Genomic DNA, 144,179 nt, shown 5'->3' with positions numbered 1-144,179 from the left:
AGCAATTTTTCCATCTGTGACAGATTTCTGCAGACCGGAAACTGCCATGAGATGCATCTCTTTGTCTACCATCAGCGACAGGTTAGAATAGGCCTGGAAAACCGGTATCCCTACCTACAGGGGGAGGAGAGTGAGGTAGGAGGTAGGAAGTAAGTCTGGTTCTAAGCTGCTTAATCTGTATCCACACCTCATGGTGAACATACTTGCAGCTGGTGCCACTCTCTCATGATGAGGTCTTTTGGTGACAGTTTTTGTGGTAGTTGTGTTATCTCGATGATTTTTCTTAATTTCCAGTGCTTATGTTGCATTATAATTCTTTGTTTATGAGTGGTGGGTTTTTCACAATGTTTTCGATGTGTAATTACAGCAGTGAAGCATTTTCCATCAGTTGTGGTAGCGTGTGTTGGCTTCCTGCACTTTAGTGATTGCCTGCTGTCCTATCCCTTTTTACCAAGTATGTATGTGTGTGTTCAAGTTCCTCAGCAGCTATACACTTGTCGTTCAGTAGGAGGGAATTCTTCTGGCAGCGATTGTAGGACAGTTCCCCACCAATTTCGTTTGGTATTGTGGACTAGGGCATATAGCAAGGTGAATGTATACACACACGCGAACAAAACCTATTTCAAGCGTCCTCAGTCGGCCCCATACAACAAGGCGAACATTTGTGGTTAATTCAGTCTGGGGTAGCGGAATAGGACGATGTCGTCCCCTGCGCTGTGGATCCACTTGCAATTAAAAAACAAAAAGCAACATGAACAGCTCCGACACAGGCAGTTGCCTCTAGGAGTTGCAAAATGCATCCCCTGTCCATCCTGCTGCATCACTATTATTTGCTGAATAGTATTTACCCTATGATTATCCATTATCACTTTCTTTCATTTCTCATATAGAAGGCTATGGACGCAATCTCAGCTGTATGGTTACAGGTAATACAATACACATCTCCTTTAATCTTCTCTCTGTCCAACATCAACATCTCGTCAGTTGAAAACATATCCCATCAATTCAGTTAATTAATTTAACTAATGTTTAAATAAATAAACAACATATTTCTTGAATTTGTAGCCCATTTCGTGTCACGAGATTTCACGAGAGCATTTTTCTATCACCCATCCAATTTTACTCAGTTATAATTGGTGGAGACTTCAATCTATCCTCGACTTGTTAGCGAAAATATATGTTCAAAGTCGGTGATAGACAGAAAACATTCTTCCGAAATTGTACTAAATGCTTTCTCTGAGAATACTTGGAACAATTAGTTCATGAGCCCACACGAATTGTAAATGGTTGCGAAAACACACTTGACCTCTTAACCACAACTAATCATGATCTAATGAGGATACAGGGATTAGTGAACACAAGGTCATTGTAGCGAGGCTCAAAATCATATCAACCAAAACTACTAAAACTAAACACAAAATATATCTACCTAAAGCAGCAAATAAAAATTCGGTTGATGCCTTCCTAAGAGAGAGTCTCCATTCCTTTCAAGCTAATTATGTAAGTGTAGACCAGATATGGCTCAAAAATACAGTATCGACAGAAATAGATAGATTCATACTGCATAAGTTAATAAGACACGGGACTGATCGACCATCGTACACAAAACACGTCAGAACACTGTTGCAGAAACAACGAAAAAAGCATTCCAAAATCAGAAGAACGCAAAATCCCCAAGACTGGCTAAGTTCCACGGAAGCTCGAAATTTAGTGCGGACGTCAATGCGAGATGCTTTTAATAGTTTCCATAATGAAATATTGTCTCAAAATATGTTCGAAAAGCCAAAGAGGTTCTGGTCGTATGTAATGTACACCAGTGGCAAAAAACAGTCAATACTGTCACTGCGCGATAGCGATGGAAATGTTACCGATGATGGTGCCACTGAAGCGGAGTTACTAAATACAGTTTTCCGTAATTCCTTCAAGAGAGAAGACGAAGTAAATATTCCAGAATTCGAAACCGTAACAGCTGTTAGCATGAGTGGCATAAAAGTAGATATTAAGTGTTGCGAAACAACTCAGATCACTTAAGAAAGGCAAGCCTTCACACCATAGCGCCTTTCTTAGCAATCATACACAACCGCTCACTTGAAGAAGGGTCTGTTCCTAAAGACTGGAAAGTAGCACAGGTCACACCAATATTCAAGAAAGGAAATAGGAGTAACACATTGAATTACAGACCCAATTTGCAGTAGGATTTTGGAGCATATACTGTACTCGAACACTATGGATCACCTTGAAGAAAATGACTTATTGACGCATAACCAACACGGATTCAGAAAATATCGTTCTTTTGCAACACAGCTAGCTCTTTATTCCCATGAAGTAATGAGTGCTGTCGACAAGGGATCACAGATCGATTCCATACTCCTAGGTTTCCTGAAGGGTTTTCATACCGTTCCTCACAAGCGACTATTAATCAGATTGCGTGCATATGGAGTATCGTCTCAGTTGTGTGCCTGGATTCGTGATTTTCTCTCAGAGAGGTTACAGTTCGTAGTGATAGACGGTGAATCATCGAGAAGAACAGAAATATGTTCCGCAAGGTAGTGTCATAGGCGCTCTGCTGTTCCTGATTTATATAAATGATCTAGGTGATAATCTGAGCAGCCCCCTTAGATTGTTTGCAGATGATGCTGTAATTTACCGTCTAGTAAAATCATCAGACGATCAATTCCAATTACAAAATGATCTAGAGAGAATTTCTGTATGTTGCGAAAAGTGGCAATTGGCACTAAACAAAGAAAAGTGCGAGGTCATCCACATGGGTACTAAAAGAAATCCGATAAATTTTGGGTACACGATAAATCGCACAAATCTAAGGGCTGTCAATTCGACTAAATACCTAGGAATTACAATTACGAGAAACTTAAATTGGAAAGACCACATAGATAATATTGTGGCGAAGGCGAAACAAAGACTGTGCTTTGTTGGCAGAACACTTAGAAGATGCGACATACCCACTAAAGAGACAGCCTACATTACACTTGTCAGTTCTCAGCTGGAATATTGCAGGGCGGTATGGGATCCTTACTAGGTAGGATTGACCGAGGACATCAAAAAAGTGCAAAGAAGGGCAGCTCGTTTCGTGTTATAGGGGTGAGAGTGTCACTGATATGATACGCGAGTTGGGGTGGCAGTCACTGAAACAAAGGCGGTTTTCTTTGCGGCGAGATCTATATACGAATCACCAACTTTCTCTTCCGGATGCGAAAATATTTTGTTGACACCCACCTACGTAAGGAGAAATGATCATCATAATAAAATAAACGAAATCAGAGCTCGAACGGAAAGATTTAGGTGTTCCTTTTTCCCACGCGCCATTCGAGACTGGAATGGTAGATAAGTAGTATGAAAATGGTTCGATGAACCCCCTGCCAGGCACTTAAGTGTGAATTGCAGAGTAACCATGTAGATGTAGATGTTAAGAAGTTGTGTTTGTTTTAATTTCAAGCAGCAGGGTTGTAGGTTAATTGTCAGTGGTTTCCCTGCCAAAATTTAGGAAATTCTTCCAGCAGGATAATACACATACAAACAAATAAACACAACGCCCAAAACAATACCTTACTTCTTTCCTCTCCAGCAGCTCAGCAAAGACTAAGACTTGTTCCCACCAATTTCCAAGTGTGGGAGGAGAGGGGAAGTCGGGGAGAGGAAGGGGTGAGTGGGGGAGGTTGTAGGGAATGGGGAAGGAGGGAGGAGTAGGGAGTGGTGAGGTCAACAATGAGAAACTGCCACATCAACCCCCCCCCCCCTCATGGAGAGGAACTGGGGGGATGGGCAACAATCCGGAAGACTTGTGTCACGTTGGCTTTATTCCACTACCTACATGTACAATCGATACCTGAATATTTTTCTAGTCTCTTGGATTCATAGGAAATAGAACTAACAGGAGATATCAAATGTACACAAAAAGGTCAATAATGAATGGTCGTAGGTTTATTTCATCCATGGGAAATCGTCACAGACATATTTGAATATTTGGCCCGGCAAACCTCTGTGTAAAGGACAGCAAAGGTTTAGATTAATTACAGTGGACACACAGCCAACTGAGCGGTCATTCTTCTTGCACTCCATATGCGAATGCAAAGGAAAGAAACGGTGCTATGTGGTAGAACGGAAAACATCCTTTGCCTTGCACTTCAGTGGTTTGCAGAATATTGAAATTTTCAGAAATGTGTCTAAGCAATGCGCAGTAAACGGCAGCATGCAAAAATCGATTCATTCCTTTCATTAGTGGGGCAGGGGGAAAGACTGTAATGCCTTCACATATGTGGCATAATCACCTTACATTAGTCCAGAGAACTTGGCACTGATCAAGAAGGCAGCCGACAGAAAAGTTGTACATTTTACCTTGAATCCGGGTTTTCTACTTTCCCTCAACAGGGTTTTGGAGAAACGTCATATATCTTCTAGAAGAGTCCTACACTGGCAGAAAAAATGCAACACCCTCAAGGACAAGGTTATTTTATCGACAAGAGAGGTTATAAGTAATACAACAGTGCAGAAGTATGGTATTATAAATTCAGACCAAATGAAACACACGTCACATTAAAGTGTGCTCAGGCAGTTGCATCATTACACGGATCACCGCCCGCTGGCGGCAGCGCTACGTGTATTCTCGCATGTGAATAATTATTACAGGTATCGAATGGCACTCTGGGATAGACTATCCCAAGCGTTTTGCGCCTTTATTTGCAATTAGGGAATAGTTTCTTCAATCCTAGGTGAATGAGTAAGTTCAAACTTCGGCATCTGACCCAGTTGGCGAGAGGTCTGGTGCTCTTGCTGGCCAGGTCAGTTCTCGAACACCATGAGGAGCACGCTGCCGCGCAGCTCTCATATGTTGAAGTGCACTTTCCTGCCGAGAATCCACATCACCTACCCGATGAGGAAATGCTAGTGGCACACAGGGTGACAGCCTCTGAAATGTAGCAGTCACTGAATACTTTATGTCTTGAGCGAGTGCTGTTCAAGTGTGCAGTCAACTCCTGCCTGACACCAGAGTAGCCGCCGTTGTCGTTGTGCCAGTGGTAGCATTCCCACGTTCATCACATTCTTAGGTCCGCTGCAAGTGGGCTGTTCCCAATGGTCCATGACAACACAGCATGTGCACCATGTGCCTAGATTTCGTCCTTTGATGATGTGTGGTTGTTAGTTGACATGGGTCTATTTTACGTGGACATACAGATCCTGGTCTACAGGTATGAGAATGTTCCAAAGACGACTGCTGAAATCAATGACGCACCACTGACACATTGTACCGAACACGTGCAGTGATCCATCGATACATCAGTCCAACTTCCTGCAGCCGTTCAAATGGCTGAAGCTATGCAACAGGAGGATTTACTTGGTGGGGCATGGATGTAACCTATAATGAATGTCGCAGGCACTGTTCTCCTCTGACCCCAGCGTAGTTACTCTCTGCAAAGTCAAAACGGAGAGGGCACAGAAAGGGCTCATGAGTGGCATCTGACGGCTGGCGACCGTGGCAAATGAATCGTGAACATTACAACCCCTCACTTACTATACCTGTTGCCACTGAGTACAGTCCTTGAGGGTGTTACCTTTATCTTCTGATTATCCCAGTTACTCTTTGCTGGCTGTACGTAATTCTGACCTATTAAAGCCACTGCAACACACCTTGAAACTCTTTTACTGGCTGACGTCCTGCATGCCTGATAATGTTTACAAACGTTGGGGCGGTGTCCTAGAATACGTCGCCATGGTATGCCAGTCATTACACAGATGCACCACACTTTCAGAGTATCCTCCCAAAAAACGTAAGTTTCCCACGGTGTGCAAATGCTGATGAACTAGATGATCGATAGCCTGGTATCACCTCGAATGCCAACAATAATATTATCAATTTGTTCACAGTAAAACTTTTAATGATAGAAACTGAAAACATATCAGCGTTACAAAGAAAAGTCAGTACAAGATTTTTTTGTGCAAAGCAGTGTGATCTGTGGTGTAGAAGACACGCCGTATTTTCAAAAAGGTCACAAATACAACACATCAATTTGGTACTTAACAGTAATAATATGTATCTAGCGCAAAGTTCTTGGTAGAAATCTTAATGGCTATTTAATTTTGTCATCCAGCACATTCATACCAGCAGCCTCCATCCACATCGAACCAATGACCTACCGGTTAGAAACCGCAATTACAGTCAGTGTCACTGTGGAAACTGTTCTCACAGTATTCAGTGACAAGATTTGCGCGCCAAAATAATTCAGTACCTCACTATACTTCGTAGCGAACTAGCATGCCAAAGCACAAGCAGTGGTACGACCTAGAGGTAAGATGACAATCTTCCAATAACTTACTAAAATTCTTAATAAAATCGGAGATTTACGACTGTGCCCGTTTTACATTGTCTTCTGTCACACTGTTGTTCACATAAGCATTTGACAGAGAACTCATTTTAATACATTGCCCAAACAAACAAAAAATTAGTACACCTGGAAAAACAACGTTGATTTTGATACGATGACGGCATATATCACCTTTGGGATAGTAGGTGTACTGATAATGCTTTCAACGTCGTCCACAACTAATACACTGCTGGCCATTAAAATTGCTACACCAAGAAGAAATGCAGATCATAAACAGGTATTCATTGGACAAATATACTATACTAGAACTGACAAGTGACTACATTTTCACGCAATCTGGGTGCAGAGATCCTGAGAAATCGGTACCCAGAACAACCACCTCTGGCCGTAATAACGGCCTTGATACGCCTGGGCATTGAGTCAAACAGAGCCTGGATGGCGTGTACAGGTACAGCTGCCCGTGCAGCTTCAACACAATACCACAGTGACTGGCGTATAGTGACGATCCAGTTGCTCGGCCACCATTGACCAGACGTTTTCAATTGGTGAGAGATCTGGAGAATGTGCTGGCCAGGGCAGCATTAGAACATTTTCTGTATCCAGAAAGGCCCGTACAGGACCTGCAACAAGTGGTCGTGCATTATCGTGCTGAAATGTAGGGTTTTGCAGGGATCAAATGAAGAGTAGAGCCACGGGTCGTAACACATCTGAAATGTAACGTCCAGTTTTCAAAGTGCCGTCAATGCGAAAAAGAGGTGACCAAGACGTGTAACCTATGGCACCCATACCATCACGCCGGGTGATACGCCAGTATGGCGATGACGACTACACGCTTCCAATGAGCGTTCACCGCGATGTCGCCAAACACGGATGCGACCATCATGATGCTGTAACAGAACCTAGATTCATCCGAAGAAATGACGTTTTACCATTCGTGCACCCAGATTCGTCGTTGAGTACACCATCGCAGGCGTTCCTGTCTGTGATGCAGCGTCAAGGGTAACCACAACCATTGTCTCCGAGCTGATAGTCCATGCTGCTGCAAACGTCGTCGAACTGTTCGCGCAGACGGTTGTTGTCTTTCAAACGTCCCCATCTGTTGACTGAAGGATCGAGACGTGGCTGCACGATCCGTTACAGCCATGCAGATAAGATGCCTGTCATCTCGACTGCTAGTGATACGAGGCCGTTGGGATCGAGCACGGCGTTTCGTATTACCCTCCGGAACCCACCGATTCCATATTCTGCTAACAGTCATTGGATCTCAACCAAGGCGAGCAGCAATGTCGCGATACGATAAACAGCAATCGCAATAGGCTACAATCCGACCTTTATCAAAGTCGGAAGCGAGATGGTACGCATTTCTCCTCCTTACACGAGCCATCACAACAACGTTTCACCAGGCAACGCCGCTCAACTGCTGTTTGTGTATGAGAAATCGGTTGGAAACTTTCCTCATGTCAGCACGTTGTAGGTGTCGCCACCGGCGCCAACCTTGTGTGAATTCTCTCAAAAGCTAATCATTTGCATATCACAGCATCTTCTTCCTGTCGGTTAAATTTCGCGTCTGTAGCACGTCATCCTCGTGGTGTAGCAAATTTAATGGCCAGTAGTGTAGTATAGTGGCATAGCTACCAGAGCGCCATCTGCATCTAACCTTTAATAGGGAGTGCTCACAGTCAGAAGGATCAGTACGGTCGAAAACGTGAAGCAAGCAGGCAACCATGTAATGGAGATGCAGGCAACTGAGCAAGTTTGAAAGGGATCAAATTCTGGCCTTCCAAGTTGTGCAATTGTCCTTTCAGAGAATTTCCACAAAAGTTGGACGCGCTGCGTCAGTTGTGCAATGGTGCTGGTATCAGGGGTCACGTGAACATTCTCACACTCGTGGTTGAGGTTCTGGACGTCCATGCTGCACAGTTGCCTGCCAGGATCGTCATACCGTAAGGGCAACAGTGGCAGGTCGTACAGTTATCACAGTGCAGATAAGAGGGCTTGTGAGCCCAGACATGTCAGCACCAATAACTGCATACCAGTTATTACCAGTGGGACAGTGGGCACGCACATCCGTAGCCAATCTTCCACCGACGCCACAGCACTGACTTGCACGGCTCAACTGGTGTCGTCATAAGATCACTTGCGAGACGGGTTGGCGCGTCGTGGTCATCAGTGATGAAAGCAGATTCTGGCTGCACACAAGTGGTGGTCATTTGCGATTACGATGCAGACCTGTTGAGCTCTGTCTCGTAGAGTGGATTCGTCCGAGACTCACTGGCCCCTCTCGAGATCTTCTGGTCTGCGGTGTGATAAGCTACAACTCTCGTTCATCTTTGCTGTTTCTAGAGGAGACAGTAACCAGTGCTTAGTATGTGCAGAATGTTGTTAGACCCATTCTTTTACCGTTCTTACAAGAGGAGGGCGATATGTTGTTTCAACAGGATAATACTTGCCCACATACTTCCTGTTCAAAGGCTCTGAGCACTATGCGACTTAACTTCTGAGGTCATCAGTCACCTAGAACTTAGAACTAATTAAACCTGACTAACCTAAGGACATCACACACATCCATGCCCGAGACAGGATTCGAACCTGCGACCGTAGCGGTCGCTCTGCTCCAGACTGTAGCGCCTAGAACCGCACGGCTTAACTCGACTTGCTCTGTAAGACGTGTAGCGAATTCCCTGGCCAACACAATCACCGGACTTGTCTCCAGTCGAGCACATGTGGTATGTGATGAAATGAGAAGTAACTTGTGTGGCTCATCAACCAACAACTCTTACAGATCTACGTGAACAGATCGAGCAGGCATCGCATAACGTATCCCAGGACAGTCTTCGCCATCTGTACGATCGATCTGGATGCCAGATTCATTACCTGCATTGCCCCTCGCGAAGGGTGGTTTGAAAAGTTCCGAGAAAGGAATAGAAAAAAAGTACTTACATCACTGAAACGTTTTTTTATTTTTCAACGTAGTGTCGTTGTAGATTAATGCACTTGGTCCAACGGTGTTCCACTGCCTTGATCCCATCTAGAAAATGAGTTTCCTCCAGACCTGCAAAATAGTTGTCAATTCTTCGTTTGAAGTGAATCTTCGTCCACCAAGAACAATTTTCAGTTTTGGGAAGAGATGGAAGTCTGAGGGAGCCATACCAGGTGAATGAGGTGAGTATGGCAACAATTCATACCTTAGTTCGCGTAATTTTGCCATGACGACAGCACATGTGTGCGGGCGCGCATTGATGGAAGATGACTTTCTTCCTTGATAAACTTGGCCTTTTTTCGCGACTTTTTTGTTGAAATTTGTCCAGAAGGTTAGCATAGTATTCTACAGTAATTGTTTCCCGGTGGGGAGATAATCTACATACAGAATCCCCTTCGCATAACAGAACACTGATGCCATGATCTTTCCTGCCGAAGGGATTGTCTTCGCTTTTTTTGGTGACGGAGAATCGGCGTGTTTCCACTGCTTTTATTGTCGTTTTGTCTCTGGGGTGTAGTAGTGCACACAGGTTTCATCTGCGGTCACAAACCGGTGCAAAAAATCTTGTTCGTTTCTCCTAAAACGGGCCAAACATTGTTCCGATATGTCCATTCTCATGCGTTTTGGATCCAGCGTCAAGAGTCGCGGCACCCATCTTGCAGAAAATTTTTCCCTTTCTAATTCTTCAGTTAAAATGTGGTATACCATTTCAGATGACATCTGGCAAGCATGAGCAATTTCACGCACTTTCAATCGGCGATCCTCCATGACCATTTTGTGCGCTTTTGCAATGATTTCTGGAGTAGTGACACATCTTCGCCGACCCCGACCACTGCACGGATCATAATCTAAGCTCTCCTCACCGAATTTAAATTCAGTTGTCCACTTTACAACTATTGAATATGAAGGAGCAGAGTCCCCGAGTATATTCTGGAAATCGGCATGAATGTCCTCCGCTGTCATATCTTTTGTTACGAAGTACTTAATAACTGCTCGAATCTCGATGTTTTTCATCTTCGCAAATCACTATGTGGGAACAACAACGGAGCCACGTCACCGCCACAGCTCTCCTCCAAGAGCGCTGACGTGGCACGTGTTTACAGGCACGTGTTTACAGGCAACAGTCCAATGAACATCACGTGAACAACTCGTTGCGCTGGCGCTGACGTCTGGTGGTGATTCCGAGAACTTTTCAAACCATCCTCGTAGTATGGTTGTTTCATCAGGTAGCTTAGAATTGCTTGGCTATTGATCTGTAAATCTAGTTATTTTCTGTACTCCATATGCACTACTGCAACAATAAATCTCGAGTGAATTTGAAGCCTCTAAAAGCGTATACTATTTTTTCCGGGAGTGTATTTTCAGAGCAACATCAGTGGCATTTTACCTCCGTGACAGCTATATTCCTACTCCTCTAGAATCAGCTAAATTTGCCGTCTGCAGGACTGCACTCGTTTACCGTTAAATGAGGCCAGTTACTGATACCGAGTGTTGCTTCTGCCCTTGCGTAAATTAGGTACTTAGGCAGTAAGTTTTCAAATTATTTTAGTTTTTTGCAGCATCATGCTGTCCAAAAAAAAACACACAAACTTTAAACAATAATTTCTTTACGTTTCTGAAGGACTAAAGTAAAAATATTAATTCCTTGATATAGTGACTCTTTTATAAAACTCTTTTCACATAGTGTATGTGAGCCACGACCTATTTACGCACCATATTTACACGCAGATTTTATGATTATTTCTTGATGTACACTATTCAGGCACAGGACCACATCTTCTGACAGTTTGTCAAATGTGTATCACTAACTGAAAACAACTTCAAATGAGCTTGAACGACTTTAGCTAGAGCACTTCTGTGATAAGCGTAGAATGACATATTAGTGTAGCACGGAGCTATTCCTTAGAAAGACTGAATATTCAGCGTTATGTATATTTTTATATGTCCAAAATCACTAGAGTTACAATCTTCAAATTAAGTGGTGACGTACTACTATTACATTGGGTAAAAGTTTATTAGAGTCGGTGCAATGGAATGGCGAAAGTAAATAAGATGCTGCCATGTGATTTAGTGACCCAATACAAGCCGTATGGAGCCGGCACAGCATGTGAACTGAGTCCATCTCTAGTCGCATATCTGACTTGTGTTGTAAAAGACAACGAGGACAGCCTCTTACAATGCAAATTTGGCAAGCTCAGTGTTACTCAGTAAATGAGTATGTCAAAAGCAAGGAACTTATCCATGACAACCAGCACGAATCAGAAAACATCAGTCATGCGTACTCCAAACCCCACTTTTCTAACATGAAATTCTGAAAACAGTGGCTCACGCCTCTCAGGTGGAGGCCGTATTTGTTGACTTCCAAAATTCATTTGACCCTAATCTACAGCAAGGCTTCTCCATGTATACATTTATATCCCACAAGCAAACTTATGGTGGAGGGTACGTTTCGTTTGACAGTGACATCGTAAGTTTCGTCTAAAAATTGGAAAAATGATTGTTGGTAAGACACTATGGGAGCTTGACACTAATTTTAACTTCATTGTCTTTTCGCGAGATATATACGAGGGTCACTCCAAAAGAAATGCACAGAACTTTTTTTTAAATCCATCTTTTATTCTACATGTTTGAAAGCTTTACAGTGTGTAGATAAATCGTTTAGGAACAATATTTTCATTTCTCCACATAATTTCCATTCCTCTCAACTGTCTTACGCCATCATGGAACCAGCGCCTGTATACTCGCACGGTAAAATTCTGGACCAACCTGTTGGAGCCACTGTTTGGCAGCGTGCACAAGCGAGTCATCATCTTCAAACCTTTCAGTTTCCCAAAGAGATGATAGTGACATGGAGCCAGGTCAGGACTGTAAGGCTCGTGTTTCTGTGTTGTCCATCCGAGTTTTCTGATCGCTTCCATTGTTTCTTGACTGACATGTGGCCGTGCATTGTCCCGCAACAGCAAAACATCCTGCTTTTGCCGATGTGGCCAAACACGACTCAGTCGAGCTACAAGTTTCTTCAGAGTCGTCACATATACATCAGAATTTACGGTGGTTCCATTTGGCATGATGTCCACAAGCAAGAGCCCTTCGTAATCGAAAAACACCGTAGCCATAACTTTTCCAACAAAAGGTGTGGATTTAAATTTTTCTTTCTAGGGTGTATTTGCATGATGCCACTCCATTGATTGCCTCTTCGTCTCTGGTGAAAAATGATGGAGTCATGTCTCATCACCTGTCACAATTCTTTCAAGAAATTCATCTCCACCATGCTCGTACCGTCCCAAAAGTTCTCTGCATACCGTTTTTCTTGTTTCTTTGTGAGCCACTGTCAACGTCCTGGGAAACCACCTGGCACCAACCTTTTTTAAAGCCAACACTTTCAGTATTCTGCAAACACTTCCTTCCTCTATCCCAACGTAGCGTGACAATTCGTTCACTGTGATGCGTCTGTCAGCAGTCACCAATTCGTTAACTCTCTGCACATTGTCTGGAGTGTGTGCCGTACGAGGCCTGCCGCTGCGAGGGCAATCCTCAATATTGCCGTGCCCGCTTTCGTCACGTAACCTGCTTGCCCACCGACTAACTGTACTGCGATCGACAGCAGCATCTCCATACACCTTTTTCAACTTCTTGTGGATGTTTCCCACTGTCTCGTTTTCATAGCACAGGAATTCTATGACAGCACGTTGCTTCTGACGAAGGTCAAGTGTAGCAGCCATCTTGAAGACATGCTGTGACGGCGCCACTCACGGGAAAAGGTTGAAATAAGTTTGAAAACAAGCGGGAAGGATGTATCTACACACTGTAAAACTTTCACACGTGGAGAATGAAAACTGTATTTTTACAAAAATAGTGTGCATTTCTTTTGGAGTGACCCTCGTATAAAAGGAAGCAACAAAGCGGCTGACTCTTCCAGGAACATACGCTCTGATAAATTTAGCAGGAAAACACACTGTGGTGCAGAACACCTCTATGGCGCCGGCCGCTGTGGCCGAGCGGTTCTAGGCGCTTCAGTCCGGAACCGCGCGACTGCTACGGTCGCAGGTTCGAATCCTGCCTCGGGCATGGATGTGTGTGATGTCCTTAGGTTAGTTAGGTTTATGTAGTTCTAAGTCTAGGGGTCTGATGACAGATGTTAAGTCCCATAGCGCTTAGAGCCATTCGAACCATTTGCTGCCGCACACCCTTGTCTGTGCCGACTAAATCATTGTCCATGGCTGCTTGCTGCTAGTCTGGTAATGTCATTGTCCATATATTTGTGCTGCTCCACATCATCACCTATGATGTCGTCCACCATATGAAGGAGCTACGGTTTATCATCCCCAGGCAACTCAACCACATTACAGCTATTATTTACGGGTATGAATTGAATGCCCACCACCTCACATGCCATCACCACCACATCATGGCCTCTCTTAGTGTCGGCCCGTCAATGATGCAATCTTGGAAATTAAGCACATCACCTGCATAAAGATCCACATACATAAAGCCTGTAACATTTCACAACACAAATGTATTAAAAATATTTCTTAGGAGGAAGTGAGCTGCCACCTCACTAGAATACGCTGCCTTGGCAGCGTCTATGGCGCCCACACACAGATTCCTCTGCTTTAATATAAAAGAACATCATTCTAATATGAACACATACGGTACTTACACTGGACAACTGGATTTACGATGGCAAAAAGCTGATCTTATGGTCGCGACCACATGCTGCTACCATTGTCGGCTTTCTCAGTGGATTGCTGCTCCTGCTCCACTCCCTGGCAGTGCAGAGATAGGAAGCACGCCATGATGCCTGCCTCCCATACAGCAGTAGCAGTTGGAGGTGGAGTGGGGTTAAAATGGTCCGCAGTGGCAGCACCCCTACCATTGAGGGTGGATGTATGCAGTGCTGTTCATAGTGGGATCAGCTGACATGACACATGTTGAGCTATCAATCGATAGTCTGTTTGGTAATGGAGGGAAATCTGGGAGACAAAAACTGCAGAGGGAAACATATGAATGGATACAACAAGTAGTTTCAAATGGATATAGGTTGCAGTTGTTATGAAGAGGCTTGCACCGAATACATTAGCCATGACAGCAGAAGGAAACAAGTCATCGACTGAAGACCACAACAACAAGATTGTAGCAATGTAGTACTGCTAACGTAAAGAGTACTGTTACATATTTATGACAGAATTTAGCCCTTTCAAACCTGAACGTTTTCTGGAGGAAGGAAAATTTAGGTGATTTTTTAATGATTTTAGATGCCAGATATATGCACATATATGTACCCCATTTTCGAAACATACTTTGTACACTTGGCTTCTTTTTATGGGATAAAATAATAAATTTTGAAAAATTCACTGTTGTAATAAATAAACTGATCATCCAAAAATTACCATGCAAACCAACAATAATAGTATTAAGTTGTACAGTGGAACATAACTATTTTGGCACCCACAAACTACTGCGTACTGCTACCTTCACTTGTTGATTTTTATAGTTATGCGCAATAGGTGGCAGCACTTGTGCATGGCGAAAAGATGTAACATTCACAAATGTGTACGTGAAGTTTCTCTGGAGGAAAAATATTTCTGTTTCAGCTAATAAACAGCAAACATTAATGTGCACAATTGCAGCCAGGGGGTCTGAAAGGGTAACAAAAAGAAAACGTAAATTATTGTCCCAAATACCCAAATATTTACTAAAAGACAACCAAAACCTGTTTAACGGAAAGGGCGTATATAATATCGCGAGTCAGTTACAACAACTTCTATTTTCAAGATTTTTTAAGCTATTAATAACGATTAAGGTTTGTACGAAATAAAGAACCGTAATGTTTCCATTTCACCAATTCACCACTAAAAAATCGTATTTAGGATGGATGTTTTTCATTGGTTTTCGTGACTTTTTTTATACAGAACCAGTGTCAACAATACTTAATTGAATGTAAGACCCCTCCCGCCGGAGGTTCGAGTCCTCCGTTTGGCATGGGTGTGTGTGTTGTTCCTAACATAAGTTAGTTTACGTAGTGTGTAAGTCTAGGTACCGATGACCTAAGAAAGCTTTGACGCTGTCATTGGTTCGTGGGTGGGGGGAGAGGATCGTAGCCTGTTACAACACCAAAAGCTAAACTCAACGCCTGACAAAAAAAGTGAAGCACCCAGAGAAATTATTCAAGTTACAGATCTCTGGGTCATGTACAGCGCCAACAGAGTGTTGTTGGTGTGTAGTATTGTTACCAGATCTGGTAGGGTATATTAACTATGACGGGCAGGGAGATGCCATATCCTCCAGTGAGACTGTATAATCAACACCTGGCGGAGTTTGAAAAGGGTCTCGTTATGAGCCTCAATGTTGCCTGCTGGCTGAATCAAGTGATATCCAGATCTGGCGGGCGTTCAGATATGATAGTGGACCGACGCTGGAATGCATAGCAATGTGACAGCAGGCAAATCACCGTTAAGTCTAAGCGTGTGGAGTGTAGAATTAAGCTGAGTTTACTTGCGTGTGATATATTTTGAATGGGCAAGTACGAATATATGGTGAGTACTCTGAAAACACTTTGTCTCCAGTGGACCTCATGGTCGCTAGGTACGCGGGCAATGTGGACAGATTGTGCTTGGTCCGAATTCTGAGGAGGCTTGCGCGTGCGGATGGTAAGCTATTTGAGTGTGATTTCCTTTCAACAGGCAACCACGAGTGTATGGTGGGAACTTGGAAAATCTACTATCTGTAGTGGACCTCGTGGTCACTGGCTACACATACAATGTCGACATAGCGTGCTGGATCCGAATTCAGATGAGACTTGCTTGTGCAGATAAGAAGTTGAGATTATTTGCGTGTGGAGCGTAAAATTAACCTGAGGTTACTCGAGTGCGAAATCAAATGTACCGACCAGCAAGTACACAATGTGAGTACGTTGAACTCTCGTTGTCAGTGGCGGTCCTCGTGGCCGCTGGGTGCACAGACAATAATTATCGAGAGAGTGTGCTTGATCTGAATTCAGTCAAGGTTGGCGAGTGCAGTCTCAAGCCGTACTACTCAGTGTGTGGCTTGATTAACTAGCTCATGAATTTTTATTTTGGAAAGGAAATATATTACTGAACTGCTTAATTAAATTTGTTTAGACTCGGACTGGTTATGTGAAACAAAAGAAATGGTCCTGTTAGGAACTGTGACAAAGTAATAATAGTCTGAGCAATGGCCTGTGTAAATTGCCAAATTTGAGGACAGCGTGCTTGACTATTACGAGTGGCCACGTTCCTGTTCTGCTATTCCGTTACTTTCCAACTCTAGGGAATGAAGGAGACCTTAGCGAGGCAGTGTTTGTGTTGGTTTAATTGAGGGTACATCCTCTTCCCTTTCCGAGTGCAGAAAAACATTGACTTAGAGACCAATTGTTTTACGAGGAATGTGAATAAACTTATTGTTTCTCATCAATAGTAGAATTTGGTAAAGTAATTGTCAATAGTTACCATACACATAGGAGAGACCAATAGCTTTTGTAGGTAGGTTTTGTAGACGAAAAATGAGTCATCTGTTTTCTGTCCAGGCCAGTCCATGCAGGGATGTTACTATTGTGCAACCACTCTGCCACAGGCCGTGAATTACGAACAGGTGCTCGATGGTGTTGAAAGATGCATTCGCCGTCCCCGAATTACTCTTCAACAATGGGAAGCAAGATGGTGCATGAAACATCAATGTAGGCATGTGCTGTGATAGCGCCACGCAAAACAACAAGGGGTGCAAGCCGTCTCCATGAAAAACACGACCACACCGTAACACCACCGCATCCGAAATTTACTGTTGGCACTACACACGCTGGCAGATGACGTTCACCGGACATTCGTCATATACACACTCTGCCATCGTATCGCCACATTGTGTACCGTGATTCGTCACTCCATACAATGTTTTTCTACTGTTCAGTAGTCCAATGTTTACGCTCCTTACACCAAGCGAGTCGTCGTTTGGAATTTAAAGGCGTGCAGAGTGGCTTGTGAGAAGCCGCTCGACCATGAAATCCAAGTTTTCTCACCTCCCGCCTTACTGTCATAGTACTTGCAGTGGATCCTGATGAAGTTTGGAATTCCTGTGTAACGATTTGGATAGATGTGTGCCTATTACACATTACGACCCTTTTCAACTGTCAGTGGTCTCTGTTAGTCAACAGACGAAGTCGGCCTGTACGCTTTTGTGCTGTACGAGTCCCTTCACGTTTCCACATCACCATCACATCGGAAACAGTGGAACTAGGGATGTTTAGGAGTGTGGAAATACAGACGTATGACCCAAGTGACACCCTATCACCTGACCACGTTCGAAGTCCTTGAGTCCCGCGGAGCGCCCCATTCTGCTCTCTCACGATGTCTAATGACTACTGAGGTCGCTGATATGGAGTACCTGGGTGTAGATGGCAGCACAATGCACGTAATATGAAAAACGTTTGTACCATGAACCATGGACCTTGCCGTTGGTGGAGAGGCTTGCGTGCGTCAGCGATACAGATAGCCGTACCGTAGGTGCAACCACAACGGAGGGGTATCTGTTGAGAGGCCAGACAAACGTGTGGTTCCTGAAGAGGGGCAGCAGCCTTTTCAGTAGTTGCAGGGGCAACAGTCTGGATGATTGACTGATCTGGCCTTGTAACACTAACCAAAACAGCCTTGCTGTGCTGGTACTGCGAACGGCTGAAAGTAAGGGGAAACTACAGCCGTAATTTTTCCCGAGGGCATGCAGCTTTACTGTATGGTTATACGATGATGACGTCCTCTTGGGTAAATTATTCCGGAGGTAAAATAGTCCCCCATTCGGATCTACGGGTGTGGACTACTCAAGAGGGCGTCGTTATCAGGAGAAAGAAAACTGGCATTCTACGGATCGGAGCGTGGAATGTCAGATCCCTTATTCGGGCAGGTAGGTTAGAAACTTTAAAAAAGGGAAATGGATAGGTTAAAGTTAGATATAATGGGAATTAGTGAAATTTTGGTGGAAGGAGGAACAAGATTTTTGGTCAGGTGAATACAGGGTTGTCGTTGTTGATGTTGTTGTTGTGGTCTTCAGTCCTGAGACTGGTTTGATGCAGTTCTCCATGCTACTCTATCCTGTGCAAGCTTTTTCATCTCCCAGTACCTACTGCAACCTACATCCTTCTGAATCTGCTTAGTGTATTCATCTCTTGGTCTTCCTCTACGATTTTTACCCTCCACGCTGCCCTCCAATACTACATTTGTGATCCCTTGATGCCTCAAAACATGTCCTGCAAACCGATCCCTTCTTCTAGTCAAGTTGTGCCACAAACTTCTCTTCTCCCCAATCCTATTCAATACCTCCTCATTAGTTATGTGATCTACCCACCTTATCTTCAGCATTCTTCTGTAGCACCAAATTTCGAAAGCTTCTATTCTCTTCTTGTCCATACTAGTTATCGTCCATGTTTCACTTCCATACATGGCTACACTCCATACAAATACTTTCAGAAGCGACTTCCTGACACTTAAATCTATACTCGATGTTAACAAATTTCTCTTCTTCAGAAACGATTTCCTTGCCATTGCCAGTCTACATTTTATATCCTCTCTACTTCGACCATCATCAGTTATTTTGCTCCCCAAATAGCAAAACGCCTTTACTACTTTAAGTGTTTCATTTCCTAATCTAATTCCCTCAGCATCACCCGACTTAATTCGACTACATTCCATTATCCTCGATTTGCTTTTGTTGATGTTCATCTTATATCCTCCTTTCAAGACACTGTCCATTCCATTCAACTGTTCTTCCAAGTCCTTTGCTGTCTCTGACAGAATTTCAATGTCATCGGCGAACCTCAAAGTTTTTATTTCTTCTCCATGGATTTTAATACCTACTCCGAATTTTTCTTTTGTTTCCTTTACTGCTTGCTCAATATACAGATTGAACAACATCAGGGACAGGCTACAACCCTGTCTTACTCCCTTCCCAATCACTGCTTCCCTTTCATGTCCCTCGACTCTTATAACTGCCATCTGGTTTCTGTACAAATTGTAAATAGCCTGCCACCTTTAGAATTTGAAAGAGAGTATTCCAGTCAACATTGTCAAAAGCTTTCTCTAAGTCTACAAATGCTAGAAACGTAGGTTTGCCTTTCCTTAATCTTTCTTCTAAGATAAGTCGTAAGGTCAGTATTGCCTCACGTGTTCCAGTGTTTGTACGGAATCCAAACTGATCTTCCCCGAGGTTGGGGAATGTGTGTTAGCATTTTGCAGCTGTGACTTATTAAACTGATAGTTCGGTAATTTTCACATCTGTCAACACCTGCTTTCTTTGGGATTGGAATTATTATATTCTTCTTGAAGTCTGACGGTATTTCGCCTGTTTCATACACCTTGCTCACTAGATGGTAGAGTTTTGTGAGGACTGGCTCTCCCAAGGCCGTCAGTAGTTCCAATGGAATGTTGTCTACTCCCGGGGCCTTGTTTCGACTCAGGTCTTTCAGTGCTCTGTCAAACTCTTCACGCAGTATCATATCTCCCATTTCATCTTCATCTACATCCTCTTCCATTTCCATAATATTGTCCTCAAGCACATCGCCCTTGTATAGAACCTCTATATACTCCTTCCACCTTTCTGCTTTCCCTTCTTTGCTTAGAACTGGGTTTCCATCTGAGCTCTTGATATTCATACAAGTGGTTCTCTTTTCTCCAAAGGTCTCTTTAATTTTCCTGTAGGCAGTATCTATCTTACCGCTAGTGAGATAAGCCTCTACATCCTTACATTTGTCCTCTAGCCATCCCTGCTTAGCCATTTTGCACTTCCTGTCGATCTCATTTTTGAGACGTTTGTATTCCTTTTTGCCTGCTTCATTTACTGCATTTTTATATTTTTAATTTTTTATTTTTAATAGTAGATGTAAAAAAATTGAGTGATAAACTGCAAATATTCAAATCTGCGTTGTAAAGTTTCGTTATGGCACATTCCGTCTATTCCGTTTAGCAGTTCCTCACAGTAATAGAAAACTGTCATACTTATTCGCACAATGCTTGACCTTTTTTTGGTTTATCAATAATTTTGTTTACAAATTTACTAATCACCATTACGTTACCTGTTTTCTGACTCGTTCCACGACCAAGTAATTTGGTTTGCTTATGGTCCACGGAACCTAATACATAGATAACTGTCGAAAAAACTTTAAGAGCTGCAGCTGGACACTGTACGGCTCGAAAGCCACGAGTATTCAGGAGGCGATTAATGACCACGAGCGCTCGAACACGCTGGGAGCCTGGAAAGTGAGCACTCGCTGTGAAAGTGGGCGATAAGACGTCATCAAGTAGCGCAAGCGAAGTCTACGCTGAGTGCTGTCTTCAGACGAATGACCACACTCTGAGGTGACCAAAGTCATGGGACAGCTTTACGCAATAAGTGGGATAGCGATACGGACGGTGGTAGTGTCACGTACGCAAGGGTATAAAATAGCAGTGCATTAGGAGAGCTGTCATTTGTTCTCGGGTGATGCATGTGAAAAGGCTTCAGATGTGATTATGGCCGCACGCTGGGAAATAACAGTCTTTGAACGCGGAATGGTAGTTAGACCTAGATGCATGGGGAATTCCGTTTCGTAAGTCGTTAGGAAATTCAGTCTTCACAAATCCAGAGGTTCAAGAGTTTACCGAGAATACCAGATTCGCAGCACTGCCTCTCACCACGGACAACGCAGTGGCCGACAACCTCCCCTTAACGACAGAGAGCAGCAGCGTCTGCATAGAGCTGTCTGTGCTGATGGGCAAGCAACACTGCGTGAAATAACCGCAGAAGTCGGTGCGGGGTGCACGACGGTGCGGCAAAATTTTCATGTAGAGGGCTATGGAAACAAATGACCGACGCGAGTGTCTTTACTAACAGCACGACATCGCCTTTAGTGACTCTCCTGGGCCCGTGATCATATCTGTTGGACCCTAGACAACTGGAAAACCGTGGTCTGGTTAGATGAGTCAGCATTTCAGTTGGTAAGAACTGATGGTAGGGTTCGAGTATGGTGCAAAGTCCATGAAGCCGTGGACCCCAGGTTGTCAACAAAGCAGTGAGTAAGCTGGTGGTGTGGGCTGCACTATGCTCGGCTGAAGGAGGTCCGATACAATATTAGGATGTATCCTACGACTTTTGTCACGTCATCGTATGTCAGCTTCGACGTAATCTTTAAGACATGAGCGTATCGCCTACGGCGCAATGGTTAAAGTGCAGAGCAGCTCATTTTAAATTGATTGAAAGGAGCATGATGGGCCAGGATTGCTAGGTATAATTAGAAGTTGTAATCCTTAATAAAATAAGTCTCGTATTGAATAGACTGAGCCCTCTGGTTATGTTCGGCTACTTCGTCTGCAGCCGTTCTTGGACGTCATGTTCCCAAACAACGATGGACTTTTTTTATGGATCAAAGTGCGCCATGTTACTGGGTCACAACAGTTCGTGACTGGTTTAAAGAACATTTAGAACAATTCAAGCAAAGTGGTTTCACGATCCAAATCGAAAGACGTGAATCCCATTGGTCATTTATGGCACATAATCGAGAGGCCATTTCGTGCACATAGTCCTGCAACGGCAATACCTTCGCAATTACAGACGGCTGTAGAGGCAGCGTGGCTCAGTACTCGTGCAGCAGACTTCCAGCGACTGGTTGAGTCCATGCCACGTCCAGTTGCTGCACTATGCTCGGCTGAAGGAGGTCCGATACAATATTAGGATGTATCCTACGACTTTTGTCACGTCATCGTATGTCAGCTTCGACGTAATTTTTAAGACATGAGCGTATCGCCTACGGCGCAATGGTTAAAGTGCAGAGCAGCTCATTTTAAATTGATTGAAAGGAGCATGATGGGCCAGGATTGCTAGGTATAATTAGAAGTTGTAATCCTTAATAAAATAAGTCTCGTATACGTATATAAATAATTTCCCTCAACATAAATTTCCACCATGTGACAAGTCGATGTTTCGTCGTTACACACTTGTGCGAGCAAGTTTTTATCTGTGATGAAGAGAATGAAGTCTACCCATAGATACTCGCAGATAGATTTCAACTTCATGGCTATTCTTCGAAACAGCAGTGTACAGAAAGTGGTGCCAGAAATTAATGTATTAGTGAAAAACCATATAATTTGATTTCTTCGACGTCTACTGTTTTCATGTTTAACACGTAACAGCATTGTGTAGCGACACATCTCCGTAGGACTGACGTTAAAGGCTGTAGAATAAACTTGTTTACAACATTTTCTGTTGTTCTGATACCACCCTCTCCCTCCCCTTCCCCAACTGTGAGCCGACGATTGTCTCACTGTTGAGGAGTGAACAACTCGCACAAGTACATCGGTGCAGAGATCACGGGGTCCCGGGTTCGAATCCCGGCGGAGTGGGGGAATTTCCTCGCCCAGGGACTAGGTGTTTGTGTTGTCGCCATCATCTCATCATCATACGGGAAGCGGCGAGATTGGAACTGGAAAGATTGGGAACTTGTACGGGCGCTGCTGACCACGATGGTAGCGCGGGATTACCACAGCGGTCTAGGGCGATTGAGTCATGGACTGTGCGGCTGGTCGCGGCGGAGGTTCGAGTCCTCCCTCGGGCATGGGTATGTGTGTTTGTCCTTAGGATAATTTAGGTTAAGTAGTGTGTAAGCTTAGGGACTGGTGACCTTAGCAGTTAAGTTCCGTAAGATTTCACACACATTTGAACATTTTTGAACCACGATGTTGAGCGCCCCACAAACCAACATCATCGTCACCATCGGTGAATAGGCCTGCTGATTCTAAACCCCATTTTCAGCTCAAACGGGACTCAGAATGCTTAATTGGTATCAAAAATTTTGTATGTGTCACTGTTGCTCGAGCCTTACGAAAGATTGTATCGCACCCGCTGTCCACCCGGCTGTCGATAACTCCTACAGACCGGACGGGTGCTGTGTCAAGTGTACAGAATCGCCAGCCTCTTGAGTCGCCGGTGACAACGGCACTGAGATGGGCGCCCAGCACATTTACGCTAAGTGGATAAACGCCCGCCCGTTGTCAACTGTGGAGTGGCTGGCCGGTGTCGATGGCGACAGCGGCTGAGGTGACTGTCCGAGGCGGTTACGCTAAGTGGCTAAAAGCACGGCCATCGTCTGCTAGACGAACACTTTCGAAGCTCACCACCGGCATCACCCCACCCCAGTCGCATCAGTTTGTCGTCACTAAGAGATCAAATGAGTATAGTCAGCGCTGCACTACACGGAAGCATTCTACGGGCTTCAGTGACAGGCTTTACGTGAAATTAGTCCCAGACTTCATGTGCAGAAAAATGTCAGGAAACACCTGCTGTTTACTTACAGCTCCATAGGGTCCAGTGGCTGACGTTAACTTGAACTAAATTATTCGTTCTCGTGTTTAGTGACATATGTAATACATAAATAGCATAGAGAATATTTCCATACACATATAATACGGCATTGTCAAGTGTTTTTATTATAAAGGTGAGGAGAGAGACTTCAGTAACCATCGCCTCGTTTTCTCATCGACGTCACGTTTCAAAACATTTGAAAAAAAAAGTATTCAAAAGTAGTCTCACATACAAATGAAACAAAATTCAATATCATAGGTTAGTTTTCATTCCAATACAGTCATGGGTACACGTGGTCTAGGGGTAGCGTCTTTGATTCATAATCAAAAACGTCTTTGGTCCCTGGTTCGATCCCTGCCACTGCCTAAATTTTGATAAATAATCAGCATTGGCGGCCGAAGACTTCCGGCATAGGAAGTCAGCCTCATTCTGCCAACGGCCTTGTCAAAGAGGGCGGAGGAGCGGATAGAGGTTCAGGGCACTCTCTTGTCCTAGGTGTGGGAAATTGCCCCTAAAGGCGGAAGAATCAGCAATGATCAACGACATGAGGATGCGGAAGGCAATGGAAACCACTGCATTAAAGACACGTAACGTGTATCCACAGGACATGTGGCCTGTAATTAAAGAAGTGTCATGATGATCTCTCCATTGGCAAAAGATTCCGGAATAGTCCCCCATTCGGATCTCCGGGAGGGGACTGCCAAGGGGGAGGTTACCATGAGAAAAAGATTGAATAATCAACGAAAGGAGAACGTTCTACGAGTCGGGGCGTGGAATGTCAGAATCTTGAACGTGGTATGGAAACTAGAAAATCTGAAAAGGGAAATGCAAAGGCTCAATCTAGATATAGTAGGGGTCAGTGAAGTGAAGTGGAAGGAAGACAAGGATTTATGGTCAGATGAGTATCAGGTAATATCAACAGCAGCAGAAAGAATAGGAAGGTAGGGCAGAGGGTGTGTTACTGTGAACAGTTCAGTGACCGGGTTGTTCTAATCAGAATCGACAGCAGACCGACACCGACAACGATGATTCAGGTATACATGCCGACGTCGAAAGCTGAAGATGAACAGATAGAGAAAGTGTATGAGGTTATTGAAAGGGTAATGCAGTATGTAAAGGGGGACGAAAATCTAATAGTCATGGGCGACTGGAATGCAGTTGTAGGGGAAGGAGTAGAAGAAAAGGTTACAGGAGAATATGGGCTTGGGACAAGGAATGAAAGAGGAGAAAGACTAATTGAGTTCTGTAACAAGTTTCAGCTATTAATAGCGAATACCCTGTTGAAGAATCACAAGAGGAGGAGGTATACTTGGGAAAGGCCGGGAAATACGGGAAGATTTCAATTAGATTACATCATGGTCAGACAGAGATTCCGAAATCAGATATTGGATTGTAAGGCGTACCCAGGAGCAGATATAGACTCAAATCACAATATAGTAGTGATGAAGAGTAGGCTGAAGTTCAAGACATTAGTCAGGAAGAATCAATACGCAAAGAAGTGGGATACGGAAGTACTAAGGAATGACGAGATACGTTTGATGTTCTCTAACGCTATAGATACAGCAATAAGGAATAGCACAGTAGGCAGTACAGTTGAAGAGGAATGGGCATCTCTAAAAAGGGCCATCACAGAAGTTGGGAAGGAAAACATAGGTACAAAGAAGGTAGCTGCGAAGAAACCATGGGTAACAGAAGAAATACTTCAGTTGATTGATGAAAGGAGGAAGTACAACAACGTTCCGGGAAAATCAGGAATACAGAAATACAAATCGCTGAGGAATGAAATAAATAGGAAGTGCAGGGAAGCTAAGACAAAATGGCTGCAGGAAAAATGTGAAGACATCGAAAAAGATATGACTGTCGGAAGGACAGACTCAGCACACAGGAAAGTCAAAAAAAGAATACATTGAAAGCCTCTATGAGGGTGAAGATTTGTCTGATGTGATAGAAGAAGATACAGGAGTCGATTTAGAAGAGATAGGGGATGCAGTATTAGAATCGGAATTTAAAAGAGCTTTGGAGGACTTACGGTCAAATAAGGCAGAAGGGATAGATAAAATTCCATCAGAATTTCTAAAATCATTGGGGGAAGTGGCAACAAAACGACTATTCACGTTGGTGTGTAGAATATATGAGTCTGGCGATATACCATCTTACTTTCGGAAAAGCATCATCCACACAATTCCGAAGACGGCAAGAGCTGACAAATGCGAGAATTATCGCACAATCAGCTTAACAGCTCATGCATCGAAGCTGCTTACAAGAATAATATACAGAAGAATGGAAAAGAAAATTGAGAATGCGCTAGGTGACGATCAGTTTGACTTTAGGAAAAGTAAAGGGACGAGAGAGGCAATTCTGACGTTACGGCTAATAATGGAAGCAAAGCTAAAGAAAAATCAGGTCACTTTCATAGGATTTGTCGACCTGGAAAAAGCGTTCGACAATATAAAATGGTGCGAGCTGTTCGAGATTCTGAAAAAAGTAGGGGTAAGCTATAGGGAGAGACGGGTCATATACAATATGTACAACAACTAAGAGGGAATAATAAGAGTGGACGATCAAGAACGATGTGCTCGTATTAAGAAGGGTGTAAGTCAAGGCTGTAGCCATTCGCCCCTACTCTTCAATCTGTACATCGAGGAAGCAATGATGGAAATAAAAGAAAGGTTCAGGAGTGGAATTAAAATACAAGGTGAAAGGATATCAATGATACGATTCGCTGATGACATTGCTATCCTGAGTGAAAGTGAAGAAGAATTAAATGATCTGCTGAACGGAATGAACAGTCTAATGAGTACACAGTATGGTTTGAGAGTAAATCGGAGAAAGACGAAGGTAATGAGAAGTAGTAGAAATGAGAACAGCGAGAAACTTAACATGAGGATTGATGGTCATGAAGTCAATGAAGTTAAGGAATTCTGTTACCTAGGCAGTAAAATAACCAATGACGGACGGAGCAAGGAGGACATCAAAAGCAGACTCGCTATGGCAAAAAAGGCATTTCTGGCCAAGAGAAGTCTACTAATATCAAATACCGGCCTTAATTTGAGGAAGAAATTTCTGAGGATGTACGTCTGGAGTACAGCATTGTATGGTAGTGAAACATGGACTGTGGGAAAACCGGAACAGAAGAGAATCGAAGCATTTGAGATGTGGTGCTATAGACGAATGTTGAAAATTAGGTCGACTGATAGGGTAAGGAATGAGGAGGTTCAACGCAGAATCGAAGAGGAAAGGAATATGTGGAAAACACTGATAAGGAGAAGGGACAGGATGATAGGACATCTGCTAAGACATGAGGGAATGACTTCCATGGTACTAGAGGGAGCTGTAGAGGGCAAAAACTGTAGAGGAAGACAGAGATTGGAATACGTCAAGCAAATAATTGAGGACGTAGGTTGCAAGTGCTACTCTGAGATGAAGAGGTTAGCACAGGAAAGGAATTCGTGGCGGGCCGCATCAAACCAGTCAGTAGACTGATGACCCAAAAAAAAAAAAAAAAAAAAAAAAACCAGTCATCGGTCTAGGTCCCATCGGATAAGGGAAGGGCCAGTCTCTTTGAAAGGAACCATTCCGGCATTTGCCTGAAGCGATTTTGGGAAATCACGGAAAACCTATATCAGGAGGCCTGGGCGCGAGTTTGAACCGTCATCCTCCGGAATGCGAGTCCAGTGTGCTAGCTACAGCGCCTCACTCGGTGACTGAGAATGCTATTCATACATTCATATAAGAAAACTTATGAATTAAATCTGTCTGACCTGCCCAATGAATTTGTATATGTAGATAATGTTACTCTCTTAGAAAAATTTAAGTTCAGTGAAATTATTAGTAGCAGGGTAAGAAGAGTTCTGGTGTTATTTTCTGACATGCTGACTTCATCGATGACGTCCTGCGATTTCCCATCCTCCTCCACCTCTTAGAAAGATCAACTGTACTTTATTCCAAATGGTGGAAAACTGAAATTTTGGCCAGAAATTGAAACTTTGATGGAAAATTCAAACAACAGCCCACTTGGGCTAGTGCATTGTCATGCTGGCTGAACTCGAATACTAGCCCTGGCTCTATGATATAACGGTGTGAAACTTGGAATATGAGCACCAGTGAAATTATGACATCAGAATGGAAGATGGCTGACCTGGAACACAAGATGGCGATCGAACATAGATACCAGGGAGTACCGGTGCAGCACGCCACAATCCAGGTCACACCTGCTGTTGAGCTATTTGTAACAAAGTCTGACATACTGGCCCAGACTTGGCTGCTATTCACTCAGAGGTGTGTGGTCTTTGTTTCTCCTAACACTAGGTATTCAGACGAGCACTGGTCAGGGAATGGATAAGGCATTCGCCTCCACAGCCACCCTACAGTAACTGACGAGTCCGCGCCAGGTCTCCGCTGGTCAGCAGTCAGCATGCACTGCATGTGCAGGGTACCGTGAATCTTAGCGCCACTCTGGACCAGGCCAGCCCCACTAGCCTTCCTATTCTGTGGTCGCAAAGTTTATGATAACTAGATAGTTGAGAAGTCCGCCACCACCCCATCCATGTTAAGTCACAAAGGGCCAGGTTAGGACAGGAAGAATTTTGTGGGGATGGCCTTTCCTGGCAAATTCACCACCTGTGGGGTCCCTCATTGGGACTCCACAGCCATTGTCCGTTATATACAGGGTGGTGCATTGATCGTGACCGGGCCAAATGTCTCACGAACTAAGCGTCAAACGAAAAAACTACAAAGAACGAAAGTTCTCTAGCTTGAAGGGGGAAACCAGATGGTGCTGTGGTTGGCCCGCTAGATGGCGCTGCCATAGATCAAACGGTATGAACTGGGTTTTCTTTTTTCTAAATAGGAACCGCCATTTTTATTACATATTCGTGTAGTACGTAAAGAAATATGAATGTTTTAGTTGGACCACTTTTTTCGCTTTGTTATAGATGGCGCTGAGGAAAGCTGACGATGTAATTATCAAAGAACACCCCAGTTGTCCCCTCCAGAGGAACTACGTAAGAGGCGTAGGGAAATAAGTATAAATAAGAGAGCCCGGAGGCTCAAAGCAGGCAGTCGTGTCGCCATTTTGTCTGTGCCTAGAACCGGAGAGAATGACAATTGTTCAGCCTGCAGGCCAATCCGACGAGCTTTTGGTGATGGATATCGGCCCACTGAGGCTACCTCCAACCTCCGCTGTGCGGACGCGCCTTTGCTCTGGTGGGGCGCGTCACACCTTGGGTCTGCACCGGCGCGAGGAGGAAGAGGGCTCCTGGCCTCTACCCTCTGGATGGCATGGTCCAGCAGACTGCAAGCTGCCGTCTGCAGGGGCGGCGCCGGGGAGCGAACTCGCGGCTTTCCGGGTGCAGAGCTGTACGCTGGCACTGAACGAGCTGCCCTGGGCTGATGTTCGGAGTTGCAAGACTCACTACAACGACGGTGGTCGGCTGTTTCCGTTCGGCGGTCTACACGGGGTCTACGAGTCGCACTTGAGGTCGGTGTCCCGGGCCACGGGCACACTTCACACACGCGGCAGCAACTTAGCCGTGGGACGAGTAGGATAGCTACGTCCGTAAGACTGGGCAACCGGACGCCGACGCTGCAGAGCTCGGGGGGTTGTAAAAATTTGGTGTCAGGAAGAGGGCGTTTCGCTTTCCGACACAATACGTCGCTTCGGAAAGTGTCCGTCCACGTCCAGCACTACGTTTTGGTGAGAGAGCTGGTTTCGGTGAGTGGTGAGTGGGGCAGTGGCATCTGACGTCAGCACGGCGCCCTGTACCAGAGCTGCAGCAGCTGTTTGTTCTGTATGTAGGCGTACTGGTCGTCTGTCTAGCAGTTATACTGAGCGAAGATGGGCGAAGATTGGCAGCAGGAATTAATTTGCGTTTGCATTTTTTTGTGTAGATTTGAATGGGAACTTGTCTTTTGTTTCAAAAAACCGGTTGCATTAAGTTGGAAGCAAGAGTACGCGAAACGGTGGGAACACGTTCTACTACCGCAGATGCAGTAGCTGCATTTAACTCCGCAAGTGCGAGCATTAACAGAGCAGTTTGAGAGCACGAAGGAGAGAAATTTCGAACCTAATCGTGAGTTAGAGAAAGTCATAATCAGTCGCGGTCAGAGTCGCAGGTAAGTAAGTCCGTTCCGTACGACCCGGCAGCAGACGCACTCATTAATCCCTTCTTCAGCCAGGCAATGGAGGACGTGAAAATTTTCGTTAAGGAAACCAGGGACGCTGCGGAAGCACATGGGTGGTCAGATGAAGTAACCCTTTATTTTGCTAATATGCGTTTAACGGAGGACGCCAAGGCATATGTTGTCTACCACGAGTTGGCCGCGGGATTGTGCCAGCGGTACCGAAAGCCGAACAGTGAGTGATTTTTTCAGGAAAAATTAAGTATGTTCTTAATGCAGTGCAATAAGTCTCTGGAAGCATTCCGGGTAGAATCCTTCAGCTATACGCAAAGACTTATATACAGACCCTGAATGCAGAAGCTAATATGGTACTATTACAGGAAGTAGAAAATAGAGCGGTGGAATTTTTTTTTTTTTTTTTTTTTTTTTTTTTTTTTTTTTTTTTTTTATTGATATGGTTGAGAGCAGGATACAGGGGCTGCTCGAGTGGAAAGCTGAGCAACAAATTGAGGATAGAATATAAAATTTAATTTATTACGCAAGAAAATTCATACAAGGTACTGCCAACAAAATATTGACATATAACTTGTTCAATTTAAATGTACATCAGCTGATCATCAAAAAGTTATCTAACATCAATCTGCAAATACAATCCTGGAAATGGAAAAAAGAACACATTGACACCGGTGTGTCAGACCCACCATACTTGCTCCGGACACTGCGAGAGGGCTGTACAAGCAATGATCACACGCACGGCACAGCGGACACACCAGGAACCGCGGTGTTGGCCGTCGAATGGCGCTAGCTGCGCAGCATTTGTGCACCGCCGCCGTCAGTGTCAGCCAGTTTGCCGTGGCATACGGAGCTCCATCGCAGTCTTTAACACTGGTAGCATGCCGCGACAGCGTGGACGTGAACCGTATGTGCAGTTGACGGACTTTGAGCGAGGGCGTATAGTGGGCATGCGGGAGGCCGGGTGGACGTACCGCCGAATTGCTCAACACGTGGGGCGTGAGGTCTCCACAGTACATCGATGTTGTCGCCAGTGGTCGGCGGAAGGTGCACGTGCCCGTCGACCTGGGACCGGACCGCAGCGACGCACGGATGCACGCCAAGACCGTAGGATCCTACGCAGTGCCGTAGGGGACCGCACCGCCACTTCCCAGCAAATTAGGGACACTGTTGCTCCTGGGGTATCGGCGAGGACCATTCGCAACCGTCTCCATGAAGCTGGGCTACGGTCCCGCACACCGTTAGGCCGTCTTCCGCTCACGCCCCAACATCGTGCAGCCCGCCTCCAGTGGTGTCGCGACAGGCGTGAATGGAGGGACGAATGGAGACGTGTCGTCTTCAGCGATGAGAGTCGCTTCTGCCTTGGTGCCAATGATGGTCGTATGCGTGTTTGGCGCCGTGCAGGTGAGCGCCACAATCAGGACTGCATACGACCGAAGCACACAGGGCCAACACCCGGCATCATGGTGTGGGGAGCGATCTCCTACACTGGCCGTACACCACTGGTGATCGTCGAGGGGACACTGAATAGTGCACGGTACATCCAAACCGTCATCGAACCCATCGTTCTACCATTCCTAGACCGGCAAGGGAACTTGCTGTTCCAACAGGACAATGCACGTCCGCATGTATCCCGTGCCACCCAACGTGCTCTAGAAGGTGTAAGTCAACTACTCTGGCTAGCAAAATCTCCGGATCTGTCCCCCATTGACCATGTTTGGGACTGGATGAAGCGTCGTCTCACGCGGTCTGCACGTCCAGCACGAACGCTGGTCCAAATGAGGCGCCAGGTGGAAATGGCATGGCAAGCCGTTCCACAGGACTACATCCAGCATCTCTACGATCGTCTCCATGGGAGAATAGCAGCCTGCATTGCTGCGAAAGGTGGATGTACACTGTACTAGTGCCGACATTGTGCATGCTCTGTTGCCTGTTTCTATGTGCCTGTGGTTCTGTCAGTGTGATCATGTGATGTATCTGACCCCAGGAATGTGTCAATAAAGTTTCCCCTTCCTGGGACAATGAATTCACGGTGTTCTTATTTCAATTTCCAGGAGTGTATAAGATTTAAACCTTTCCCAAAATTTTAATACTTGTAAAATGTTATTACCAAACACAGAAAATTACCAAACTGGTCACGGTATTTAAGCCTTACATAACCTAATGCCCCCACATGAACCATGGACCTTGCCGTTGGTGGGGAGGCTTGCGTGCCTCAGCGATACAGATGGCCGTACCGTAGGTGCAACCACAACCAAGGGGTATCTGTTGAGAGGCCAGACAAATGTGTGGTTCCTGAAGAGGGGCAGCAGCCTTTTCAGTAGTTGCAGGGTCAACAGTCTGAATGACTGACTGATCTGGCCTTGTAACACGAACCAAAACTGGTACTGCGAACGGCTGAATGCAAGGGGAAACTACAGCCGTAATTGTTCCCGAGGGCATGCACATTTACTGCAAGGTTAAATGATGATGGCGTCCTCTTGAGTAAAATATTCCGGAGGTAAAATAGTCCCCCATTCGGATCTCCGGGCGGGAACTACTCAGGAAGACGTCGTTATCAGGAGAAAGAAAACTGGCGTTCTACGGATCGGAGCGTGGAATGTCAGATCCCTTAATCGAGCAGGTAGGTTAGAAGATTTGAAAAGGGAAATGGATAGGTTAAAATTAGATATAGTGGGAATTAGAGAAGTTCGGTGGCAGGAGGAACAAGACTTTTGGTCAGGTGAATGAGGGCTATAAATATAAAATGAAATAGGGGTAATGCAGGAGTAGGTTTAGTAATGCATAAAAAAATAGGAGTGCGGGTAAACTACTACAAACAGCATAGTGAACGCATTATTGTCGCCAAGATAGACACGAAGCCCATGTCTACTACAGTAGTACAAGTTTATATGCCAACTAGCTCTGCAGATAGAGGAAATTGATGAGATGTATGATGAGATAAAAGAAATTATTCAGGTAGGGAAGGAAGACGAAAATTTAATAGTCATGGGTGACTGGAATTCGAGAGTAGGAAAAGGGAGAGAAGGAAACATAGTAGGTGAATATGGATTGGGGGTAAGAAATGAACGAGGTAGCCGTCTGGTAGAATTTTGCACAGAGCATAAATTAATCGTAGCTAGAATCATGAAAGAAGGTTGTGTACATGGAAGAACCCTGCAGATACTAAATGGTATCAAATAGATTATATAATGGTAAGACAGACATTTAGGAACCAGGTTTTAAATTGTAAGACATTTCCAGGGGCAGATGTGGACTCTGACCACAACCTATTGGTTATGAACTGTAGATTGAAACTAAAAAAATGCAAAAAGGTGGGACCTTGATAAACTGACTAAACCAGAGGTTGTAGAGAGTTTCAGGGAGAGCATAAGGGAACAACTGACAGGTATGGGGGAAAGAAATACAGTAGAAGAAGAGTGGGTAGCTCTGACAGATGAAGTAGTGAAGGCAGCAGACAATCAAGTAGGTAAAAAGACGAGGGCTGGTAGAAATCCTTGGGTAACAGAAGAAATATTGAATTTAATTGATGAAAGGAGATAATATAAAAATGCAGTAAAGGAAGCAGGCAAAAAGGAATACAAACGTCTCAAAAATGAGATCGACAGGAAGTGCAAAATGGCTAAGCAGGGATGGCTAGAGGACAAATGTAAGGATGTAGAGGCTTATCTCGCTAGGGATAAGATAGATACCGCCTACAGGAAAATTAGAGAGACCTTTGGGGTAAAGAGAACCACTTGTATGAATATCAAGAGCTCAGATGGAAACCCAGTTCTAAGCAAAGAAGGGAAAGCAGAAAGGTGGAAGGAGTATATAGAGGGTCGATACAAGGGCGATGTCCTTGAGAACAATATTATGGAAATGGAAGAGGATGTAGATGAAGATGAAATGGGAGATATGATACTGCGTGAAGAGTTTGACAGAGCATTGAAAGACCTGAGTCGAAACAAGGCCCCGGGAGTAGACAACATTCCATTAGAACTACTGACGGCCTTGGGAGAGCCAGTCCTGACAAAACTCTACCATCTGGTGAGCAAGATGTATGAGACAGTCGAAATACCCTGAGACTTCAAGAAGAATATAATAATTCTAATCCCAAAGAAAGCAGGTGCTGACAGATGTGAAAATTACCGAACTATCAGTTTAATAAGTCACAGCTGCGAAACAAGAAAGCGAATTCTTTACGGACGAATGGAAAAACTGGTTGTAGTCGACCTCGGGGAAGATCAGTACGGATTCCGTAGAAATGTTGGAACGCGCGAGGCAATACTGACCTTACGTGTTATCTTAGAAGAAAGATTAAGAAAAGGCAAACCTACGTTTCTAGCATTTGTAGACTTAGAGAAAGCTTTTGACAATGTTGACTGGAGTGCTCTCTTTCAAATTCTGAAGGTGGCAGGGGTAAAATACAGGGAGCGAAAGGGTATTTACAATTTGTACAGAAACCAAATGGCAGTTATAAGAGTCGAGGGGCATGAAAGGGAAGCAGTGGTTAAGAAGGGAATGAGACAGGGCTGTAGCCTATCCCGGATGTTATTCAATCGGTATATTGAGCAAGCAGTAAAGGAAACAAAAGAAAAAATTCGGAGTAGGTATTAAAATTCATGGAGAAGAAATAAAAACTTTGAGGTTCGCCGATGACATTGTAATTCTGTCAGAGACAGCAAAGGACTTGGAAGAGCAGTTGAACGGAATGGACAGTGTCTTCAAAGGAGGATGTAAGATGAACATCAACAAAAGCAAAACGAGGATCACGGAATGTAGTCGAATTAAGTCGGGTGATGCTGAGGGAATTAGATTAGGAAATGAGATACTTAAAATAGTAAAGGAGTTTTGCTCTTTGGGGAGCAAAATAACTGATGATGGTCGAAGTAGAGAGGATATAAAATGTAGACTGGCAATGGCAAGGAAAGCGTTTCTGAAGAAGAGGAATTTGTTAACGTCGAGTATAGATTTAAGTGTCAGGAAGAACTTTCTGAAAGTATTTGTATGGAGCGTAGGCATGTATGGAAGGGAAACATGGACGATAAATAGTTTGGACAAGAAGAGAATGTGGTGCTACAGACGAATGCTGAAGATTAGATGGGTAGATCACATAACTAATGAGGAGGTATTGAATAGAATAGGGGAGAAGAGGAGTTTATGGCACAACTTGACAAGAAGAAGGGACCGGTTAGTTTGACATGTTCTGAGGCACGAGGGGATCACAAATTTAGCAATGGAGGGCCGCACGGAGGGTAAAAATCGTGGAGGGAGACCAAGAGATCAATACACTAAGCAGATTCAGGAGGATGTAGGCTGCAGTAGGTACTGGGAGATGAAGAAGCTTGCACAGGATAGAGTAGCATGGAGAGCTGCATCAAGCCAATCTCAGGACTGAAGACCACAACAGCAACAACATAACCTAACGGGCACAATGGCTTACAGGAAATAATATCACAGACGTATAGCAATATCTGCCCACTACACAACTGTCTTACGTGACCTTGTGTGCCACACATCGATTTACCAAGACAATGCAATTAATGCCAAGTTCAGTCTGGTCCAGAATAACGAGTGCCCTACCACTGATTAAACTACTCAGAATCAGTAATGAACTGTTTTACAAGGCAAGTACATTCAGTTCAGACAAGTTAACAAGACAGTGCCTCCATTTGAATTTTACCACAGAAAACCATCAATAGTCGTAGGCCAGACGGTGATTCGAGAAGTTCCCGCACTCTTGACGGTTGGCAGTAAACCCCTGGCGTGCGGCAGATGTGTGGGCCAGAAACCCCGTTGCAACAGGAGCCGTTAACAACAGTACACACAGAACTGTATCTAAAACCACACCATGAGTGACGTCAGAGGGGTTTCCAAAACTGTTTAACACTCAACAGTAGTGAGTAAGAGAAAGGATAAAAACCGTCCGGGGTTAGCCGAGCGGTCTGAGGCGCTGCAGTTATGGACTGTGCGGCTGCTCCCGGCGGAGGTTCGAGTCCTCCCTCGGGCATGTGTTTGTCCTTAGGATAATTTAGGTTAAGTAGTGTGTAAGCTTAGGGACTGATGACCTTAGCAGTTAAGTCCCATAAGATTTCACACACATTTGAACAAAAGGACAAAAAAACAAACACACACGGCACTTGAATTATTCCTAGCTCTGGTTAAGATTGAATTAATTTTAATCCAACAGGTAAACAATGGTGTCACAGTATACTTAAACTTTACTTGCCTAGCCGGCCGGAGTGGCCGAGCGGTTCTAGGCGCTATAGTCTGGAACCGCGCGACCGCTACGGTCGCAGGTTCGAATCCTGCCTCGGGCATGGATGTGTGTGATGTCCTTAGGTTAGTTAGGTTTAAGTAGTTCTAAGTTCTAGGGGACTGATGACATCAGCAGTTAAGTCCCATAGTGCTCAGAGCCATCTGAACCATCATTACTCGCCTTGCGTGACAACTTGGGCGTCCCTTAACTGATAAGTTCAGTAACAAACTGAAATGCAATCTAAAGACACTCAAATAAGGGTATTGTGAACCACTTCAACAATTTAAGCAAACACGCCCGCATAGGCACTCCAGTTCATACGTAAATCAACCAGGGCACAAGTCAGTATTTCGACACGCGACGTGGAACACTCACTGCTCACCAGCGCAAGCCAGAATACGACAGAAAGAAGTCTCGCTGTAGCTCCACCAGATGAAGATGCACCAAACTAACAGCTCACCTTTAACAATATTAACCAAATGCCGCTAATAAAGTAATGGCCAGAATAACACCAGCCCGTAGCAACTGCGTGAGGAAGGTTGATCTCGTGAACAGAACGAACGACAGCGAGTCACTGCAGCACCTCCAGTTCCGCTACACAGCCGGCCCCAATGCAGCTGCCACACACACACCACTTGCCGACGCGACTTCCGCGATCTTCCGGCGTCGCTCCGCCCAGGCCCGCTCTTCTCCCTCTGCCCGAGACTCCCTTTCGGCTTCCCGCACGGAATCCCAGAGGGCGCACCAACCCGCGCACCGCAAAGCGAATCGAAAGAGATCAGACACGCTACACCGGAACAATCAAATCGCAGGAGCACTCGGCACAGGTATGTTATATCTGTTAAAGTGTCACGGTGGTTACGGATGGAGACTCCAGAGGACAGAGTCAACTCTTACGATAGCAACACCTATGGACGAGGTGGACATGGCCAAAAAGCAGAGAGGCATCATCGCATTTTCGCTTCTGAAGCCAAGTGTTGTATATATGGTCGGGAGGGGTATGTAAGGAAGGAGTGTAAGCAGCCAGAGAGCTATGCGTTTTGCATTTAAGTGTAGAGGTAGGGAGGGTGAAAAGCACCGGCAACGGCAGCAGCTGTTAATTGCAAACGGGGTTGCTTCAAGCGTCGGGAGGCAGTCCCGATAGACCGGAACGCGGCCCAAGTTAGTGCACAGACAGACTGTAGCTTGGTTGGCTCCGTGACGAACAAGAACCAGAGATTTCTGGTAGACACAGGTGCGAATGTGTCAGTTATCAGGCTGGAAAAGAGGAGACTTGGCCTACCATGGTATAGGTTACGTGGAGTTGGAGATAACAGGGTGGAATCATTGGGTACTGCAGTACTGGAGTTTTCAGTCGGGAAAACTAAGTTAAGCGAACGCACGAAGGTGTTCCTATGTGTAGGTGAAGGTTATTATCGAGCTGGACTTTCTCGACAAACATCACGCTGATCTTTTGCAACGCACAATGGAACTCAGTGGAACTTTGTTTCAACTGGGGGAAACAGTTGCAACTGAGACAATGGTACAAGGGTCACCCATCATGGAGGTGCGCCCACCTAAACTGCGTAAGTTTCCACCAAAGCTCGATCAGCAGGATAAAATACCAGCAGGTATGGGAAAGATAATGTGGGTTTCAGTGCATACCGATTTGCTGAGGGAAACGTTGTATGTGGTTGAACCGCTCTTAAGGAATGAAGAGTTGGAAAGTTAGCATTGTTTTATCTGCAGGAAATTAGCACATGTGAGTGACATTAATGGGGAATAGATGATTCTGGTTAGTGTGGATAACTTTGGCGTAAGGGAGGTGACTCTGTCAAAGGGTGCATTCTGAGAGTCTTGGAAGATGAGGACTTCGATAGGTCGAGCCTAGCGGAAAGCCACATGCAAACCATCGATACAGAAGTGTTACGAGGGAAAGTAGATCATTTGAAGAACAGTGATAAAAAAAAAAATGGTTCAAATGGCTCTGAGCACTGTGAGACTTAACATCTATGGTCATCAGTCCCATAGAACTTAGAACTACTTAAACCTAACTAACCTAAGGACATCACACAACACCCAACCATCACGAGGCAGAGAAAATCCCTGACCCCCCCGGGAATCGAACCCGGGAACCCGGGCGTGGGAAGCGAGAACGCTACCGCAGGACCACGAGCTGCGGACGGACAGTGAGCAAATGGTTATAGAAAACTTGTTGTTAAGGATTAGGGATTTATTTTGTGCAAACAGAGAGTTACCAGCAACCCCACTGCAGCAATATCACATACCGACAGGGGATACTGCACCAGTTTATAGTAAGCCTGTTGTGTACATAGTTCCGCATAGTCAGCGCGTACACAACTTTCCCAGTAGAGCGCGCCCCGCTAAGCACCACAGCGCAGGCGCAGCGCTCGTCCGTCTCCGCACTACGAGATGGCGCTGTCTTAGAGACGGACCAAATTCTGCTTCCGCCGATCCGCGTATTAATATGTAACGCAGGCAATGAGATTGCTGCTAATGTAGAACCTTTTCTCCTCGCGGATCACACTCGCGCAGTGATACCTGAACGCGCGAGGTATTATAACGAGTGTACAGACCTCCGATGAGTCAGTCTGCATTAGTCTGTACGAGTCTGCACCAGTCTGTACCAGTCTGCATTAGTCTGTAGTCAAGTTTCAGTCTGCGCCTAATAAGATTATCACATTCCTGTACATAGCCATGAAGAGAAATGTATAGACACTTTGTCAAGTATCAGAGATATGTGAGAATAAGATTAACGTACCAAGACCAAAGGAACTTCAGATTGTCAATTGTAAATAGCATCCAGAACCAAGTTAAGTTATTTTTATGCTTGTTATTATTTTAATAAATGTGTGTGAAAATTAATCAAGTTCTGTTTAAAGTTGGTCATTGTCAATCTGCTACTCTAAGCGTGCAAGTGGCATTTGTATCGTCTGACCTAATGGCGGAAGATAAACACGCCACGATAAGACCACTAGACATGTTGCTGACACTCGCCTACTTCGTTAGAGCGACAAGTCAAATAATCTGATGGTGTGTGTACCGAAGGTCTTACAGTACGCACACTACAAAGCCATGCCGTATAGCAAAGCAGCTGCAACCACTGGTAGAAGAATTTATTGAACAACAACTAGAAAAATGTAGATCGCTGCCTGGTTTAGTTTGGTGTATATGTTCCAGAATCAACAATGAATAGATGTACTGCACAGTCATCTATTTACATTCGCAGTGGTACCCGAAAAGTAGAGGAGGGGCGGTTTAGCGATGATACAGGGATTAGGAAGCATGCTATTGTGTCACTGGCCGGCGCTGTAACAAATTGGTAAAGCTGCTTAAATTGATCGGACTATCAATTGTGATGCTTATTACAGTACTTCGATGGTGTCTTTTCCATCTCATCCATCCACTGTTACGCTGTTGATTGACTGACATCGCTTGTTTGAGATGGATGAAGAGTCATGGTGGATGGGCAACACCTTCTGGGGTTGGCTAGCATCAAAACAGTGATCGCATAGATAACTGCAATATGAGGAATCAGTCGAAACAGAACACCGAGTCATCAGCTATCCCGTCAATGTGGAAGATGAGTTTAAATGTAGAGGTCGTCAGTCACCTTCGGGCAGTAGCTTCGAAGCGCTCCACAATGCCGCGAAACTGTTCAAGTTTCCTTATGTTGGGACTGTCTTTCAATCACCCAGTGTGTGTGTTGTGGGAGCAGCAGCAATATGATTTACACTGTTTACGTTTGACACAGTTCCCCACAATCGTTTAATGAACAAAGTAAGAGCATATGGACTATCGGACCAATTGTGTGATTGGATTGCAGAATTCCTAGATAACAGAACGCAGCATGTCATTCTCAATGGAGAGTAAGAGTGATTTCAGATGTGCCGCAGGGGAGTGTCGTAGGACCGTTGTTATTCACAATATATACGAGTATAAATGACCTTGTGGATAACATTAGAAGTTCACTGAGGCTTTTTGCGGATGATGCTGTAGTATATCGAGAGGTTGTAACAATGGAAAATTGTACTGAGATGCAGGTGGATCTGCAGCGAATTGACGCGTGGTGCAGGGAATGGCAATTGAATCTCAATGTGGACAAGTGTAATGTGCTGCGAATACATAGAAAGAAACATCCTTTATCATTTAGCTACCATATAGCAGGTCAGCAACTGGAAGCGGTTAATTCCATGAATTATCTGGGAGTAGGCATTAGGAGTGATCTAAAATGAAATGACCATATAAAATTAATCGTCGGTAAAGCAGATGCCAGTCTGAGATTCATTGGAAGAATCCTAACGAAATGCAGTCCGAAAACAAAGGAAGTAGATTACAGTACACTTGATCGCCCACTGCTTGAATACTGCTCACCAGTGTGGTGTCCATACCAGATGGGGTTGATAGAAGAGGTAGAGAAGATCCAAAGGAGAGCAGGGCGATTCGTCACAGGATCATTTAGTAATTGCGAAAGCGTTACGGAGATGATAGATAGAATCCAGTGGAAGACTCTGCAAGAGTACCGCTCAGTAGCTCGGTACGGGCTTTTGTTGAAGTTACGAGAACATACCTTCACCGAGAAGTCAAGCAGTATATTGCTCCCTCCGACGTACATCTCGCGAAGAGACCGTGAGGATAAAATCGGAGACACTAGAGCCCACACAGAGGCATACCGACAATCTTTCTTTCGACGAACAATACGAGACTGGAATAGAAGGGAGACCTGATAGAGATACTCAAGGTACCCTCAGCCACACACCGTCAGGTGGCTTGCGGAATATAGATGTAGATGTGGATGTAGATGTAGATGTAGACTGTGCGAGCTAATGTATCGAAACCTGTTAACGTCAGTCTAGAATCTGACATGGACTTCGAAGTCACGGCGGAAAATACAAAATGTATAGCGGCGTATAAAGAGTGTTGCAGCAGAAAAAATAATGTATGGAACAACAAAACAGGGACCCTCTCGAACAGACTGGCGGCCTGACGCGCAGACTCAGATGCAGGAACTAAGCCCAGATCGGGTGACCACTCGCTTTGTTCTCTTACTGGCGGAGTGAAAGGCTCTCATTTTGCCGGCTTTAAAGGTTGATCCGAACGACAGACATACGAGCACTCCGAACGACAGACAGACACTAACTGCGTAACAAATGCGGACGAGAAACAGACTAGCAAGCTGGGGACGAGAGACTGACCCAGACCGATCCACTGGCGAGCTCACAGCGCCCCTTAAATGCACGTGATCAAGCAACCTTTTCCCTTTCCCACCAGAGGGAGACACCAAAGCTGCGATTACCACAGCGGCCCCACCGCCAGAAACGGAGGGCGACTGCTTAACACTACGGGCTGCGGTGCGCTCTTCAAAACATCAGTTTTTACCACGACTCAGTTTTGTTGTTGCTTAGATTTGTCGGCAGTTTATAGAGACAGAAACTGTATCTCGACAGAAACTGTGCTACTTTAGAAGAGGGGACCGCTATTTGGCCGAAAGGAAACGACAGTGCCGCATTAGTACTGCACAGCAACTGGCATATGACCTTTCAGTATCCACTGGACGTGTTGTATTGGGGCAAACGGTGCGCAGAAGGCTTCGCAGAGTGGCCTTCATTGTCGGAGATCTGCTGTATGTCTGCCTGTGACGCGTCTTCACAGAAGGGAACGTCTGGAGTGGGGTCATCAACATGCCACCTGGATGGTCGTATAGTGGGTCAATATTGCTTTCACAGATGAGTCTCGATTTAGTCTGGAGAGTGATTCTCGATGGATTCGCTTCTGGAGGGACCCAAACATTGTGGAAAGGGACCGATATCGAGGAGGTTCCTTAATGGTGCGGGCAAGGATTATGTTTACCTTTCGAACCCCTCTTCATGAAATTGTACGAGTGAATTGGAAAGGTTTAAATGCTGACATGTATCTTGAAGAGATCTTGGAACCTCGTTAGCGGTTGTTGCGAGGTGCTGTGGGTAGAGACTTCGTATTGATGGACAATAATGTTCGACCTCATAGAGCACGGATGGTTGATGTTTTCTTGGAAACTGAAGATATTTCACGCATGGCGTGGTCTGTCCGCTCTCCCGATTTCAACCACATAGAGCATGTCTGGGATGCACCAGGGACACGGGATGCATCACGTCACCATCCACCAACCACTCTCCAAGACTACGCGCAGGTCCGCAGGAAGAATGGGCATTACTGTCTCAATATGAGGCTGATGACATCATTCATAGCATACCGCGTCGTTTATCAGGCCCGTATTGCTGCCAGATGTGGTCACACCCTATACTAAGCGCATTAACCACTTGTCTGAATGTGTGTGTAAATCATTTAAGTTGGAAGAAACGAAGAAAATTTTTGTCTATTTATATGCATGTTGCAATTGTTTGAGTTCTGTATTATTTACATTTTTTTATACTTTACTATCACCTATTTACATTGTTTTGTGGCAAAAGAAACGCAACCTTGCCAAAATCTCCTTTTGTTGCTCTAATTTTGGGCAGCAGTGTATTAATCGTTGAGTCTGATCCGACGTGTTACTCTCTCAAAACACACCATAAAATAAACTTTCACTTTTTCAAAACGGAACAGAATGGGACAATTTGTATTAATTAAATGTCTTGATTATCGATTTTCAGTAAGAATAGTGGATGTCTGTTTCAGGATACTAGACCAGATAATATACAGTTTGTTGCTCCAAATTACGACAGTCAGTTTCACCCAAAGCACTCTGTTTCAGTCACAGTTGCAATACAACTCAGCTCATAGTCTGAGTCCAATCACAAACCACACGTAGACATCTTTTATAGATTGTTCGTAACAAGTTGTAGTAATTTTCATAGCTTGCTTGCTGTTGGCTCTCAAGAGTTCTGTGGCTCTGACATACCGTATATCTTCTTGGTATTTTCTGCCATGAATCTTCTGGGTTCTTTTTTCTTTCAGTCTTCTGCCTTCACCTTCTCCTATCCTCTTCTTCTAACAAAGTTCTCCGTCTTATAACTTCAATGATCAAATTTCCTCAAAACTTCTCCTGCATCTACCACCGATAAACAGTCCTAGCTCACCAATTAACTTACCTTTCCTCAACTTAACTCTGCGTGCACTAGCGCAACCTTAGCACGCGTCGTCGTCCTTCCCTATACTCAACTGGTCCTCAACTCTCTCACCGTTCGTAACGTTTCTGCAGATATTGATTTCCCTACCGGATGGAAGCTCCTAAAGTTAGAAGGAAACTGCGTACATACTCGGAAATAATGTTACATGATAAACAACAATACTGATTTTGCATAACATATTACTTTGCATCGGTACGCAAAAAATCATTACAAACAAGAGAAGCTATGTTAACAGAGAAAGAAAAAGTCACGCAAAAAAAAGACGTACATAATGACTTCATCAATGTTTTTACAGACTTAAACGATTAGTAGTAGAAGTTGTACAAACAATAACATAGGTCAAATAAGCCCGTTACTCTGTAAGATGAGGATGGAGCCTTTCGCTCCTACTGTTCAATTAATACATCGAAGAAGCAGTGACGGAAATAGAAGAAAGTTTCAAGTGTGGCTTCAACTTTACGGTGAAAGGATATTACTTATAAGGTCACCTGATGACATTGGGTATCTTAAGTGAAAGTGAAGATCTGTTGAAAGGAATGAACAGTCTAATGAGAACAGAATATGGAACGAGAGTAAACCATCTGACCAAAATAATGAGAGGCAGCGAAATTAGAGTAGTAAGTAACTTAACATCAAAATTAGTGATAACAAATTTGACGAAGTTACGGAATTATGTTACCTTGGAAGGAAAATAACCCGTGACTGACGAAGCAAGAAGGACATAAAAAGCAGAATAACACAAACGAAGAGGGCAGTTGTGGCCAAGAAAAGTGTGCTGGTATCAAGTATACACAATAACATGAGGCAGAAATTTCTGAGAATGTGCGTTTGGAGCACAACAGTCTACGGCGGTGAATCGTGGGCAGTGGAAAAGCCGGAAAAGAATTGAAGTATTTATTTGAGATGTTGCGCTACAGAGGAATGTTTTGGTCGACTAATAAATTATGAGAAGGTTCTCCACGGAATCTGCGAAGAAATGAGCTTATGGAAAACGCTGAAAGGATGAACGGACAAAATGATAGGACTTGTGTTAAGCCATCACGGGACTCCCATGGTACCAGAGCGAGCTGCAGAGGGCAAAAACTGTAGTGTAAGAGATTGAAATACATCGAGCAAATAATTCAAATAATTGAGGATATACGGTGAAAGTGCTACTCTGAGATGAAGAGGCTGCTGGAGGAGAGGAGTTTGTGACGGGTAACATATAACCAATGAAAAGACTGAGGAAAATAAAAAAGAAATTGAAATGTAGACGGAAGACCAGATAGTATAGATAAAGACATTCATAGCGTTGAGGAAGAAAATACGTCTCTAAATGGTGAAATTTCCATCACAAAACAGTAAAACCACAGACGGTACGATCAGAATTTGTGTGCAGTAGATCAGTTCCCAAATAACGCGTCAGTACTGTTTGATTTTACAAGACTACGATTAAACAGTTATTCACATATCACCTATCTCTCCACACTGTACAACATATTCACTAAAATTATTATCGTTGCATGGAAAACGAGAAGCGCTGGACTTTAAACAGACCAAGGAAAAAGCTGTGTTTAGAAGCGAATATTGGAGAAAGGACCATTTGCAAGACGTGAGTGTAATTGTGGAGCAACGTAATGATTGTGAACTAGCACTTATTTTGACTTCCAAAGATTTTACGGAAGCTTTAGACCAGGTTTCAACAGAACATGTACTGGCTACCCTTGAGAAAGAAGGGCTTCATTCAGTCTTTGTTAGTACACTGCGGAATATACGAACGTATCAGCGCCACAGTATGCACTGTATTTAACCGGGACTGAGAGAAACGCAGAGCTGGAGAGAGCAAGAGCAGGCAGACATGAAGAAGTCTAGGACTGTTCTGAGCAGCCCTAGGAGCGGGAGGAGTTGTCGCGTTCTCACAACGGGAAACGAACAGATAATGCGTGTTAAAGGAATGTACCGAAACGACCTTCATATTGTTGAAGACTTCTTACTGCTCTTCTCTAGTACAACTAAACGTCAACACAGAATGAAAACACTTTCGAGCCAATTTGAAACTACTGTTAAAATCTGTAATGTACACTCAAATCTTCGAAAAGAAAATAGTGTTACTTAACAATGGAATTACTGAAACACTGGGGAGATGAAAGCTGGGAAATGGTGGGGGACGCAGGAAATCAAACAAGTGTATCACAGAACAGGCATGAGTAGAACGCGGAATTGCGAGTGCACTGGGTACAAAGTAGTACCGGAAAGAACACGTAGCAGTTGAAAAGAGGTACATAATCAACGAATACGAGAGAAAATAACTTAGGATAATATATGAGATGGAAGGTATTCTAAGAGAAGAATATGACGCAACACTGAAAGACTTAATGTAGAAAAGGGCCCACGGTGCCTTCGTCATTTCCTCAGAATTACTGAGATGCTTGGGAGAGTGGCACATGGACAAATCATGCCACCTGGTGTGCAAGACATTTGACACAGACGAAGTACTCTCATACTTCGGGATGAAGACCAATGAGGGTTCCAGAAAAATTAGGAACAAATAAGGCAATAGTGGTCGTATGACATAGCCTGGGTGATAGGTTGAAGAAAGGCAAACCTATGTCTATAGCTTTGGTAGATTTGGATAAGGTTTGTGACACTGTTGAGTCAGCTACACTCTTTGAGTGTTGTAGGTATCACGTATAAATTACAACGAGCGAAAAATTATTTACAACCCGTGTAAAGACTAGACTGCATCCGATTGACGTGAAATGGAAGTCGTAGTTGTTGAGAAAGCGAGACAGCGTTGGGAATATCTCCGAAAGAAACGAAGGAGAAATTTGTTAAGGAAATTAAAATTCAAGTTGAAGAAATAAAAACTTCCCGGTTTTCCGATTGAATGGGAAGTATGCCAGTGATGCAAAAGACTTGGTAAATCAGTTGAACGTAATGAATACTGTATTGAAGACATATTATAAGACTAGCGTCAACAAAACTGAAACAAGGATAATGGAATGTAGTCGAATTAAATCGAGTGATGCTCAAAGAATTAAACTGGGAAATGACACAGTAAGGGTTGTAGATGTATTCTACTATTTACGTTGCAAAAGTAACTGTCATTAGCGAATTAGAGAAGATATAAAATATAGAGCGGGTAAAACGTGAAATGAATTTTTGAAAAGGAGGAGTTTGTCAACATCTAATACGAATTTGTTAGGAAGCATTTGTTGTTTTTTAAAATTGTTAAGACTTTTAGGAAATATTTTATCTTTACTTTATAATTTTATTTCACCAAACATTATGACTGACTATCTGTTTCAGAATGTTTGCTTATATGCTTTTGGACAGCATATTTCTAATTCACATCTTTTTATTTTTGGCACTACGGCTTATAGTATTATAATTTTAAATTCCTTCCATTTTTATTATTTTCATTTGTTTATAAGACTGGCATGCAACCTAAGGAATAGCAATGCCTTTAAAAATTGTCACATGTAATTAAAAACATAAAAAAAAAATAAAAAATAAAAAAAATGCGATGTACATAGACAAAATTTCCTAAATATGGACAACTACTTCGTATCGTGTTTGTGCAGCATGTAGTATACATGTCAGCAAAAGATTATTGCAGCCTACTCATTGAAAATTTTTTCACTATAGACATGTTGCTGCTCAATAATACATCGCCTGACGTGTCAGTCTCCGCCGTTCCACTTTCGCAGCAACTTGGTTAGAAAGAAGCCTGCTGCCACATCTTTGCACTGGCGTTTGTCTTCACCATGGCAACCACTAGTTCGCCTATCGACTTTACAACGACTTCAATGCAAAGAAGCCTGCTGCCTCATCTTTGGAACGGCGTCCAACTTCACCATGGCAACCAGTGGTTCCAAGTGGTTCACTAACAGGCCTTGAGAGGGCACCCCATGTACTGCCAAACCGAAGTTCATTTATCCTACATATTTAAATATTTTTTAACTCTTTTTAATTGACAATACCTGTTTAATAAGCTAAGTTTAGTGCGTGTTTATTCTTATTTCATGACAATGTTCTTTTAACTAAGAAATTTTACATTGTTATTCGACTTGTAACTCGTTGGTTAGTAATGACATCATTCCGTCAGAAGTGGGCGGAGCCTTCATTATATATAGTAAGATGTGCACTGGTTTCTCCAGTAGTGATTCTCCAGCAGAAAGAGATTCCTACTCAATGGTAATTCATTGTTTAATAGCTTTATAACTTTATGTATTTTCTTGTAGGTTTGAAGGCGACCACCTTAATAAATAAATCGTGGTCAAGACTGTTTTTAATAGTAAATATTTTTCGAGGGTATTTGTCTGAAATATAGCCCAACACGGAAGTGTATCGTGGACAATAACCAGCTCAAACAAGAAGATACGCTTTTGAAATGTAGTGTTACCAAAGAACGCTGAAGATTAGATGAGTAATTCTAAAAAGAAATGAAGATATACTAAATTTAATTAGGAAGAAAAGAACTTTTTGGCACAACTTTACTAAAAGAAGAGATTAGTTGCTAGGACATGAACTGAAGCATCAAGGAATGGTCAATTAGGTCATGTCATGAAGTGTAAGAGGTAAAACCTGCAGTGGGAGACCAAGGCTGGTATACAGTAACCAGGTTCAGATGGGTGTAGGTCGCAGCAGTTATGCAGACATGGTGAGGCTTACCCAGGATAGAGTAATATCGACAGCTGCATGAAGCCAACCTTTGTACCGAACAGTACAACAACAACAAAAATGGAATAGTATGACGATTCTAAGACATAAGAAAATATTGAGACGGTAACCTTACTGCTTCTTGGATACTTCCATGGATTATATTGTCCTCAGTTTTTTCGTTGCTGATATGTTCTGTGTTGGTAGATGTTGTACATCTGGTACCGGGCGGTCATCTGACCCTCCAGTGTCGACGTCAGTAATTGGTATGAGGTGGTCGAATGTACTAGCCGTTCGTATGGAATCATCACGGTAGCATAGGTCGGTATGGAAAAGTGATAAATTGGGAGAAAAGTACTATCGTGTTTGGACGTCTGACTATATCGAAGGTAAATTAGGCCAATTTCTGGGTGTATCGATGCGAACTGCAACGTGTCTGCAAGTAATGGTGCACAACTATATAACGTGACGCAAAAGCACTGGTTTTAAGAAGATTCTAACTGGCAGGATCGGTAGAGAACTACCACACCTTGTTAATCAGAGTCGGTTTCCGAACCAGATAGGAATTACTGCTGTCACTGCATTCAGACCCAGTTCAGCAAGTTTCCCAGCGAATATTGCTAAGGGAACTACACGCAATGGACATTTGCCTTCTGGTTCCTCGAAAAAGGCCGTTCCTCATAGCAGCACGTAACAGTGCACATCCCCAAACGACATAATAACTGGCCAGTAGTGGCTACTGGAGTGTAATACGGTCTAATGGGTCACATTTGTGCTTCTTATCAAAAGATGCGAATTGGGGAGTGCACAGACAATGCAACCCGTCACATATGGAAGATGCAGTTCACGGTCTCCGTGGTTCTGTGATGTTTTAATGCTGTTTTCTTTCCATAAATACGACCTGCATGCCTCAGCGACACATACAGCCGTACCGTAGGTGCAACCACAACGGAGGGGTATCTGTTGAGTGGCCAGACAAACGTGTGGTTCCTAAAGAGGGGCAGCAGCCTCTTCAGTAGTTGCAGGGGCAACGATTTGGATGATTGACTGAACTGGCGCTGTAACATCAACCAAAACAGCATTGCTGTGCTGTACCGCGAACAGCTGAAAGCAAGGGGAAACTACAGCCATAATTTTTCCCAGGGGAATGCAGCTTCACTGTATGGTTAAATGATGATGGCATCCTCTTGGGTAAAATATTCGGAGGTAAAATAGTCCCCCATTCGGATCTCCGGGCAGGGATTACTCAGGAGGACGTTGTTATCAGAAGAAAGAAAACCGGCGTCCTGCGGAATGGAGTGTGGAATGTCAGATCCATTAATCGTGCAGGTAGGTTAGAAAATTTAAAAAGTGAAATGGATAGGTTAAAGTTAGATGTAGTAGAAATTAGTTAAGCTCGTTGGCAGGAGGAACAGGACTTCTGATCGAGTGAATACAGGGTCATAAATACAAAATCAAATAGGGGCAATGCAGGAGTAGGATCAATAACTAATAAATTAAAAAAAAATACAGGAACGCGGTTAAGCTGCTACGAACAGCGTAGTGAACGCATTACTGTAGCCCAGATAGACACGAAGCCTATGGCCACCACAGCAGTACAAGTTTACATCCAAACTAGCTCCGCAGATGATGAAGAGATTAAAGACGTGTATGAAGAGATAAAAGAAATTATTCAAATAGTTAAGGAAGACAAAAATTTAATAGTCACGGAGGACTGGAATTCGATAGTAATAAAAGGAAGAGAAGGAAAAGAAGTAGGTTAATATCGACTCGGGTAAGGAATGATCGAGGAACCGCCAGGTAGAATTTTGCACAGCGCGTAACTTAATCATCGCTAACACTTGGTTTAAGACTCGTGAAAGAAGGGTGTATACGTGGAAGAGGCCTGGGGACACTGGAAGGTATCAGATACATTATATAATGGTACGACAGAGATTTAGGAACCACGTTTTAAAATGTAAGACATTTCCAGAGGCTGATGTGGACTCTGACCACAATTTGTTGGTTATGTACTGCAGATTAAAACTGAAGTAACTGCAAAAAGGTAGAAATTTGGGATCTGGATAAACTGAAAGAACTGGAGATTGTTAAGAGTTTCAGAGAGAGCGTTAGTGAACGATTCACAAGAGCAGGGGAAAGGTATACACTAGGAGATGAATGGGTAGCTTTGAGAGATGAAATAGTGAAGGCAGCAGAGAATCAAGTAGGTAAAAAGACGAGCGCTTCTAGAAATCCTTGGGTAACACAAGAAGTATTGAATTTTATTGATGAAAAGAGAAAATACAAAAATGCAGTAAATGAAGCAGTCAAAAAGGAATACAAACGTCTCAAAAATGAGATCGACAGGAAGCACAAAACGGCTAATCGGGAATGTAAAGATGTAGACACATATATCACTAAAGATAAATGCCTCTACAGGAAAATTAGAGAGACCTTTGGAGAAAAGAGAACCATCTGTATGAGAGCCATGTACGGCTCATGTTTATCCCATTTATTGTTTGTCATCTTCTATTACCGTACTGCACCCTCGTTTTCTTATTCCATTTACTGGCCGTGAGCGGCAGCAGCAGTGCGTATTGATGGGAGCGACCGATAGTATTTCCGGGACGTCGTGTGTCTGGCAGTCAGTTTAGGACGGACCAGCAGTGCAGTCGGGACGCAGAAGCAGTGAAGCCGGGGACGGGGCGATAGTGACGCGCCGGCAGCAGGTGCTCGCCGACCACTGACGACACACATGAATTGTCCGACGGAGGGAGATTGGAGCGGGACGACCGTTGGTTGGTCGTCTCATCGGCCGACGCATACTTGGTCCTTTCACCGTTTCCGGGCCTGCGGGTCGGTCGGTTGGAGTGGTGCAGTGAGGAAATCTCCGCGGCGCGTAGTTTGGCCGGGCCCGATGGCGGCCTCCATGCGGTGTCGGGGTGTGATGTGCTGTTCCCATTGCTATGAGGTTCGTGGCTCACCGATCCTGGACATGAATGTTGTGTTTTAATCTACCAACAAGTCACGACTGTTCACAATGTGTCGTTTGGAGTTCGTTGTCGGCTGTTGGAATATTCCCACGAGCAACAACGCGTGTTTTCAAGTTGGCCAATTTTAGCCACCCTCCGGTGGAGTTTAACTGTACTTGGTTATTTGAAAGTGCACCAGCGGTATCTTCTGCCTTGTGGCCGTTAATATTCCAGTTACCTGCGCTGGCCATTGACGTAAATTCAGGCAGTGTATTTTCCTCATCGTGTTGTCGCTGTCCAGCACGGTGTGTAGTTTGACAGCTCACTGTATAATTGGTTGTGGGCGCCAATACCTTCTACGTTGTTCCATTGATCTCCCTGTTGTGTGCTGGTCGGGTGAAGCATAGGTTAGATTATCGGTGGGTCCATTGACTGTCAGTTGGGTTGTCGTCGGATCAACAACTGTTGAGTCGATTGCCTGTCCCACCTAAACAAGCGTTAGTGTTTGAATTACAGGTCAAACCTTGGAACTTCTGAGCGCTCTCGGGTATACTGCCTTTTCTTGTTTGGTCTTGGTTTTTGTACTTGTATGGCTACTAGCAGGTTTATAGATTAAGGTTATTTTGCCCTTAAGGCGTCAGATGGTTTGGGCCTTAAGCCTAATTTAAGATCTGCTTTATGTAAAGCCTTTGGCATTTTTAAAATTAATGTTATTGAGTGTTGGGCCTTCAGCCGATTTTGAATTTAAGTTGTTTTGCTCTTAAAGTGTCAGATTATTTGGTCCTTCAGCCGATTTTGAATTAAAGTTGTTCTGCTCTTAATCTGTCAGATGGTTCGGGCCTTCAGCTTAATTTAAGAACTACTTTATGTAAAGCCTTTGGCATTTTTAAAATTAATGTTATTGAGCCTTAAGTGTTGGGCCTTCAGCCGATTTTGAATTTAAGTTGTTTCCTCTTAAAGTGTCAGACTTTTTGGACCCGCAGCCTGATTAAGGAGCTGTTTTAAGATAAGGCTTTTAAATGATTTTGGTCGAGCCTTAAGTTGGCTTTCAGCCGTTTTTAAATTAAAGTGGACTTGCCCTTAAGGCATGAGATAGTACCGCGCATTCAACCGCTAATTAAGTTCCAAAACTAAAGCTGTGTATTTTTTTTTAACTCTGGCTCTTGTTGTGTTTGATAAAATAAAAGGTTGTATGTTCGAGCGTAACTGACAGCTGCTTATTTTGGTCCCTTTCCACAACTGAAACTAACTGACCTGTCCTGCGGGTTGAGCAGGGTCTCTCAATATGAATATCAGGAGCTTAGCTGGTAAACCAGTTCTAAGGAAAAATGGGAAAGCTGAAAGGTGGAAGGAGTATATAGAGGGTCTATGCAAGGCGATCTACTTGAGTGCAATATGACGGAAATGGAAGAGGACATAGATGAAGATGAGATGGGAGATGTGATACTGCGTGATGAATTTGACAGAGCAATGAAAGACCTAACTAGAAACAAGGCTCCGGGAGTAGACCATATCCCGTTAGCACTACTGATAGCCTTGGGAGAGCCAGCCATGGCCAAACTCTTCCATCTGGTGGGCAAAATGTATGAGACAGGCGAAATAGCCTCAGACTTCAAGAAGCACATAATAATTCCAATTCCAAAAAAAGCAGGTGCTGACAGGCGTGAAAATTACCGAGGTATCGCGGTTGCAAAATATTAACACAAATTCTGTACAGACGAATGGAAAAACTGGTAGAAGCCAACCTCGGGGAAGATCAAACTCATTCCGTAGAAATGTAGGAACACGCGAGGTGATACTGGCTCTAAGACTTATCTTAGAAGCTAGCTTAAGTAAAGGCAAACGTACGTTTATAGCATTTGTAGACTTAGAGAAATTTGACAATGTTGACTGGAACAGTCACTTTCAAATTGTGAAGGTGGCAGTGGTAAAATACCGGGAACGAAAGGTTATTTACAATTTGTACAGAAACCAGATGGCTGTTATATGAGTGGAGGGGCATGAAAGGGAAGCAGTGGTTGGGAAGGAGAGAGACAGGGTTGTAGCCTTCCAGCAATGTTATTCAGTTTGTACATTGAACAAGCAAGAAAGAAAACCAAAGAAAAATTTAGAGCAGGAAATAAAATCCGGGGAAAGGTAATAAAAACCTTGAAGTTTGCTGATGACATACCAATTCTGTCACAGACAGCAATGGACTTGTAAGAACAGTTGAACTGAATGAACAGTGTCTTGAAAGGAGTATCTAAGAGGGTGATTTGAAAAGTTCTCGAAACGGAACAGAGAAAAAGTACTTCATCCCTGAACCTTTTTTTATTTTACAATGCAGTCTCCTTGTAGATTAATGCAGCTGGCCCAACGATGTTTCAGTGCCTTCATCCCATCTCGGAAATGAGTTTCCTCCAGGCCTCCAAAATAGTTGTCAACTCCGGCTATCAGTTCTTCGTTTGAAGTGAATCTTCGTCCACCAAGAAAAATTTTCAATTTTGGGAAGCGATGGAAGTTCAAAAGTGGTTCAAATGGCTCTGAGCACTATGGGACTTAACTTCTGAGGTCATAAGTCCCCTAGAACTTAGAACTACTGAAACCTAACCAACCTAAGGACATCACACACATCCATGCCCGAGGCAGGATTCGAACCTGCGACCGTAGCGGTCGCGCGGTTCCAGACTGTAGCGCCTACAACCGCTCGGCCACACCGGCCGGCAAGAGGTGGATGTGTGACGGAGCCCTATGAGGTGAATAAGGCTGGTGTGGCAACAATTAATATCTTAGTTCGTGTAATTTTGCCATGGCAACGGCACATATGTGCGGGAGCCCTTTGTCTTGATGTAAGACGAGTTTCTTTCTTGCTGAATCTGGCCTTTTTTCGCGTTTCTTTTGTTGCAGTTTGTCCAGGAGGCTAGCATAGTATCCTACAGTAACTGTTTGCCCAGTGGGGAGATAATCTATAAACAGAATCCCCTTCGCATCAAAGAACACTGATCTCATAACCTGCCGAAGGAATTGTCTTTGCTTCCTTTGGTGGCGGAGAATCATCATATTTCCACTGCTTTGAATGTTGTGTTGTCTCTGGGGTATAGTAGTGGACCAAAGTTTCATCTGTGGTTACAAACAGGGGCAAAATATCTTGTTCGTTTCTCCTAAAACGGGCCAAACATGGTATCGATATGTTCTCATGCGTTTTTGATCCAACGTCAAGAGTCGCGGCACCCATGTTGCAGATAATTTTTTCATTTCTAATTCTTCAGCTAAATGTGAAATACCCTTTCATATGACATCTGGCAAGCGTGAGCAATTTCATATACTTTCAATTGGCGATCCTCGAGGACAGTCTTTGGCACTTTTGCAATTATTACTGGAGAAGTGACACATTTTGGCCGACAACTGCGCGGATCATCATTTAAGGTCTCCCCACCAAATTTAAACTGATTTGTCGACTTGACAACAGTTTAATATGAAGGAGCAGATTCCTCCAGTCTGTTCTGGAAATAGGCATGAATGTCCTTTGCTTTCATACCTTTCTTTACGAAGTGCATAATCACTGCTCGAATCTCGATTTTTTTCCGTCTTCGCAAATCACTACGCGGGAACAACAGAGCCACGTCACCGCCACCGCTCTCTTCCAAGAGCACTGACGTGGCAAGTTTTATTTACCGTATGCCAGTGCACGTCATTCTACTCTTCTTACAAATGATTAAACATACATATACTTAAAAACAGAATAAAACATACAGATAATGGGCAATACAATTAAATAGAGACATCAAGATTATATATGGTCAATACAATTAAATGCTAACATCAAAATTATATATAAAGTCTTTTGCGGCGTCTGTTGGCATCAGAAAACCACTAAACGTACCACTGTAAGCTCTTCTGTCGCACTCTTGGACGATGGGGCAGATGATCTGTTGGCTCCGCAGTCACATTTGGGAGTTGGTTTTTCCCCATTTGTAAGGAATATCTGCACCGTGATATGTCCGTGTTCTGTTAAGGGATGACCATATTTTACGTAGTAGTTCATATCCGGGCGGTCTCTCAGTGGTGCAGGTGAGGGCTTGACAATGCTCAGGATACACCTCTCGCCATTGTTCCCTCCAGATCTTTATTGCATCAAAGTTTACACTTTGTAATTTCTTGGCTGTTATCATCGTTGGATGTCTAGACCGTAGTCTGTTTCTTTCCAGGTCAGGCATTTCGCAGTGTATACGGAGCTGGGCGTTGTCGAGCATCTTCCTGTATTCCCGGAGAAGAGCATTCTTCCGACGTAGGTCCGCAGGTGGTATGTGCCTTAGAATTGGCAGCCAATGTGTTCGGATTGATCTCATGGTTCTGCTGACAGTTCGCATCCTGCTATTCAGCTGCACGTCGACTTTTTTTCTTTCTTTGTTGTGTGGACACTGTTTATCCAGACCGGAGCGCAGTACTCCGCGGCCGAGTAGACCAGTCCGAGAGCCGGCGTGCGTTGCGTGTCAGCCGGGGAGCCCCAAGTAGTGCCGCACAGCTTCTGGAGAATATTATTCCTCGTCTTTAGTTTGGCTGCAGTATTTTCCAGACGTCGTTTACAAGTGAGCGCTCTGTCAAAAGTGACTCCAAGGTACTTTGGATGCTCATTAGATCGGAGCCGATTTGCATCGAGACGAACGTCAAGTTGTTTGCTTGCTAATTTATTAATGAGATGGAAACATGTAGTTTCGGTTTTTGTAGGATTTGGCAGTAATCTCCATTTACTTAATGCCTCCAAGTCAGATGTCAAGGTTGTTTCCATGACCTCAAAGTTCTTGTGTTGTGTTGGCAAGACCCAATCGACTGGGTACCCAAACATCCTGGAAGATGTGGATGGCATATCGGCAATATAAAAGCTGAAAAGTACTGGAGCCAACACGGAGTCCCGCGGTAGGCCATTGTTCAGGGTTCTTTGGACGCTTATCAGTTCTCCTGTTACTAGTTGGTATGTTCTGGCAGCAAGCATCTGTAAGTGTGGTAGTTCTCAGGCAAGGGATTGTTCGCATGAATTTGCACAATAGGCCATATCTCCAGACAGTGTCGTAGGCAGCAGACAGATCTATGAAAACAGCGATGTTTTTAATTCCTTTTGTTACCCAGCCTCGACGTATGTAGGTAGTGACATAAGGTGGTCTGTACAGCTAAGCGCAGGGCGGAACCCGGCTTGCTCCACGGGAACTGACTCCGGAATTTTGGTGGCAATGCGGTTATAGAGAAAGAAGTCTTTCAAGGAGTTTATAGACAGATCTCAATAATGCGAGTGGGCGGTAGCTCTTTCGTTCCTTACTTGGCTTCCCTGGCTGAGGGACTATGTCATATGTTACAATATCTGTAAGGAATTTTGCTATCTTTTCCCATATTTTCCGCAGTTCAGAAGAAATTCCGGTGGACTCCATCAAATCCAGGTGCTTTGCCCTATTTTACGTCTTCGAGGGCACTCGTTATGTCTTCTGCCGAGAATGGACGGGAAAATTCAGTTTGGTCGTCGCCGAGAGATTTTAATGTTGTGAGCTCATGCTTTATCTGAGTGGTGTGAGCTCTATCTCGCGGAGTTTCAGAGGTTGACACCATATGGGAGGCAGTCTCGTTTGGATGTATCGGTATTTCTTTGTGGACGCTCCTATAGCTGTCATTTAGTTTTCTTAAAAGGGACCATGCTTTTCTACTAGACGGTTTGAAGTCTAGTTCTTGAACGGTTTTCATCCCTCGTTCTCGTCGAGCCACATCAAGTTTGTGCAGTAGGTCGTCAGCAATTTCCTGGTCGTTGCTGTTGAGGAATGCCTGGTACTGATTTTCACATTCTTTGTTCCAGCCTGGGTTTACGGAATCGTCTAGGTATTGTCTTTTTTGCGGAGCTTATGACCACTCCAACAAACCTTTAGAGTAGCAGGTATCCATCCAGATTGTTAGAAAAAGGCTAGGAAAGGAACTAGGGGAATAGTTATTACAATGTCTATTGGAGCGGGTCGATGTTGGCTGTGTTGGAAATCTGGTAGAGTATTACCAGAGATTTTCCGCGGTATGTTTTCGTTGTCTGTGGTCTCGAACCATAGATCCGGGTTATATCCTCGTCTCCATGCTGCCGATTTGAAGAAATCTCTATCCTTTGCGTCAAATACGAGGTACATTTTGTTTCCATCCGCCCAGTTTGCAAGTGCCTCGCCATTGTAATCGTTCTCTTTGTATTTCCATTGGATGTGACGATTGTTGTAGTGACCTACATAGAGAGATGCGTGCTGCAGTAGTGGTAGGACTTGTGGTGGCCAGGAGGCTACGGGAGGTTTGTGTGTGTTGCTTATGGTGTTCCCTCCGATTTGAATAACCACTTCGTGTATACTGTTGTTGGTAGAAGTTGAATGCAACTGAACATTTTCGATATTTTTACAGGCAACTGCCCAATGAATATCACATGAACAACACGTTGCGCTAGTGCTGACCTCTCGTGGTGATTCCGATAACTTTTCAAATCACCCTCGTAAGATGAACATCAACAGAAGGAAAACGAGGATAATGGAATGTAGTCGAGTTAAATCAGGCGATGCTCAGGGAATCAGATTAGAAAATGAGACACTTAAAGTAGTAAAATAACTGGCGATGGTCGAAGTAGAGAGGGTACAGAATGTAGACTGGCGATGGCAAGGAAAAAGTTTCTGAAGAAGAGAAATTTGTTAATATCGAGTATAGATGTAAGCGTCAGGAAGTTCTTCCTGAAAGTATTTGTATGGAGTGTAGCCATGAATGGCTATGAAACATGGACGACAAGCAGCTTAGACAAGAAGAGAATAGAAGGTTTTGAAATGCGGTGCTGCAGAAGAATGCTTAAGATTAGATGGGTAAATCACGTACGTAATGGGGAGGTACTAAACAGAAATGGAGAGAAGAGGAATGTGTGGCAGAACTTGAGTAGAAGAAGGGATCAGTTTGGTAGGACAGGTTCTGAGGCATCAAGGGATCACGAAATTAGTACTGGAGTGTAGAGTGAAGGGTAAAAATAGTAGAGGGAAACCGAGAGACGAATACAGTAAGGAGATTCAAAAGGATGTAGGTTGTAGTAGTTACTCGGAGATGAAGAAGATTGCACAGAATAGAGTAGCATGGCGAGCTGCATCAAAACAGTCTTTGGACTGAAGACCACAACACACAAACATGACCTGTTCACTTAGGTACGATATTTACTTCAACGTCCACGTTGTGCAAGTGTTGCGCTTTCTCTTCCCCTCCATGACGGGTATGGTGTGGACGAGAGGACAATAGGCGCGTCCTCAGCGCTGCACAGACGTGTCCCTGCTTTGACGAGCACTCGGGCGCCCAGTCGTTGCTCGGCTGGGGAGTGCCTGCTAAATCGATCCGCCTCAGGGCCAAAAAAGCTTTCTGAAGCCATTTGGAACAGCGTGTAAAAAACTAGGAATTACGATATTCTCTATTCAGTAGCTCTTCGGATCCAATCGTCAGTTATATGCCGGTCTTCAGAACGTGGTGGACTGTATTCTTCAGGAACTGAGGCCGTTGTCGAGGCTGGGGCGGTGTTGACGGTGAGTGCGTGACGTCTCCTGAGGCTACTAACTTTTCGTGGGCAGCATGTCTCAAGAGGAGGCGGGAGGAAGGCGCCGGAGTGCACACCCCGCGGTGGCCACCGTGCAGACGAGTCGGCAGAGGCCACGAGATGAGAAGGGGGCCAGCGCGATTGGCCCTATTATCAATGTGCCCTTGGTGTCGGTGGGAGGGAGGGAGGGAGGGAGGGAGAGGGGTGGGGGGGGAGGCAGAGCGGAGAGGAGACTGCTGACAGAACGGGTGGCGATCCGACTCACAGGCTGCTGCGGCGCGGGGCAGAGCAGACCGCGTTCCGTAAGTCTCTACGTATTTCTTCCATCACCGTGCGCTGTGCTGTCTCTACCACTTTCCTCAACTTAACGGTCACCTGTACTCGGTGCTACGCCGCTCTTAAAAGTGATCAGGATCACTAAAGGAAAAAACTGAGTTTCCTCTCTTTTCCACGATCTATGGCGCAACAGCTCTTCCGATGCAATCCTGTAAGTAAGTAAGTAAGTGTCGTGTGACTAGGGCCTCCCGTCGGGTAGACCGTTTGCCGGGTGCAAGTCTTTCGATTTCACGCCACTTCAGCGACTTGCGCGTCGATGGGGATGAAATGATGATGATTAGGACAACACAATACCCAGTCCCTGAGCGGACAAGATCTCCGACCAAGCTGGGAAACGAACCCAGGCCTTTAGGATTGACATTCTGTCACGCTGGCCACTCAGCTACCGGGGGCGGACGATTCAATCCTGTATCGGCAAGCGTCAGCTACGCACTTTAGCACACTACTGCTTCTCATAGCATAATTTAAGTATTAGCGGTACTAACAGTACTTGTATTTGTTACGTGCTATGTTTTCTTGATACAAGGGTTGCGAAGCAACTAAATCGCTTGAGACGGGCAAGTCCTCAGGTCCAGACTGTATACCGTTTAGGTTCCTTTCAGATTACGCTAATACAATAGCTCCCTACTTACAAGGGAACCTCCCCATCGCACCCCCCTCAGATTTAGTTATGAGTCGGCACAGTGGATAGGCCTTGAAAAACTGAACGCAGATCAATTGAGAAAACAGGAAGAAGTTGTGTGGAACTATGAAAAAATAAGCGAAATATACAAACTGGGTAGTCCATGCGCAAGATATTAAACGTCAAAGATAGTACAGCCTCAGGAGCGCCGTGGTCCCGTGGTTAGTGTAAGCAGCTGCGGAACGGGAGGTCCTTGGTTCAAGTCTTCCCTCGAGGGAAAACTTTTAATTTTTTATTTTCAGACAATTATTATCTGTCCGTCCGTCCGATGCGAGGTAACTGCGCCGTAGTATGGGGACGCTACAACTAAACAAACATCGAAACTGTTGCATTCATTTGTTGCCGTTTATGTCTTCATCACTTTTTTGGGAGTGATTATCACATCCACAAGAAAACCTAAATCGGGCAAGGTAGAAGAATCTTTTTACCCATTTGCCAAGTGTACAATTTAGGTTGGTCGACAACATATTCCTGTCATGTGACGCACATGCCGTCACCAGTGTCGTATAGAATATATCAGACGTGATTTCCTGTGGAGGAACCGGTTGACCTATGACCTTGCGATCAAATTTTTTCGGTTCCCATTAGAGAGGCACGTCCTTTCGCCTACTAGTCGCACGGTTTTGCGATGCGGTCGCTAAACACAGACACTAAACTTATTACAGTGAACAGTGACGTCAATGAACGAACGGACGGATCATAACTTTGCGAAAATAAAGAAAGTAAACTTTTCACTACGGGGAAGACTTGAACCAAGGACCTCTCGTTCCGCAGCTGCTCAGGCTAACCACGGGACCACGGCGCTCCTGAGCCCACATTGTCCTTGATGTTGCATATGTTGCGCATGGACTACTCGGTTTGTATATTTTGCTAATTTTTTTCATAGTTCCACACAACTTCTTCCTGTTTTCTCGATTGATCTGTGTTCAGTGTTTCGAGGCCTATCCGCTGTGCCAACTTATAACTAAATCTGAGGGGGGTGCGATGGGAAGGTTCCCTTATTAGCAATCATATACAACCGCTCGCTCACCGATAGACCTGTACCTACAGATTGGAAAATTTGCGCAGGTCGCACCAGTGTTTAAGAAGGGTAGTAGGAGTAATCCATCGAACTACAGACCTATATCATTGACGTCGGTTTGCAGTAGGGTTTTGGAGCATATATTGTATTGAAACATTATGAATCACCTCGAAGGGAACGATCTATTGATACGTAATCAGCACAGTTTCAGAAAACATCGTCCTTGTGCAACGCACGAAGTAATGGCCGCTATCGACAGGGGATCTCAAGTTGATTCCGTATTTCTAGATTTCCGGAAAGCTTTCGACACCGTTCCTCACAAGCGACTTCTAATCAAGCTGCGGGCCTATGGGATATCGTCTGAGTTGTGCGACTGGATTCGGGATTTTCTGTCAGGAAGGTCACAGTTCGTAGTAATAGACGGCAAATCATCTAGTAAAATTGAAGTGATATCAGGTGTTCCCCAGGGAAGCGTCCTGGGACCTCTGCTCTTCCTGATCTATATAAATGACCTGGGTGACAATCTGAGCAGTTCTCTTAGGTTGTTCGCAGATGCTGTAATTTACCGTCTAGTAAGGTCATCCGAAGAGCAGTATCAGTTGCAAAGCGATTTAGAAAAGATTGCTGTATGGTGTGGCAAGTGGCAGTTGACGCTAAATAACGAAAAGTGTGAGGTGATCCACAAGAGTTCCAAAAGAAATCCGCTGGAATTCGATTACTCGATAAATAGTACAATTCTCAAGGCTGTCAATTCAACTAAGTACGTGGGTGTTAAAATTACGAACAACTTCAGTTGGAAAGACCACATAGATAATATTGTGGGGAAGGTGAGCCAAAGGTTGCGATTCATTGGCAGGACACTTAGAAAATGCAACAAGTCCACTAAAGAGACAGCATACATTACACTCGTTCGTCCTCTGTTAGAATATTGCTGCGCGGTGTGGGATCGTTACCAGGTGGGATTGACGGAGGACATCGAAAGGGTGCAGAAAAGGGCAGCTCGTTCTGTATTATCACGTAATAGGGGGGAGAGTGTGGCAGATATGATACGCGAGTTGGGATAGAAGTCATTGATGCAAAGACGTTTTTCGTCGCGGCGACATCTATTTACGAAATTTCAGTCACCAACTTTCTCTTCCGAATGCGAAAATATTTTGTTGAGCCCAACCTACATAGATAGGAATGATCATCAAAATAAAATAAGAGAAATCAGAGCTCGAACAGAAAGGTTTAGTTGTTCTTTTTCCCGCGCGCTGTTCGGGAGTGGAATGGTAGAGAGATAGTATGATTGTGGTTCGATGAACCCTCTGCCAAGCACTTAAATGTGAATTGCAGAGTAATCATGTAGATGTAGATGTAGATACCAAAACGAATGTTACTTTTGCTGTAAGTTTGTCTGATCCGAACGACAACAGCAGAGACTGTTAGGGAGCCGCCTGTAAAATGGCCAGATATGTATGTCGTGTTTGCCCGTTGGCAAAACTTCAGATCCAAGGTTCAACAATGCTTTTGGTAAATCGAGTATGAATTTGAAGGCGAGATGGAAGCTGAATTCGTTACAGTATATAGGGTGATTCAAAACGTTGGCCAGAAAGTGTAATAACTTTAGAATAGCATATTGTAGTGCCTGTGTTATTCCGATTACGATGCACTGCGACGAATACAGCCGTAATGAAATAACGCATGGCTGGCGACATATGAAAGTTTTCGTGTGACGTGAGCCGTGCACGGATACGGAAATGGTAAGGCGACCGCTCGCCATAATCGGGAATTACGGGTTCGAGTCCCGGTACGCCACAAATTTTCTTTGTCCTCATTCCATTCTGCAGCTGGTGGCTGTTGCGAATTCATTTAATGTACTTTGGAATAGGGATTTATGATCTCGGAATTAATCCAAAACGAGCGAAAGCTTTAGAAAGTCAGTAACAACAAGAACAGTCAGTGTACATGTGCCTCAAATTCAGCGACGATAATTTACCGTTTACTGAACAATGTTGTAGATTACAGGACATTTTCGATCGAAAACGGCGGTCAGGCGGAGCACAGGCGCACTCTTGTACGTGGCACGCACAGTGCTGCACATCCGGTGCGAAGATGTGGAGGGGGAGGTCGGACTACACGGCCACGTCGCTCCCCTCATCTCACGCCTCTTCACTTTTATTCGGATGGCGGCCGTATCAGAATACTTGTGGACGTGATGCCGTTCCGGATGAGGCGACACTTAGTGCCAGGATAGTCGCAGCCTCTAATAAAATTGGTGCCATACCTGGGGTACTTACTTAGAAATTTTTACGAGGACAGAATACCTGTATTTGAATATCGTGCTCATTGTTTTGAACACCTACAATGTAAAAACTGCATTATCTTGGCTCATCATCGTTTGGACTGTTTGTTGTTTCTCACATTCGCAAGCTTTTAGTGGCTCAGGATTACTTCCGAGGCCAAGGCTCTTTCAATTTCTCCGCACGTCCCTGAATTGCCCTGTATAATGTGTAAGTAGGCTGTTTAGGTTTTTATGTTGGTAACGCCACGTAGCGCTCTGTATGAAAATCACTAGCTGTGCTGTGTGCAGTCTGTGGCCGGTTGGCATTGTCGGAATATTCGCTGTTGTAGTGTTGGGCAGTTGGATGTGAACAGCGCGTAGCGTTGAGCAGTTGGAGGTGAGCCGCCAGCAGTGGTGGATGTAGGGAGAGAGACGGCAGAATTTTGAGAGCGGGCGATCTGGACGTCTAAAATATATATATATATATATATATATATATATATATATATATATATATATATATATATATATATATCATGACTTTTGAACACTATTAAGGTAAATACATTGTTTGTTCTCTATCAAAATCTTTCATTTGCTAACTATGCCTATCAGTAGTTAGTGCCTTCAGTAGTTAGAATCTTTTATTTAGCTGGCAGTATTGGCGCTCGCTGTATTACAGTAGTTCGAGTAAGGAAGATTTTTGTGAGGTAAGTGATTCGTGAAAGGTATAGGTTATTGTTAGTCAGCGCCATTCTTTTGTAGGGATTATTGGAAGTCAGATTGCACTGCGCTAAAAATATTGTGTGTCAGTTTAGTGTTGATCAGAATAAGTAGAGAGAGAAATGTCTGAGTTCGTTCAGTTCTGCTCAGCTGTTTGAAAATCAAATAACGTAAGAGGTTTATCAGCACAGTCATTTATAATTTTTCTAAGGGGACATTTCAAATGGAATCCAGCGATGAACCCAGGAGTGCAGTATCTCCCCTCCGCCTCACCATGCCCACACACTTATATATATATATATATATATATATATATATATATATATATATATATATATATATATATATATGCCTTTCTTAATACTCGTACAGAACTGAGACGTTTCTCGGTCTGTAAGGCAGGGCACTATGAGGGATCGGTTTTCGTAGAATTTATATACAGACCGAGAAACGTCTCAGTTCTGTACGAGTATTAAGAAAGGCATGTAACGGGTATTGAGTAGTTGCAACTGCAACCCACAGACATTCTGTCGTTAAATCTCGGAGCTGTTTCATTATTCCGACATTCTCTTAGCAACTGAACATGGATATGTATTCTAAAAGTTTGTACCTTCATTTAGTGATAATTTTACTTGTTTTTCCATGCAAGTAAAAAAAAATATTAAAACAGCAATATAGAAAATATTTGGCTATAAAAGAATATTACGCGCCCCACAGAAATATATCAGCCAGAAAATTTTGACCATCGACCTACTATCAAAATAAAGCCATCCAGGCGATAGCAGCGTCACCTGGGTAGGAATGACTGACTCCTAGTCACAAACACTCACGGTGCATGTAGTCTCAGTGAACGTGCTGTCCGTGTGTAGAATGGGGATGGCGCGCGATCTATCTTGAGTTGGCACGAGCATTTCGGTGTGTGTCTGTGAATTCCTAAGGGACCAAATGCTGAGGTAGTCGGTTCCCAGGCTTACACACTACTTGAACTAACTTAACGCTAAGGACAACACTCACACCCATGCCCGAGGGAGGACTCGAACCTCCGGCGGAAGGGGCCAGATGGCGCCTCTAACCTGGCGGCCACTTCGCGCGGCGAGCATTTCGCAAAGTGCACGACTTGTCGGGTAGTCGAGGTGTGCTATGGTGAGTGTTTCTTCAATGCGTGGCGAAACCGTATCTAGATGTAGTGGTGCTGGCTGGCCACCCCTCGTGACAGATGGCTGATGTCGCAGGATGGGCAGACTGGCAAAACAGGACAGGAGATGAACTGTGGCGGAACAAACATCAGACTTTAATTATGGGCAGAGTACAAGTGTGTCTGAACACACAGTGCGGGGCCTCCGCAACGGACGACCCACGCATATGCCAATGTGAACACCACGACATCGGCATCTATGACTGAAATAGGCACGTGATCATATCAGCTCGGGACGTTGGCGTCGTGGCAGAGCGTTGAATGGTCTCATGAATCCCGATACCTTCTTCACCATGCCAATAGGAGGGCGTCCGTCGTCTTCCAGTGGAACAGCTCCTTGACACCTGTACTGCGGGACGGAGACAAGATAGTGATGGCTCCATTGTGCTACGGGGAACAGTTATGTGGGCTTCCATGGAGCCCGTGCAAGGCACCGTGGCAGCCAAGGAGTCTCGTACACTGGTTGCAGACCATGTACACCCCTTCAAGACGATCAGGTTTCCTGACAACAGTGGCATCTTTCAACAAGATAATGCGCCTTGTCACAAAGCCAGGAGTGTGATGGAGTGGTTCGAGGAGCACAGTGGCGAGTTCCAATTGATGTGCTGGCCCCTCATCTCTCCAGATCTGAACCGATCGAACACATCTGGGATGTGATTGAACGTGGTGTCAGAACTCATCGCCCCCCTCCCCGGAACTTACGGAAAGTGGGTGACCTGTGGTACCAAATCCATCCAGCGACCTACCAAAGCCTCATTGCTTCCATGCCACTGCGCATCGCTGCTATTATTTGTGCCAATACTGGCTATTAGGTAGGCGGTCGTAATTTTCTGCCCGATCAGTGTCTCTTTCAGTCAAGAAACTTCCAGGCAGCAGGTACCTACTTGTCCACCTTCCAGTAATTCCAGACCTCTTGCACTTTTACAGACATGTCTAACTACTCTCAGACCATTTGTACGCATTTACTCATCCGTCGTGTTCCACAGATTCTGGTAAGAAGCTTTACTGGTGTGGTACATGAAGACATACATTACCAAAACACAGGGGAATTGCTGGGACTTAAATTGTCTACCGTAATAAAAACAGGCTATCACCGCACTGCTTAATGATTTCACCATTGTGCCATCTAAATTTATCGAGTCAAACAGGATAAATCGAGTCAAACAGGATGAAGGCTAACACATTAAAGAGAGTTGCATCCTATTTTGTTACATCAGGCACTTCTGTTCATCTGCTATTGGTTCCTTAATAATTGCTTCAATTCAACTTTTTTTTTTCAACGAAAATATGTACCGACATTTGTAAATACTTGAATGCTATGTGCAGCACGTTACTACCTGTTACGCAGCTATATAGCGAAAGCTATTGCTTTTAAATTCCTAAATGTATTTATTCCGGTAAGATGTGGATAACGAAAGTTGTTTTGAATTTATGGTAGGGATTCCCAATGTTCTGACGGATGCTTGCTCAGTATCTTCTCACCAGAATACAAAACTCAGTTCTTAGCCTTGAACAAGGATGCAAAATTCCACGTGAAGACTATTACTGTGTCTTATATTGTGACTGTCTAAATCACAGATCAACTGAAACCAGTTTGTTTCTTGTCAGCGACAAAAAACCATTAAGAAGTAAATGTGTGTAACAAGTGCAATGTCCAGGAAATCAGTTCTGCAAGACCGTAGGTTTGCAGCGGATCGCTTCTGGTGAATAAACAATTTTTATTTTTTTATTATTTATTTTATGGCCTTCACTGGACTACTCTAGTCAAAAATAAAAAGTTGGAAACAAGATGTTACACAGGGATACAATTTGGCTCAAGAATAACTCAATATGATATTTAGGTAATATAATTATTAGAGTTTATGAAAGGTGTTTTGCTCTTCTGTCTGCCCAATATTTCTTCATTCTTTCAGGTATTTTGTTTATTTCTTCATCTGAGACCACTCTTCCTGTACTCCTTTTATTGATTTTCATTTGTAGTCTGGTTTGCGGGTCTTGCAGTATTCTTGTTTTCTCTGTCTTGTTTTTTAGGTCATCTACTGTAATTTGGAATTCTTTTATATCTTCCTTAATTTCTGTGATCCATTTAATGTCGCTCTTGCTATTCCACAATTTTTGTATTATTTTTTTATTAATTCTGTTTTCTGGACTTCTCATCAGATGTCCAAAGAATGAGATGCTTTTCTTCCTGATCGTGCTCATGACTGGTTCTATTTTCTTATATACTGTTTCATTTGATGCTATTCATAGTATTTTAATTTTGCATCTATGGATAGTCTTTTTTTGTTGTATGTAGTTTCGGTAATGTAATTTGGGTAGTTCAGGTTTTTTTATTCTATTCTGCTATGATGGCTCCTCAATTAGATTGTATATTATTATTTCGCCTAAATATTTAAATTTTTCAACAATTTTGATTTCCTGTTCTCCTATGGTAATTTTGTTTGCAGTTGGTGGATCAGTTAGCATAATCTCCGTTTCTTCAAATGATACTCTAAGGCCTACTTTCTCTGCTGTTTCTTGTAGTGATTTCACTTGTTACCTGGCTTCTTGAACGGTGTTGGCTAGGAGAGCAAGATCATTAGCGAATCCCAAGCAGTTTAAGCTAATATCATCTTTTGCACTTCCAATTCTTATCATCTTTGGATTGTCTTCGTACCATTCTCTCATTATGTATTCCAGTGCACAGTTGAACAGTAATGGTGATAGGCAGTCACCTTGTCTTAAGCCTGTTTTTGTGAGGAATGGTTCCGAAATTTCTCCTCTAAACTTCACATTTGATTTGATGTTGGTTAGAGTGAGTTGTATTATTTTAATTAGTTTTGAATGGAGTCCTAGATTTCTTAAAATTTTTAATACTGAAGGTCTGTGGAGACAGTCATATGCCTTCTTAAAATCTACAAATGTTATTACTAGAGGTTTGTTCCGTTTCTTGTAGTGTGCTATGATCAATTTTAAACTAATTACCTGCTCTCCACAGCTTCTCCATGGTCTGAAACCTCCCTGATATTCCCCTGTTCTAATTGTTCCTTGATGCTTTCATATAGGATCTTGGATAGAATTTTGTATGTGCAGTCTAGGAGAGAGCTTCCTCTGTAGTTGTCTGGGTTGCTCTTATCTCCCTTTTTGTGTAGCGGGTGGATGATAGCTGTGGTCCAATGTTCAGGGAGTCGTTCTGTTACCCAGATTTTTGTTAGAGCCATGTGTAAGGACGTCTTGACTGTGTCACTTGCATATTTCCACATTTCAACAAAAATCTGATCTTCTCCACATGTCTTATAATTTTTTTGTTCTTTAAGATTTTTTTCTACTTCTTGGAAAGTTGGAGGGTCTAGTTTGTTAGGCTTGGTTTTTATTGGGGTATTTATGTTGGTTTGTAAGGGTTCTTTGGGTTCCTCGCAATTCAGAAGTTTGTTACATGCTTTTGCCATGATTTCTGCATCTTCCTTGTTACTGTGTGTTATTCTTACATCTTCATCTTTCAGTATTAGTGTAGAGGCCTCATAGTGTTGTAGTTGTTTCCCAAAGATTTTATAGTAGTTCCTGGAGTTGGTTTTTAGATAATTACCTTCTATAGAGTTTATAATATCTTTATGGAATCCTCTCTTGATTCTTCTAATATTTTGTGTGAATTTTTTCTTTAATTTTTTAGCTTGGTGGCATTTTCTTCAGTTTTATGTGTTTGAAACTTTAACCATGCTTGGTGTCTATCTTCATGGAATTTGTCACATTCTGATGTCCACCATGTATGTTTCCTTCGTGGGGTCAAGGGAATTAGATTCTCTGCTTCTTTTTTAAGATTAGGCACTAGTTGTTCTAGATCATCTGTTAATTTGATGGTTTGTGTTATTTGTTGGTATTTATTATTTTTAATTAGATTATGTGGGTCAAACCTTTTTATTTTATTAGTTTTTCCGGTCTCTTCTTTAACGGAGTGAATTTGATTTTGATTTTTACTATATAATGGTCTGAGCCTGTGTCTACTCCTCTCAGTACTTTAACATTGTGGATCTCCTTATGAAAATTTTTGTCCATACAGACATGGTCTAGCTGCCACTCCCCCTTCCTCCAGTCTGGATGGTGGTGGTTAGTGTTTAACGTCCCGTCGACAACGAGGTCATTAGAGACGGAGCGCAAGCTCGGGTTAGGGAAGGATTGGGAAGGAAATCGGCCGTGCCCTTTCAAAGGAACCATCCTGGCATTTGTCTGAAACGATTTAGGGAAATCACGGAAAACCTAAATCAGGATGGCTGGAGACGGGATTGAACCGTCGTCCTCCCGAATGCGAGTCCAGTGCGCTAACCACTGCGCCACCTCGCTCGGTCCCAGTCTGGATGTTTCCATGTTTTAAGTTTACTTGTCTTCCCCTTAAAGTATGTTGATTTAGATATAAAGTTGTGTTCTCTGCAGAGTTCTGCAAGTCTTTGACCGTTTTTGTTCGTAAATTTATGTGGACTCCATTTTCCAATTATATCTTTATATTTCCTTTCTTTTCCCAACTGAGCATTGAAATCTCCCAATAAGATTTTTACATTCTCTTTATTTACTCTGTTCACAGTTTGTTCTAGAAGGTCCCAAAATTTATCTACCTCTTACTTTGTTTTTGTTAGACAGTTTTTTTCATTTGTTAGGGCATGAGCATTTATTATTGTATAGGTTGTATTCATTGTTTTAAAGCTTAGAGTCGCAATTCTTGGTGACACTGCTTGGAAATCCGTTACTGAATGTATTATTTTTGTGTTTACTAAAAACCCTGTTCCAAACTGAGGACATTGTTTCATTGCCCTCGGTCCTGGTTTTCCATTATAAATTCTGTATGCTTACGATTCGAATGGGTCCTCTGTGGTGGTTCTCATTTCTTGGATCCCTGTTATTAAAATTTTTTGTTTATTTAGTTCATCTGCGAGCTCCTTGAGTTTTCCGGTCTGAGGTAGTGAGTTTATTTTGTGTGTTGCCGTATAATTTATTTGCTCATGTTTAATATGCTTTTTGTGTTTTAGTGTGCATTTTGATGGTTGCAAACGCTCCGATACGTTGCTGTCTTCTAGTTGACTACCCACTGAATCCGATGTATCCTTTTCCTGCCTTTTTGAGCAGGACGGTGGAATTCTTTTCCTAAAAGATCTTTCTATTTTTGACTTTCGAAGGTTGTCAACCTTAGTTGGAGCAAGCTCCGATTTACAACTACGGTTGTTAACCGCAGAGGGTGTGTTTGGTCCGCGAGAGCTATTTTATTTTACTCAAGGCCGCCGGTAAACCGGTGAGGACTTGCCTATCCGCCACCTGGGACGCGCCACGTTGGAGTATCACCTCTCCTCCTGCTATGACAGCATAGTAGGTTAGTGGGAATAAACAATTTATTTGGGTTAGGTGCACTGTCGCAGGAGATAATCCCATTAGGGAGAGTTACGTCAAGCCTGACTACCAAATTGAACTTCTTGGTTGTTTGTTGCGTGTTGACTGCGTTTTATCTTGTTATCTATTTACGCCTCAAAAAATTTTACACATTGGGTTTCATTTAGTTTGTGACCATTAATGCCCACTTTCGCTGAAAGCAGGTCCTTATTCCCCCCCATGAACCATGGACCTTGCCGTTGGTGGGGAGGCTTGCGTGCCTCAGCGATACAGATAGCCGTACCGTAGGTGCAACCACAACGGAGGGGTATCTGTTGAGAGGCCAGACAAACGTGTGGTTCCTGAAGAGGGGCAGCAGCCTTTTCAGTAGTTGCAAGGGCAACAGTCTGGATGATTGACTGATGTGGCCTTGTAACAATAACCAAAACGGCCTTGCTGTGCTGGTACTGCGAACGGCTGAAAGCAAGGCGAAACTACAGCCGTAATTTTTCCCGACGGCATGCAGCTTTACTGTATGATTACATGATGATGGCGTCCTCTTGGGTAAAATATTCCGGAGGTAAAATAGTCCCCCATTCGGATCTCCGGGCGGGGACTACTCAAGAGGATGTCGTTATCAGGAGAAAGAAAACTGGCGTTCTACGGATCGGAGCGTGGAATGTCAGATCCCTTAATCGGACAGGTAGGTTAGAAAATTTAAAAAGGGAAATGGATAGGTTGAAGTTAGATATAGTGGGAATTAGTGAAGTTCGGTGGCAGGAGGAACAAGACTTCTGGTCAGGTGACTACAGGGTTATAAACACAAAATCAAATAGGGGTAATGCAGGAGTAGGTTTAATAATGAATAGGAAAATAGGAATGTGGGTAAGCTACTACAAACAGCATAGTGAACGCATTATTGTGGCCAAGATAGATACGAAGCCCACACCTACTACAGTAGTACAAGTTTATATGCCAACTAGCTCTGCAGATGACGAAGAAATTGAAGAAATGTATGATGAAATAAAAGAAATTATTCAGATTGTGAAGGGAGACGAAAATTTAATAGTCATGGGTGACTGGAATTCGAGTGTAGGAAAAGGGAGAGAAGGAAACATAGTAGGTGAATATGGATTGGGGGACAGAAATGAAAGAGGAAGCCGCCTGGTAGAATTTTGCACAGAGCACAACATAATCATAACTAACACTTGGTTTAAGAATCATGAAAGAAGGTTATATACATGGAAGAACCCTGGAGATACTAAAAGGTATCAGATAGATTATATAATGGTAAGACAGAGATTTAGGAACCAGGTTTTAAATTGTAAGACATTTCCAGGGGCAGATGTTGACTCTGACCACAATCTACTGGTTATGACCTGTAGATTAAAACTGAAGAAACTGCAAAAAGGTGGGAATTTAAGGAGATGGGACCTGGATAAACTAAAAGAACCAGAGGTTGTACAGAGATTCAGGGAGAGCATAAGGGAGCAATTGACAGGAATGGGGGAAATAAATACAGTAGAAGAAGAATGGGTAGCTTTGAGGGATGAAGTAGTGAAGGCAGCAGAGGAACAAGTAGGTAAAAAGATGAGGGCTAGTAGAAATCCTTGGGTAACAGAAGAAATATTGAATTTAATTGATGAAAGGAGAAAATATAAAAATGCAGTAAGTGAAGCAGGCAAAAAGGAATACAAACGTCTCAAAAATGAGATCGACAGGAAGTGCAAAATGGCTCAGCAGGGATGGCTAGAGGACAAATGTAAGGATGTAGAGGCCTATCTCACTAGGGGTAAGATAGATACCGCCTACAGGAAAATTAAAGAGACCTTTGGAGATAAGAGAACGACTTGTATGAATATCAAGAGCTCAGATGGAAACCCAGTTCTAAGCAAAGAAGGGAAAGCAGAAAGGTGGAAGGAGTATATAGAGGGTCTATACAAGGGCGATGTACTTGAGGACAATATTATGGAAATGGAAGAGGATGTAGATGAAGATTAAATGGGAGATATGATACTGCGTGAAGAGTTTGACAGAGCACTGAAAGACCTGAGTCGAAACAAGGCCCCCGGAGTAGACAATATTCCATTGGAACTACTGACGGCAGTGGGAGAGCCAGTCCTGACAAAAGTCTACCATCTGGTGAGCAAGATGTATGAAACAGGCGAAATACCCTCAGACATCAAGAAGAATATAATAATTCCAATCCCAAAGAAAGCAGGTGTTGACGGATGTGAAAATTACCGAACTATCAGCTTAATAAGTCACAGCTGCAAAATACTAACACGAATTCTTTACAGACGAATGGAAAAACTAGTAGAAGCCAACCTCGGGGAAGATAAGTTTGGATTCCGTAGAAACACTGGAACACGTGAGGCAATACTGACCTTACGACTTATCTTAGAAGAAAGATTAAGGAAAGGCAAACCTACGTTTCTAGCATTTGTAGACTTAGAGAAAGCTTTTGACAATGTTGACTGGAATACTCTCTTTCAAATTCTAAAGGTGGCAGGGGTAAAATACAGGGAGCGAAAGGCTATTTACAATTTGTACAGAAACCAGATGGCAGTTATAAGAGTCGAGGGACATGAAAGGGAAGCAGTGGTTGGGAAAGGAGTGAGACAGGGTTGTAGCCTATCCCCCATGTTGTTCAATGTGTATATTGAGCAAGCAGTAAAGGAAACAAAAGAAAAATTCGGAGTAGGTATTAAAATTCATGGAGAAGAAATAAAAACTTTGAGGTTCGCCGATGACATTGTAATTCTGTCAGAGACAGCAAAGGATTTGGAACAGCAGTTGAATGTAATGGACAGTGTCTTGAAAGGAGGATATAAGATGAACATCAACAAAAGCAAAACAAGGATAATGGAATGTAGTCTAATTAAGTCGGGTGATGCTGAGGGAATTAGATTAGGAAATGAGGCACTTAAAGTAGTAAAGGAGTTTTGCTATTTGGGGAGCAAAATAACTGATGATGGTCGAAGTAGAGAGGATATAAAATGTAGGCTGGCAATGGCAAGGAAAGCGTTTCTGAAGAAGAGGAATTTGTTAACATCCAGTATTGATTTAAGTGTCAGGAAGTCATTTCTGAAAGTATTCGTATGGAGTGTAGCCATGTATGGAAGTGAAACATGGACGATAAATAGTTTGGACAAGAAGAAAATAGAAGCTTTCGAAATGTGGTGCTACAGAAGAATGCTGAAGATTAGATGGGTAGATCACATAACTAATGAGGAAGTATTGAATAGGATTGGGGAGAAGAGAAGTTTGTGGCACAACTTGACCAGAAGAAGGGATCGGTTGGTAGGACATGTTCTGAGGCATCAAGGGATCACCAATTTAGTATTGGAGGGCAGCGTGGAGGGTAAAAATCGTAGAGGGAGACCAAGAGATGAATACACTAAGCAGATTCAGAAGGATGTAGGTTGCAGTAGATACTGGGAGATGAAAAAGCTTGCACAGGATAGAGTAGCATGGAGAGCTGCATCAAACCAGTCTCAGGACTGAAGACCACAACAACAACAACAACAGGTCCTTATTGGTTGTCTAAAATCGTGTAATATGAATCATTGTGATATTAGGATTTAAAATGACCTCTGTGAACCACTTGTAGTCCTGTTCAGCTACTATCTGAACTTGTCTTGTAAGGCATATTTTCGGTTCATGGTTAAAGTGCTTGTGCCGTGAATAAACTTTACAGTTTTAGAAGCGCACTTTAAAGTCATTGGAAGATCGTTTATATAGGTTAAAACAGGGGAGTGTCTAGTACCATTCTTTGAGAGACCTCACACGTTATGTCTTCCCCCGCTACCCCCCTTCCGCCTCACCCCCCCCTCCCCCCCCCCCCCCCCCCAGTGAAACTGTTTTGGAAAGAAAGGTTTAGTGTTTCGGCCTTCTCTCCGTTATCCTCCATCTGGATGCCATTATGAACAGACTGTCTGCACAGAGATGTTCGATTGGTTTACTGATTTAACGAAAGGCCAAATTTTCTTAGGAGTTTCTGTCAAGTTAGCAGATATGACTTTCGAATTCGTTGAGTCGTACACCTTTTTCAATTTTGTTCGTAGATCTGTTAAGGAGGTAGAATATTTAATGTCTCCTGCTTCGTGAATAATTTTTTTTCGGTTTATTGAACACTGTGTCGACAGAGTACAAAACTTCGTATTTTCTTGCTTTCGAATGAAATCACAAATTGACGAATAAGAAAGAAATCGATGTGGTGTTTAAAACATATAAATCCTGAGCTGCAAACGAATCGTCGCCCTTTCCGGTGGAAGCAGTGTCTAGACGTAGCATGACCTGTGTATCAGAGGTGGGGTGGGCAAACGCACGACCCTCACTACTTACTGTTCCACTTTGTGTACCATACAGGTTGGTCGAACACCTGTGCTTTAACGCCCTGGTCTACAAATACCAAATGATATATCAATCTAACAGTTTATAGGCAGGTTTGCGAAGCCTAAAAATGGATTGAATGAATACGAGGGTTGACTGAAAAGTAATGTCTCCACCTTTGTAACTCTTCAACAGTTGGCAGCATTGGTATGCGGCAGGTACTGGCTTGTTCCATAGCCTCTTCTCTACAGCTCCAGACGGCGGGAAGCCTTAGCAGTGAACGGTTGTGTTGTTACAGTGTAAAGTATGGAACCCGGCGCAGACGGTCGATCAATGCGAATTAAGCAACGTGGAGTCATTGAATTCCTGACAGCAGGTGTCAACCCAAAGGAGATTAATCAGAGAATGAAAGCAGTTTGTGGTGATTGTGTTGATGTGAGTACTGTGTGTCATTGTGCGAGTATGTTTAAAGATGTTGAGGTGGGAACATCTGACCTGCGTGACAAACAAAGAGTTGGACGTTCTCTGATAGCAACCACCGAGTTTCACAAGCAAAACGTTGACAGGTTGATTCAGAACGATATTGTATCACTCAGAGGGAAATTGCAAGCACAACCGGCATTTCACAAGATCGTGTGGGTCACATTATTACTTTGCTTGGCTATCGACAGATCCGTGAACGATGAGAACCCCGGATGCTGACTCCTGAAATGTAAGCGCACAGACGCGAAGTTTGCCAGGAACTCCTCTCGCGTTACGAGAATGAAGGTGACGCCTTTATCCATTCAGTTGTGAGAGGAGACGAAACGTGGGTAGACCATTACGACCCGGAATGGGAATATCGACACAAAGACTCGCCCCTGAAAAAGAAATACAAGACGAAGCCCTCAGCTGGAAAAATCATGGCCACAGTGTTCTGGGACGCAGATGGTGTTATCCATGTTGATTTCCTTGATCGTGGAACAACAATAAATTCAGAGCATTACATCACAACGCTGCGAACTCTGAAACGACGGCAAAAAAGGGTCCGGAAGGAAAAGGGAAATGTTTTCCTGCAGCATGACAATGCCAAACGCCACACTTCACTTAACACCACAGCAGAACTGGATCTCACCATCGTATGGCATCCTCCATTCGGTCCAAATTTAGCACCGCCTGACTTCCATCTCCTCTCGATAATGAGGGGACATCATTGTGCTTCTGATGAAGACGTTGAGAGAACTGCGAGACTGTGGTTGCGGAAACACAGTGTCGACTTCTTCCATGACGGCTTCAGAAAAGTTGTTCATCGTTGGCAGGAATGTATTCAACTGCCTGGCGATTATGTGGAAAAGTGAATATTGGTAATTAAATATCACACTCTAAGGATTATTTGTGCGTTTGGTTTATTAAAATGTTCCCATCCAAACCCAAGTAACGAAGGTGGAGGCATTACTTTTCACTCAACCCTCGAAAACCCTGTCGGCCTAATGATGTTAACACAATAGATTTATAATTCAAGTCTCATAAGAGTTTATTGATATTTCTTACACATCACTGAATTGTGGCGTCACATCAGAGCGGATTCAAATGGAAGTTGTTAACAAATGTTCGTAAAACTATGTATGTTAAATGATAACAGGATTTTCACAGGCTCTGTTTGAAAGTTCGAACATGTATTCCAGAATCAATGAGTATTCCAGGTCCTCAGGCAGTTACAGCGTGACGTGGAGGTCAGTTAAGTTACGCCATGTCCCACGTTCTGCACCCAGAAAAAGTTAGCGCCAGCCCGCGCGTCTGCCTCACACCTCAGATACTGCCTTCAGAACTACCTCTCCATGTCACCGGAAAGAATTACCAAAAATGGCTCCGGCAGGAGCCTGAACGACAAAACTCCTAAAGCCGAAAGAGACCCAAAAGCACAAAGACAACGCGCACCGATTTGTGCCCGGAACTTTCTCTGTGACGCTCTATACTACTGAATTACACATTAATTCTGACCAACATTCAAAATTAAGGCTATTCTCACACAAATATTAAAATAATCTTACATTTATCACCTTCATTATGTCACCTCTCAAGGCATAAGCTATACAGTTTTACGTAAGATATTAATAAAAACGTGAATCCCGTTTTTTTCCGTTTGTGCTTTCAGATGTTCCGTAGCATGCAACATTTATTTTTTATTTCGGCAAGCATTATAACATGGCAGCTGAAGGTATGCGTTCCTGAAAAATAAACCACAAACACCTGTTGTACGGTCCTATCCTTAGGAAGAAGATGCTGCTCTAACATCGTGAAACCGGCAGTACTACGAGTAATAAAGGATCATACAATAGCTGTTTGCGGTTTACTTTCCAAGAACATTTTTTATTTATCATTGTTTTGGAATTTCCATATCAATAATCAACAAAATAATTGCTGAGCAATGTGAAACTCATCATCTGGGGTGATCAGGAAAGGAACTAATTCATGCAGTCTTTCTGTTATTTGTAGCTGTGGAAAAATCAAAAGTAGTGGCATAATTACGTAATCATACTGCTGTAATACCGGCTGTAACTTTTCGAACAAGTAAAATAAATGAAATGTATCTTCTTTAGAGTTTACTATCATGTTTAGCTGTCTGTTATGTCACATTCTATGGTAACTGAAAATGTTAGTTACTAATTTTCTATTGCCTATCATAATATCCGCAATTTAAAAAAGTCCAAACTGTTGTAATGATTATCGTAAAATTATGTTATAACGAGCTCATTTCATTCCCATCGTCTCCGTAATATCTTTGGTTTCATTATAGCGTTTTTAGGGGATTGTCAGTCATATTGGAGTCAGCGCTCAGCAGCCGCTATTTGTGGTTGATACATTGTACATCTCTGCACAGTGTCTGCATCCTCATGCTACAGTATCCTTCAGACAGACACTGTACCATTCACTGATGTATCCGTGCTACGGTCCACGGATAGTTGAAGTGGCGAAGGCGACCGCTTGGGATTAGCTGGAAATCCGGGTTCATGTCCCGTCCAGCACAAACTTTCAAATTACGCAAACAGATGACGTCTATCTAGATTCGCAAAATGAGAACCTATTCCTAAGACCGAGGTTTCGGCCACCTCCACGCTGGGAAGTACCCTCGCCTGCCTGTAATAAGGCTCGTTTAGGCGGCTAATGCCGCTAACGTAGGCGAGACGCAGCCCCCTCCCCCCTCCCACATCACCCTCTGCGCGAAACGTCACCCCGTAATGTGTCTCACTAAAGTCTCACTGGAGGAAGCGAAGTTGATAGCGACACCCTTGCAGTTAACAAGGGAGTGACACAGGGCAGTGTCTCCTTTAGAGAGCGATTTCTCACACATGATGAGAAGTAAAGAGAACTGTGATATGTAAACTGTTTTCGGAAATGTTTGAGGCAAATAAGTTAGCTGAATGAGCCATTGTACGAGGCGTGTTTTTTTTTTTTAAGTAAGTACCGATGTAAACTTAAAAAAAGACTTGCGGAGATATCCCAATAATTTTATTTTTACATGAAAGCCTGTACCTTAATCTACGCACTGATGCCACTACAGTCTGATTCTTCCTTGTTTACGTTGTGTACTGAGTGTTTTAAGATGCCTCCGATAATCGTGAGTCCCGCCGACTGTGATGTACGGGCTGTTATAAGATTTCTTAGTGCTAAAGGCCTAAAAGCGATCGATATTCATAGCGAGATCTGTGCAGTTTACGGAGAAAACATTATGAGTGATGGAATGGTAAGGAAGTGGGTGACAGCATTTAAAGATGGCCTCACAAATGTGCATGATGAACAACGGAGTGGGCGTCCTTCAGTCGTGAATGAAACCTTGGTGCAGGAAGTGGACAATAAGGTGAAAGAAAACAGACACTTTACGATTTCCTCCTTGCGGGATGACTTTCCTAATGTTTCTTGTAGTGTTTTGTACGACATTGTGACCGAGCACTTGAATTACCGAAAATTGTGGGCACGTTGGGTACCGAAAATGTTGACGGATGTGCACAAAATCAAAAGTTTAGACAGTGCATTGACTTTCCTTGAGCGGTACCACAATGACGATGATGATTTCTTAAGCCAAACTGTTACGGGCGATGAAACGTTGGTCGCCTACGTCACACCAGAATCAAAGCAGCAGTCCATGGAAGTTGAGCAAGGGCATCGTTTTGCTGCAAGACAATGCCCGTCCGCATGTGGCAAATCAGACCAAAGATCTCATCACATCTTTTCGATGAGAAACTCTATATCTTCCTCCGTACAGCCCCGATCTTGCGTCCAGTGACTACCATCTGTTCCTGCATTTGAAGAAACACCTGGGCGGTCAGCGTCTTCAAGACGATGACGAAGTCAAAACAGTGGTGATGCAGTGGTTAACAAGTAAGGCGACAGACTTCTATGAGGAGGGTATTCAAAACCTGGTACAACGTTATGACAAGTGCTTCAATATTAACGGAAATTATGTAGAAAAGTAGATTACGGTACAGGCTTTCATGTAAAAATAAAATTATTGAGATATCTTAGCACGTCTTTTTTTTAACATTTTAAGACGGCACTTCCTTAAAAAACACGGCTCATATATTGCGCAGAACGAAGTGATATTAGCCTTGTGAAATGAAGTAACGCCAAAGACTCAAACATTAATTTACTCCCGTTACTTTCTTTTATAGTTTGTAGAAAGAACGTTAGATTTGTAACTACATTTATTCATAAAATTACAGGTGTTCAACTGTCTACAAATTTCAAGAAGATATCTTTAAGGAAAAAGTTCTTTATCTGGCTCGGCATCTCTCGCCTCTCATTATGTTCGACAGAAGCAGTTTTTGGTTCCTCTGCATTTATACGGCAGTTGTCGTAGCTACTGACTACAGCGACCGAGACCCCATTACAGGTAAAAATTTCATTTTTTCAAATGACAGATACCTCGGTATGATAACGAATAAATTGTCTTTGTGCGTAGTGAAGTACGTGTTAAATTTTCCCACTGATATATGTATCAATTACATTTTCAGAACCAGATCTTGAAATCACATTCTACGGTTTAAAAAATGACACTACAGGTAAGTATCAATTTTCCCGTTATTCCATATAGAGATTGAAAGAGGGGTATATTAATTTGTTGTCGAAGTATGCACGGGCAATGGGCACCGTTAGCCCATTCGTAACTTTGGAAGAAAAATTTACTTTAGAATGAACCTGCCATCATCCACGCACATGGGGATCACAGAGAGACAGCAAGTAACAACGCCTATTACAGGAAATTCCCAGGAGCTACGAATTATTAATTTGGCGTCATTTCGGTATCATTGGGGTTCGATAGACTCATGGGCTTGAACTGCTTCTGATGAGGGAGATCAGAGTAAAAAGTTGGAATGAGCGGTGACACCGTGGCGTTTGATATGATTGCTAGGAAAAAAAAATCATAAAATTCACTCAGGACTGAATTTAGAGCTGTCAGAATTGGTACTATAGCTAGCTATTTGCATTACGATGGCAAAAGGGAACTGGCACGAAGTTTCATAGTGATCACGTGTCCTATTACAAGACTACACAAGGAATCGAATTCCTCATTGTAAGCTCCACACTAAAGATTTCAACTTGAGACGAGAAGGTGAAACAATTAAAATAAATCTCTCACTATCGCCTGAGAGTGCTGATACCATCAGGTATGAACGTGACCTAACATGTAAAATCTCAAACCAATTTAACATAAAACACCACGTTCAATGAGCAATGTGTCTGCTCATCGGCTGCCAGTGTCCGTCTGTCTCTGGAAAAAAATTCACAGGCTTCCCCCAGGTTAAGTGTCCAGAGTCAGTTCTTTATGGTGGGGCGGGAACCGATCTACCCCAGCTCATGCCAAAAAGTGTGGGCCGCTGAGCCCAACCAAGGCGGGTGAGACAGCATAAGCAACCACTGCTCCTAGGCTCTCCCTGAACAACGACAAGTTCCAGAAAGCTCTAGGAACATCGACATGGAATTCGACAGGGCCAATCAAAGTACTCGGTGTCAAAAGCGGCGGGAAATCCGGCTTGTGCCGCTGAGGCGTGTGCCCGCCAGCTGGAAACACGGAAGACTTGCGAACTTTGCCCAGTTCCGAGCGAAAGCGAGGAACACCCTCTCACTTGATACTAACGCCGCCATGCTCTCGTCTACAGCAGGTGACTGCAGGGGGGTTTAGTAAAGAAAAGGACTGACGCTGCTGATACCCATAGAAAAATAGGAAAAATAGAATTAAATGTCCAGTAGAAAATCTTCTGTAGACATCGGCATGTGGGAGAGACAAAACTGCATTTAAAAGAAAATTTTAAAAGTCAGTAACAAGATCGGAAAAGATAAAAATTATCAAAAGATGTGTGAGACTATCGGGTTCCGTTCAGCACATCATGGTCCAAGAAATTAATTTGATACTAACTTACCTCATCTTGGTAGGGTTCCTGCGTGATATAGTAACAGCCCTCCGTCGCCTTGTAATAATGTGACTGTTACGAAGTTTGCCACATAAGAGTTCCAGTATATCAATGCATCTAGTATTATAGTCTAATCTAGTTCGAATTCTGTTTATTTATGTGTTCATGTTCCATGTATCATTACGGCAACAATTGTAGCAAAAGTGTGGAATGTTTCAATATCATTTTTACAAAGATTTACTTGTACAAAGTAGAACAATATACAGTGCCAAAGAAACTGGTATAGCCACGTATGTTCAAACACAGAGATATGTGCCTCGGGTATGGATGTGTGTCATGTCCTTAGGTTAATTAGGTTTAAGAAGTTCTAAGTTCTAGGGGACTGATGATCTCAAATGTTAAATCCCATAGTGTGAGAACCATTTGAACAGAGATATGAAAGCAGGCAGAATAAGGCGCAGCGGTCGGCAACGACTATAGAAGACAACCAGCGTCTCGCGCAGTAGTCAGATCGGTTACTGCCGCTACAGTGACAGGTTATCAAGATTTAATTGAGTTTGAACATGGTTTTACAGTCGGTGCACGAGCGATGAGACACGGCATCTCCGAGGAAGCGATGAAGTGGGGATTTTACCGTACGGTCATTTCCCTAGTCTACCGTGAATATCAGGAATCCGGTAAAACATCAAATCTTCGACATTGCTGCTGCCGGAGAAACATCCTGCAAGAACGGGACCACCGACGACTGAAGAGAATCGTTCAACATGACAGAAGTGCAGCCCTCCGCAAATTGCTGCATATTTCAATGCTGGGCCATCAACAAGGGTCACCGTGCGAGCCATTCAACGAAACATCATCGACATGGACTTTCGGAGCCGAAAGCTCACTCGTGTACCCTTGATGACTGCACGACACAAAGCTTTACTCTTCGCCTGGTTCCGACGGCACCGACATTGGACTGTTGATGACTGGAGACATGTTGCTTAGTCGGATGAGACTCGTATCAGATTATGTGAAGCGGATAGACGTGTACGGACATGGAGACAACCCTCATGAATCCATGGATCATGCATGTCAGCAGGAGACTGTTCAAGCTGGTAGAGGCTCAGCAATAGTGTGGGGTGTGTGCAGTTGGAGTGATGTGGGACCCCTGATACGTCTAGATACTACTCCGATAGGTGACACGTACATAAGCATCATGTTTGATCATCTGCGTCCATTCATGTCCATTGCTCTTTCCAACGGACTTCTGCAATTCCAGCAGTACAATGCGAGGTGTGGGGACACGTCCGGGATTGCTTCACAGTGGCTCCAGGAACACTCTTTTGAGTTTAAACACTTCTGCTGGCCACCAAATTCACCATACACGAACATTATTGAGCATATGTGGGATGCCTTGCAACGCGTTGTTCAAAAGAGCTGTCCACCCTTCGTACTATTACGAATTTGTTGACAGTCCTGCGGGATTCGTGGTGTCCATTCCCTCCAGAAATACTTCAGACATTAGCCGAGTCCATGTCACGTTGTGTTGTGGCACGTCTATGTGCTCGTGGGCCCCCTACACGATATTAGGCAGGTGTACCAGTTTCTTTGGCTCTGCAGTGTAATAAGCGAAAACACGACAACTCAAGAAGCTACTGCTTTACGAATACATTGTTGGTATACACGACCCTGGAAACCCTTCCAGCATTACGGCAGTATGTTACAGTAGTATGTATAACTCCTTTTGATGCACAAGAGATATATAAACAATTAAAATTATGAAGTTGATAATTGCAGTCAACTAGTTTGTGCTTGTGTCTACATACTGATGAACATAAACTCCAATGGCATCACTGTCTTTTACGCATTTATGGGGCCATTGTTCATAAGATCTACTATCATCAATGGCAGATTTTGTAATGCGTGATAGCCGGCCAGCGTGGCCGACCGGTCCTAGGCGCTACAGTCTGGAACCGCGCGACCACTACGGTCGCAGGTTCGAATCCTGCCTTGGGCATGGATGTGTGTGATGTCCTTAGGTTGGTTAGGTTTAAGTAGTTCTAAGTTCTAGGGGACTGATGACCTCAGAAGATAAGCCCCATAGTGCTCAGAGCCATTTGCTGCAGAGTAGTACTACATGCCTAGAACTCATCCACGAAAGAAGTGGCTTAAAAGGAACTTGTTCGCCCGATTCTTGAGTACACCTATCTGGGATCCCTACTAGGTAGGATTTATAGAGGAGGCAGAGAAGATACAACGAAGGGCGGTGCGTTTCATCAGGGAATCGTTTAGCCAGAGAGAGAGAGAGAGAGTTACAGAGATGCTAAACAAACTCCACTGACAGGTGTTACAAGAGAGACGTTGTGCATCACGGGGAGATTTACTATTGAAATTTCGGGACAGCACATTTTCCGAAGGAGTCGGACAACATATTACTTCCCCGCCACATACATCTCACGTATTGTCCACGAGGAGAAAATTCGAGAAATTAGAGCCAATACAGAGGCTTACCGTCAATCATTCTTCCCACGCACTATTCGCGAGTGGAACAGGGTGGGAGGGATCAGATAGTGGCACCGAAAGTACCCACCGCCACACACCATTAGGTGGCTTTCCGAGTATGATGTAGGTGTAGATGAAGACTATAGAAACAGAAACCTGCCAGATACTCTTAGAATCAAATGTAAAACAGCTTTCTTTCAATGTGGGAATATAACTCATCAGTACCGTTAAATTATATCAGAATGACTTTTAAATAAAATATTGGAATGAGAGTGATTTTTTACCCTAAAGTACACGACATTCCCATATTAAACAAAATTGTTAATACTTAATTTATTACCGCTTCAACTTGATGGCTGTAAACAGAGACTGAAGATAACAGGCAATGTTTTAACACCAATTACAGTTAATTGCTTACGTGAACCGCAGGTCCTTGTTGACATGGTGAACATGAGAAGTGACTAGTAGTACCTGAAGTGAAGGAGTAATGAAAGTAAATTTAGCACAACAGTCAAAAGAAAAACAACAATACATCCTGTCGTTCTCTTTTATACACCATGCGATCAAAAGTATCCAGACACCTGGGTGAAAATGACTTACAAGTTCGTCGCGCCCTCCATCGGCAATGCTGGAATTAAATATGGTGTTGGCCCAGCCTTAGACTTAATGACAGCTTCCACTCTCGCAGGCATACGTTCAGTCAGGCGCTGGAAGGTTTCTTGGGGAATGGCAGCCCATTCTTCACGGAGTGCTACACTGAGGAGAGGTATCGATGTCGGTCGGTGAGGCCTGGCACAAAGATGGCGTTCCAAAACATCCCAAAGGCGTTCTATAGGATTCAGATCAGTACTTTGTGCAGCCCAGTCCATTACAGAGATGTCATATTCGCGTAACCACTCCGCCACAGGCCGCGCATTATAAACAGGTGCTCGATCGTGTTGAAAGATGCAATCGCCATCTCCTAATTGATCTTCAACTTTGGGAGCAAGAAGGTGCTTAAAACATCAATGTAGACCTGTGCTGTGATAGTGCCACGCAAAACAACAAGGGGTGTAAGACCCCTCCATGAAAAACACGACTACACCATAACATCACCGCCTCGGAATTTTACTGTTGGCACTACACAAGCTGGCAGATGACATTCATCGGGCATTCGCCATACCCACACTCTCCCATCGGATTGCCACATTGTGTACCGTGATTCACGCTGAAACAACTTCGGAAAACCGAAGTCAGTATTTCGGCTTTCTCTGTGTTAGCTTCCGTTTCGGTGCGGGTGTGGTCACTGAGAGAATGAATAGACGATTTTGACCCACTTACTGATTTTACATACGACCAAAATCTCTTAGTGTTTTTACTCAGGTCGGTTGACAACGTCAAAATCATTGAACGCTTCTATCATTGCTCTCCTTACGCTCATTTTCGCCTCGTTTAGCTTTTGTTTGTCATCTAGGTTTTATACTTTTCTGTCTGAGCTTCACTAATTATGTTATTAACTACTGGCTGTTTTGTTCAGTGCTGCCTATACTCGCCTAATGTGGAAACTTCAAGCAATATTCCATTAGTCACACAGAATTCCACTGAGGTGGCACACAGAAGAATGAAGCAAAATACCGATATATGAGATAAATTTGTATATAAAGTCATTTCAAGTCTCATTCAGTCGCTAAACGAAAAGTAAATTGAGAAAAGCATCAGTAAATGACAACGTCATTCCGCGTGCGACACAACACTTCACAAGCACGCCGGCCTTGTGCAGCGCTTGCCTCGTCGGCCTTTGTGCTGTGCCGTGTTGTGCTGTGGCCTTCCCTCTGCACTACCGCTGCGCGACCGTTGCAGTGTATCATCCGTGACATGAAAGGCCGAGAAATGCTGTTTCGAGCGATGCAATTATGTGTCCCAGTCCTCCCTAGCCTAATTGAATGGTGGGACGACGGAGGAAGTACAGAGGTGTGAGTAGCACGAGTTTCTGCAGCCCGGTACAGCTGCGTCTCCTGAGCTCTGAGTTTGTACGCCTGGATGTGAAGCGATTTTTGTAACAAATCTAGCTGGAGCTGCTGCTGCTGGTGCATTAACTGCTGCTGTTGCTCCAGCAAGCAAGCCAATAACTACTAAATAACTTCCTGTTTGCAAGTCCTCAATGCCATATCTGCAGTAGCCAGATATCGGGATCACCCAGGTGGAACAGCTGCCTACAGAAGAGGAACCCAACCCAACGGCACGAAGAACAAAATATGGCAGACAGATTACGGACAAGATAACATACCAGGACAATGACAATCTTAAGAAAATCAGTCGGCACAACGGTGACAAAGTCAAGAGCAGCGAAGTCACAACCGAAGACAGAATCGGAGAGGACAACTGGGTGGCATGCAAGTTAGTTACTCAAAAGTTATACTATTGCGAACCAAGTGTGAACGCTGAATTGACTGGCCGTGCACAGTGCAGCTGCCAAAATACCGGCTGTGGTACTGAAATGGCTCTGAGCACATTGGGACTCAACTGCTGTGGTCATAAGTCCCCTAGAACTTAGAACTACTTAAATCTAACTAACCTAAGGACAGCACACAACACCCAGCCATCACGAGGTAGAGAGTATCCCTGACCCCGCCGGGAATCGAACCCGGGCGTGGGAAGCGAGAACGCTACCACACGACCACGAGATGCGGGCGGCCGTGGTACTGACCAGCGCACTCACGTGGCAGGACAGTGGCGTGTTCACCGTGCAAGTGAAGCACGGCCGTGGTGCCCTCTATCGGCTATTGAGGTCTAGATCCTTCGCAGAGGATTCAACAGATACCAGGTCCCTCCCCCACGAAATGGGCACTTATGGGAGGATGCACCCCAGATAATGCAGGGGGTGGGGGCGGAAAGAAGGAATGGGTAACGACCAGGAACCATTGACCACTGGATGAGCAAAGGGTTGGTGCCCATCATGACATCATTGGAGGTGGGGCCGCCGGAGAGTTCTCGCAATTCCCATGGTAGCAGAAGGCACTTGTGCCCATGGTAGCAGAAGGCACTTGTGCCCATGGTAGCAGAAGGCACTTATGCCCATGGTAGCAGAAGGAACTTGTGAGGAGTTGCTGCTAGTGGCCAGTGATGCTGGTCCTCATGGTCACCGGAAAGTGGAGAGGAAGGGGGACGCTTGGTGATGTTTCGCCTATACTTGAGGCTGGAGCAGGTTGTGGCTGTGGCGTTCAAGCGTCCGCCATGTTTGGACAGATGTAACCCAAACGCTGATACGAAATGTTCTTTCACTAGTGACGGCAGGAATTTATTGAAGGGCCAAGCCCCAGATTGAAGATCATTTATGGTTTACAACGTCTAGTTTTATTTCGCAAAAAGTTTCCTTTAGAATGGAATGAAGTGAAAAGCCAGTTAATAACAACCAACAATCATAGAGCGCCAGGTGGGCTTAAAATTTGCATTGAAATTTATCACTTTTTTTTAAAGAAAAATTAAAACATCCACATCAATAATCACAGAGCGCCAGAAGACTTAGAATTTAAATTTCCCTCTTTAAAAAATTTACAAGATCGAAATCAATAATCACCAAGCGCTAGAGGGCTCAGTATTTACCTTGAAACTTTTAGGTAATACAACAAAGTAGAGATCAATACAGAGCCCCCAAAGGCTTAGATATACTCCCTTTTAAAAAACTGAAAAAAACACTTTAACAGAAATAGATAAAGATATTTTACAGTTCTTCCAAAACAATTTATGAGGGTAAATGCTCCGCTTCAAAACAACTAGGCCATGGTGGTGGCTACCAGGAATACAACAAATGTAAAAACAGTGATAACAAGCAGGCCTGTAGCGGCCTAAATATTTGGTAAATTGTATATGCCTGTACTTAACTAAACTTGCAATAGATATTACTTTGGTGAAATTTAGTAACTGCCTGATAACTTGAAACCTTTCTGTTTGCACAATCTTGAGGGTTGATTTTGGGAGGGGAAAGCAGGCAAGGGCTAATTTATCGACGAAAGGAAAATGAAGAAGATTCTCAGGACAGAGCATCGCAATAAGCGTAAGAACTGACCGACGACTCGCAACCACAACTCAGCACGGACTAGTTGTCCCAATGGAAATGAGCGTTCAGCGTCATTGACTGGGAGGCCCCTTGCGGGGCAGGTCCGGCCGCCTTGGTGCAGGTCTTATTACATTCGACGACACATTGGACAACCTGCGCGCCGGATGGGGATGAAATGATGATGAAGACAACACCCAGTCCCTGAGTGGAGAAAATCTCCTACCCAGCTGGGAATCGAATCCGGGCCCGTAGGACGGCAATTCGCCACGCTGATCACTGAGCTATTGGGGCGGACAGTGGTCCCAATGAGGTCCTAGAACAGCGCCCGCTTCCTCTCCTGTCGTCATGTCAGCCGGCCGGTGAGACACCAGAACAGTTTGTCGGCTGTTCGGACAACCAGGACCTAGGTCAGCATACACTGAAATGATCCCACGTAGCTTTAATAAAACTACATTCAGAAATTCAGTACTCGAATAGCGTCAAGACTGACTGCTCATTAGAAAAAAAATTCTCTAGATACAAATACTGCTCCTTAGCAGTGTACGGCATTCATCAACAGTCGACAGTGTCCGCTACATGATGCCATCTTCCTGTGTGTCTAGAGCTAACAGACATCCCATTGACGTTGGGGCGTTGTCACTGACTTAAGACCCTGGGTGGACCAAATACAGAAAACACCTTAGAAAGTAGGTAGATAGTAACTGCGGATGTAACTCTATTACTAGAAATAAGCCATCTGAACCATCCACAACAACCAAGATGTAACGATTCCCTGGAGAATGAGCCCATGTAATCAATGAATAACTTGTCCATAGTGTGTCGTTCGCTCTCTGATTGGAGAAGTCCCTTGAGAAAAATGTGATCAGGCCTTCCCATTTTACATACCTCGTACTCCACCGCTAATCGTTGGACATTCTTACTCAGTGACGGCAAAGTTATGTGTTGTTTCACTTCAGCGATGGTGAAATCCTAAATGGCCCCCTACGAAAGAGTCATGAAAATGGGGGAAAATGGACAGGACAACTTCCACAAGCAAACAAACTCTTGACTCAGGTGGTTTCCCAACCTGACGAGACAAAATTCCTTTAGTCAACAATACCTCAGCACTTGCTTCCCAGCGAGCAGACACTTCCTAATAGTGCCCAGCTCGGGGTCCTGGTCCTACTTAACGCCGAAATCAGCAAATAGCTCCGGAACTGGGTAAAGATAGCACTAGCCAATTCCTTGGATGCTTTGTCATTCTCTGTTATCTCCTCGCCGTTCTCCCGAAACATTCGGCTAAGTGCGTCGACCATCTGGTTGGCAGCCCCTCTTAAATACCGCACCCTATGCGCATCGCCCATCTAGCAGTTCTACCAGTTTTCCTGAGACAGGCCATGACCCAGCTTAATGCCTGATTGTGAGTTTCGAGATCAAACTCGCTATGCTCCAGGTAGTGCACAGAGTGTGGCCAAAACTTCACCTCATAAACAGAGTATTTTAATTCAGCTAGTGTCTAGCTCCTAGGCGTATGCGACAAGGTGCTTATCCCCAGAACATTACTGCAGTAGGTGAGGTGCAGAGGAAACTATCCATTTGTAATTTTTCATGGCCAATTAAATTGGTTGTCGTTGAGAATTTGTCCATTCTCTTACTTCTCAGGTGCGACTTGATTCAGAAAAAGGGGTTGGTGCTTGATTTTGACAGTAAGGCCTTTTCCTTCAAGTTTCATCCTTTGGAAGAAAAAGGTCCTTTGTTCTTGTCATAGCAGTGGCAAGGTCAGATTGCTTATGCCAATCTTTGTTCCTCATTAACCATCTTGAGCAAGGTCAGGTCCCCCGCTGGGAGACTATCCTGATCTCCTCACTAACCATTTAGGGGTAACGGACGAAACTCATTATAAAATTCGTTCGTTGGACGATGTCTATGTCGCAAGCTCCACACCGTTTGTCACCCCCGCCCTCCCCAAAATAAGGATACTGCAAAAAAATGGTTCAAATGGCTCTGAGCACTATGGGACTCAACTGCTGAGGTCATTAGTCCCCTAGAACTTAGAACTAGTTAAACCTAACTAACCTAAGGACATCACAAACATCCATGCCCGAGGCAGGATTCGAACCTGCGACCGTAGCGGTCTTGCGATTCCAGACTGCAGCGCCTTTAACCACACGGCCACTTCGGCCGGCTAAGGATACTGCAGCAGAAAGCGAAACTTGAAGGACTGGGTCATCAGAGGCCATCCACGTTGCCTTATGTGTTGCCTCTTTTCCTCGTTCCCATCGACAAGGCAAGGATTTTAGGCCAGTGGTCAGTTATGAAAAGGTTGTTCTCGAATCCGTGCTGTTGTCTGATTTGCACGATTTTGTCAAGTGTTTCGCTGAAGCCAGCTATATTACTGTGCTTGATCTTAACCAAATCTGTTATCAGATGCCTCTTATTAAGGATTCCAGGCAACTGACCACATTTTGTACCGACTGGAGTCTGTATGAGTTCAGTCAGGTTCCTTTCGGCTTATTTAGCGGGGCAGCGGTCTTGTCTCGTCTGGTGGACCATGTGTTAGGTGCATGTATAACTACATGGACGACGTTCTCGTCTGTAATAGTTCCTTAGGCCAGCAAGTGTGTCATACACAGGTGGTGTTATCGCGACTTTGGACAGCTGGGTAAATGGTTAAACCATCTAAAGTCACCCTAACTAGACGTGAGCTCTCCTACCTGGGGCATCTTGTTTCAGAGGACGGAATCAGGACTGACCAAGAACGCACATCTGCCTTGAGACGGTTCCCGCCCCCAAGGAATAAAAGGGGAATAGTTCGGTTTATTAGCAATTATTTCCGTAAATTTGTTCCAAATTTCGCCCAGCTTGCCGTCCCCTTAATAGTTTACTTAAAAAGAGAGAAGCCTTCGTTTGGGAAGAGAGTCAGCAGTCTGCCTTTGAGGCCATTAAAACTGACTTAAATAACTCTCCAGTACTGGCCATCTCGGACTTTCAAAAGGCCTTTATCGTCAGACCGATGCCTCCAATGCTGTGTTGCCATTGTTCTACTGCAGTAATGTTCTGAGGGGAGTTCCCTGTCGCCTACGCTTCTAGGAGGTTGACACCGGCTTATTTTACATAAGCTAATCAAATGATTAGCTTATATATGTCATGACACGAATAAATCATAATTCATAATTCCCCCACAACTGCATTCCAGTCGCAATCCTCAAAGAATATCAGATTTTCATCTACCTTTACATACTGAGTTACCTACTCAGCATCCTCATATACTATCTCTTCATCCTCTGCTTAGGACGTCGGCATCCATACCAGAATTATTGGTGTTGGCATCAGTTGGCCCTACTTTCCATTGTACCATTTTCTATTGCTTTTGACATTACCCTATAAGTGCCAGACTAGAAATCCTTGCCTTCTTTAGATTTAACTTCACTGGTCCCCATTATATCTAGATTCAGCATCTGAACTTCGCTTTTCAGATTTTCAGGCTTATCTACCACATTCAGATTTCTGACATTCCACTTCCCAGCTTGTAGAAAGTTAGCCTTTCGTCGGTTATTTAGTCTTTATCTCACAGTCAGCTCCTGAATGAGATTTTCACTCTAAAGCAGAGTGTTCGCTGATATGAAACTTCCTGGCAGATTAAAACTGTGTGCTGGACCGAGTTCGAGTCTCTGCCTGGAAGTTTCAGTCAGCTCCTACTTGGCAGTCTCCTCCCAGAGATGTGAATGGTCGACCAGTCTGAAATCTTTTGACGATGGAGGGATCAACAAGACTGGTTTTAAATTATAAGCCACTTTTCAAGTGGATACACGTTATTTATCTTTAATGCAGTGGTTTCCATTGCCTTCTGTATTCTTATGCCGTTGATCATTACTGATTCGTCCACCTTTTGGGCTCCGTTTAAAATCCCATATGCAAGAGAATGCCCTGAACCTCTCTCTGCTCCTCCGCCCTCATTGGCAAGGCTGTTGGCAGAATGATGGCGATTTCTTATGCCAGAAGTCTTCAGCCATCGTTGCTGATGACTTTTATTTGGAGTGTATGGCCTATCTCATATACTCTATTACTCAATCACGTCTTAAGCGGATGTGTCATTATCCAACATTGTATGACCTACCTGGGAGATCTTTTGTGACAAAAGGTCTTTAATGGATAAGGGAGAATGATTTATACAATTTCATTGATATAAAATTATAGTTAATAAGAGGATTTAAACATCAGTCTAATTTTTTGTCAAAAGATACTTTCACATGTTTACATAATAAGACAATTGATAAGCTACATCTTGCTCAAATATTCAGTTCATCGTTCATAAATTCTTCAACTGAGTAGTAGCGTCACTGAGGTAGAGTACTGTGCAGCTTTCGTTTCTGTCAATCTAGGTTCATACTCAGAATGTTCTTGACTTTTAGTTCGTTGTAAATTTTCATTCCCATGTACTAGGGAGTTTGAGCATATAATTTTAACTCATGAGTGGGCAGCATAAAACTTTCTTTATTTCTTGTATTGTAAGTGTGGTCAAAGCAATTCTCCTGGCATAATTCTAAATTGTTATGTAAAAAAATTATAAAATCATAGGTATACAGGGTGTTACAGAAAGGTACGGCCAAACATTCAGGAAACATTCCTCATGCACAAAGAAAGAAAATATGTTATGTGGACATGTGTCCGGAAATGCTTATTTTCCATGTTAGAGCTCATTTTATTACTTCTCTTCAAATCACATTAATCATGGAACGGTAACACACAGCAAAACAATTTCAGATTTTCAAATAATGGGTGACACGATTTTCTTGAATGTAGAGCACACATGTTTCTAACAATTCTTTTCTGTAATTTCAGTATGCACATTAACTCGCTCCAGTTTCCCCAAAAAGCAAAACCACACCTTATAACTCACTGTAAGTAGCTATGGCATGCAATTTTCCTTGTGTTCATTTCAGTGGCATTTCCATTGCAAATGCAAAGCTACATAGTGTGTTTCATAGATATTCAACACGTTTACTCCAGTTTAAATTGTTATATGGGTTTAATCCTAAAAATTTCACAGAATCCACTTTTTCTAGATTTCGATTTTTGTGATTTATTTTAATTTCCTGGGATGCTGAATGTTTTGTTCTGAACTGGACCACATGGGTTTTTGGGATGTTTGGGATTGATCCATTGAGATGAAACCAAGTTTTTGAATTATCTATTGTATTGATGATGCTGACAGGAATAATTTCTGGGTCCTGTTCTTCAATTAATACAGTTATGTCACCTGCAAATAAGACTGATGGGGTGTTTATATTGATTGATGGTTATTAATGTAGAGTAGACGCCACGCAAGGTAGCCGTGTGGTCTGGGGCATCTTGTCATGGTATGCGCGGCTTCCTCCTCCTGCTCTGCTCCCACCCCCCATCATCGAAGGTTCGAGTCTTCCCTCCTCCCTCGGGCATGGGTATGTGTGTTGTCCTTAGCATAACTTAGTTTAAGTTAGATCAAGTAGTGTATAAGCTTAGGGACTGATGACCTCAGCAGTTTGGTCCCATAGGACCATACCACAAATATCCAAATAGAAACAAAATAGGTCCTAGGATAGAACCTTGAGGGACACCTTGCATTACTGTCTTTCATTTGGATAATTTGCTGCATTTGTAGAGACAACCATTCTTTGTTTCCTGTTGTACAGTTATGAAGTAAGCCACTGTAAAGCACAACCCTAATTCCACACATGCTAAGTTTGTGATTAAGAAGTGCATGATTTATGCACGATTTACTGAGTCTAAAACTTTTGTGGGATCACAAAAGATCCCTCTCACTTTATTCTGATTGTCTACTGATAAGATAATCTTGTCAACAAACTTGTTTATTGCATCTGTAGTGCTTTTCCACGTTGAAGCCAAATTGAGTTTTCAAAATAATCTCATATTCTTCAATAAAACTTTGAATCTGGATGGCAGCAGCTTTTCCGAATATTTTTAACAGTACTGGGGGAAGAGATATGGATGATAATTTCTCATATTCTCTCTTGAACCTTTTTTGAACAGTGGTTTTACTTCTGCATACTTTAGCACCTCTGGGAAACATCCGTGTTCAAAAGACTGGCTTATTATTAAAGATAGCAGGTGTCCTATTATCTTATGCACAAATTTGAGAATTTTTGTGGGCATCTAATATCAATCTGAATTTTTTTTGTTTTCAGTGTTAATATCATGTTTTCTTCTTCTGTCACTGACACCACTTTAAATTTTGTGAAGCATTCAGACATTTGATCAAGTCCAAAGAGACATGCTATATAGTCATAATCTGAAACATTGCTACGAGGGCAGTTCAATAAGTAATGCAACACATTTTTTTTCTCGGCCAATTTTGGTTGAAAAAACCGGAAATTTCTTGTGGAATATTTTCAAACATTCCCGCTTCGTCTCGTATAGTTTCATTGACTTCCGACAGGTGACAGCGCTGTACGGAGCTGTTAAAATGGCGTCTGTAACGGATGTGCGTTGCAAACAACGAGCAGTGATCGAGTTTCTTTTGGCGGAAAACCAGGGCATCTCAGATATTCATAGGCGCTTGCAGAATGTCTACGGTGATCTGGCAGTGGACAAAAGCACGGTGAGTCGTTGGGCAAAGTGTGTGTCATCATCGCCGCAAGGTCAAGCAAGACTGTCTGATCTCCCGCGTGCGGGCCGGCCGTGCACAGCTGTGACTCCTGCAATGGCGGAGCGTGCGAACACACTCGTTCGAGATGATCGACGGATCACCATCAAACAACTCAGTGCTCAACTTGACATCTCTGTTGGTAGTGCTGTCACAATTGTTCACCAGTTGGGATATTCAAAGGTTTGTTCCCGCTGGGTCCCTCGTTGTCTAACCGAACACCATAAAGAGCAAAGGAGAACCATCTGTGCGGAATTGCTTGCTAGTCATGTGGCTGAGGGTGACAATTTCCTGTCAAAGATTGTTACAGGCGATGAAACATGGGTTCATCACTTCGAACCTGAAACAAAACGGCAATCAATGGAGTGGCGCCACACCCACTCCCCTACCAAGAAAAAGTTTAAAGCCATACCCTCAGCCGGTAAAGTCGTGGTTACAGTCTTCTGGTACGCTGAAGGGGTTATTCTGTTCGATGTCCTTCCCCATGGTCAAACGATCAACTCTGAAGTGTATTGTGCTACTCTTCAGAAATTGAAGAAACGACTTCAGCGTGTTCGTAGGCACAAAAATCTGAACGAACTTCTCCTTCTTCATGACAACGCAAGACCTCACACAAGTCTTCGCACCCAAGAGGAGCTCACAAAACTTCAGTGGACTGTTCTTCCTCATGCACCCTACAGCCCCGATCTCGCACCGTCGGATTTCCATATGTTTGGCCCAATGAAGGACGCAATCCGTGGGAGGCACTACGCGGATGATGAAGAAGTTATTGATGCAGTACGACGTTGGCTCCAACATCGACCAGTGGAATGGTACCGTGCAGGCATACAGGCCCTCATTTCAAGGTGGCGTAAGGCCGTAGCATTGAATGGAGATTACGTTGAAAAATAGTGTTGTGTAGCTAAAAAATTGGGGAATAACCTGATGTATTTCAATGCTGAATAAAACAACCCCTGTTTCAGAAAAAAAATGTGTTGCATTACTTATTGAACTGCCCTCGTATATGATTTAATTACACTAATGAAGAATTCATTGAAGCATTCTGAAATTCGAGCTGAATTTACAATAACCTTATCTTCAAGCTTGATTTTACAAAATGTTCATAAGTGTGTGAAATCTTACAGGACTTAACTGCTAAGGTCATCAATCCCTAAGCTTACACACTACTTAACCTAAATTATCCTAAGGACAAACACACACACCCGTGCCTGAGGGAGGACTCGAACCTCTGCCGGGACCAGCATCACAGTCCATGACAGCAATGCTATCCCTAAGCTTACACACTACTTAACCTAAATTATCCTAAGGACAAACACACACACCCGTGCCTGAGTTAGGACTCGATCCTCTGCCGGGACCAGCAGCACAGTCCATGACAGCAATGCCTTAGACCACTCGGCTAATCCCACGTGGCTTGATTTTACAAATTTCATGACTAGATGCTTTAATACCTAATTCAGATTTCACAACTGACCACATTGCCTTTGATTTATTTTCATTGTTTGCCATTTGCTTTGCTGCCTTGCCAAGTTTCTTAAATCTAATTTTGTATTGTCTAACATTTCAACAAAATCAGAACTTTTATTATATCTTAGTTCATCATGTAGCTGCCTTTTCTTGGCACTGGAGATTTTTATACCTTTAGTGATCTACTTCAAGTTTTTTGAAGCTTTACTAAAATAAGTTTCAGGTGGAAATGTTTCATTGAAAACATGTAAAAAAATACTTAAGAATGTTTCAAAATTTGCAGTGCTTTAAATGTTTTTGTCAAACTACCATTCTCTCTCATTCAGCTTGTCACGAAATGAAATCATGTTTACCCAATTAAAGTTTCATTTTACATAGACCTTTTTACACAGAACTTCCTTACTTGACCCAGACAACTCAATGAATAGTACTGAATGATCAGATCTTCAAAAACGTAATTCGTTAAAATATTGCCAATACATGTAGCTGACTGAGCATTTTCCTCATTGATTTTGAAAAATTTAATTTGAAACCGTATTTTTTATTAAGTCAATGAATTTTGATGCTTCACCGTTTTCACTCAACCCATTGATATTCAAATCCACAGCAATTACAATTTTCTTCTTTCTTTCTTTACTAAGGTGCTGTAGCAAAATCTGAAATTTACATAGGAAACGCTCAATTCTGACTTTCCCTAGGTTTCTATAAATCGAGATTATAACAATATTTGGGTTCCTTAATTTGACACAGCAACCATCACAAATACACTTCCCCTTTAAACAGTTGAAGTCACTTCTTACATGGTAATCTAAATCTGAGAGAATAAGTATGCATGAAACTCCACGAAACTTAGTTTTCCTAGAAAAGCTGGTAGCTACCTTAAAGTGTTCAATTTTACTTAAGATTTTTATTGTACCTTCGCTAAGCCAGTGCATGTTATATGTACTCTCAGTCCTATTTAAAATTTTATGTTTGCTATTGGTCAGAAGTCGTTTAGGTTCTTTAACATCCCAATCAGCAGTTTTTAGTTTCCCTTGTTTTTTGTGATTTGATAAGTATCAGCAAACATTTTGCTAAGTGTTTCGGAACCCAATTTATTAAGATGTAAACCATGTTTCCCCAGACTTTTATTAATAATTTATTAGGATCTATAAATGCAGCTCCTAACCTGTTGCAGTTCTCTTTGATACAGGAATTTATTCTTGCTGTGTTTGTTTTTCTCACTGACCTTATGTATATTATGCCACTTATTACAATACTAGAAGCTTAGTAGAGGTGTCTTGCCGTTCGAATCATGTTTCTTGCCTCAGTGACACTTTCTTCTTAGCTGCTGCTTCGAAGGGAATTCGTACCCTCATGTAGGAATTTAGCTTTGTAGTTCCAGCTGGTTCGTCTCTTGAAGTTCCTTCCGAGATTAATAACTCAGATGTTTATTCATTTTCTGAGGATATACACCATTTTATGGGTTTGACACTTCGATGTTTTTCAGCATACTGTTGCCAATAACGAGGAACTCTTCTTTAAGAGGATTCGTTTCACTACTGCGCTGCTTGTGTACTCTTTTGTTGTGTCACTTTTGTTCACTATAATTATTCCTTGATTTAAAGTCTTCAGCTTGTTCCAAATATGTTAGACATTCTTTTGAGGACTGCGGAAGTGTATCACTCCGCCCATTTTCGCGACTTTGTCCATTATTAATGTTTCGCTCATTTGCTTGTGTATGCTCCAGAACAACAAGTGTTTTCATACAATTCAGGTCTTTATTTTCTTCCGTCAGTAGTCGTATTTCACTTTTCAAACCGTCTATATCATTTAACAGCACTTTTATAATTTCCTCTTTCGACTTCACAGCCAATGATAAAACAGTAGGGACTAGAAAAAGGAATTAAGGAAGAGTGTTGGCTAGACAACGAGAGAGGAGAAAGACTAAGTTCTGCCATAAATATGAGTTAGTAATAGCGAATACTCATTTCAAGAATCGCAAGAGCAGAAGCTATACTTGAAAAATCAGGAAGATTCCATTTAGATTACATCATAGTCAGACAGGGATTCTGAAATCAGATATTGGATTGTAAGGAATACCCAGAGACAGATATAGATTCAAATCAGAACGATGAAGGGTAGGCCGAAGTTTGAGAGACTAGTCAGAAAGAATCAATGCGCAAGAGATATGCTTCTCTGAGGCTATAAACACTGTGATAATGAATAGCTCAGGAGCCAGTTCAGTTGGAGAGGAACGGACAGCTCTAAAAAGTATATTCACAGAAGTTGGCAAGGAGAATATAGGTACAAGGAATGTAATCACGAAGAAACCATTTATAACACAAGAAATACTTCAGGTGATCGAACATAGGAAGTACAAAGGAAGTACAAAATGTTCCGGTAAATTGAGGAATACAGAAATGAAAGTCACTTAGGAACGAAATACATAGGATTTACAGAGAAGCTAAGGAGAAATGGCCGCATGAATCGAAAAAAGAAATGATTGTCGGACGGACTCACCCAGCGTATAGAAAACTCAAAACAACATTCGGTGAAATTAAAAGTAAGAGCGCTAACATTAAGAGTGCAACGGGAATTTGACTGTGAAATGCAGCGAGAGGGCTGATGTATGGAAGGAGTACACCGAAGGCCTCTATGACGGTGAGTGCTTGTCTGACGAAGTGATAGAAGAAGAAAAAGGAGTTGAGAGGGAAGGGATGGGGGATAAAGTATTGTAATCAGAATATAAAAGAGCTTTGGAATACTTAAGATCGAATAAGGCAAAAAGGGATAGACAACATTTCATCGTAATTTATTAGACCATTGGGGAAAGCGGCAACAAAACAACCATTCAGGTTGATGTGTAGAATGTATAAGACTGGCGTTATATTATCAGACTATCAAACATCATACATACGATTCTGAAGAGCATTAGCCAACAAGAGTGAGAATTATCGCACAATCGGCTTAACAGTTCTTACATCCAAGTTGTTGACAGGAATTCTGGCAGGAATTACGTACAGAAGAATAGAAGAGAAAAATGAGGATCTGTTAGATGACTAACAGTTTGGCTTTGAGAAAGGTAAAGGCACCAGAGACGCAGTTCTGATGTCGTGGTTGATAATCGAAGCAAAACTGACGGAAAATCAAGATACGTTCGTCGGATTTGTTGACCTGGAAAAAACAGTTCGATAATTTAAGAGGGTGCAAAACGATCGAATTTTTGAGAAAAATAACGGCAAGCTACAGGGAAAGACGTGCCACGAATCAAGACTGGAAGACCATGAACGAAGTGCTCGTATTAAAAAGGGTCTAAGACAGGGATCTTTACAGTTCAATCTGCTTATCGAAGAAGCAATCACGGGAATCAAAGAATGGCCCCAGAGTGGGATTAAAATTTAGGGTGAAGAGATATCAGTGATAAGATTCTCTGATGACGTTAGTGTCCTGAACGAAAGAGAAGAATTGCAGGATCTGTTAAATGGAATGGACAGCCTAATGCGTACAGAATATGTATTGAGAGTAAATCGAAGAAAGACGAATGTAACGAGAAGTAACAGAAACGAGAACAAGGAGAAACTTAACATCATAATTTGGGATCACGAATTAGACGAAATTAAGGGATTCTGCTAAGTAGGCAGTAAAGTAGTCCATGATGGACGGAGCGAGGAGAACATAAAAAGTAGACTACTACGGGTCTAAACGACATTCCCGGCCAAGGAAAGCCTGCTGTTATCAAATATAGATCATAATGTGAGAGCCAAATTTCTGACAAGGAACTCCTTGAGTGCGAGGTTGCAAAAGGCCAGTGATGTTTACCGCTTTCAACCCTCACATATTGTCTGCCACGCAGCCACAGTATTGCCCCCCCCCCCCTCACCCCACCCCGCTCAGCTGATGCACATAATAAATTAACAACTAATATTTTTCCAGTTATAACTGTTAATGCAACGCCTTCGGATGAAACTCATTAAAGATCGAACTTACGACCTTGAGTTCCTTGTGAGAATGTATCTTTGGAGCACAGCATTGTATTTTAGTGAAACATGGGCTGTGGTAAAACCAGAACGAGAGAGAATCGAAACATTTGATGTGTGGTGTTACGGAAGAATATTCAAAATTAGGTGAACTGATGACGTAAGGAATGAGAAGGTTCTCCGCAGAACCGCGTGGAAAGGAATTTATGGAAAATACTGAAAAGGAGGGACAGGACGAGAGGACAGCTGTTAAGACATCAGGGAAAAGAAATGGCTGTACAGGGTAAAAACTGTAGAGGAAGACAGAGATTGGAATACATTCAGCAAATAACTGTGGGTGCTGGGTGCAACTGACACTCTGGGGTGAAGAGGTAGGCGTAAAAAACAAAAAAGAAAAAAAGAAAAAAAAAAAGAGGCAAGCACCTTAGAGTGGTCCTGCTTATGAATGTTCAGGATTGATGACTTTATTTGTTTTGTGTGGGGTGAGAGTCGGCAGATATTTGTCACAGTTTTGAAAGTGTCTTACAGCAACATAATTTAATGATCTTTTCTCATTTCCTTATCACACAGTTAAACAAATATTTTTACAATAATGTATCCACGAGTATGATTGACTGCAATAACGCAATCATTAACTAGAGAGCTCTGTCTATTGTTTTACTAAAGAAAACCACAGTAACATAAGGTGATGGCCCGAAAAATGTCTACAAATATAAACAACATTAAACAGGAAATTAGCCGGCCGCGGTGGTCTCGCGGTTCTAGGCGCGCAGTCTGGAACCGTGCGACTGCTACGATCGCAGGTTCGAATCCTGCCTCGGGCATGGATGTGTGTGATGTACTTAGGTTAATTAGGTTTAAGTAGTTCTAAGTTCTAGGGGACTGATGACCACAGCTGTTAAGTCCCATAGTGCTCAGAGCCATTTTTGAAACAGGAAATTAGTTTTATGAATTTTCTTAAAGGTGCTTCCATAATACAATAAATAAAGTTAAGAGATTATTCTACGAGTGTGGTATGGTTTTGGCAATATGTTCTTTTTTTGTCTTGAAGTTTCTGGCAGATGGCCATTAGAATATGGATTGGGTGAGTTAGTAGCTTCCGTTGTTGACTTCGAAGTCAGAAGCGAGTCAGGCAGGGAGTCTGGCTTATGATGAGGGACAGAGCGCATTACACGCGTTGATAAATTATAGTTGCTGGTAATGATGCAGAAAGAGAGCAAGAATTAAGACAGGTTGGCTCACAATACAGAGCAGTGTAGTTGCACAAATTATTAATGTTAACATCAAATGGGTGAGAAAATTTTGAGATCAAAACAGGTAGAGGAAATTGGGAGAGATAAAATATTTCAATTGCAACTATTCATTTGCCCGTTATAGAGTTAATGTAGGAACGTCCTCTTCACTAGCGATGACTCCGAAAACTATTTGGCAGTAAACCCCCAGTTCCCACGTCTGTCTTCCGTCTTCTTCATTTCCTTTAGTAGTTGCAACCGATACCTTTTATAGTGCGACTTATGTACTTCAGTAGCACTCTTCATCTGAAAATTATTCATTGACATATCTGTCTATTATTGCTTGTAGGAGCCTGTTATTTGTCAATAGACACACAACAGTCTAAACTCCTTCTTTTACAACAGTATTCCATGAAGTCTTTTTTAAAGATTTCATAATTTGTCGTTTCATCTGTCCATTTGATTTATAGTATTCGCCTCTAAGACAAAACTGCGAAAGACTTCGCTTCTTTCCTCCGGACACACTGATAACACATGGTCACTGAAAACTTTTCTTCATTTGCTACCCGTTTTCTTTTTAACGGCGGCAATTCTGCTTCTTATTTGTTCTGTGCTTCTTCCAGCTGCCATGATCTTGTTAACTGAGTAAGTAAACGAGCCAGCTACTTGCAGTAACTTACCACGCTCATGTACTCGCACGTTGGTTTGTGGTCCTTTGTCACACTCCATCACCTTTGATTTAGGCTCTTTCCTTCATGTTACGCTGTTTCGTCATGACTTACACATTTAATCGATTCGAGATCTTGTTCACTTACAGATAAAACAACTGTGTAATCAGCGTATCTTCTCCTGAATCCGCGGGGGGTAGCCACGTTGTTTAGGGCGCCTTGTGACGGTTCTCGCAGTTCCCCCCGTCGGAGGTTCGAGTCCTCCCTTGGCCATGGGTGTGTGTGTGTGTGTGTTGTCCTTGGCGTATCTTAGTTTAAGTTAGATTAAATAGTGTGTAAGAGTAGGAACCGATGATCTCAGCAGTTTGGTCCCATAGGAACTTACCATACTCCTATATTACTAATCCATTCTCTCAGTTTATAAGTGCATCTTCTTTCTACAGAATGAAAATAATTGCTTATAGGGCACATTCGTGCCGAATTTCTTTCTGAGTATGTGGCTCCACCTATGTAGAGACTCATATATGTTAAACGTAAGAGTATCTAACTGGTTTTCGATTTCTGTACCTTCATCTTTGAAAAGTTTGGCAAGATTATTCTCTTCCACAGGGATTTATTGTTTCTCAGCAGTTTCAGAGCGAGTTAACACAAAATATCTGCAACTAAAGAACGATAGTGTAACATCTCATGTGAAGGATACAGTCTGACTGCCTAATGTAGACATTTTAAACACCGAGTGTCAAATGGAACTGAGAATCCCTTCAGCGAGCGTTACAGCCTGTAAGTGAGGTTTTATATCAAGGAGAAATATCTACTTATCAGTACCATCTGCAGCATTGCGGTTGCATGACATCATTTAGGGAACGACAGCACGCACCGTAGTTGAAACACAGGCACTTTCTCTACGAGTGCCTCTGACATATTGCAGTACGAATTGTTGCACTTCGTCGTAATGGATTATGTCAGAAGTATGTAGAACGAGTTGCAGTGTGGCTATGTCTGTAAACTCCAGGTCATTTTTCAGAGAGAGTCACTCCAGACTGCAGTAACAGGTGATTCCCTGGATCAGTAACTACAGAAAGGAATTAAGGAAACAAGGTATGCACCCCATTTGTTTTCTATATCCTTCTCCAAGGTAGTGTTTAGACCTTTTGCTGTTTCTTATCTGGGAGACAATCTGAGCAGCCGTCTTAGGTTGACTGCAGACGACGCTGTCGTTTATCGATTAGTAAATTCATCAGAAGACTAAAACAAATTGGAAAACTATTTAGAAAAGATACCTGTATGGCGCTAAAATTGGCAGTTGACCCTAAATAACGAGAAGTGTGAGTACATCCACATGAGTGTTAAAAGGAATCCGCTAAACTTTGATTGCACGCTACATCAGTGAAATCTAAAGACTGTAAATTCAAATAAATATCTAGGAATTACAATTACAAACAATTTGAATTTCAAGGAACACACAGAAAATGTTGTGGGAGAGGCTAACCAAAGATTGCACTTTGTTGGTAGGACACGTAGAAAATGTAACAGATCTACTAAGGAGACTGCCTAAACTATGCTTTGCGACGGAACTGTCTCTTAGTCCACTGTCACTGAAGCAAGCTGCAAATTGATATTCACCTACCTCAGATCGACGTCTGCTCAGTGTCCCTTCACTCTGCAACGTAGATACTTACAAGGTGATGAAAAAGCAGCGTTGATGAAAACAGCACCTAATATCTACAATTACTGAGGCCGCGTAAATTTGTTCCTTTAAATATTCATAATAAATTTTCGGGTGGAAAACGGAGTCCTGATCTTCATTGAAAGTTCGGTAATCTGGTAAAAGTAGGTTATATTTTCTTTGCTTAAACATGTGTCATCAGCCCACATTTAATATGCAAAACTGCTATTATAAGTTACCAGTTTATGTCACATGTAAAGCAGTCAGAATTCTCCTATGTCCGTTCCGAAAATAATCGCGGGAATATACAGTCACTTTCTACATATAACGTTCATTTCTTACATAAGTCATTCCATGGATTTCTTTCACAAAGATTGCTCACCGAATATATTCTGTAGTAGGACACAGAACATCGCCACGCGGAATTTTTGAAGTCCAACAAGTCACACGCATATATCTCCCGAAAAAAATATCCCACGTTTCTCAAACTTTTACAAAATTCTCGTAGCAACAAAAGCTACCATTTCAAACCCATCTGATTTCGAAGGACCTACCATTTCTTCGTCTTACACATTTTAGGGACGGACACATTTAACATGACCTTCGCGTCTGACAAGCTAGTCCACGACTCCTCCTCTCCAGCTACTGATGCAACCTAAGTAGCTCGCAGTGCGCGGGAACCATACTGACTTCCGACTGGCTGTTCTAAAAGGCCAGCCAATCCGATCACATCTTCTAGATCTCACTCGCGCCAAAACTGTTCTGAGCCAATCATTACATCAGATTCATTGGCGTCACTTCGACAAACAAATTATTACTATATGTTTATTAATTGAAACTAAACGAAAATTAATCTTGAGATAACTTTACAAAACTGATTATATCGTTGCCGACTTTCTGGCTGCTTTATTAAATAAGCAAACACTCATAGACATACGTCATCCGCCAGTTAGGGCGATTTACAATTTCATGACACCTTGGTGGCGTTAACACTTGGTAGTAACGTAAGGTGTCTTACGATATAAATTTTAAATTTGACATATGTCTCCCACACACACACACATTCACCCTCATTTACTCTCGCCCTAACACAAAATATAAATATTACCTTTTAAACTGTTATTTTCATAACGAAAGAATAATTATCGAAAGTTTAGAATTGAAAATCTTAATAAAGTAAATCGGCACACTGGGAGTGCTATTACTGTTTTCAGACAACAAAAGAAATATAAACTGTTATGGTTCCTATCTGAATTTACTTTATTAAGTTTCGGTCAAGCACTTTTTTAATGGGTTTTTCATAGCTCCGAAACTGTTATAGGTAGCAGTTTCAAATTTTGACACACTGTTCGTACGAATAACAAAAGGTCCTGTACCACTTATTTAGTTTCTTAGGTGACGTGAATAAGTGGACTCTATACGTAGCAGACAAAAGCTTTCTCACGCACGGCCAGAAGGGCAGGTGGCTGATGACGCAATCGGCAGGCCACAAGGCGGCTAGTAGACTGGAGGCTTCCAATACAGTTAGTCAAAAAACTCCCACCCACAGCGATCACACACCTCGCGAACGTCCTCAACGAGATTACTCGATCCCGTGTTTTCCCAGCTTGCTGGAAACATGCGGAAGTGGTCGCGATACACAAACCAGGGAAAGTCCCTCTATTCCCGCAGCACTAAGGCCGATTAGCCTCTTGCCAACTCTCAGCAAGATCTATGAGCGCCTCCTGCTAAGACCCATACAAGAACATATTACCAGAGAGCAAATTCTGCCGGATTTCCAATTTGGCTTCTGACAGAACCACTCTGCCCCACAACAGGTCATGAGAATGGTTGAAGCAGCCACAGAGGGCTTCAACCACAGAGGCTACTGCGGGATAGTGCTACTAGACGTAGCCAAAGCCTTTGATTCTGTATGGCATAGAGGGCTACTCTACAAGTTCTACACACAAGGGTTTCCTGGGAGCATAGTTCAGCTGATCAAGAGCTATCTCACGAATAGGACTTTCTCCGTCAAAGTAGAAACTGCCACCTCCACCAGAAGGCGTATTCGTGCTGGGGTGCCACAGGGATCGGTCCTGGTGCCCGTATTGTACAGTTTGTACACTGCGGACACTCCAACGGCCCCCCTGGTGCACACGCACAGTACGCTGACGATACAGCCTTCTACACGAGAAACGCGAACAAGGACCTGGTCATCCGTAGGCTACAAAAGGTTTTAGATGACGCGGGCAATGCTGATTACCCGCAGGCTCGGAAGGCGCGATCCTCCTCAACGTCCCCCCCTCCACCTTCACCTAAATGGAACCCAACTCCCCTGGCGCAGAACCGCCAAGTACCTTGGCGTAACCTTGGACTCTCGTCTTGCGTGGAAACCCCACATAGACGAGGTCCACAGGAAGGCCTGCGCCAGAATGTCCATCCTATATCCTATCCTGAACACAACCAGCTCCCTTCCCTGCCCAGTAGCAGTATACCAGGCCCTGATCCGGCCAGTAATGGAGTATGCGTGCCCTGTCTGGGGATACGCGGCAAAGCAGCACCTGGACAAACTCCAGAGGCTGCAGAACCGCGCCCTCAGAAGGGCACTGCACTTACCTCTTGGATTCCCTAGAGACGACTTGCACGCCGCAGCCGAAATCTCACTCCTGAGAGAGAGTTTCCAGGATCCGGCAAGGGCCTTCTATGAGGGTTCTTCCAGATCCGGAAACGCACTCATCCACTCCCTAGGTCGGTATGACATGTCCCGCGATAAGCACAAGCGCCCTATAACGATCTTCGACGACTAAGTCGAAGAGAAAATCCCAACACCCAATCCATCATCCTGTTCCTTCCCATATAACACCAAACTTCTCGCCTGCCTCAGGCAAGTACCAGACACACTCACAACAATCATCACAAATCACAGACACCAGAAACTATAGAAAAATCACACACACACGTTCACAGGGGAGTAAAAGCCGAAAGGCTACAGACTCCCCCTCACACTTCCCCAAAGAGGGGAAAGTATTAGATGAAAGCAGCAGCATACAGTTTGTCATTACGTAACAAAACTCACTGCAAACACGGCGGTCGTGGATTAACCCCCAACGCTACAGCTTGTCCGTCCTCTTTTAGAATACTGCTGTGTGGTGTGGGATCCTTAGCAGATAGGACTGACGTAGTACATCGAAAAAGTTCAAAGTAGGGCAGCATGTTTTGTATTATCGCGAAATAGGGGAGAGAGAGCGACTGAAATGATACGGGATTTGGGATGGACATAATTAAAACAAAAGGCGTTTTTCGTTGCGGAGCAATCTTCTCATGGGATTCCAGTCACCAACTTTTTCCCCCCGAATGCGGAAATATTTTGTTGACGCCGCTCTACATAGGCAAAAACGATCACCATGATAAAATAAGGGAAATCAGAGCTCGTATGGAAAGGTATAGGTGTCCGTTCTTTCCTCACGCTGTACGAGATTGGAATAAGAGAGAATTGTAAAGCGGGTTCGATGAACTTTCTGCGAGGCACTTAAATGTGATTTGCAGAGTATCCGTGTAGATGTAGATGTAGATGAAGAAATATTAGGAAATTCCTTAAGCGACAGAATTAGAGATTTAGAGCTACTCAGCTGTGGCATGAATTTGGCATGGTTAGGATGTGATATGGCTGCTGAGACACCCTCTAAACCCGCAGGGCAAAGAACAGGTGATTAGGATTGCGGAAAGGACCAAGTCAGGTGTCGGCCAGGTTCACTCAAAATTGTAATTTATTATAATTTAATAACACCTTTAAACCAAAACTGCACATAGCCGAACCTTTAGAACTACAAGTTTCGAAAAAAGGCAATTATTTCACCGCTAAAGGCCTCCAAACAAGAAATCTTAAAAGTCAACAAAATAAAGTGCAGTTAAAATAGCAAATAAAATAATTAAAATAAATATGGTATCACAGCTGGGCTGGAAAGCCTCAAGGCAAAAGTAGAAAGAACAAACATATGCAAGGTGCAATACAAGCGGTTGAGGGCCACAATTAAATTTGAAAATTTTAAAATATATTACCATAATCTTTTAAGGCAGAAGGCCACAATGTTTTGATTAAAGGGTAATTTCAAAAATAAGGTTTTAAGCGGCTTAAGGCCCACAATTGATTTTTCAAAATTCAGAAATTCATAAATTCCAGTAAAAACAAGAATCTTTAAATCATTTTCTATGATAGATTATAAACAGACATTTAAACACCGCTGAGAAAGACAATAAAGAAAACAGCACTCAGAAGCCTCCAGGGAGATCGGTGTGACCTCGTTCACTTAGTTCAAATGGCTCTGAGCACTATGGGACTTAACTGCTGAGGTCATCAGTCCCCTAGAACTTAGAACTGCTTAAACCTAATTAACCTAAGAACAGCACACACATCCATGCCCGAGGCAGGATTCGAACCTGCGACCGTAGCGGTCGTGCGGTTCCAGACTGTAGCGCCTAGAACCGCTCGGCCACCACGGCCGGCGTTCACTTAGGTGAGACAGGCGGTGAGCCCAACTACACTTGATCTGTTGGAACCCAACGAAGGGACAACCAACTATCAGTATATGAGAACTCAAACACAAAATGTTACGGGCGTAATTAACCACAATCAAATATGTATATGTATTAAGCTGTCAAAACTACACACCGCGTGTGTCAGCGACAACAGGTGAGGAAAGGAGACTGCCTGAAATTACGTTAGCGGCCAGGGTAGGTAACCGGAACACTAACGGCCACAAGGCAGAAAATTCCGCTCGTGCACTTGAATTGTAGTCAACCAATATAGTTAACTCCACCGCACAGCGGCTAAATTTCATCAATACAAACGGTGTAGCTCACAGGAAAACCTCCACAACAGCGAACTACCGAAACGAGCCACACACCATGAATGGATGTGGCTTGTTTTGTGTTAGCAGAAGAGCCAACACCGTGTTACGAGTGGAGGCCGAAATGCACGCGTTTTAGCTCACGCAGGCTGGCGTGAGGAGGGAAGAACTATACTGACGTGAGATCTGGAACATGACAAGGAATGAGAATTCAGAAAGCGAACGTAATTAGTTTGATACTTTAATCCATTAATGATGATCGTCGCTCTTGACGGTACTTTATTCACAATATTATCTGTCCATTCCTGAAGATAGTAATTATGGTAACTGAATATGGCGCCTTGCTAGGTCGTAGCAAATGACGTAACTGAAGGCTATGCTAAACTGTCGTCTCTGCAAATGAGAGCGTGTGTTGTCAGTGAACCATCGCTAGCAAAGTCGGCTGTACAACTGGGGCGAGTGCTAGGGATTCTCTCTAGACTAGACCTGCCGTGTGGCGGCGCTCGGTCTGCCATCACTGATAGTGGCGACACGCGGGTCCGACGTATACTAACGGACCGCGGCCGATTTAAAGGCTACCACCTAGCAAGTGTGGTGACTGGCAGTGACACCACCGCTTGGATAAAACACACTCAACTTTGACGTCCTGGGTCGGTGAGCCACGAAGCTCGTAGCGATCGGACAGCTCCACACACCCTCCAACTGCCAGCAGACTGCACGGCGCGGAGATATCGTTCCTGGTCCGCACGAACCGACCGACTGCCCTCAGAATGCCAACAACAACTAAAATAGTCGTCAGTGGAAATAACGCCAACTACACACACAACCTGACAAACACTTGCACGAAGATCTGAACGATACCCAACAGTAACTAAGCACACAAGAAGACAAATCGGGAGTCGATGCACACACACACAGCCGACTCGTGAACGATCGGCGAGCGAAAACGCGTCGTCCGGTAGGACAACCGACCGCCGATCCACCAAGACCGTGGCCCGGCACAAGTGATGTCCGGCGGCAATGGTCAGGTGAGCCATGTCGATGCAGACCTCACTGCTGCTCCAACCCGACTGCACTAGTGCCGACTGGTAGGTCCGGACTGCACTCCAGACGCGTTCCAGCTGACTGGCAGACCCGAACTCGCGACCCGAGCTCCCTTAAGGGGGGTAGGACATCAAACGGGCCGACTTGGAGCAGGAGAGGCACCACAGGACATTTCAATTTCCACTGTCTATACTTTTACAAATAAATTCATATAACTTTAACAGCATGACCAGGGGGGATTCAGGATTCATGCTCATAGCAGTGGAAGTTCAAAAACGTAACAAAACATTTTTTTTTATATGTGAAATTTCATAATTTTTTCACTTCCTACTGGCTGCATTTGTTGCTATAGGTACACTTTTCTTCCTAAATAAGAGAGGTTCTTCGATGACTTTTGCACAGCATACAAACCATAGTTACAGGTGTATGAAACTCTAGAAGTTATTTAATTTATGAAGAAATGAATGAACTGTTACATTTTTAACTTCATTTTTAGAAAAAAATCAAGTTTTATAATTAATTATCTCTATTTTTTCCACAGTTTTTTAATAGATTTGGGAAATTCTAGAGTTTCATACACCTGTAACTACTGTTTGTATGCTATGAAAAATTCACAGAAGAATCTCTCTTACCCAGGAAGAAAAGTGTAGCTATAGCAACAAATGCAGCCAGTAATAAGTGAAAAAATGATGAAATTTCACATGTAAAAAAAGGTATTTTGCTACGTTTTTGAACTTACACTGCGATGAGTGTGAGTCCTCAATCCTTCCTGGTCATGGTGACAAAGTATGAATTTATTTGTAAAAGTATACAGGGTGTTACAAAAAGGTACGCCCATACTTTCAGGAAACATTTCTCACACACAAAGAGAGAAAATATGTTATCCAGAATGAGATTTTCACTCTGCAGCGGAGTGTGCGCTGATATGAAACTTCCTGGCAGATTAAAACTGTGTGTCCGACCGAGACTCGAACTCGGGACCTTTGCCTTTCGCGGGCAAGTGCTCCACCAACTTTTTTTTTTTTTTTTTTAAATCTCATTTTGTTCGCTTTTGATCGTTGCATCTGCTCGGCGCGGACGTCGTAAGACATCCGTTTAAGTTCGTTATTGATCGATTAACTTAGTTTTTTTTTTTTTTACAGAGGGCAGCTAACCCTCTGACCCAACACGCTGAGCTACCGTGCCGGCCCAACTGAGCTACCGATGCACGACTGGCCGACTCACGCCCGGTCCTCACAGCTTTACTTCTGCCAGTATCTCATCTGGTAGGAGACGAGATACTGGCAGAAGTACTGCTGTGAGGACCGGCCGTGAGTCGGCCAGTCGTGCATCGGTAGCTCAGTTGGGCCGGCACGGTAGCTCAGCGTGTTCGGTCAGAGAGCCGGTTGGCCTCTGTAATAAAAAACTGAGTAGAAGGATCAACCACCGAACTTGAACGGGATGTCTTGAGACGTCCGCAACGACCAAACACAACGATCAATAACGAACAAGATGCAAAAAACAAAAAACAAAAAGTTGGTAGAGCACTTGCCCGCGAAAGGCAAAGGTCCCGAGTTCGAGTCTCGGTCGGGCACACAGTTTTAATCTGCCAGGAAGTTTCATATCAGCGCACACTCCGCTGCAGAGAGAAAATCTCATTCTGGAAACATCCCCTAGGCTTTGGCTAAGTCATGTCACCGCAGTATAATTTCTTTCAGAAGTGCTAGTTCTGCAAGGTTCGCAGGAGAGCTTCTGTAAAGTTTGGAAGGTAGGAGACGAGATACTGGCAGAAGTAAAGCTGTGAGGACCGGGCGTGAGTCGTGCTTCGGTAGCTCAGTTGGTAGACACTTGCCGCGAAAGGCAAAGTCCCGAGTTCGAGTCTCGGTCGGGCACACAGTTTTAATCTGCCAGGAAGTTTCAAAATATGTTATGTGGACATGTGTCCGGAAACGCTTACTTTCCATGTTAGAGCTCTTTTATTACTTCTCTTCAAATTACATTAATCATGGAATGGGAACAGACAGCAACAGAACGTACCAGCGTGACTTCAAACACTTTGTTACATGAAATGTTCAAAATGTCCTCCATTAGCGAGGATACATGCATCCACCCTCCGTCGCATGGAATCCCTGATGCGCTTATGCAGCGCTGGAGAATGGCATATTGTGTCACAGCCGTCCACAATACGAGCACGAAGAGTCTCTACATGTGGTACCTGGGTTGCGTAGACAAGAGCTTTCAAATGCCCCCATAAAAGGAAGTCAAGGGAGTTGAGGTCAGGAGAGCGTGGAGGCCATGGAATTGGTACGCCTCTACCAATCCATCAGTCACCGAATCTGTTGTTGAGAGGCGTACGAACACTTCGACTGAAACGTGCAGAAGCTCCATCGTGCATGAACCACATGTTGTGTCGTATTTGTAAAGGCACATGTTCCAGCAGCACAGGTAGAGTATCCCGTATGAAATCATGATAACGTGCTCCATTGAGCGTAGGTGGAAGAACATGGGGCCCAATCAAGACATCACCAACAATGCCTGCCCAAACGTTCACAGAAAATCTGTGTTGATGACGTGATTGCACAATTGCGTGCGGATTCTCGTTGGCCCACACATGTTGACTGTGAAAATTTATAATTTGATCAAATTGGAATGAAGCCCCATCAGAAAAGAGAACATTTGCACTGAAATGAGGATTGACACATTGTTGGATGAACCATTCGCAGAAGTGTACCCATGGAGGCCAATCAGCTGCTGATAGTGCCTGCACACGCTGTGCATGGTACGGAAACAACTGGTTCTCCCGTAGCACTCTCCATACAGTGACGTGGTCAACGTTACCTTGTACAGCAGCAACTTCTCTGACGCTGACATTAGGGTTATCGTCAACTGCACGAAGAATTGCCTCGTCCATTGCAGGTGTCCTCGTCGTTCTAGGTCTTGCCCAGTCGCGAGTCATAGGCTGGAATGTTCCGTGCTCCCTAAGACGCCGATCAATTGCTTCGAAACGTCTTCCTGTCGGGACACCTTCGTTCTGGAAATCTGTCTCGATACAAACGTACGGCGCCACGGCCTTTGCCCCGTGGTAATCCATACATCAAATGGGCATCTGCCAACTCCGCATTCGTAAACATTGCACTGACTGCAAAGCCACGTTCGTGATGAACACTAACCTGTTGATGCTACGTACTGGTGTGCTTGATGCTAGTACTGTAGAGCAATGAGTCGCATGTCAACACAAGCACCGAATTCAACATTACCTTCCTTCAATTGGGCCAACTGGCGGCGAATCGAGGAAGTGCAGTACATACTGACGAAACAAAAATGAGCTCTAACATGAAAATTAAGCGTTTCCGGACACATGTCCACATAATGTCTTTTCTTTATTTGTGTGTGAGGAATGTTTCCTGAAAGTGTGGCCGTACCTTTTTGTAACAGCCTGTAGATAGTAGAAATTAAAATGTCCCGTGGTGACTCTCCTGCTCCAAGTCGGCTCGTTTGTTGTCCTACCCCCCCCCCCCCCCCCTTAAGACAGACAACGACCGGGAAGTAATAGCAGTGGATCAAAGATACTACGAGAGGGGGTATATCGATACGTGCTGCTAGCGCCGGTCACAGTCAGGCAAGGCAGCGACTCAGTGACAGTAGTAATTTAAATTAACGCAGTGAGGTGGAAGTACGTCAAAAAAAAAACAAGGTGTAAAATACACGACGGCAGGAACACGAGCCACGCACGGCTCAGCAGCCGGTGACGTGTGACGGAGAGCACTTAGCGACCGCTGCTCGGCACAGACCTTCTCCTGGCTGACGCGAGCATCGAGGCCGCCGCCCCCGCCGCCGCCCCGGCGCGGTCGCAGAGGGCTGCCGAGTGGCGCGGAGACCCAGAGCCGCCGGAGTGCGGGTGGCGGGGGGTGGCGCCGCTCAACGTGCAGACGGCGGCGGCCACGGCCGTCATCGCGCTCAACTACTCGTGCCGCAGCCTCGGCGAGGCCGCCGTCGCCTTCCTGAGGGAAAACCTGCTCCCCGTGATGGCCACGCGGGGCTGGTCCGTCGCTGTACTCCACTACCCACACCTCGTCGTACAGTTGTCTCGCCTGCTTGCAGAGCTGCCAGCAGCAACCAGGTAAGCGAGAGAGCTGTGTGTGTCTGTCACTGACTTTCACTAGATGTACCTATGCCATGAAATACTCCATCATTGAAATCCGGTTTTTAGTAGTGTTGAGTACATAGTTCCGCGTAGTCAGCGCGTACACAACTTTCCCACTAGAGCGCGCCCCACTAAGCACAACAGTGCAGGCGTAGCGCTCGTCCGTCTCCGCACTACGAGATGGCGCTGCCTTAGAGACGGACCAAATTCTGCTTCTGCCGATCCGCGTATTAATATGTAATGCAGCCAATGAGATTGCTGCTAACGTAGAACCTTTTCTCCTCGAGGATCACACTCGCGCAGTGATACCTGAACGTGCGAGGTATTGTAACAAGTGTACAGACCTCCGATCAGTCAGACTACGTTAGTCTGTACGAGTATGCATTGGTCTGCACCAGTCTGCACCAGTCTGCATTAGTCTGTACCAGTCTGTAGTCAAGTTTCAGTCTGCGCCTAATAAGACTATCACATTCCTGTACATAGCCATGGAGAGAAATGTATAGACACTTTGTCAAGTATCAGAGATATGTGAGAATAAGACAATGTACCAAGACCAAAGGAACTTCAGATTGTCAGTTGTTAATAGCATCCAGAATCAAGTTAAGTAAGGTTTATGATTTTTTATTATTTTAATAAATCTGTGTAAAATTTAATCAAGTTCTGTTTAAAGTTGGTCACTGTCAATCTGCTATTCTAAGTGTGCAAGTGGCATTTCTATCGTCTGACCTAAAGGCAGAAGATAAACACGCCACGATAAGACCATAAGACATATTGCTGACACTCGCCTACTTCTTTAGAGCGACAAGTCAAATTATCTGATGGTGTGTGTACCGAAGGTCTTACAGTACGCACACCACAAGTAGCTAATACGGATTTCATTGACATTGGACGGGGTTTCTTTCAATAAAATGAAAGTTAGGGACTCTAGGCGGGTCAGCCAAATGTCGGCGGGTTTTAACACGAATGCTTTTACTTGTTCACTTTGCCTACTGGATCGGGTCGTTGGCTCTGGCTGAAGGCCAGTTATGAGACCCAACCTGTTAATTAAAATTGCCCATTCACTAATTTTGATTGTTGTTGTTGTGGTCTTCAGTCCTGAGACTGGTTTGATGCAGCTCTCCATGCTACTCTATCCTGTGCAAGCTTCTTCATCTCCCAGTACCTACTGCAACCTACATCCTTCTGAATCTGCTTAGTGTATTCATCTCTTGGTCTCCCTCTACGATTTTTACCCTCCACGCTGCCCTCCAATACTAAATTGGTGATCCCTTGATGCCTCAAAACATGTCCTACCAACCGATCCCTTCTTCTGGTCAAGTTGTGCCACAAACTTCTCTTCTCCCCAATCCTGTTCAATACTTCCTCATTAGTTATGTGATCTACCCATCTAATCTTCAGCATTCTTCTGTAGCACCACATTTCGAAAGCTTCTATTCTCTTCTTGTCCAAACTAGTTATCGTCCATGTTTCACTTCCATACATGGCTACACTCCATACAAATACTTTCAGAAATGACTTCCTGACACTTAAATCTATACTCGATGTTAACAAATTTCTCTTCTTCAGAAACGCTTTCCTTGCCATTGCCACTCTACATTTTATATCCTCTCTACTTCGACCATCATCAGTTATTTTGCTCCCCAAATAGCAAAACTCCTTTACTACTTTAAGTGTCTCATTTCATAATCTAATTCCGACTTAATTCGACTACATTCCATTATCCTCGTTTTGTTTTTGTTGATGTTCATCTTATATCCTCCTTTCAAGACACTGTCCATTCCATTCAACTGCTCTTCCAAGTCCTTTGCTGTCTCTGACAGAATTACAATGTCATCGGCGAACCTCAAAGTTTTTATTTCTTCTCCATGGATTTTAATACCTACTCCGAATTTTTCTTTTGTTTCCTTTACTGCTTGCTCAATATACAGATTAAACAACATCGGGGAGAGGCTACGACCCTGTCTTACTCCCTTCCCAACCACTGCTTCCGTTTCATGTCCCTCGACTCTTACAACTGCCATCTGGTTTCTGTACAAATTGTAAATAGCCTTCCGCTTCCTGTATTTTACCCCTCCCACCTTTAGAATTTGAAAGAGAGTATTCCAGTCAACATTGTCAAAAGCTTTCTCTAAGTCTACAAATGCTAGAAACGTAGGTTTGCCTTTCCTTAATCTTTCTTCTAAGATAAGTCGTAAGGTCAGTATTGCCTCACGTGTTCCAGTGTTTCTACGGAATCCAAACTGATCTTCCCCGAGGTTGGCTTCTACTAGTTTTTCCATTCGTCTGTAAAGAATTCGTGTTAGTATTTTGCAGCTGTGACTTATTAAACTGATAGTTCGGTAATTTTCACATCTGTCAACACCTGCTTTCTTTGGGATTGGAATTATTATATTCTTCTTGAAGTCTGAGGGTATTTCAGCTGTTTCATACATCTTGCTCACCAGATGGTAGAGTTTTGTCAGGACTGGCTCTCCCAGGGCCATCAGTAGTTCCAATGGAATGTTGTCTACTCCGGGGGCCTTGTTTCGACTGAGGTCTTTCAGTGCTCTGTCAAACTCTTCACGCAGTACCGTATCTCCCATTTCATCTTCATCTACATCCTCTTCCATTTCCATAATATTGTCCTCAAGTAGATTGCCCTTGTATAAACCCTCTATATACTCCTTCCATCTTTCTGCTTTCCCTTCTTTGCTTAGAACTGGTTTTCCATCTGAGCTCTTGATATTCATACAAGTGGTTCTCTTATCTCCAAAGGTCTCTTTAATTTTCCTGTAGGCAGTATCTATCTTACTCCTTGTGAGATAAGCCTCTACATCCTTACATTTGTCCTCTAGCCATCCCTGCTTAGCCATTTTGCACTTCCTGTCGATCTCATTTTTGAGACGTTTGTATTCCTTTTTGCCTGCTTCATTTACTGCATTTTTATTAATTTTGATTAATATTGAATAACTGAATATTTGGCCCTTAAATTCCAAAACTAACTCTTAAGGTCGGATAACGCATCTGTACTTGTTATTTTCTACTCTCTCACCTTGTCAGACGGCATAAAATACGTCAGACAAACCTACTCCAATTACCAAATTTTCAATAAGAGCGTGGCTGGAAAACTGAGCTCTGGTAATCACAGGCGTGAGTAATATCGAATTAAATGCCGAAGCTGAGCATCACGTTACCAAAAGCAGCGTCGTGGACAGGTCAGCAAGCTGCCGATGGCTTCTGCGTCGACGAGGAGCCTCAATTGCAATAAAATGAATTTATTTTCGCGAACAGGCTTCCTATTCGTAAACTCCTATTCAAAAGCTAATTCTGCTTTCTTTCCAATCGTCTCGCACTCGTTAAGACGGGACTCAGCAACCCAAAGGCGGAATCCAGTAACGTGTTTAATAAAGTGTGGGTCAAGGAAATTGCTCTGCTCCTGTATGCTTCCTGTGAGACAGTATTCCCAACCGCAACTAGCGGAATCAGCCTGTCTCTAGCAGTAAAACACGACAGTTCCCCTAACTGAATACTAGTTTCAGTTGCAGCTGGCAGACTTATTCAAAGTTCTGCACAACACACTGAAAAGAATTTACACTCCTACAGCAGAGCCGAAAGCACGACGTCCGCTCGCTACAGCAGCTAAGACGCTTCTCCACGATAACAGCTCCAAAAGCTTCCCTCTGCAAACATCAGCACCCGCACGCTATTTTTCGAGTTGGCCAATCTCGTGGCTCTAGACCAGCACAGTTCGCTCCCACTATTATTTCCTGGCTTCTTCCCGCCAATTACAACATTCTGCGCCTTACTGCGCCTAGATTATTCTGGAACAAACTGAAACTCCGTTCAAAACTGAACCCACCAATCGTGTCGCCCTCGCGCGGGAAAGATCAGTGCACTAGCTTAACCGCGTTTCTTAGAAAGCCCCAGAAAACGTTAAGATTCATGGGAAGGCTCCATTAGACGCTAGCTCATCTCAAAATAGTGGCGTCGGCGTAAAGTCCAGCGCCAACGAGGCGCCGTCCCTCCAAGGCCCCGCGCAATGGGTGCCTACCTGCTCCGGCGGCGCGTCTCCCCCAGTGGGACGCTTTCGCATGCCGACTAGTAATGGTCGGTTGTAAACTTCCCCACCCCTCTGCCCTGCCTTTGAGCAGTTTCCGCTCGTCCGCTCCAGCCAAACTCCGTGAAAATATCACCTGAACCACGACTTAATGCAACATGCGAATTTCTTAAAGTTAATACGCTTCTTATGCCGTCTGATACTCCCTATATTAATTTCAATAGGCTGATTGCCTATCAAGGGATCACCAATTTAGTATTGGAGGGCAGCGTGGAGGGTAAAAATCGTAGAGGGAGACCAAGAGATGAATACACTAAACAGATTCAGAAGGATGTAGGTTGCAGTAGGTACTGGGAGATGAAAAAGCTTGCACAGGATAGAGTAGCATGGAGAGCTGCATCAAACCAGTCTCAGGACTGAAGACCACAACAACAACAACAGGCTGATTGCCTGATAAATAACATAATAACCGATATCTAACTCGTCTTTGCAACAATTATTATATTACAGTAAGGTGCAAAATACTGTTACCTTACAACATCTACGACAAGTTCACCGAATCTCTGGGTAAAACAGTGTTTATTAGGAAATAGATTAGCTAACATCACGGAGCAGCCTGGTTTTTCATGGCTTCGAGTACTATGTTATCCTCACTTAGTAATTATTTCTGTTACATTACGTACATACACTGCAGCGCCAAAGAAACTGGTATAGCCATACGGCGCCGCGGTCGGCAACGCCTATACAAGACAACGTCTGGCGCAGATGTTAGATCGGTTACTGCTGCTACAATGGAAGGTTATCAAGCTTTGAGTGAGTTTGAACGTGGTGTTGTAGTCGCCGCACTAGTGAAGGTGACACAGCATCTCCGAGGTAGCAATGAAGTGTGGATTTTTACGTACGACCATTTCACGAGTTACCGTGAATATCAGGAATCTGGTAAAACATAAAATCTCCGACATGCGTGGCCAACAAAAGATCCTGCATAGATCGGGACCAACGACGACTGAAGTGGAACCCTTCCACAAAATGCTGCAGATTTCGGTACTGGGCCATCAACAAGCGTCAGCGTGCGAACCATTCAACGAAACATCATCAATATGGGCTTTCGGAGCCGAAAGCGCACTCGTGCACGCCTGATAACTGCTCGACACAAAGCATTACCCCTCACTTGGGCCCATCAATACTGACATTGCACTGTTGACGACTGGAAACATGCTGCCTGGTCCGACGAGTCTCGTTTCAAATTGTATCGAGGGGATGGGCGTGTATGGGTATGGAGACAACCTCATCAATCCACGGACCCTGCATGTCAGCAGGAGACTGTTCAAATTAGTGGAGGCTCTGTAATAGCGTGGGCTGTGTGCAGTTGGAGTGATATGAGAGCCCTGATAGTTCTAGATACGACTCTGACAGGTGACACGTAAGTAAGCATTCTGTCTGATCGCTTGCATCCATTCATGCCCAATGGGTCATTACAGCTGAACAATGCGACACCCCTCACTTCCAGAATTCCTAAAGAGTAGCTTCAGGAACACCCTTCTAAGTTTAAACACTTCCACTGGCCACCAAACTCCTCAGGCACGAGCATTATTCAGCATATCTGGGATGCCCCCAGAATGGGATTTTCACTCTGCAGCGGAGTGTGCGCTGATATGAATCTTCCTGGCAGATTAAAACTGTGTGCCGGACCGAGACTCGAACTCGGGACCTTTGCCTTTCGCGGGCAGGTGCTCTACCAACTGAGCTACCCAAGCACGACTCACGCCCCGTACTCACAGCTTTACTTCTGCCAGTATTGTCTCCTACCTTCCAAACTTTACAGAAGCTCTCCTGCGAACCTTGCAGAACTAGCACTCCTGAAAGAAAGGATATTGCGGAGACATGGCTTGGCCACAGCCTGGGGGATGTTTCCAGAATGAGACTTTCACTCTGCAGCGGAGTGTGCGCTGATATGAAACTTCCTGGCAGATTAAAACTGTGTTCCGGACCGAGACTCGAACTCGGGACCTTTGCCTTTCGAGGTCAAGTGCTCCACCAACTGAGCTACCCAAGCACGACTCACGCCTCGTCCTCACAGCTTTGCTTCTGCCAGTACCTTGTCTCCTACCTTCCAAACTTTACAGAAGCTCTCCTGCGAACCTTGCAAGACTAGCACTCCTGAAAGAAAGCATATTGCGGAGACATGGCTTAGCCAGTGGTAGAGCACTTGCCCGCGAAAGGCAAAGGTCCGGAGTTCGAGTCTCGGTCCGGCACACAGTTTTAATCGGCCAGGAAGTTTCATATCTGGGATGCCTAGCAACATGCTCTTCAGAAGAGATCTCGATCCCCTCGCACTCTTACGAATTTATGTGCAGCGCTGCAGGATTCATGGTGTCAGTTGCCTGCAGCACTACTTCAGACATTAGTCGAGTCCATGCTACGTCGTGTTGCGGCACTTCCGCGTGTTCGCGGTGTCCCTAAACAATATTAAGCATGTGTTCCGGTTTCTTTGGCTCTTCAGTGTAGGGTTAGCCGAACGGTCTAGGCGCTGCAGTCACGGACTGTGCGGCTGGTCCCCGTGGAGGTTCGAGTCCTCCCTCGGGTATGGGTGTGTGTGTTTGTCCTTAGGATAATTTAGGTTAAGTAGTGTGTAAGCTTAGGGACTGATGACCTTTGCAGTTGTCCCATAAGGTTTCACACACATTTGAACATTTTTTTCTTCGGTGTATTATTTGTGTGAGGACAGTCTCTCAGCAGCACTGCCACCTTTCTATCTTCTGTGTGCGCACCCTTTCCCCAGCAGTGTCTCTCTTCAGCTCGCCGCCCACTGTGGACGGCGGCACCAGCGCCGCCCCCCGGACACACAGCGACCGCGGACGGACTCCCGCCACAGCCGCGCCGCCCACGGCTTCCCAGGCCAGTACACAACTTTCTGACGAGGCCGTCTCTTTCCTGTGGTGGGTACCCTCGCTTTGTGCACGCATTGTCCACACTCACAGTCCAACGTGAGGGGACATTAGACAAATGTTACCGTAAAAAAAAAACGTAGTCTGATGAAGCGGAAGTCATGGTTTTCATGTACAGTTATTCTTTTTATAAATTTCAACCTATTCAGTTCGGAACAGAAATGAGTCACACGATGTACCTGCACGTGAAAAATGCAACAAAACTAAATTATTTCGTGATACATTCGTGTGTTGGGTGCAATTTCTGTTTCCAAAGATTTTTTTCTATCTTGAGAATTAATTCTACAGGGAATGGATCTGAAAAACGGTTTTGACGCGTTTCAGCTCCTCAAAATTTTGATGCTATCCGAATATGTAAAGGTTAATTTACGTCTATCGAGGCCTTCAAAAGAAATGTTGGAACGTTGATGAGTATGGATAGAAAAACAAAATAATATGCAGCAGTGCAATAAGCAACATGTTGAGTAGTTTATGTGTTTAAATATATAAAATTTGGATATTTTACTTTAAATCACTTGTTCAGACTCTTCCATACGCAGTGACCATTGGAAAATTTATACCACATTGCTAGTCAAAAGCGGATATCTTGCACACCACAAGCAGCCGCTTTAACTATTAGGCTTCCTCATCTCACGTAGACTCCTGGCTGAAATTCCCATTGTCGCTTATAGTTACTCTTTTTTTTTTTTTTTTTTTTTTTTCAAAACACTAGAATCAGATTTGAAGATACACAGTGTGTGGGAATAGCACCGTGGATTGGGGCTTACTTTACTATGAGGGATGTATGCGAGAACCTCTGGTGGCAGTGAAAACATCACCAACAATGAAAGCGATAGTCAGACCTGGAGGTGTGCTACTGATTAAGGGGGATTTCAGTGCTGACCAGGAAAGCGATGCAGTCCTTTTGATGCCACAGTACACGCCCCACCAGCTGTAAACGACTCCTTGTAGCTCACAGAGTTTCACACCTGTCTGGCTAGTTTTTGTATTTTTCTGCGTAAATCCATTCTACTGATACCTTCTCCTTTCGGAAATCAAAGGCCACTGGTACCAGACGTTGATATTTGACTTCGTCTTTATCGAAATAAACTGCTATATGACAGTGAATTGGTATGGTGGCAACATGGCTTCAATGACAGTCATTTCACGTTAAAGTCAAAGGCAATCCAACTGGTACCTGAAAAATAGATATAGAGGACCATGACTAGCAACAGAGTATTCAATATGTCTTTAGTCTTAATCACAGCAGAAAACAACAAACTTTTACGTGATATGGTAGTCTCTGCAACTATTCAAGGGGACAAATGGCAGCAAAACAAGAATTTTAACATTGATAATGGATTAAAATTTTTTTATTGGACTTAAGAAGTATTCCCTCCTACATAGTGAATTAAAACTTTCGGGCTTTGACTAAAAGCCTAATGCAGCGCAGTAAGACAACAGAATTTCACCAACGGTGTCAGCTGTTCGTTGAACAGACAGAAAACTGATCCTGAAAATAATTGGAGAGCTCGACTTCGACACATATTTGCACAGTTTGGTGCATACAAATATCGTGAGTTATTAGTCACAGGGTGTAGTGTGTCCTAACAAAAAAAGAGAAGAATGTATCGCGGAAGAGATTAAACAGACAGTTCACAGTGAACATTACTTCCGAAAAAGTCAGGAATCTCTCAATGTAAGAACCAGGTTTTAGCCATTCTACTACCCTATACCTGTATCAAGAGACAATTGAAGCATCAGAAGGATATCATTACAAGTGAAATTACTGCGGATGGTCATAAAAACCATAAAAAGCGATAAGAGAGCAATCGGTAGAGTAAATAAAAGAGATGGAGAGGGAAATAAAACAAACCAGGACAAGACTTGAAAAACAGCACCAAAATTAGTTGGTGAAGAAGATAAAAAAATCAACATTGAAGCAGAGCGCGTTTTGGGAAAGAAGATGTAGCCAAGGTACTAATAGGAAAAACGATGTAGGCCAAAAAAGTGAAGATTTCGCTCTTTTTTGGGCGGTAGACGGTTGTGGGAGATAATAAAAGACCTTACATGAAAAATTACAAGCCACAGAAGACTAGACTGAACTACTTTAAGCAGTTGCTAGCATCTCAGACAGTGAACTGACATCAGTTAGTTCTAGCAAGATGACGTAGAGGAATTATGGGCAAAGTCTAAGCACATTGTAAATCGTGGTCTGGAGAGTTATGTGCCCGGTAAGTAGGACGGAAAAGACCCACCATGGTTTAATAAAGAAATTCGGAAAATGCTGAGGAAGCAGTGACTCTCGGTTCAAATGGCGACACGCGAAGGTTAGTAGAGATTAGTGCGTCTGTGAAAAGATCTATGCATGAAACACACAACTTCCACCGTTACACCTTAGCAAAATATCTGTCGGAGAGGCGGGGAAAATTATAGTCCTATGTAAAATTGGCAAGTGAGTCACTTATTGAGCACTCTGGTGTGGAAGTTGAAGATAGAAAAACGAAAGCTGAAGTTTTAAATTTCACATTCAAAAAATCGTTCACGCAGGAGAATCGTACAAAAATACCGCCGTCTGACCGTTGAACAGACTTCCATTTAGACGACATAGTACTAAGCATCCCTAGCGTAGAGAAAACATTTGAACGAGTTGAAACCTACGGTCATAAGGTCTGGATGGAATATATAAGAAAGGTAAAAGAACAGACCCGCAAAATTACACACCGATATCCCTAACATCGGTTTGCAGCAGAATCGAACACATTCCCAGTTCGAATATAATATATTTTCTTGAGATTAAACAACTTATGTCCACCAGTCAGCATGGCTTTTGAAAGCATCGCTTGTGCGGAACTCAGTTCATTGTTTTCTCAAATGATATACTGCGTAGTATGTATGAAGGACAACAGGTAGATTCCATATTTCTAGATTTCCGAAAAGCTTTTGACACGGTGCCTCATTGCAGGCTGTTGAAGAAGTAACGAGCATATGGAATAGATTCACAGATATGTGAGTGGCTTGAAGACTTCCTAAGTAATAGGATCCAGCACGTTATCTTCGATGGCGAGTGTTCATCAGCGCCAAGGATATCGTCAGTAACGTCCCACGGAGGTGTCATAGGACCGATATTATTCTTTTATTATTATTTATTATTATTCTTTAATATGTAAATGATTTGGCAGACAGGGTCGACAGTAGTCTGCTGATGATGCTGTGGTGTCGAAATTGAGCAACTGTGGGAGGATACAGAATGACTTAGATCAGATGTCTAGTTGGTGTAATGAGTGGAGCTGGCTCTAAATGTAGAAAAATGGAAGTTAGTGTGTATGAGTAAGAAGATAAATCTGTAATGTTCTGACACGGGAATAGTAGTATACCGCTTGCCACAGTCCTGTCGTTTGAATATCTGAGCGTAACGTTACAAGGCGATATTGAGGACTGTGGAAGAGAAGTCGACTTCGGCTTACTGGGAGAATTTTAGTAAAGTGTATTTCACCTATAAAGGAGATCCCATATAGGACCCTGCTCGAGCGTTTGGGATGGTTACCACGTAGGATTAAAGGAAACTATCGAAGCAATTCACAGGCGGGCTGCTAGATTTGTTACTGATAGCTTCGAACAAATGTAAGTGTTAATGGAAATGTATGAATATCAAGAGCTCAGATGGAAACCCAGTTCTAAGCAAAGAAGGGAAAGCAGAAAGGTGGAGGGAGTATACAGAGGGCCTATACAAGGGCGATGTACTTGAGGACAATATTATGGAAATGGAAGAGGATGTAGATGAAGATGAAATGGGAAATACCATACTGCGTGAAGAGTTTGACAGAGCACTGAAAGACCTGAGTAGAAACAAGCCCTGGCGAGTAGACAACATTCCATTAGAACTACTGACGGCCTTGGGAGACCCAGTCCTGTCAAAACTCTACCATTTGGTGAGCAAGATGTACGAGATAGGCGAAATTCCCTCAGACTTCAAGAAGAATATAATAATTCCGATCCCAAAGAAAACAGGTGCTGACAGATGTGAAAATTACCGAACAATCAGTTTAATAAGTCACGGATGCAAAATACTAACGTGCATTCTCTACAGACGAATGGAAAAACTTGTAGAAGCTGACCTCGGGAAGATCACTTTGGATTACGTAGAAATATTGGAACACGTGGGGCAATACTGACCCTACGACTTATCTTAGAAGCTAGATTAAGGAAAGGCAAACCTACGTTTCTAGCATTTGTAGACATAGAGAAAGCTTTTGACAATGTTAACTGGAATACTCTCTTTCAAATTCTGAAGGTGGCAGGGGTAAAAACACGGAGCGAAAGGCTATTTACAATTTGTACAGAAACCAGATGGCAGTTATAAGAGTCGAGGGGCACGAAAGGGAAGCAGTGGTTGGGAAGGGAGTGAGACAGGGTTGTAGTCTATCCCCGATGTTATTCAATCTGTATATTGAGCAAGCAGTGAAGGAAACAAGAAAAAATCTGAGTAGATATTAAAATTCATGGAGAAGATATAAAATCTTTGAGGTTCGCCGATGACATTGTAATTCTGTCAGAGACAGCAACGGACTTGGAAGAGCAGTTGAACGGAATGGACAGTGTCATGAAAGGAGGGTATAAGATGAACATCAACAAAAACAAAACGAGGATAATGGATTGTATCGAATTAAGTCCGGTGGTGCTGAAGGAATTAGAGTAGGAAATGAGACACTTAAAGTAGTAAAGGAGTTTTGCTACTTGGGAAGCAAAATAACTAATAGTCGAAGTAGAGATGATATAAAATGTAGACTGGCAATGGCAAGGAAAGCGTTTCTGAAGAAGAGAAATTTGTTAACATCGAGTATTGATTTAAGTGTCAGGAAGTCGTTTCTGAAAGTATTTGTATGGAGTGTATCCATGTATGGAAGTGAAACATGGATGACAACTAGTTTGGACAAGAAGAGAATAGGAGCTTTGGAAATGAGGTGCTACAGAAGAATGCTGAAGATTAGATGGGTAGATCATATAACTAATGAGGAGGAATAGGATTGGGGAGAAGAGAAGTTTGTGGCACAACTTAACTAGAAGAAGGGATCGGTTGGTAGGACATGTTCTGAGGCACCAAAGGATCACGAATTTAGTATTGGAGGGCAGTGTGGAGGGTAAAAATCGTAGAGGGAGAGATGAATACACTAAACAGATTCAGACAGATGTAAGTTGCAATAGGTACTGCGAAATGAAGAAGCTTGCACAGGATAGAGTAGCATGGAGAGCTGCATCAAACCAGTCTCAGGACTGAAGACCACAACAACAACAATAATGGAAATGCTTCAGGCACTCAAATGGGATTAGATTAGATTTAATTCCATTCCAATTGATCTGTAGTGAGGAGGTCCTCCAGGATGCACAACATGTCAGAAAAACAGTAATACATGACAAATATTTACAACTCAAACAAATAAGCTAATGTACCATTCCACAGGTGCCAAGTGGAATGATCGTCATTTTTTTAATGAACACTATATGAAAGACTCATTTTACAAACACTAATGCACTGAATTTAAAATAAAAAAATCTTTTTTATCTACAAGGTAATAAACATATAATTGAACTACTATAATACTTATTTACAATGAACACAATACTGCACTGAAATGGTGCAGAAGTTAGATTGTACTTACATAAACACACACAGACACACACACACACACACCCGATCACACACACACACACACACACACACTTATTTACAATGAAGACATTACTGCACTGAAATTGTGCGTAAGTTATATATACAGGGTGGTCCATTGATCGTGACCGGGCCAAATATCTCACGAAATAAGCGTCAAACGAAAAAACTACAAAGAACGAAACTTGTCTAGCTTGAAGGGGGAAACCAGACGGCGCTATGGTTGGCCCGCTAGACGGCGCTGCCATAGGTCAAATGGATAGCAAATGCGCTTTTTTTAAATAGGAGCCCACATTTTTTATTACATATTCGTGTATGTTTTATTTGGAATGTTTTGTTTGGACCACTTTTTTCGCTTTGTGATAGATGGCGCTGTAATAGTCACAAACATATGGCTCACAATTTTAGACGAACAATTGGTAACAGGTAGGCTTTTTAAATTAAAATACAGAACGTGGGTACGTTTGAACAATTCATTTCGGTTGTTCCAATGTGATACATGTACCTTTGTGAACTTTTCATTTCTGAGAACGTATGCTGTTACAGCGTGATTACCTGTAAATACCACATTAATGCAACAAATGCTCAAAATGATGTCCGTCAACGTCAATGCATTTGGCAATACGTGTAACGACATTCCTCTCAACAGCGAGTGGTTCGCCTTCCGTAATGTTCACACATGCATTGACAATGCGCTGACGCATGCTGTCGGGCGTTTTCGGTGGATCACGATAGGGAATATCCTTCAATTTTCCCCACAGAAAGAAATCCGCGGACGTCAGATACGGTGAACGTGCGGGCCATGGTATGGTTCTTCGACGACCAATCCACCTGTCATGAAATATGCTATTCAATACCGCTTCAACAGCATGGGAGCTATGTGCCGGACATCCATCATGTTGGAAGTACATCGCCATTCTGTCATGCAGTGAAACATCTTGTAGTAACATCGGTAGAACATTACGTAGGAAATCAGCATACATTGCACCATTCAAATTGCCATCGAAAAAATGGGGGCCAATTATCCTTCCTCCCATAATGCCGCACCATTAACCCGCCAAGGTCGCTGATGTTCCACTTGTCGCAGACATCGTGGACTTTCCGTTGCCCAATAGTGCATACTGCTCCCGTTTACGTTACCGCTGTTGGTAAATGACGCTTCGTCGCTCAATAGAACGCATGCAAAAAATCTGTCCGTCCCGTAATTTCCCATGTGCTCAGTGGCAGAACTGTACACGTTCAAAGCCGTCGCTATGCAATTCCTGGTGCATAGAAATATAGTACGGGTGCAATCGATGTTGATGTAGCATTCTCAACACCGACGTATTTGAGATTCCCGATTCTCGAGGAGTTTGTCTGCTACTGATGTGCGGATTAGCCGCGACAGCAGCTAAAACACCTACTTGGGCATCATCATTTGTTGCAGGTCATGATTGACGTTTCACATGTGGCTGAACACTTCCTGTTTCCTTAAATAACGTAACTATCCGGCGAACGGTCCGGAAACTTGGATGATGTCCAGGATACCAAGCAGCATACGTGGGACACGGCCGTTGGGCATTTTGATCACAACAGCCATACATCAACACGATATAGACCTTTTCCGCAATTGGTAAACGGTCCATTGTAACATGGGTAATGTATCACGGAGCAAATACCGTCCGCACTGGCGGAATGTTACGTGATACCACGTACTTATACGTTTGCGGCTATTACAGCGTCATCTATCACAAAGCGAAAAGAGTGGTCCAACAAAAACATTCATATTTCTTTACGTACTACACGAATATGTAATAACAAAGGGGTTCCTATTTAAAAAAAACGCAATTGATATCCGTTTGATCTATGGCATGTAACGGGCCAATCATAGCGCCATCTGTTTTCCCCCTTGAAGGTAGACGAATTTCGTTCTTTGTAGTTTTTTCGTTTGATTCTTATTTCGTGAGATATTTGGCCTGGTCACTATCAATATATATATATATCAGTTGGTTCTACTGAGAAATTGATCAATGGAGTAGAGAGATTCGGCCACCAATAGATCCTTTAGGCTTCTGTTAAACTGAATTTCATTGGTTGTTAAGCTTTTTATGGCTGCTGGAAAGTTATTGAAAATGTGTGTTCCTGAATAATGCACACCTTTTTGTACAAGTGACTTTAAATCCTTGTGAATATTATTCTTATTTCTAGTATTGATTCCATAAACTGAGGTGTTGGTTTGAAAAAGTGATATATTTTTAAAAGATAAATTTCATTAAGGAACAAGTATATTCGGAAGTAGTAGTTAGTATTCTAGGCTTCTGCAAGATTTTCTTGAGTACACACCACATACAACTCTTACTGCACGTTTTTGTGCCCGGAAAACTTTAGCTTGGCTTGATGAATTACCCCAAAAATAATCCCATATGACACTATGAAATGAGAGTAATCATAGTATGCTAGCTTTTTCATTTTTGTATCCCCTATGTCCGACACAATTCGCTTTGCAAATGGAGATTTGTTAAGACGCTTCAGCAGTTCTTTGGTGTGCTCCTCCCAGATGAATTTATTACCAACCTGTAGCCCCAAGAATTTAACACTGTCCACTTCTTCTATCTGCTTGTCATCGTATGTTAGGCATATACTCGCGGGACACCCCTTACAAGTTCTGAACTGCATGAGTGTATTTTTTCAAAGTTTAGTGATAAAGAATTGGCTAGGAACCAGTGATTAATGTTCACAAATATTTTAGTAACCGATCTTTCAAAGACTACACTTGATTTGCTATTTATTGCAATGTTTGTATCATTGGCAAACAAAACGAAATGCCTGGAGGAGCACAACTGATTTAATGAGCAGGCATCTGAAGCTAATTTCAGACTGATTGTACTTCCTCCGACATACATTGTGCGGAACGACCACGAAGATAAGATATGAGAAATTAGGGCTCATATGGAGGCACATAGATCGTCGTTTTTCTCTCGCGCTATTTGTGAGTGGAACAGGAATGAAATGATTAGTAGTGGTACGGAGACCCTCTGCCAAGAGCCGTACAGTGGATTGTGGAGTATTAATGTAGATGTACATGTAAAGAGTGTACCTTCGTAAGTCTAAATAGAAACTATGAAACATTATCTTGAAACAAAAGAATTAGATACAAACGAATGAACACTAAACAGTTGGTTAAGACACGGTATGTAATGTTGCTGACATCATTGGGAAAGCAATTCTTCTTAGAAATGCAGTAATGTGCAAAACATGCATACTTTTAAAAGACGTAAGATGCATAGTGGAATCATAGCTACAGGATCTGTAGCTAGTGGATATTTTTTTACACTCTGTGACGTAAAAGAGAACAAGCGAGAAGAGTTTACTTACAGAATACACAGCTATTTTGTCTGATTCAGCTCTCTGTTTGGGGCAACATGTAAATCGTGAGATTAAAAAATAAGACAGAAACCAAACTTTAATTTTAGTACAAAGGAGAAAACTTTGTATATGCTCAACACTTACCTCTTATTGTACATATACAGCAGGCCACAGTAGGAGTATATTGATACTGTACACTTGCCGGTGACGTCGTGGCCACGTGACGTGATAAAGAAAGTATATAATTGGAGCAGGAACAAATGAATAATTGTATCGATGGTGCATGCAAACCACAAACTGGGAACTCCACTGACATAGCGATTTTGAAAAAGGAGACTGAGTATATTAGCTTTGCAACAACAGCATCTTGCTTTGCCATGTGCACACACACACACACACACACACACACACACACACACACACACACACACACACACATATATATATATATATATATATATATATATATATATATATATATATATATATACTCCTGGAAATTGAAATAAGAACACCGTGAATTCATTGTCCCAGGAAGGGGAAACTTTATTGACACATTCCTGGGGTCAGATACATCACATGATCACACTGACAGAACCACAGGCACATAGACACAGGCAACAGAGCATGCACAATGTCGGCACTAGTACAGTGTATATCCACCTTTCACAGCAATGCAGGCTGCTATTCTCCCATGGAGACGATCGTAGAGATGCTGGATGTAGTCCTGTGGAACGGCTTGCCATGCCATTTCCACCTGGCGCCTCAGTTGGACCAGAGTTCGTGCTGGACGTGCAGACCGCGTGAGACGACGCTTCATCCAGTCCCAAACATGCTCAATGGGGGACAGATCCGGAGATCTTGCTGGCCAGGGTAGTTGACTTACACCTTCTAGAGCACGTTGGGTGGCACGGGATACATGCGGACGTGCATTGTCCTGTTGGAACAGCAAGTTCCCTTGCCGGTCTAGGAATGGTAGAACGATGTGTTCGATGACGGTTTGGATGTACCGTGCACTATTCAGTGTCCCATCGACGATCACCAGTGGTGTACGGCCAGTGTAGGAGATCTCTCCCCACACCATGATGCCGGGTGTTGGCCCTGTGTGCCTCGGTCGTATGCAGTCCTGATTGTGGCGCTCACCTGCACGGCGCCAAACACGCATACGACCATCATTGGCACCAAGGCAGAAGCGACTCTCATCGCTGAAGACGACACGTCCCCCTTCGTCCCTCCATTCACGCCTGTCGCGATACCACTGGAGGCGGGCTGCACGATGTTAGAGCGTGAGCAGAAGACGACCTAACGGTGTGCAGGACCGTAGCCCAGCTTCATGGAGACGGTTGCGAATGGTCCTCGCCGATACCCCAGGAGCAACAGTGTCCCTAATTTGCTGGGAAGTGGCGGTGCGGTCCCCTACGGCACTGCGTAGGATCCTACGGTCTTGGCGTGCATCCGTGCGTCGCTGCAGTCCGGTCCCAGGTCGACAGGCACGTGCACCTTCCGCCGACCACTGGCGACAACATCGATGTACTGTGGAGACCTCACGCCCCACGTGTTGAGCAATTCGGCGGTATGTCCACCCGACCTCCCGCATGCCCACTATACGCCCTCGCTCAAAGTCCGTCAACTGCACATACGGTTCACGTCCACACTGTCGCGGCATACTACCAGTGTTAAAGACTGCGATGGAGCTCCGTATGCCACGGCAAACTGGCTGACACTGACGGCGGCGGTGCACAAATGCTGCACAGCTAGCGCCATTCGACGGCCAACACCGTGGTTCCTGGTGTGTCCGCTGTGCCGTGCGTGTGATCATTGCTTGTACAGCCCTCTCGCAGTGTCCGGAGCAAGTATGGTGGGTCTGACACACCGGTGTCAATGAGTTCTTTTTTCCATTTCCAGGAGTGTATATATATATATATAATTCTCTGTCCTTCTTGTATCACTTGATATAGATGTTCCTTCCTTCTTTTATCACTTGCTATACATGCTGAGGGACTGTAGCACGTGAACAGTCATCTAGCTTTGCCATTTCTGGTAGACACGTCCTAGAGTCCATCTATAGCAAGTGATAAAAGAAGGACTGTGAAGCCTGTGTAGGCGGCGAGGTTTGGGCGTCTACATCCCAGTCAGAGTGGTGTGGAGTGCTCAGGCCTGCCAAGTCTGTAAAGTAGGATAAGCGGTGATCTGTCGCAGATCTGACGATAGAGTACAAAGTTGCTGCAGGCACAAGTGGTTTGGAGTGTACAGTTCAACGCACATCACTGAACATTGAAATCTGTAGCAGACGACCACTGCGACTTCCGATGTTGACCCAACGACATTGTCAGTCACAATTGCAGAGGGGAAAGGATAATTGAGATAGGAGCGGAGAGCAATGTAAACGTGCTACTGGTCAGATGAATTACGTTTTGGGCTGCTCGAAACGCGCACCGTGCCACAGACACAGGACATTGAAGGCTGTATTGTGATGCAGGGGACATTCACCAGCGCTTTCTGGGGTAAGGATCTACGGCACGCTGACGCCGTATGACTGCGTGAACATTAATGATGAGCAGCTACATCTTTTTGCATGATTTGCAGCAGCGATGTCATCTTTCAGCAGGACGACACTCTGTGTCACAATGCAAGACTAGTGGTACATTATTTTGAGCAGCATCATAGCGAAATTTGCCTAATCTGAATCCGATATAGCAACGTGTGGGATGCCACTGGAAGTCAGTTTCACGTCCCCAAACCACCAATCCGTAATTTGTGAGAATTGTGTAACCTGTGCGTAACAGTGCTGTGCTTATAAAATTTGGATCAGCCGATCAGTAGGAAAAATATGCCATGGTAGAAGCATGTGGCGGCTGAACACATTCCATCTGCACTTTGAGAGTAGCGTTGCACAAATGGTGACAACACGTGTAAACACAGCAACGACACTGTGACAAAAGGGCGACAATAGGAAACCACAAAACGTTATTCCACGTGCCTCCAAGACATAAATAAACACTGAAATAACACAACAACGTTATATTTAGAGGATTAAGTGCACAAAGGCTATGATAATCAGCTTAATATAGTAATACTTACAAGCGGTGCTATTACGTGTGGCAAAGAACTGCAATGAAGATGAAATATGGCTTTACGCATTACGCAGCAGAACTAAACGGCAAAGTAGCCTCGAACGCAAGAGACAATGGACTAGGACGGAACGCAGTCCTCGACGTGGGAAGCAATTACGCACTGTCTTTACCTTTCTATAACCCTATTTGTGAATCCAGAGATGAGTGGACCCTCAGGAGCATATCATTACAGGGGGAAGTACTGTGGAAGGCCAAGACAGCATCGTACTTACTTTTACCAGGAACAAATATGTAAGATGATGAAATCATTTTCGAAAATAAAGCAACGAGTGTCAATAGAATAAATGTGGATTTTTTAAAAGCAACTATTGGCTGTAATTGGTAGAGAGTTTACATGTACATACGAGTGTTATGAACATTTTACCAGAACCAATATTTCCTAGCGAATTTATTGTGGGCTTGCAGTGTCCATGACAGAGAAATGAAACAGATCATAATTGCAAGGTTCTAGATTGACAATATTACGCTATGCTGACTAAATATTTTGGCACAGCTAGTAAATAGCATAGTTAAGGAATCACAGAATTCACAATGCCTGGTTTCAGCTTATTGCCGATCTGTTACAAAACGGAAGAAACGCAACTGTAACAATAATAGATTCAACTGGCTGAAGATTAAGATTAGAAAGAATCTAAGAATTTATAAAGAAGTAACCCCTGCATGCCATAACATACCAAAAAGGAGTATCCTGAAACTGGTATGACCTCTTAGGCTGAGAATGTAAATAAAATATGACGCTGCATGAAAGGTCATTATGCGAAACAGTAGTTATTTCGTTAAAATTGTCAATGCTCGATAGCGCATTCAGAGGACTGTCCAGCTAGCACTACCTCGTGGCCTCTCTATGGAGTGTTTTATTTGTCTTTCTATGCAGCGAGTGGCCACTGTAGTTAGACCCATTTTGTCAGTTTTTTTTTTACATTGCTTGCTAAAAAGGTTTCTATTAGGTTTTACTCTGATTTTACACATTTCTTTCTCTTTTTCTTTTGTTTTTAGCTTTGTAATATACTTCACAATTTACTGTTGGATACACACTTTAGCTGTGTGGAAACATTTTAATTAATGACGATACATATTTGCTTTAAACAACTGGGACACTGACGCAGGAAATTTGTTTTACTATCTCCGTAGCGACTTCTGCCAGCTACAGCTCGTGTCTGTATATCTACAGGACGCTTTCAGGCCATCTCCAGTACTTGCTCATGTAACTGCGTGTACAAACTGCGTCATGTTTATATCCATATCAGAATATTCCTAATGGTATGTTATGGCTTGAGGCATATCAACTTTTCTATATATTCGTAGAGAGTCTATGTGATCGCCGTAAGCTTATTGACACCAGTGCTTACTAATTTAAGTTATATATTACAGCACTGAAGATGGTCACTAAGTGACCGAAAATCGATTTTGCGATAATAAACAAAAATGTACGACCACTGCTGTCTCTCCTTTCAAGTATACCCATTATCTGGTCGTAGTGCACAGGACACTATGGAGTCGCCAATCAATAATATTCGTAGATTATTCTGCTGCCAATTAGTCCTATTATTGTGGCATTAGCGTTTTCTGCATTTAGTAACCGCCCTGATGATGGCTGTAGGCCGTTACTGCTCGTTGAGTGTTGTATAGTAATCTGCAATAAGGATGGACATTCATGAACAAAATACCTGATCATGTCCACACGGTAGCCTTCATGAGCGCGAATATCATGAGCAAAATAAGACATTACAATCAACACGCCTTCTACTGACCACCACATGTGTTAACAGAACACAGTCTTATATCAGTTCATATGACGTCACGACATCGTTAGGACTACAGGTTTGTTTATAAATAAATCTTCTGCTACCAGTCACGATTTTTCTTTATTTACTTTTCGCACGACGCATTTCGGGAAATGATTCCCATTTTCAAGTGCGCTTTTTGTGTGCATTAAGCCATTTCTATTGATGTTGTCAATGTGTGAGAGACTACTTCATTTCGTTGACTTTTAAGTTTTCTAATGGTCTATTTGTGGAGAGTCTCACACACACTAAACGTCACACACAATTTGTTGTACATTTTACACTTCGAAAATATCTTATATAAACAAAACAGTTACAAAGATGGCTTAATACACATAAAAATCACACTTGAAAATGGGAATCATTTCCCGAAACGCGTCGTGCGAAAAGTAAATAAAGAACAATCGTGACAGGTAGCACAAGATTTATTTATAAACAAACGTATTGTTTTCACAGTCGCAGGCTTTAAAAAAACATTTATAATGGATCAGATCAGATCTTTAGGACTGACTTTAGTACCATAGCGCAAGACTACTGTTGAGAGTTGCAGGCCATGGACGTCAAGCAATGTATCTGAATGTCGTAGAAGACAAGAAGACAGTGGAAAACAACATCTATCTTAGATCCATACGGCTTTCCATTTCATTGGAACACCCCAGGAAGGACAGTTTTATGATCATAGGCCTGATGACCCACAAACTAGATTATCTTAGATGATATTACAAGGTCATCAGGTACTGACAAGGAATAAAACAAACAATGTCATGCTGAACACACAAATCAAAGCTGTTAGGTAGCAGATTATAACCAATCTCAGAGAGAAATTATGCGGATTGTATTAAGTTTATGTATGTAATGCCACATAGTAGGCTAAACTCAATATCGAGCTGGATGATTGGGAAAAATAGCTTTAAATACCAGAGAAACGTACATTTACATAAAATTGAAACAAAAAATTGAATGATCACCCTGGCCCTAAACCACTATTTCAGGGATAGGATGGTTAAAGACACTCATGCTTGAGCAATAAATTACTACTTTTAATTATCTCCTAAATTGAAAGCTCTTAAACAAAGTTTAAGATATCTGATCATGCTAAACAACAAATCTCCAGTCTAGTCGTGATGTGGTACAAATTTCAAACTGTCACTACAAATACATTACATTATAGTCCAGGTTAAGCATGTCACAACGGTTTTCAATGAAGTCAGTGAATATTTGTACATTCTATGGCGAATGATTTAATTATCTCTATTCAGTGAATTAAATTGATATCAGTTACATTTTTGCTTATGCAAAGTACATTTTATCGAAACTACTAACCACAACAGAATGATATTTTTACGTTAGCATCTGGTTGCTGCCGCCTACGATCAGATGGAACGTTTTGATAATATTTTACAAGAGTCGTTAGAGAAAAAATGAAAGCTAAAAATTATAAATGAAAAACGTTCGCAGAATCATAAAGTTAAAACTACATTATCATAAACTTATTTGTTTAGAAGGTGTCATTGGTATTTTTCTGACTAAATCATCTTCTTTAGTATTTGTATGTACCATAAGGGAAGAACGCTAAAGCAACCAACAATATGTAAAATCAGATTTTTGGTAATGCTGCAACGATTTGGACTGATCCGTCGTGATTAATGAGGTATATATGTGTATATTATTTGGAAAAACTCCAGAAAAAATGCTAAGAAAGTTTATGAGCTGACAGTATTGAGTTTCTTAGATGTGATTTTTCGTCAGGTCCACAAATTGACATCAGTGGCAAGAACGAGACTCATCAAATTGCCTGGTGTGGTGTCCTTTCACAGTTCACCTGGGTGTAACATGTGCCTGTACCTGGTTTGCAGCTCAGACACACCATTAGTGGTGTAACACCACACATGTATAGCAGAATCTCCACGCACTGTATGTGACGTGTGTGTCTGCTTGAACAATAGATTTAGTGCAAATAGCTCTCCTCCTTGTAACAGCCAAAACGCTTGAGACGCAGAAGTGCACATATGATTCTCCTGACAGAATACAGACTTCCGGTACTTCTGTCACCAAGAAAATCTGCTGTCTTGAAGCATAGAGGATCTTGCCCTGGAACTGATGATGAGGGAACCAGTTGCTAATTAAAGTGTGGTTTCCAGAAAATGTACAATACCAATGAGAGCATGTGGTAAGGTAAATGTCTGACAATGTCACTAATCGTGATTACCATAACAACATCAGTGATGATAGACAAATATCTCTACATGAGTCAGTGTAGTTGCTCCATACTAAAGTGTCCTGTGCTACATCTAAGGGTTTCACTCGGACTTGTAGGACTTTTTTTAATATGTGGGTGTGACTTTGACCTCACTAGGTGCTGTATGTGTTGTATAACTGAACCTGCACCATTGCCAGTCTGCATCAGATTGTGGGTCCATATAAACCGGTACACACACCAGATGCAGGCGAAGGTGTACTGCCCGCACCAGTATCATTACTAATGAGGCACGGTTTTGGTCAAAAGCGCTTCCAGGCTTTTGGCCTCTGTACAGTCATTGAGGAAGCACACTTCCTGTCACATCATTTGATAGGAATTTACACAGTTCTCAGAACACTGTGATCGATTTTTCAGTATATGAAGCGACTGTGTTTTAGTTCAAACACTGAAATTAGTACCTGCATGTGCACTATTTATGTAATAGAAAAGAAGTAATTACTTGATCAGTTCATAATTGTTGAATTTACCAGCTGCAATATGTCACTTAGCAGAGCAAAAGAACGAATTTGGTGGCAGTGGTCTTTAGATGATAAAGCATTTGCTCAGGTTACTCCTGAGGACATGCAAAACACAATTTTCAGCATAAAAATAGGTATATTTATTAGGCTCATGGCAGTGAAGCTGTGACATGCCAATGACACGCTGCCTTTCACAGTGCATACATCAGTGGTGCGAAGTGCACAGTGTGTTCAGGAAGCCAAGGTTTACTTGGTGCAGTATTTTGTATGGTATTCTAGACAAGTGCATGAAACATTAATTTACTCCCATAGCCAACAAGTTTTACTCTTGTCTTCAGAAACACAGCAGCCACGCGAATTTAGGTGGGAAGTTTGTGTGTTTGTGTGTGTGTCACTGCTATGTCTGAAATACGTTGGATAACTGCTTTATAGGTAAATAGTTGCTTTCTATGATTGATAAGACTGTATCAAGAAACTTTCTGAATAACTAAGTAAAATTTTTTTCTGCCATGGCAGGAAATTTTCTTTACATACCTCGGGATCTGATTATTTAAGAAAGGACTGATGCACTTAAAACAGTAGTGTTGTATGCATAAAGTGTCTGTATCAATGGAGTTTAACGTCTGCATGCTCCACTGTCAGAAATGTGCGTGACTGAGTATGGTACAGTTGTTCACCTGTACTGTAACATACAGAGATTTCCCCACTGTTAAGTATCATAGAAGGGAGAATTTGTAGATTCACTGGGCAGATGTGTTTCTAGAAGTGCTAACAGTTCTGTATTTATGACACTTTTCTTCATCAGGGGTGTGTACTTTGACAGAAGCTGAGCATTTATGGATTTTGCGCAGGAGGCTCCCTGAAAGAGAGAAGGACAGGAGACTGATCCAGTTAGCTAAGAAGGGGGCAGTGCAGGAGATGCGGGTGCTGCTCGAAGCTGGTGCAGATGTGCGGGCATTTGACGAGAACAGGAACACCGCCTTGCATTGGGCGGCAGCGAGTGGAAGTGTGGAGGCAGTGAGGCGTCTGCTGCAGGCTAGGGCGTCTGTGAACGCCAGGAACAACAGGCGCGAGACGCCTCTGTACTACGCCGTATGGAACGGCAGTGCGGCTGTGGTGCGGTTACTGGCTTGGTCCTCTGCCGACCCCAACGCCAGGGCTGACGATGCGAGTACGCCGCTGCACTGGGCGGCGTACTGGGGCCATGCGGAGGCGGCGGCAGCGCTTCTGGAGGCGGGCGCCGACAGAGGGGCCAGAGACGCCGACGGGGACACACCGCTGGACAAGGCCAGGCAGAGCAAGAAGCAGAAGTTGGTAGACATGCTGACGTGACGCAAGCGGTCCGACAAACATCGCGGCAGTAAGGCAAAAGGAGCTCAACTGCCTCACTTTTCGCTACTTTTTAAATTAAAAATACAAAAAAAAAAAAACAAAAAACAAATGTACTCTCACCTATTCTTTCCATCTGTACAATGTAGTACATGTAATTACTCCAGTATCAGCACAAGGGCGACAATGATCTATATCTACTAAATAATGTAAGATGAGCAACACTCCTACTGCGAAAACTCAACTAAAACACTCCATTTGTAGTAAACACCGGTTTCCTATAAATTTTTGATTGCTGAAAATTATTTGATAGGAGCATGTTTGGTGCATTTGAAACCACTGCAATATTCAAGATACACAGAGTACTATCACACTGCTACAGCAGATTTTCCCTCTTTCCACATCTTCTTTCTGTCCATCTTCAGTGCATTTCTCTCATGTTCACGTCATGTTGGAAGGGACTCTGCAGGGGCTGTGACGCAACTCGCCATGCAACGCCACACGAGTGGGACTTCTGACAGCGCTCTCGCTGCCCGACCCAGCATTCTGCCGAGCTATAGACCGCAGGAGCTGTAAAACTTAGTTATTTGTATAGGTAACCGAATCAGAAAACTGTACATGACGTACAATATGTAAATGCTGCTCTGAAGAAACATAAAGCAATGGTGCTCGTATCGTTTTTTTAAAAAAATGGCTATATAGATCTAATGAAATTCGCAGTTTGCCAAAGGCAGTGTTGAAATAATAATAAAAGTCTGAATTTTCAAAACAGGGTATTGCTGCAGACTCATGGGTACTAGCCGCAACCTGTCTTCCAAAACATTAATAGAAGAACACTGCAAAGTAATGCTGCTCAAAACTTAGGAAATACAGCTACAAAATTAGGAGCTAGTGGAGCAGTCTAAAAAGAAATATATACCACAGTTCCATTTTTTTTTTTTTTTGCAATAAGGCAGTTTATGCAGTGGCAGATACAGGAACACAGTAAGTAATAAAAGGTAACACATGTAAGAAATAAAATTTCTATCCTGTACCACCCACAATCAAATTACACTGTCCAGTGTCCCCAATGCGGCCAGCATCTATGTTTGATGTATATCAACATGCTATGACTACTCACAAACTGCAATTGGCAAAAGTAGGAATTGAGTATGGGGCAGAGGGGTACATAAATCATGTTCGTGCACACAGAAAATTGTGAAGTTGTCGTCATGCGGAAGCTGAATGACTTATCTGACGTCCAAAAGCGCATGATCATTGGCTTTGCGGTGAAAGATGGAAGCATTCTGAAATGAGGAAGTTTGTAAACTATTCACATGCCACCGTTGTTAAAGATACCGTGCATGGCAAAATTACGACACTCACATCTGGTGCGAAGGCAACTGTGGTGCACCATGAGCCAGAGCTGATGGGTTAGCGATAGCTGCGGAAATATTTATATGTGAATAGATGTGCAACAGTTGAGCAACTGGCCACCCTGATGAATGAATGGGCTACCTACAGTGCCTCCTTAAAGACTGTTCAGCGGACGTTGCAGCGTATGTGGTTCCATATCAGATGCCTGGTTCAGGCACCCATTCTGACTGCTATTCATCGACAATGAAGGTTGCAGTTTGCACGTCAGTACTGCAACTTACTGCCCACTGAGTGGCGACAGGTGGCATTTTCATGTGAACCACGTTTTACGTCCATCGGACAGGTGGAAACCACCCTCCAACAATCGTCAGAAGAGTCCAGGCTGCGGGAGGGAGCGTTATGACCTGGGATATGTTTTTGTGGCATTCCGTGGCATCTCGTCATTCTGGAAGGCGCCATGCAGCAACAAAAGAATGCATCCGAAGTGTCACATAGCCCATGGTGTACATGTGCGGTTCGAAAATAATCAGAAATGTAAAAGTCTGCATTTCACAGAATACAAAGATCCTACGGTTTCAATGCATGTGGATCAAAATTGGAATCAGTTGACTCATATGATTACGTGGGTAATAAAAGACAGGGATACAAAAATAGTGATCACATGGGATCAGTCATAGGTAAGATAGGTGGCAGACCACATTAGCAGGATACATAAAAATTCAGTGATTCCACAATGGGGCCGCATACAAATACACTCCTGGAAATTGAAATACGAACACCGTGAATTCATTGTCCCAGGAAGGGGAAACTTTATTGACACATTCCTGGGGTCAGATACATCACATGATCACACTGACAGAACCACAGGCACATAGACACAGGCAACAGAGCATGCACAATGTCGGCACTAGTACAGTGTATATCCACCTTTCGCAGCAATGCAGACTGCTATTCTCCCATGGAGACAATCGTAGAGATGCTGGATGTAGTCCTGTGGAACGGCTTGCCATGCCATTTCTACCTGGCGCCTCAGTTCGACCAGCGTTCGTGCTGGACGTGCAGACCGCGTGAGATGACGCTTCATCCAGTCCCAAACATGCTCAATGGGGTACAGATCCGGAGATCTTGCTGGCCAGGGTAGTTGACTTACACCTTATAGAGCACGTTGGGTGGCACGGGATACATGCGGACGTGCATTGTCCTGTTGGAACAGCAAGTTCCCTTGCCGGTCTAGGAATGGTAGAACGATGGGTTCGATGACGGTTTGGATGTACCGTGCACTATTCAGTGTCCCCTCGACGATCACCAGTGGTGTACGGCCAGTGTAGGAGATCGCTCCCCACACCATGATGCCGGGTGTTGGCCCTGTGTGCCTCGGTCGTATGCAGTCCTGATTGTGGCGCTCACCTGCACGGCGCCAAACACGCATACGACCATCATTGGCACCAAGGCAGAAGCGACTCTCATCGCTGAAGACGACACGTCTCCATTCGTCCCTCCATTCACGCCTGTCGCGACACCACTGGAGGCGGGCTGCACGATATTGGGGCGTGAGCGGAAGACGGCCTAACGGTGTGCAGGACCGTAGCCCAGCTTCATGGAGACAGTTGCGAATGGTACTCGCCGATACCCCAGGAGCAACAGTGTCGCTAATTTGCTAGGAAGTGGCGGTGCGGTCCCCTACGGCACTGCGTAGGATCCTACGGTCTTGGCGTGCATCTGTGCGTCGCTGCGGTCCGGTCCCAGGTCGACGGGCACGTGCACCTTCCGCCGACCACTGGCGACAACATCGATGTACTGTGGAGACCTCACGCCCCACGTGTTGAGCAATTCGGCGGTACGTCCACACAGCCTCCCGCATGCCCACTATACGCCCTCGCTCAAAGTCCGTCAACTGCACATACGGTTCACGTCCACGCTGTCGCGGCGTGCTACCAGTGTTAAAGACTGCGATGGAGCTCCGTATGCCACGGCAAACTGGCTGACACTGACGGCGGCGGTGCACAAATGCTGCGCAGCTAGCGCCATTCGACGGCCAACACCGCGGTTCCTGGGGTGTCTGCTGTGCCGTGCGTGTGATCATTGCTTGTACAGCCCTCTCGCAGTGTCCGGAGCAAGTATGGTGGGTCTGACACACCGGTGTCAATGTGTTCTTTTTTCCATTTCCAGGAGTGTAATTTGTGCAACTCATATGTGAATATTATTCTGGTGTGTTGGATCCAAACGGAATAAAACTAACAGGTGATACTGAATATAAGCAAAAAGGGCAGTGGGTGGGAGAGTGTCACACAAATGCCGAATAAGTGGAAGTGGCAGGCAGGTGGTGTCTACCAAATGCCCACACTTTAAGGCTTCAGAAACTAGTATTACGTGAAGGTCATGGGAATATACTATTACATTGTACGTAAGGGACTCCAAAGACAATGTCAGGGTAATTACAGTGCACACATAGGCAACTGAGCAGTCATTATCACTGTGCTCCATATGCAAATGGAACTGGAAGAGACACTACCATGGAGGTACACTTTGCCATACGCACGAGTGGTTTGTAGAGATGAGGAAATATGCAGAATCCCTCCTGAGTAATGTACAGTAAAGGGCAGAGTGTACACCACACCACTTGTGACTGATTTCTTTCACTACTGGGCCAGCAAAAAAGATTGTTTGTAATGTCTGTATATGTGGTATTATCGGACTTCCATTACTGCAAAAATCTCTACACTGGTGTACAAAGTATCTAGCCAAAACTTTGTACGTTATACCTTTAATGCCAGTTATCTTCATTTACACAACAGGATCTTGTGGAAAGGTTCGAAATTCCTTGGCGCAGTAGGTAGAAAGCCATGTGAGATGTGTGCATTGTCAAGATGTGATATGGCATCGTCTACTTGTGCACACACACTCTTGTGTGTTGCATAAATTTATTCCCCAACCTTGGGCGGCGAACCGTGTAACTCAGTGTACAGGGTCGAAGGATGAGAGTGATTAAGGTAGGAATTCTGCAGTAATGACGGTATTTAAAATGTGAAGGATTACTGGGAGCCAGAAGCCATTCAGTGCTACAGTACCATGGCGTAATTGGGTCAGCGGAGTGCCGATTTAAGCAACATAAAGGAGGAGACTGTGTCTCTGGCCAGCTCGCCGCACGCCAGGTGTCAACATGGAGGGCAGCAATTAGGTCAGTTACCCAGCCAAGCGACACCAGAATATCCCACCGACCTTCTGGGGAAGAACCGCAGACATCAGAGGCAGAAAACCGTATTTAAGGACCGGCAGCCTGGTCGTCAACCATCTGTCGTGGGGCATTGGACTCTCGGTCACTTAGCGCAGCCACCAGGTCGTAATCGCCACTGCCATCGCAATCTTCGTACTGATCACTGTCGTAATGCAGGCTATCGCCTAGCAGGTGCCAGAGTGACACAACAGCTGTAAACATCGTCGGACACTGTGTACAGGAAGCCGCTTGTCATGGGAGTCGTTGTTGGATGTGCGTGGTAGTAACGCACTGTCGCCATCGTCCTGGGACGGTGCCCGAGCAGGGTCTGGGAACCCTGGCCCCTGCTGACGCCACGCAGCCGCCACTTGAGATGGCCAGTGAGACGGGCACTTACCCATCCCAATGCCGCCAAGCTCCCTCGACCGCGATCACAACAGTGGAACGTGCTTCCAGCCACCGCTGTAGGTCCTGTTTCGAGTTACGCCAACGCAGATACAGACGCACTAGCGGTCGCACATGTGAACGTCCGCCAGTCACGTCCGTCGCCGCCAAGACTATTACGAGTGGAAGCAAACCTTGTTCAGGGAACCCACAACCAATGCATTGCAGTTGATTAAAGTTATTAATCTGTCTTCAGGAGCCACCCGTGGACACACACCCACCACCCTATTCCTCACGTCCAGCAGAGAACCCACGTTCAACCTGACGATGGCCAGTGGAGTACCATGCCCGTTAACATGCTCTGTCTGCACTTGAATCAAATGTGGCAGTACCGAAAATCTGTTGATAAATCGACTGAAATGGTCACGTCCCAAAACTGTGTAACTTTGATTGTTAATCTGCTCTAGTTTTGTCGTACAAAATTCCTCTACGTTGACTAACTAATTGAAGTATTTAAAAATAGATATGTTATATTTTCACATATAATAAGGAATACTGCCACAAATATGGTGCTACACAGTAAGTACATGTTTCTAACGCTCTGTTCCTGATAGAAATTGTAATGTTTATTTAATTCAATGAGCCTGTTCTCACAGCAGTCAATGGAAATATTTTCTAGACAAAACATTTCATTAGTTCATAGCGAGTAGCTCATTACAAAGCAAGTGAAGAATTACAACTAGTAGGAAGGTACGCAATTTACAATTTCACTTACAAAAACCACCAATAAGTCTGCTTGAATCAGACGTAGCGGTTGTGAGCGCTTAACATTAGTCACACTGCTCTTTACACACTGAAGAGCCAAAGAAACTGGTACACCTTCCTGATACTGTGTAGGGCTCCCATGAGCACGGGAAGTGCCGCAACAAGACGTGGCTTAGATTCGACTAATGTCTGAAGTAGTGATGGAAGGAAATGACAACACGAAACCTTCAGGGATGTGCATAAATCCGTAAGAGTACCAGGGTGTGGAGATATCTTCTCAAGAGCACGTTGCAAGGCATCCCAGACATGCTCAATAATGTTCAAGTCAGGGGATTTTGATGTTTAAACTCAGAAGAGTGGTCCTGGAGCCACTCGGTAGCAATTCTGGACGTGTGGGGTGTCGCATTGTCCTGCTGGAATTGCCCAAGTTCATCGGAAACCACAATGGACATATATGGATGGAGGTCATCAGACAGGATGCTTATGTACATGTCACCTGTCATCTAGATGAATCAGGGATCCTATATCTCTCCAACCACACACTCTCTATTCCATTACAGAGCCTCCACAAGCTTGAACTGTGCCCTGCTGACATGCAGGGTCCATGGATTAATGAGGCTGTCTCCAGGCCCATTCGCTCGATACAATTTGAAACGAGACTCGTCCGACCAGGTCATCAACAGTCAAATGTCGATGCTGACGTGCCCAGGTGAGGCGTAAAGTTTATGTCATGCAGTCATCAAGGGTAAAGGAGTGGGCCTTCGGCTCCAAAAGTCCATATCGATGATGTTTTGTTGAATGGTTTGCACGGTGACACTTGCTGATGGCCCAGCATCGAAATC

At 43.6% G+C, this 144,179-nt stretch overlaps 1 protein-coding gene and 1 non-coding gene across 2 annotated transcripts; one reads left to right on the top strand and one right to left on the bottom strand.

The window, feature by feature from the left end:
- Positions 1-58,530: 58,530 nt before the first annotated feature.
- On the top strand, positions 58,531-137,928 carry LOC124711863 (ankyrin repeat, PH and SEC7 domain containing protein secG-like). The gene is made up of 6 exons (XM_047242100.1): positions 58,531-58,577; positions 78,862-79,031; positions 79,153-79,200; positions 112,323-112,653; positions 119,512-119,652; positions 137,141-137,928. Exons 2-6 carry the CDS (start codon positions 78,944-78,946, stop codon positions 137,619-137,621), a joined length of 1,089 nt encoding a protein of 362 aa, XP_047098056.1. The 5' UTR covers positions 58,531-58,577; positions 78,862-78,943; the 3' UTR covers positions 137,622-137,928.
- Trnaa-cgc lies at positions 68,740-68,812 on the bottom strand. The gene has a single exon. It is a non-coding gene; the product is annotated as a tRNA-Ala (tRNA).
- Positions 137,929-144,179: the final 6,251 nt, after the last annotated feature.

This window comes from Schistocerca piceifrons, chromosome 8, assembly GCF_021461385.2.
Source record: "Schistocerca piceifrons isolate TAMUIC-IGC-003096 chromosome 8, iqSchPice1.1, whole genome shotgun sequence".
NCBI lineage: Eukaryota > Metazoa > Arthropoda > Insecta > Orthoptera > Acrididae > Schistocerca > Schistocerca piceifrons.
The sequence above is the reverse complement of the archived record's forward strand: the minus strand, read 5'-3'. Positions and strand labels throughout refer to the sequence as shown.

What these genes read in the sequence shown, in the direction of transcription:
- LOC124711863 (XM_047242100.1), top strand. Translation starts at nt 78,944, where the DNA reads ATGTTCGACAGAAGCAGTTTTTGGTTCCTCTGCATTTATACGGCAGTT. An exon ending in TTTAAAAAATGACACTACAG is followed by an intron (nt 79,201 to 112,322) that starts GTAAGTATCAAT and finishes TGCTCGGCACAG; the next exon opens with ACCTTCTCCTGGCTGACGCG. An exon ending in GAGGCCGTCTCTTTCCTGTG is followed by an intron (nt 119,653 to 137,140) that starts GTGGGTACCCTC and finishes GATTTTGCGCAG; the next exon opens with GAGGCTCCCTGAAAGAGAGA.